The sequence below is a fragment of the Peromyscus leucopus genome, unplaced genomic scaffold (assembly GCF_004664715.2).
Source record: "Peromyscus leucopus breed LL Stock unplaced genomic scaffold, UCI_PerLeu_2.1 scaffold_470, whole genome shotgun sequence".
Lineage (NCBI taxonomy): Eukaryota > Metazoa > Chordata > Mammalia > Rodentia > Cricetidae > Peromyscus > Peromyscus leucopus.
Genome location: NW_023505366.1, coordinates 1 through 119,955, shown reverse-complemented (window position 1 = coordinate 119,955; position 119,955 = coordinate 1). Strand labels below are relative to the sequence as shown.

Here is a 119,955-nt window from a genome sequence, read left to right as displayed (position 1 = left end):
CCCCCTGGCTCCTCCCTGCCACTTCCCGTCAGCTAGCTGCCAACTCGGCCTCCTGACCGCAGGTGAATTTTTACGTAATCAAACACATCTTTGCACCATTAAACAAATGTTCCAGAGCACAAACAAAAGTAACACACCTTAAAATAATATTCTACACCCCTCTATTTTATTTGTTATTGTTGGAGGGAGGTGCATGTGTGCCATCACAGGCACGTGAAAGGCAGAGAGTTGCTGTGTGGAGCCGGTTCACGCCTTCCATCTTCACATAGGTTCATACACCACGCATTCATCAAAACCCGCAGAGCAAGGACTGGCGGGGTGGTTCATCTAATAACACTTATTGCCAGGCTTGATGACCTGAGTTCAATCCCTGGCACCAGGGGAAAGAGAGAACCAACTCCTTCAGGTTGTGCTCTGATCGCCACACATGTGTGGTGGCATGCACTCTTTCCCTGGGAATGAGTGAATAAATAAATAAATAAATAAATAAATAAATAAATAAATAAATAAATGTAACAAAATGCATTATTTGGTGATTTTATGCAGGTATATTCTCCAGGGCCTCTCTGAGCCCCCCAATGAACCCTTTCTTTATTGTAGCCCCTCCCAGTTTCATGTGTTTTTTTTTTTTTTTTTTTTTTTTTTTACCCACTGAGTTTAATGAAGGTTCTCGCATGAGCATGGTTGGGAGTATTTATCAGGACATGGCAGCTAACCAGTGCTATACCACTGAGCAAATAACCCTCCCCTCTGGTAGCCACTAATGGCTCCCCAGAGAGGTTGGATGTCCCCGGATTTACTCTTCCTCTATCCTGGAGTGTCTGAAGGGCCCAGTCTTGTGCAGGTCAACCACTGCTGCTGCTGTAGTCTCCTGAGTGTAATGGCCGTGTCCTGTCCAGAGGACGGTGTCTCACAGCATCCATCCCCAACCTCTTTCTGCCTTGGGTGCGGTGACGGAGATGACCTGTGGAGGGCTGAGCACGCAGCAGTCAGTCCGTCTCGCCCTTGACCAGTTATGAGTCTGTGTTAGCTGCTGCCCACTGCAAGAGGAAGCTCGTCTGAGCAAGGCTGAGAGGAGCCCTAATATATGGATACAAACATGGGATATTTTAGAAAGCAGTTAGACCACACAGCCGTTCGGTTGCGCTTCATCTGTTCTGGCATTTGGTGCTGTTGAGTTTTTGGATTTTAGCCACTCTCTTCATATGCTCTGTCTTGTAAATTGCCATTTGTAGATTCTTATTTGCAGTCTGCCAGCACCTCTTCCCCTGCTTCCTTCCCTTCATTCCTCGAGACAAGGTCTTGCTGTGCTGTTCAGGCTATCCTGGATCTCATTATATGGCACCGGGCTGGCCCCTCAAATGCATGTCAGTCTTCCTTTCTCATCCTCCCAAGTTCTGGGATGCTGGTGTGAAGCACAATGCCTTCCTTTTCTGCTACAAATGTGACTAGCTTCGTGTGTTTAATTTCAAGCCCAACATTTCGTGCCTGGCCTACGGGAAAGCAGTTGACTTTTTGTTTATTAATCTTATATCATGCATCTCTGCCTCAAACAGCCACTACTTCTAGGAGTTTATTGTTGTTGACTTTTTAGGAGTAAAAAAAAAAAGATTTATTTATTTGTATGTGTTTAAATGTTTTGCCTGCATGTATGAGTGTATGCGCACCATATGAGTGCAGTACCCATGAAGGACAGATGAGGGCCTCAGATCCCCCTAGAATTGAATTTACAGATGATAGTGAGCCTTCATATGAGTGCTAGGAATTGAATCTAGGCCCCTCTGGAAGAGCAGCCAGTACTCTTAACCACTTAGACATCTCTCAAGTCTCCAGATTTTTAAAATATAAATAATATTAGTTTCTTCCTTCTCAAGCTGTCTTTCTTCCTTCTTGTTTCTTTTTATTGTTTGCTTTTGTTACTTTGTTTGCTTGCTTGAACAGGGTCTCCTGGGTGGCCTGAATTCTCTACCTAGAACAGGCTGCCCTCAAACTCCTTTCCGCTGCCTCTCACTTGCTGGGATTAAAGACATGCACCACCACACCTGGCCTCCTTTGTATCTTTGCATTAGACAGGATCTCTGGTGTGATGCTGAGGTGGGGGGAAGGGACACTGTTGCCTTGTTCCTGATCTTGTGTGAAGAGGCATCTAGAATCTCACCAGTGAGTGACATGCTAGCTGTGGGGCTTTCTGCAGACGTTCCTTATCAAGCTGAAGAAATTTCATTCTGCTCTTAATCATCATTGTCTTCTTCTTCCTCCTCCTCCTCCCTCCTCCTCCTCCAACTCCTCCTCTTCCTCCCCCTCCTACTTCTCTTCCTTCCTCCTCCTCTTCCTCCCCCTCCCCTCCTCCTCTTTCTCTTTCTTCTTCTTTTTCCCACACTCAATTCCTAGTTTTCTGAGAGATTTTAGTGACCCTTTTTTTTCTTATCATGAACATTGGATTTTTGTAAAATGTTTCTTCTGACTCACTGGGCATGATAAGATGTTTTCTTCATCAGCCTGTGGATGTGAAGGAAGGCGGTAATTCACTTCCAACTGTTGAATCAGCCTTACACAGCTGGGATAAATCCTGCTGGGTGGCAACTTTGTGATTCTTCCCATGTGAAACTGGATCTGACTTGATCACTTTGCTGAGGGCTTCTGTGTCTATGCTTAGGAGACACACTGGTCTGCAGTGTTCATTTCTTATAGTGTCATTTTTGGTTCTGGTGTTAGAATAACAGCAGTCACACAGAATCACTTAGACAGAACTCATTTTGCTACTATTCTCTGCAAAAATGTCGTAGATAACTGGCATCATTTTTTCCTTAAATGTTTATTAGGATTCACCATTGCAACCATCTGGACCTTTAACAATGTTTAAGTCGTATTTATTCATTTTGTGCATGCATCCGGAGAACAGCTGTTAGGAATCAGTTCTCCCCTTCCATCTCCTCCCAGGGAATGAACTCAGGTCATCAGGCTTGGAGGCAAGCACCTTTACCCACTGAGCCCTCTTGCCAGCCCCATCTTTGTTGCTTTCTTTTTTGATATTATTAATTATTGATTCCATTGCTTTAATAGATACAAGTAAATTAAGTGAGTTATTTCTCCATCTTGAATATAGTAATTTGTGTGTTTCAAAGATTTTTAATCTGTTTTATAATCTATCAGATTTGTGGTAAGAGGGCAGGAGGGATGGCCCAGAGGTTAAGAGCACTGGCTGCTCTTTCAGAAAACCCAGGTTTAAGTCCCAGAACCCACATGGCAGCTCATAGCCATCTGTAACGCCAATTCTGGGATCTATTCCGGGTTCCAAGGACATTGCATGTGTATGTACCAGAGCCCCCAAAGACCATCAAGAGACCAAATCTGATGCAAAAGCAAAGAGTCTTTTTATTTCAAGTTAACTTGGACTCCCCATCCATCTGAGCAGAGAGAGACAGGAGAGACCCTGAGTAGCAATGGGCCAGGTTTTTAAAAACAAGAGGCGACTTGGGTCTACAGACTACATAGGAACAGACTCAGGATTGTTTATGTGAGTGGCAATCATGTTTTAGTAACTTTTAATTGGCTAGGGTTAGTTGGGGTTACATTTTGCGGCAGGCCTGGACAATGTCCCAGGTTTGTCCTTGGCTGCCATGGAGACTGGCTGGCCTAGCATTACTACAGGCGGTTGGCTCAGTGACCCAGGCTTGTCTTGAGCTGCCATGGAGACTGGCTGGCTAGCATAGACTGTGGGGGCGGCTCAGTGGCCAGGCTCGTATGTTCTATCTCTGACCCTGCTGGCAGGGGCATCAGGATTAAATTGTCTTTTGTTTATGGCCCTCCAGAAACTGCTTGCTCAGTCTCAGGAAACTGAAATTGAGACGTGATCTCTGAGAGAAGACTGAGCAGCCTTTATGGTGTCTGCTTGGTCTTTCAGCATGCACACGGTACAATATACATGCAGGCAAAGCACCTATACACATAATCAAAGAATTTTAGAACTTTTTAAAATTTGGCAAGAGAATTGCTCATAATATTGTGTAGAATATTAGTTAAGATGTGTTACAGTTGTTCATGCTGGGAATATTTGTTAATGGTGTAAAGATGTGCATTCTTTTATGTTTCACTTGTTTAACTCTGTGAAGCTGGGTTACTTTGCCTGCCTAATACCTGTTGGTCTAATAAAGAAGCAGAACACCAATAGCTAGCAGGAGAAAGGTAGGCAGGGTTGCATGCAGAGAATAGATAAGGACAGAAGAGTAGAAAAGAGGAGCAAGAGAGGAGGATGCTGGGATCATCATTCAAGCCAGATACAATAACAGCAGCAGCCAGGCTGGCTACAGTGTGAGATCCTGTCTTGAAGCAATGGAAACAAAACAAAATAAATAATAAATAATAATAATAATAAATAATAGAAGAAGAAGAAGAGAAAGAAAAGAAAGAAGAAGGAGAATAAGAATAAGAATAAGATTGAATAAGATAATATAATAGTCTTGTGTGTTGAATTAGTATCAGTCATTGAGCAGGTAAATGCACAGTGAACTGGTTATACAGTCCATTCAGAAAGGACTGCTGGAAGCTGGGACTATGTCAACCATCCTGAAAGCAAATGCTTGTGAACTGGCTGATGATGGTATAACTAGGCATTGAGAAACCATCTCAATGGGGGCTCCTAGTTTAACTGGGCTTGTATACCCTTCCAGAGCTCACTGCTAATATCACTGTGCTAATACCAACTGTCCAGAAAGTGACTGATCGCAGCATTGCAGGGCTAATATCAACCAAAAGGGTGACTGTTTTGTATAACCCAGCTAATACCAAGCATCCAGAAATAACTGTTGGTGCAACCGGGCTGTGTTCACCTTCCCACAGAGCCTGACTTGAACCATAACACACAGGGTCGATTCCAAGCCTGCTTTGTGCTGGAAGACCTATCTCTAAGGTTTGTTGTTTTGAAAGGGGTCTCATAGATCTCAGGCCGGCCTGGAGTTCGTTATGTGGCTGATGTCATTTATACTGATTGCAATTGATGAGGACAAAATCTCTGTACATGTCTGTGAAGAGTTCTCTTGACTAGGTAATGGACTAGGTAATGTGTCCATCCTCACTGTGGGCAGCGCCATTCCCTGGGATGAGGTCCTAAGTTTCATTTAAAAAAAAAAAAAAAAAAAAAAAAGAGCAAAAAAGCAAACCAAGTACCAGCACTCACTGCTCTTATGCTTCCTGACTGTCTCAAGTTCCTACTGCTGTGATGGACTGTACCCAGAAATTCATTCATTCATTCATTCACTTATCTAGTGCATATGTATGTACCACAGCACTTGTGTGAAGATGACAGAACAACTTTCCAAAGTTCTCTTCGACCATGTGAGTCCTGGAGATTGAACTCAGGTTGTCAGGCTGGATGCCAACACCTTTCCCTGCTGAGCCGTGAGGTTGGCACAAGACCCCTGGACCTTTGAGTAAGAACCAGCTCCTCCTTCCTTAGACTGACTGTCAGATATTTGAGGCAGCATCAAGTAACTAATATAGTAACAAGGATGGCCTTGCATTCTGGCTTCCTGCCTCAGCTCCTGAGTGCTGGGACGACGGGCGTGCAGCGTTACCCCTGGTTTATGCGGTGCTGGGAATCAAACCCAGGGCATCAAGCGTGTTAGACAAGCATTGACCCACTCAGCTGCGCCCCTCACCCTCAGAAGGAGGTATTTCAAACACCTTCACCACCACCTGCTTCATTCTTCTCCAACATAATGCTTTATGTCCCAACTGTCGGTGAGAGCCAGGGTCCAAACATTTTCCTGTTAAAACATTTCCCATCCTTCAAGGAATCTCATTTAAAAAAAAAAAAAAAGAGTCTAATTTCCCCTTCTTCACCATGGCTGGACTCAGTGACTCTGCAATGGATAGAATGTGCTAGAAATGACGCTGTGCCTTTCTAAAGCTGAGCTGAGTATAAGACAGAGTTTTTCAGTGCCCTTCCCTCACTCTGTAGCCAGGTCTGTCTTGGCCGTGCAGAAGACCTCCTGCCTCTTCTTCCTCTGGGGCTCAGGTGTGTACTACCATGCCCAGTTCTCCACATGTTTCGAGATCCTTGAGTGACATGTGAGCAGCCAGTCCACTAGCCTGGAGCCACTATGCCGTGAGGAGCCCAGGAACAATGGGGACTGAAGTTTGGAACTGCCCAGATAATACCGAGACTTGAGCGAGTCTTCAAATGACTCCCGCCGCCAGCCCTGAGTCATTCCAGCTGACACCAAGTGAAACGGAGATAATTGAGCCCACTGAACTCTGACCTAGTTGCTGAATCATCAGCAAAATGAATGTGGCTGTTGTTTTAACCCGACACCAAGGAGAGCGGGGACAGCTGGCCCCGTTTGAGCCCTGCCAGACTGCAACTCCACATGGAATAAATAATGAATAAATGCACTCCTTCTGGGGACGCAGCCAGGTCTGCCGCCCACCCCTTTACTTGGACTTTTGGGTTATTTCCTTAGGCCACTTGGTTGGATTTTCCATCTTAGCTGTCACAGAGCGGAGACGGGTTGGTCCCCGGAAAGGAAGCATGAAGACACCGAAGCTGAGCTGTGAGCAGGGCACACCCTCCCTCACCTTCTGGCTGTTTTGCAAGAGGATCGGAAGCGGGTACGAGGTTTCCTGAAAAGGGACATGGCAGGTCCCCCACACAGCGTGGCTGCCCTGCTCCAGCCTGCTCTTGGGTCCCCTCTCGACCTGTAATCAATATCTGTGCTGCTCACTGTGGTCATGTTCTTCACTGTCCCTCTAGTCCACCGTGTCCTCAGCCTTGACTCAGTTCTCTCACACGGTGTCGTCTCCTTCTCCTTGTCTTGGAGCATCTGGACATTCATCTCAGGAATGTTCCAGATTGTTCTCAGCCCTGTAGCTCTCAGTTCTTGGAACCTTCCCACATGCTTATCATATAAACAAACTGCTCATTGGCGCTCAGTCAGTCCCTTCAGAACCTGTGGACTGCCATGAGGCACAGAGATTTAAAAAACAGTGCCACATCCTTCTGGCTAGAACTGGCAAAGCAGAGACCAGCCTACACACCTGCCCCGCGCCCCCCCCCACCACACCAACAGTGTGCTGGAACCACTGGGCACACTTCCTCTTTGGGATTTCTGTCCAGAGGCTCCACCTCTGGTTTCCTTGCCTGGAAGACAGTGTGCAGGCTGCTTATGCTTCTTGATAATCAGTCTGATTGGATCAGAGATGCCTATCAAATTAGGAAAGCACATATCCGGGTGTGTCTGTGAGGCATTTCCACAAAGGATTAACCGAAGGGACACCTGCCCTGCCTGTGCTGCAAGGCCCCCACCGGCTGGCACGGTTTCTCTCTCTGTTGCCTGGGTGTCATGAGGAGAACCACTCTGCTCCATTATAACCTCCCCCCAACTATGTGACTGAACCCTCTGAGACAGCAGGCCCAAATAGATTATTCTACTTCTCTCTCTCTCTACGGTCCAGGCTCCTAGCCCAGGGAATGATGCACCCACAGCTCGAGACGTGTTTCCCTCAGATGTTTGTCACAGGGTTAGGACAACTAACTCGCAGAATGAACTAGCCAGTGTCATAGGAGTTGGTGCATGTGTGTCCCCAGCACTTCCTGCTGGAAGCACCTGTGATTCTCCGCCTGAGCCACAGGCCCGCTCGACCTGCACCCAGGCAGGCCACAATGGCCGTGGAAGTAATGTCCCCAGGGACAGCCCTCAACCAACTGTGAATGGAAATGGCAGGTGAGTGTCTCAGGTTATTTACACCCCAGGAAATTGCGGTGCGTGTGTGCCGTGTGTGTGGTGTGTGTGTGTGTGTGTGTGTGTGTGTGTTGTGTGTGTGTGTGGTGCAGGCTCAGGGCGGTACCCAGGCAGTCCTACTTCCCCTAGCCTCAACCTGCTCATAATGCTCACTGAACCAGTTTTCTCACCTCTCCACTGACTTCCTACCTCCTCCCCAGTGTCCCTTGTGGTCACCCTCCAGGTGAACCATTTTCACCACAGTGTATGCCTCAGGCCAGCTGTTGGGGTTGTCTAACCTAAGTCAGACACCTGCCATGGGACACGTCATTAATATGCCTGCAGTAAACCATCCCCTCAGTTTCTTATCCATACGGATAGAATTGATGCCCCTTCAGCAGAGTGGGCAAGTGATGGCAGGGTGGACAATCAGAATGGTAGGTGATGCCAAGGTAGTTAACCCGACAGAAGCTGATGCTGGGATGACCAATCAGAACAGTTAGATGATGCTGGCGTGACCAATGGGAACAAGGGATGTGCCAAGAAGGCCAATCAGATCAGAAGATGATTCTTGGGTAGCCAATCAGTGTACAGCAAGGTCCCAGCCTCTGATGAGCCAGAGACAGCTCTGTGGCCCAATTAGAGCCAAGGAGGCCCCCTGAGGTTTTGTTGGGATGCTGAGATAAAGTCACGGTCCTTTCTGTGGGTGTTTGTCGACTTGCAGGACATAGAGGCAAGGTGGAAAGATTGGGTAGCCACCCTACTTCTTTTCCTCCGACACCGCTCTTCCCGCTTTTGATAACTGCAAAAAGCATGCCATGTCTGCACTGACGGCCACAATTCTTACCACACCTTCCTTCATCCAGGTCCCTCTCTCACTGGTCTTATGAGTGACCTCTCTCTCTTTGGCTCTGAGCTCAGCAGTAGGGCTTGTCTTAGCCAATGGATGTTAGCATCCGGCAAGGGACAAGAGCCTGCTCAGTCTTATGGTTGGACTTGCTTGTATTTCTCCTTTGTAGGGAGAATGTCCCAAGGGACTGGGCTTTTCCTCAAAGAAAAGAGACATGGAGAGCAAGGTTGCCACGCAGCAGTCCCAACTAAAGCCAATCTGAAACAGCCAACCCAGGTGAGAGTCCAGACACAATCAGCAGAGTCACATGACACCTACCACTTTGAGAGCCACAGACAAGCCACCATGGCTCTCAAAGCATGACATCAGCAAAGATGCCACAATCTTCAATTTAAAAGTTGAAGCTATGCAGAAAAGTGCAGAAATGTAACTGGAAGTCATGTGAAATCTCAGAAGTTGCGACTGGTGATGCTTTGATAACTACCTCTCTGCGTGTGCGTGCACAACATGAATAATTCACACACAATGCTTACATATACATGTCACCCTCAAGCAACTCAAGTGCTCACCAACAACTAGCCATTTCTCTGTGTCAACAAACTGTAGTCCAGTGGCCCAACTGCTCTTCTGCTGCTTTTAAACGAGAAAAAAAAAAAAGTTCTTGGCATCTTGACTCTAAAACTAATCAAGTATGAATAAAGTTTTATTGGTAAACAGCCACAGCCATTCAATTCACACATCACCCACAAGTTGCCTTAGCACAACCTTAGTAGGTTTGAGTAGAGGCAACAGAGACCGTGTGGCCCACAAAGCTCACTGGGTACTCACCAGCACTTAAGAAGAAAGGTCTGCTACCCACCACAGATAGCCCTCCATCATTGCTGGCAGCATGCAGGCCCACTGTCCAGGCACTGGCATTTGGATCTGGATTGGCTCCAAAGGCCCATGTTAAATATCTTCTCTGCAGTGCTTTGGGAGAGGTGACAGAGCTGTCTTTTTCTTGTTGCTGTGAGAAAATATCCCAAAAGAGTGTGTAAGGGAGGAAGAGTAAGCTATTTGGTTCACAAAGCCACGAAGCCAACAGGAGCAGGAAGCAGTCGGTCACGCTGTATCTCGGGAAGGAGAGAGAGATAAACATTTGTGCTCAAGTCACTTTTTCTTCTTACGGTCAGGATCTCAGCCCAGGAAATGGTGCCGCCCACAGCAACTAACCTATTCAAGACAACCCAACCAGAGGCCCATCTTCCAGATGACTCTAGATCGCATCAGGTTGGTAATTCAGACTGACCATCACTTATAAGAGGTGGGGCCTACAGGTTTTAGGTCAGGGGAGTTAAGTGTTTGGTCCCCAGCCAGGCACTGTTTGGGGAGGTTGGCAGGAAAGAGCTAGAGGAAGTAGATCACAGGGCATGCACCTTTGAAGGTTCTACCTGGTCCATGGACCGTTTCTATCTGCTGTTTCCTGAATTAGACAGTCTCTGCCATGTGCCTTCCTTCCTACTGTGATGTTCTGACTCTGAGACCATGAGCAAAAACAAGTCTTTCCTTTCTGTAAAATTGTAAATTTTCCTCTGTGTGAATTCTCTTGTGCATTTGGGTCACATCTCTAAAAACACAAACAAACAAATGAAAATAAGAACAAGAAACTTCCCTTGGTGGGTATTGTTGGGCCTCGGTCTCTTCTTTCCCTTCCTTCGGTGTCTAGGTCAAGCTTTGCTTGGCGTTAGTTACTCTCTCCAAGGCCCAGGGCCAATGGACCTGCGGACTCTTCTCCAGCATGAGTCGGAAGAAGCCATCCTCTTCCCGAGTTGACTAGCTCAGCTGCTGTTGCACTCCTGGGAAGGCTGACTAACACGATGGATATTTAGTCACTCTCTTACTGGTAGAGACTTTGGTTGTTTCCTGTCTTTCCCTCACTCTAAACCACACTGTGGTGTCTGTCCGAGTACACTTGTCTACACAGGAAAAACACTGAGGACTCGAAGTTGCTGAACTGAAGGGCATGGAAACACAAACACTCCTCCCTTCCCAGGCCCTGACACTCACTCTTTAAACCCATTTTGCCTTGGGGCTAGTGACATGGTTGATGGGACCAAGTGCTTACTGTGTAAGCCTGATGACCCTGCGCTTAATCCGAGGACCCATATAGAGGTGGACGGAGAGAACTGTTTTAGTTACTTTTTCTATTGTTGTGAAGACACCAATGACCAAGGCAACTTACGGAAGAAAGAGTTTTTGTGGCCTTCACGGTTGTGGCCTTACGGTTGCAGTGGTGAATCCATGACCATCATGGTGAGAAGCATGGCAACAGGCAGGCAGGCAGGCATGGTGTTGCAGCAGTAGCTGAGAGCTTTACATCTTGAAACACAATTATGAGACAGAGAGAGAACTATAGATAGATAGATAGATAGATAGATAGATAGATAGATAGATAGATAGATAGATAACTGGGAATGCCATGGGTTTTTGAAGCCTCAAAGCCCACTCCAGTGATACCTCCTCCAAGAAGCACACACCTCCTCATCCTCCCCAAACACTCAAAACAACTGGGGACCAAGTATTCAAACATGAGCCTGTGGGGGACATTCCCATTCCAATCACCACAAGAACCAATGCCAAGACGCCTTGCCTCTGACCTCCACACCATGCGCAGCGGTCATGTACGCCCACCCCCACATGCATGCACACGCCACACTTATAATAGTTGTCAAAAAAGATGTGACTTCCTGCAAAGAGAAAGGCAGGATTTGAAAGACTGCTGATACAGAGTTCGTAATTTAGTATGTTGTAATGCTATGAATGCATCCCCATACAGATGTGTGCAATAGGCCCTCACACCTCCAAGGTCTATAGGCACAGAACTAAGGCGAGATGGGGACAGCTAGCTCAAGGACAAAGGTCATGAATATGAAGGCATAGTGTCACTTTCTACTAACAGATAACAGCCATTGACCACATATAAGGTAACAGCCGTTGACCCTTCTGTGGCTGCAGGAAGAGGCACAATGACAGTTCTGGTACTGGGGTGGACAGAGGAGACCTGGAGGAGGCCTGTGGGTCACTGAAGCTGAGGTTCCGGGGGGGTTCAGAACAAGAAACCAAAAAAGGAACGGAGTAAGGCTGACGTACTACAACCCTGCACCCCAGAACCTGGGGCTCACTGGTTATTCAGTCAGCATTTACTGATGCCCATGACATGCCAATACCTGTAGAAGCTAGAGACTGCAGACGTGAACAAATCACGCCCCTATCCCCACAAAGCCGGTGGTCAGCGCTGGAGGAGAGTGATGAAGGAACTTGGGTATTTGTAGTGCTGGTTTAGAGAAAGGAGCCTAGGAGCAAGGAAGGGTTTTTAGAGGGAGGACTAGTCAAGAGGGCATCTAATGGGTGAGCAGGAGTTCTCTAGCGTCAGGGCCAGGGTGGAAGTGAAAAGAGTAGACCAAAGGAAGGACGAGAAGGTAGCCGATATGGGCTGAGGAGGCAAGGTGGCAGAACAGGGGGGGAAGAGTCACAAATCCTGACCCATGGGAACTTTGAATTAGTAAGTTCCTCCCCCCCCCCTTTTTTTTTAAGTTAAGGACAATTTTATAAGACTTAAGAGAAAAGACACAGATCAATGCCAGCTGTGAGCTCAGCAGTTTCTGGGAGAAGACACATGGAGATGAAGGAAGAAAGAATGCCGTGCCTACTTGAGTTAGGGTCCGGGACAGCCAGTCTGTTCAGCAATGGAGGTCAGCAAACAGCTGCATTGTAAAAGGGAAGAGACCTCCAGAGAAGCGGTGAGAAAGCCCGGAGGGTGAGGGAGAGCACACACAGGCTTTTGGCCAGAATCTGTGGGGGACCCTGCAGGTGTGTCATGGCAGACCAGGGAAACGATCTGTGAAGAGGTAAGAATGAAAACTAGTTTCAGCTTGACTTAGACAGGCTGGATCAAATTTTGGAAGTCTGATGCAGCTGTTTATTGCCAAGCATAATTTAAAACACATTACAATTTGGAAAGACAAAATTTCCTGGTGTAATGCAATACTCGGTGCGACAAGGAGACATAATCACATTGGAACTCAACTCGAAGTATGTGTCATCTCTTCCAAGAAGATGGGTTCTAGAGATAGGCTATCTGTACTAGCTTAAGGGCCTAGGGAAGCATCTTTAGTAGTCCTCTGTCATACAGAAAGTGTAGAGGTCATTTGAACTATTAGCCACCTCCGGTCCTGGTTATGGAAGCTTGATATGGCCCAACAGATAATCAAGATCACCAGGCTATTAATCACCTCCAACCCCAGCTTTCTGGAAACAGGTTTTTACACCCTTTCCTTTGAGAGGACAATCTTGTATGCTTAACATTTCTAGTTTCCTTGGAGATCTTGGGTACAAGGACCTTTGTGTTCCAACAGGAATCCAGATGAAAAAGAGAAAAAGAAAGAATTACTGTTCTTTGTGCTGTGGTGGTGCAAGTGACTGAATCCAGGTCTGGAACATGCTTGGTGTATGGTCTACTACAGAGCTGCAACCCGGATGAATTGGCTGCTTTTTTAGTCATTTTGTTTATAATCCACAGTAAGAGACATATTTTCAGGGCTGGAATATAGCTCAAATTGGTAGAGTGTTTGCCTAACAAGCACAAAGCCCTGGGTTCAATTCCTAGTACCGCATACAGCATTCTATAGGTAAAGTATCAGAAGTTCAAGGTTGTCCTTGACTATCTAAGGAGTTTGAGGCCAGCCTGGGCTACATGAGAAATATTTTCTATTTTGACTCAGGCTAGTCAGTCAGTTAACCTCCCCTCTCTCTCTCCCCCATCCCTCCATATTCTCTCTCTCTCTCTCTCTCTCTCTCTCTCTCTTCTCAGTCTCTCACTCTCTCTCTCTCTCATACACACACACACACACACACACACACACACACACACAACACCAAACTCTTATATCCCTAACACTTTATTCTGAATATTTATGTTCTAAAATGAAGATTGTCAGAGCAGAATTTCACACGCAGCTGCTTCTCAGTTTTCTGTTTTGTCAGGAGTGAAATAAGCTGGTCACAAAAAAACAGTGCCTATCATCTGTTTTCATTTATGGGAAATTCCATATGGGATAAAACTCATCTACAGTGTTGAGATGAGATGGGGCCACCTGGGTATTGCCAGAGTGGCCAGGCTTTACTGGAAGAGGAGAAAGAGAAGCTCTTAGGAGACGGAAGTGCCTTGTGCCTTGACTCAGGCAGTGCTCATTCAAGTACAAGCATTCTTCAAAATTAAATATGTCAAAATAAGAAACTTTTGGGGGTTGTGAGCGAGCTAGATCCTGAGGGGGAGTTTGCATTGTGCAGGTGAATCCATATTGCCAACATGCATCAGAAAGGCTGCCTAAGGTGTGTGTGTGTGTGTGTGTGTGTGTGTGTGTGTGTGTGTGTAGCTGTGATGTGGTGTGGAAAGCCTTTAGTCACTACACTTGGGAGGCAGAGGCAGGTGGGTCTCTAAGTTCCAGGCTAACAGCCAGCCAGAGCTACACGAAGAAACCCTGTCTCAAACAAGAAAGAAAGAAAAGGAAGGAAGGAAGGAAGGGAAGGAAGGAAGGAAGGAAGGAAGGAGGAAAGAAGGAAGAAAGAAAGGAAGGAAGGAAGGAAGGAAGAGAAGGAAGGAATAGAAGAAAAGAAATCCGTGTGTTTCACTGTAAACTTTATCCTGAGAAGTGTAAACTTGTCTGATGATTCCAACAGCTTGGCAGCAGGAAGTGGGCTGGGATGGATCAGCAGGTAAAGGCGCTTGCCACCACCAACCCTGATGACCAAGTTCCATCCATGGCTGTCCAAATATCCGGAAATAGGCTCAACCTGGACTGTAGGAGGATAGCTGGAGGCTAGACAAAAGCTAGCATTTTCCTCAGGAACTTGTGAAGTGGTTCCCCTCCGCCAAAAGGAGTCATTTCCCTCATCACTGGCCAAAGGGGCAAATGGCTCCCTGGGGTGCTATTAGCATACCGAAGCATGCTGGCCTCCGTGTCACAGGTACCTGCTACACATTTCAGAGTCCATGCTGACCCCCTAGCCCTTCTCACCTCCTCCCCTACCCTAAACTCCCTTCAGCTCAGCTCACAGGCTTCCCTACGCCCAGTTCCACATTCTCCTTATAACCCTGCTTTTTAATATTCCCCTCCCTCCCCTCCCTCTTTGTCTGTCTCTGTCTCTCTCAGTCTCTCTCTCTGTCTCAGTCTCTGTCTCTCTCCCTCCCTCTCTCTGTCTCTTTGTCTCTGTCTTTCTGTCTCTCTTTCTGTCTCTGTCTCTGTCTCTGTCTCTGTCTCTGTCTCTGTCTCTCTCTCTCTCTCTCTCTCTCTCTGCTGTACTCTGCTCTTACTTCTCTCACGGTCATGTCCAGTCTCCTTTCTCTCTCTGCTGCTCTGGACACTTCAGATGCCTCTGGCTGTTTTCTCTCATATCTACAATAATAAAACAACAAACTTCCCCTGTCATGTCATCAGTTTACACAGGCTATCTCTTGAGTGTAGATGTATTTCCAAATAAGAACATAAAATAATATTGAACCACTCTCAAGGCCTCAGCATCGACTTGCTTTTCCCAGAGGTCAACTTGCGGTGTTGTGGGACTCTCAAGGAAAACTCTGTGCACCGTAAAGGCATTCGAACTCCTTATGCATTGCTCGTGTGGACGGAAGTTCCTGGAAAGAGGCCGTCTGCAAACATGGGTTGTCTGATTAAAATTCCAGTGATCTGGAGAGGTTGGGATGCTGCAGGTCCAGAGGCTAATGACCTTATTATCTAGGGCTAGTTTTAGGCCCTGGAACACTCATTCCTTGCCCACTTCTGTCAGAACTAACATCCTGTGACTAATAGATAAAAAGCATTTTAAAATCTATCAACTTAGCAGACTGCTAGCGTCCACAAACCCCAAAGCTAAGAATGCCATCAGATAGCATCTGTGCTGGCTAGTATTTATGCCAACTTGACACAGACTGTTAATCCCACCAGCTAAGAATAAGACCACTACCACAATTTTTATTAAATACTACCGGGTTATGGACACTGGCTGGGTCCATACCCAGGATTCCCAGAGAACGGTCATAAATTATATTGGTCAATTGTTTATAAAGGCAAAATCCACAAGGCTACATATTCCCTGCCTTCATACATCCTGATGTGCTTCCTACCTACGTACTCTGTGCCTACATGTAATCAAGCATATCCTGTGCAGCTGGGGCAAGCACGCTTGTTTATAGAAGTGAAAACACGTGACATGTTATCTTACAGTAACAACAGCCCCCAGCATTCCAAGAAATTATCTGTCCTTGGGAAAGTGGGTAGAGGCATTTTTGTTTTACAGATCTCTTAAGCACAGTAATTAAAACTTAAAACATAACTTTAGCCCTCACAAAACTAGAGTTATTGGAGAGGAGAGAATGTCAGTTGATAAATTGCCTCCATAAGATCAGGCTGTAGGTAAGCCTGTGGGGCATTTTCTTGATGAGTGATTGTCTTAGTAAGGTTTTTCTTTTACTGTGAAAAGACACCATCATTAGGACAACTCTTCTAAAGGAAATATTTAATTGGGGTGATTCGCTTAAGGTTCAGAGATTCAGTCCATTATCATCATGGCGGGAGCATGGCAGCATGCAGGCAGACATGGTACTGTCTACATCTTGATCAGAAGGCAACAGGAAGTGGACTGTGTCACTGGGTGTGGCTTGAGCATGTATAAACCCTCAAAGCCCACCTCTACAGTGACACATTTCCTCCAATAAGAACATTACCTACAAACATACCATACCAACAAAAATCACAACTCCTAATAGTGCCACTCCTTTGGGGACCATTTTCTTTCAAACCACCAAGTGATTGATGGCAGAAGGTCCAACTCATTATGAGTGGTGCCACCCCTGCTTTTATGGTCCTGGTTTTACTAGAAAGCAAGGCTAAGTAGCAAGCCAATAAGCAACAAACCTCCACGGCCTCTGCATCAGATTATGCCTCTATGCTCCTCCCCAGTTTCAGTCCTGGCCTTGGCTTCCCTCAGTGGATTATGATTCAGGATATGTAAGCCCAAATAAACTCTTTCCTTCCTAAGTTGATTTTGGTCATGGTGTTTTGTCACAGAAGTAGAAACTCTGAGACAGCATCTTAGGCCTATATAAGCTTCCTGCATCTTGTACCTGTCTCTCTGATGTAACCACCAATGTATTTTAAACTTGCCTTGATTTATGAATTTTTTTGTTCTGTAAAACTATGAAACTGCTTCCATGTGGAAACACTGAATTAGGTGTAACCTAAATCTGTGTTCCTGGGTCATGGTTACTCAAGAAGGTTCAAGAATAAACTATCTCTTTACTCTCTCTTTAAGATGTGAGCTATGGTGTTTTAGACTGACAGTTATGTCACCCAACTTGGGGCCTGAGAATGTTCCATGGGCGAAATCACCTGCATGGACCCATTGAGTCCAGGCTATCTGGTGTTACTTCCTCTGTGTATTATTGCTGAGTTCTTTCTAGGGCTCCAGACCTCCCTTGGTTTGACTGACAATCCATTTGTTTATTCTGAGGTGGTTAATTAAAGATCCTAATTTGATAAATACCTTTACTGGTCTGCTTTCATAGTTTTTGGTTTAAGGTATCTAGTTTATTTGCTTTGAAAACATTTTGGTCTAGACATTTTGTTTAGTTTTGTTTGCTTGCTTGCTGTAGAATCTATGAAGGCACTGGATTTTGTTCACTTTTGGAACTTTGAAGGCATTTTGTTTTCTGTTTTGTCTTAGTTTTTGTTATCTTTAAAATACTTTCATTCAATATCATTTGGTCTTTGTCTCCTGATGCTCCTTCTCAAATGGTAAATTCTACATTTTTTTTCTGTTGTTTCTCCTGTGACCTTGCTAAGCCCTTTGCTTAGGGATTTTACACGCACCCCATAATAGACACTGAAGACAAGAGGCACTTGTTCCTTCCCACTCAAGTTTGGCAGTGTCAGGGGAAACACCCCGCGACACACAACAGCTTCATAAGGAAACCCAACCCTGGTTCCTGGATCAGAAGGGACTGATATTGGCTTACCCAGGAAGACACATGTGAGAGATCCATCACACAGTGTCGTGAGCCCCCCCCCCATGTTTGCATAAATGTGTAAAATAATCCAGAGACTCAGGGAGAAGATGGCCTCAGGGTGAAAGCTGAGAAAGTTGCACACAAAAGTGACCCCAAGGCGGGTGGCAGTGGCACACCTTTAATCCCAGCACTCGGGAGGCAGAGCCAGGTGGATCCCTGTGAGTTCAAGGCCAGCCTAGTCTACAGAGTGAGTTCCAGGACAGGCACCAAAACTACACAGAGAAACCCTGTCTCAAAACCAAACCAAACCAAACCAAACCAAAAACAACAACAACAAAAAAGTGACCCCAAACACATATTTTCTAGGAGAAAACACACACACACAACACACACACACACACACACAACACACACACACAGGTTTCCAGAAAAGGGGACATGTTTGGAGATAAACTGCCATTTGGTATTCTATTCCAGCTAGCTTTATGTGTGATAATTACTGACTAACTTGCCAGTATTTGGGAAAATGGGGATATCTAAAGATACCCTGAATATTTACCACCTCCAAAAGGGTTCATCTTGTGGGCTTAACAAAGTTCTAGGCAATGATTTTTTTCTTTTTCCTTTTCCCTTTTTATTTTCTTCTTTTCTTTTTTTAAAAACACAAATTGGCAGCCTGCTTTAATTAAAATGTAAAATGATCTATAAAAACCAATAAATTGGTAATTGGTGGTAATAAAGAACTCTAAAAAACTATATGTGAGTTAAATTAGATGCTAAAAATTAAAAAATTAATTTAAAAACTTGTTTAGAGTTTGTATCAAAACTAAAAATAACTCTAAAATAGGTCCCACTAGTCTCTTCTGACCTCACCCCTTTATCTCCTACCTATCTTATAGTTTTTCTTGAGCAGCTTTTTAAACTCTCAGGCTTACAGTAAAGTATCTTTATAATACAAATCAGAACTAAAATTCCTTTCAGCCTTAAAGCCAAAACTCTCAGTTTGGTCCCAAAGCTTAGGAAAACTCCACCGACAAAGATATTTGGTTGTCAAAGATAACCAAATGAAGCTATGTCTGTGTCCACCCAACAGTTTTCCTGGGGATTTATCCTGCGACCCATCTTTAAGCATCTTGGTGAGTTTTCCTGTCTGTCATTTGGCTGACCCATCCCATTAAACATGGGTTCTGTGTTCCTTTGCTTGTTTTTCTAATCAGAAACCCACTAAATGTTTGAGTTCCACTGACATCAGAAATAACATTTTCTAGACCTATCCATACTTTACTCCTGGGTTATATGTTGTAACACATGTCTTTTCGGGGGAACATCTTCATAAACCTTGATTCCCATGTGACTGGTCTGGCAGAACTAAAGATATTCTAAAGAGACACTTGTACCTCCCAGACTATCAGACTATGAAATATTGGTGTCTTAGTTAGGGTTTCTATTGCTGGGACAAAACCACCATAACCAAAAAATGGGGAGGAAAGGGTTTATTTGGCTAACACTTCCACATTGTAGTCCATCATTGAAGGAAATCAGGACAGGAACTCAAACAGGACAGGAGGAACCTAGAGGCAGGAGCTGATGCAGAGGCCATGGAGGAATGCTGCTTACTGGCTTGCTCATCATAGCTTGCTTAGCCTGCTTTCCTATAGAACCCAGGACCACTAGCGAAAGGATGGCACCACCCACCATGGACTGGGCTCTCTCACATCAATTACTAATTCAGAAAATGCTTTACAGCTGGATCTTACGGAGGCATTTCCTCAAATAAGTTTCCCTCCTTTCAGATAACTCTAGTTTGTGTGTCAAACTGACATAAGACTAGCCAGCACAGCACAAATTGAATGGGAATGGGTAGGCTGGAGAAAGAAAAAGCACAGGGGGCTGGGGGGGGGGCCCTTGTCTCCCTGAAATAAATCTCACACAGTTCCAACAACTTGTCCAACCACCTTACAGGATGAGACTAAAACCCAGACAACGATGACTCAGTGGTAGGCGTGGCAGAGACTCCTTAGGTGTGCACATCCTTGGACCTCTGAAGATGGACCTGAGGGTCTACTGGACCTCTTTGTCTCTCTTCCCAATGTGGCCACACTAAAATAAATCTCTTTTCTGCTTTCTACCTTTAATTTGGCTCTTTAGCTGGCCTTTATTGAGGAAGAGGTAGCCCGCTGACTTAGGGCACAAACAGTGACCTCTAAGTTCAGTAACATCTACACATTCCAAGCTAATTTCTTGCCTCATAGAAATCAGCCTGGAACACAATAAAACATGACTTCCACCTCAACTATGGTGGGCGGGGGGTGGGGGGTCAGTCCTCAAGAGCCTCAAGTCTACAAGTCACACCTCACCTTTTGATCTTTTGTGTTACGAAGCCTTTCTCACGTCTTAAAGAAATAAATTTTCAACTTTTTCTTCTAAACTGGGTGCATCTATCTCATCTAATTATGTCCTGTGTGTCAGAATTATTTACAAATGTTTTTGGTTGTTTTCTGATGTTGTTTGTGTCAAAGAGACAAACTGTCTTTTTTTTTTTTTTAACAAGCATGACCACTTCAGTTCTCTTTTTTAAAAGTCATTTTTACTATGTACTCAAAAATTTTTTTGGCATACCCAATTAAAATACATGTGCAGATTCACAAATTTAAATATTGTGATCAAGGCTTGATAAATACATACTACTTTATAAATTTTGATTCTCTAAACATCTTAAAACCCTATTAAAATGATGTATTTGGGTATATTAAATGTTTCATAAAACTTAAAATGCTAATTGTTTATATAAAACATTTATTAGAGTCATAAGATTTCATTGAGCTATAAATTTTAATGATAAAGATTGCCTTCCAAAACAGATTCTAAATATATATACTTATATAAATTTTTATTTCACTTACATAATGAGTAACATAAAATTCATGATTTCTTCAAAATATGTGTACTGTAAACTGCTAAATATAGTTTTATTAATGCTGGCATACATATAAATCAATAGATATATATTGAATGAAAATGACGACATGGCTGCTCCGAGGTACGGTTAAGGAGAAGGGAGGGTGGTGGGAGAGTGGGGATGGACCATAGGGCAGAAATGGGAACTTTGAGGGTAGAAGATTGCACCTGTGGAATGGTTTCTCTCCAGTCTCCAGAGTTGTAAACACGGAAGGAGGTTGATTTGTTGACCTCATGAGGAGCTTCCCAGCTCCTAGCTGCCTGCAGATGTTATCAAATCCTGTCTGGAGTCTGAGTTCACCTGAGGCGTTTAGGTCATTAACCTTTCATTCCAGACCTGGGGATAGATAAAAGGATAAGGGGAGGGGTGTCCTCTTTAATGGACTGCTGCAGCTGCCGAAGAATCGAGTTGGTCCTGAAGGACGTTGGGCTGTTCTGAAATGTCTTTGGCGTTTTCTTAGAGCTGGCTAGACAGAGAGGTTAACTGATGCAGTTTCGGTTAAGTCCCCCAAAATGCCCAGAGTGGCAAGAAGAGGGACGAGCTGAATGGCTTATTTGTCCTTTTACAGGTCACCTGGACTGCTGGGGTGGGTAGGGGTTTTAGGATGCAGATCTCTCTTCACTGCTTTGAGCTGACAGTAGGGGTGATGTAGAAAGAGCAGCAGTTAAGAGTGCCTCAGAGGGTCCATCTAAGGGACCATAGATGCTAAGATCAGAACATGAGTCGTCTGGTGATAATGTACATTCTTGGAGTATGCTATATGGGAAAGGTAGTATCTGTGATATTGAGAGCCGCTGGTAGCAAAAGTCCATGAGAGTATACAGCAGTGACAACTAGTGTTCAGAAGGTCAACCTGTCAGAACTAAGGGTTCTGTTAGAGGAAAGCATCACGCAAGGATTGTTTATGGAATTACTGCCTTTTGAATGAACTGGCTGTCTCTTGTAAACTTCTTATGCAATAACAGCTATGATTCTCCCATTTACCGTGCATTTCCATGTTATGTGTACACGTACTCTCACAATTGCATCTCAATCTTATGGGCACACATTTGTGGGTAGTCTAGAAGATGGTTTAACTGTACAGTTTTTATGAATAGAAACATACTAAAAAATATGCTTCATATTAGGTCTACTGTTCCATGTGGACTGTAGACACTTAGAGGTCTAACTCTCCATCCTTAGCCACTGACAAGGTAAATACTGGCCAAAGTGTCTTTGTAAAACTTTCACAGAGTGGAATTGCAGGTGCCTGGCCTTGTTGGATCAAAACCCTTCAGAAGAATTATAGTGAACCAGAAGTGAGAGTGCAGGTGTCTGGTCTTATCAGTCAGTCTTCAGAGATTAATAGCACCTGTGTTGCCCTCTTCCTCCACTAGCACCTCCCCACTCTGATTCATATAACAATTAACACTTTCTACACCAGTTTTTAATGAAAGACTTTAGGCTCAGTAGACTAATATATAGGTCCTGAGATTCGGGTGACTAACAGAAAAAAACTCTTAACTGACTAACCATATCTGGATATTATTAATACACAAATAGTAATTTTTGCCTTTTCCTTAAATCTCTCATTGGTTTAATTTCTCTCCTTGTAACCTTTGTAGTTATCCTTTAAGAGATAGCCAGAACTTTTTACAATCTACAGCTGTTGTCATCACCAGTTAAGCTGACTAAGTCTTTGCCAAGTGTGACTCTTATCAGAATACTTGTCCCCGAGAGTTTACTTTGTAGATTTTACTAACAAGTTGTTAGTGTATGGAATAAATACATATATGCTTGGGGGAACAAAGAGGGAAAAGAAGATGGAAAAGACCTAGATAGAGATGAGAGAACAGCAAGAAGAGGATTGATTGAGAAGAACAGAGATGAGGATGGAGATGGAAAGAACTAGATAGACATAGAGAACAGCAGGAGGGACAAGAGCAGGAGGGAACGAGAGGAGCTAAGTAAGAGAGCAGAAGAAAACTGTGCAGATAGAATTGACTTAGAAGAATAAAGTGAATGGACTAATGAACTCAGTGTGCTTAGATTCATTGAATATCCCTCAGATTAGAACCCTTATCCACTTGTAGCATCTGTTCTGGATCCTGATAGAAATCCCCTCAAGGCAGGCACTTGGGAGGAATTCGTTACTGTGACATACAAACATGAGATGGTTAGTACTATTATAATTCTTACTGAAAGTGTAGTTAAGAAAATATGTGGGCAGTTTTACCCTTATTGGAGGAAAAGAACAGGCAAGAAAAACATCTGAAGGACTTCAGAGGGTGTCATGGGTGTTAGTGAGACTGATGATTTTAATCTTGCTTATATTTCCTGTTGGGCGTTTAAGACCACAAAAATCAATTTTTTTTTCTGTCAAAGACAGTTGATGATCTGATCCTAAGGAGTCACTTGGGTGTGGGAGGAACTCCTCAGTCTTTTACCAGTTGTCCATCTATGTGGGTGAGCCAAAGATCTTGCTTGACCACTGTGTGTTGTTCAAATCTTGGGTCTTTTTATAAAAACCCAGAGCCAGATATCAGGGTGAAAGCTGAAAGATCAGAGAGAAACAGCCAGCCACTAGTTCTGACCTCTATGAAATCCTCAGCCTTAAGAGAGTGAGTTCCTGTTTCCTCACACCTTATATACATTTCTCTGCCCTGCCATATTATTTCCTGGATTAAAGGCGTGTGTGCTTCCCAAGCAAAGGCATGAGATCTCAAGTGCTGGGATTAAAGATGTGGGTCACCATGCCTGGTTCTGCTTCTCTCCTATACTGGATCAATTCTCATGTAGCCCAGTGTGGCTTTGAACTCACAGAGATCCAGACGGATCTCTGCCTCCCCAGGGATAGGATTAAAGGTGTGTGCCACCACTGCCTGACCTCTGTGTCTAATCTAGTGACTGGCTCTGTCCTCTGATCCTCAGGCAACTTTATTAGGGTACACCATCTATCACCACAACTATTTTATTCAGAAGTGGGGATGAAATTTCTCCTTTGTGTTGACCCTCCTCTTTGTAGACTGGACACCAGTTAAAATGCACCAGATGGGGTCTCCATGGCCTCCCTGAAGAAGAGGACAGGTGAGTCCTCATGGGTACAGAATACTTCAAGAGATGCTCCACAGTCCCTGGGACCTAGTTGACCTTGGGTGGCAAGGGGGAAAACACTCTGCCTTTCATCCCTCTGACCACATTAGCATAGGCCTCTGTGGTGGTTTGAATGAGAGTAGCTGCCATAGGCTCATGTATTTGAGTGCTTGGTCCCCAGTTAGTGGAACTGTTTGGGAAGGATTAGGAGGTGTGGTCTTGTTGGAGGAGGTATGTCACTGGGAGTGGGCTTTGAGGTTTATAAGGTCCACACTGGGCTCATGTATCTCTCTCTTCCTACTGCCTGCAGATCAGGATGTCAAGCTCTCAGCTGTTGCTCCAGCACCATGCCTGTCCGCTTCCCTCCATGATGCTAATGAACTAACTTCTAAAATTGTAAGCAAGCCCTCAATTAAATGCTTCTTTTATAATAGTTGCCTTGGTCACAGTGTCTCTTCACAGCAATGGGACGTGACTGATAGCCTCCAGATATGGTTATTCAACACCGAGAAGGTCATTTACACAAGTTTGGTACTTTTAACTATTGTATAATATTTTAAAGGTCAGACACTTTTAAATAAACTTCATAACTTGCAAAACCTTTTTAGTTTTCTTCTCCATTCTGAAAACATCCAGCCAGCGTTGTATAGAATTTACTTAGGCTTTCTATTGCTGCAATGAAACACCATGACCAAAAGGCAAGTTGTGGACGAAAGGGCTTATTTGGCTTACACTTGTGCATTGTAGTCCATCACGAAGGAAGCAGAACAGGAACTCAAATGGGGCAGGAACCTGGAGGCAGGAGCTGATGCAGAGGCCGTGGAGGGGTGCTTCTTATTGGCTTGCTCCTCATGGCTTGCTCACCCTGCTTCTCTCTCTCTCTCTCTCTCTCTCTCTCTCTCTCTCTCTCTCTCTCCTCTCTCTCTCCCTCCTCCCTCCTCCCTCCTTTCCTTCTTTTTCATTAATTTAAATTTTTTTCTCTTGTACATTACATCTGACTGCAGTCAGGGATATAATCTAGGACCACCAGCCTAAGGACAGTTCGAATGGGCTGGGCTCTCCCCCATCAATCACTAATCACTAATTAAGAAAATATCTACAGGCTTACCTATAACCTGATCTTTTTTTTTTTTTTTTTTTTTTTTTTTTTTTTTTGGTTTTCGAGACAGGGTTTTCTCTGTGTAGCTTTGCGCCTTTCCTGGAGCTCACTTGGTAGCCCAGGCTGGCCTCGAACTCACAGAGATCCGCCTGGCTCTGCTCCGAGTGCTGGGATTAAAGGCGTGCGCCACCACGCCCGGCTTCCTATAACTGATCTTATGGAGGCATTTTCTTAATTTAGGTTCCTTCCTCTCAGATGACTTTAGCTTCTGTCAAGGTGATGCAAAACTATCCTGCACAGTATGTATAAATCTTCCTTCATTAAAACAATTTTCATCTTTACATCCTTCTAATATTTTCTTTTATTTCTTAATACCTCAAGACCTAACAGCATTAAAAAATGAGTTTGCAATCTGTTGTGAGAACTTTCTCCCTGAGAGAAGAGGAGACTAAGCAATGACTGTCCCTCCTTGTAAGGTCCCAGTGACAAACCAAAGTTAGAGTGCTCACCCTGGGAAAACCAGTGAGTTTATTAGGTTTACTTGTGGAGAATTAGTAAGGGGTTACTGAAGGAAGTGTGGACAGCCCAGGAGCAGTCACTCTGAAAAGTCTTTACTCAGTGTGCATGAGGGCTTCTTTTATCGTCATGTAGACATATCCCCACCTTGTCTGTGTAAAATTGACTGGGACGGCCTGTTCATCTTCTCTTTCTCAACTGTGAAGGAGTATTAACATTTAACAAGTGCTGCTGTGATCATTTTAGCCTGGCACAGCCGAAGGTGTGAGGGTGCCAGTGATTTAACTTTCGAAACAGACAGAAGCCCTGTGAATACTAGCTTTTTGTTGTTGTTGTTGTTTTTAATGTTTGCCTGGCTAAACTAAGGACTTGAAAAACCTATTTGTTCATTTGTTTGTTTTTAAAGAGGCTATAGTGGTTAAAAAAAAAATCTTTAGAATTCTTAAAATGTTTGTGTTCATGTACACTCATTTATATACAAAAGACATTTAAGAGCACAGTCATAACTTATTATCTAAATGGAGGGCAATTGTTCAATAGGAAAAATGTGTCCTGAAGTAGAAGCAATCATCTCTTGAAGTTAATTTATATCCTCAAGCAATAGGGACCACATCATAACCAGAATGGGATAAGAATAAAGGGACAATATTGACCAGAATTGTAGTCTGACTTTGAAAGTCACCATGGTCTTTCACAGACTCAACCACTATTTTTAAGTTCAAAGTTCAAACTCTCTTCTGCGACTCAAAGCAGTCTCTTAATTGTAACCCCCTGTGAAAGCAAAAAGCAAATTACATGCTTCCAAGCAACTCTGGTAAATTGTCTGCTTACTGTCTCTGGTAAAATGTGATGTGTACACATGTGCCATTGCACAAGAAATTTCTGCCAAGAAATAGAATTAGTTGGCTGCCCCTTAGCAGTTGGTGGGTTAAAAAGTGGATCTGGCCATACAAGGGAAGGCTCGACCATGAGACCAGAGGGCTTTGGTATGCAGAGCCCCATGGGGTTGTAAATGCTTCCAGAGTTATGCATCAGGAAAGGAGCCAGGCTCCAAATGCAAATTTCCATATGGTACTATTTGTGTGAGGGAGTATAGGAATGGAAAATAGAGCAATGGTTGCCAGGGGTGAGAAGAAAGGTCAAGGGCAAAGGGTGTGGAGAATGCTTTGGTTCAGTAAACTACTCTGCATTGATTGGGGCAGCGGACACTGAACTATAACATAGAACTGTAGGCTAAGGGCCTGCTGGGGCTCAGTGGCAGAGCACTCTACTCTTCACTCTAGAAAGACAACAGCTATTGCTCTGGTACATGCAAGGCCATTGGCTCCATCTTCCAGCACCGCACAGGTGCGCGCGCGCGCACACACACACAGGCACATGCCCCAAATAGGAACATGCACACACATTCACCTTGGGGTAAATCTATTTTTTTAAACATGTATTTATTTTGTGTGTGGGTACGTACGTGCCATAGCTCACATGTGTCGATCAGAGGACAATTGTGGGTGTCAGGACATGAACTCAGGTTGTCGAGCTTGGTGGCAAATGCTTTTGCCTACTGAGACATCTCACTGGCCCAGTCTTTAAAAACAAATAGAATTATTTATTTTTTCTTTTATGTTCATGAACGTTTTGATTGCATGTGCGGATACTACATGGGTGCCTGGTGCCTCCGGAGGTCAGACAAAGGAATCGACTCCCCTGGATCTGGAGTTACAGGTGGTTGTGAGCCACCACGTGGATGCCGTGGATGCCGAGAACAGAACCCAGGTCCTCTGGAAGAACAAATGCTCCCAACTGCTGAGCCATCTCTCTAGACTCCACCTCCCCTTTTTAGTCACAGTTTTGCTTTGTCACTCAGGATAAACTCAAACTCTCAGCAATTTCCCCACATCAGCCTCCGGAGTTCTGTAACTATGGTTATATTCTATCACACCTGACTTAAAAGAGTAAACCTTACTATATCATTCTTTGATCTAAAAGAAATGTGTGTGTGTGTGTGTGTGTTTTTAATATACACCACTGGTAGAATCTAGGTGTAGGGTGTGGTGATAATTTGTTTGTACTTTAACAAAAATCTTGTCTGGAGATCAGAGTGTGGAGCTAGCCACTAGAGGCCAGCAGTGGTGGCACACACCTTTAACCAGCACTTGGGGGGAGGAAACAGGAAGTGGTATGGCTGGGTGGAGAGAGAAGTGAGAAGGTGGGTAGAGACAGGAGCTCCCCCCTTCAGGCTGAGGATTCGGTAGAGGTAAGAAGTCTCACTAATAGCTGGCTGTTCTGCTTCTCTGATCTTTCAGCTTTCACGCTGATATCTGACTCCGGGATCTTATTATTAAGACCAATTAGAATTTGCACTACAGTAGGGTCTAATCCTTTCAACATTTTGGTATGTTTTGAGCACATTCATAAACAGATCTTCAAGAAAAAAAAACTTGAAAAGATGTTGAATGGCTGATAAATGACGGCGGCGTTGGTGGCGCACGCCTTTAATCCCAGCACTCGGGCAGGCCAGGCGGTCTGTGTGTTCGAGGCCAGCCTGGCTACCAAGTGAGCTCCAGGAAAGGCGCAAAGCTACACAGAGAAACCCTGTCTCGAAAAACCAAAAAATAAATAAATAAATAAATAAATTCATGAATGACCAAGTGAAACAAATAAAAAATAGGGGTCATTTCATTACAATCTTAAAAATATGATAATAAATATAATATTGAAGCATTACCAGTCATAATCTGTGGTGGTTTGAGTAAGAATCGCCTTCATAGGCTTCTATATTTGAATGCTGAGTCATCAGGGAGTGGCACTGTTTTAGGGATTAGAAGGATTAGGAGGAGGTGTGTCCTTGTTGGGAAGTGTGTCACAGGGGTGGGCTTTGAGGTTTCAAAACCCCACACCAGGCCAGAGTCTCTCTCTTGGCCCAAGGATCAGGATGCCCTCACACTGCTCCAGTGCCATGTGTGCTACCAGGCTCCCCCACTGATGGTCATGGACTAAACCTTTAAAACTGTAAGCAAGCCCCCAACTCAATGCTTTCTTCTATAAGAGCTGCCCGGATCATAGTGTCTCTTAACATAGAACAGTGACTACAACATCACCCAATATGTGGATAATTTTTAAATGTTGTGTGTGTGTGTGTGTGTGTGTGTGTGTGTGTGTGTGTGTGTGTGTATGTGTGTGTAAGTATAGTATATAGGTACATGTATGCTGCAGTGTGCTTGTAGAGGTCACAGGACAATCTCAGCCATCAGTCTTTGCCTTCTATTTTGTTTGCAGCAGGGTTGTTCCTTTGTTGTTTGATGCTGTGTGTACCAGGCTAGCTGGCCTTTGGGCTTCCCATCTCACCATAGGAGCACCTGGGATGAGAGATGCTCCCACCACTGGACGTCGCTTCACACCGCGTTTCACACTTAGGTCCACATACTGTGTGGCACATACATTACCCACTGAGCTCCTCTCACCTCTTGTTTTGTATTTTGAGACAGATCTTGCTATGTAGCCCAAGCTAGCCTTGTTTGAGTTGGCTATTGTTGGTTGGCCTCCCGCTTGCCCCTGCGTGGTCCTAGAAACCCCATCCCCCACCCCTTCTCTCCAAACCCTGCCGCTCAGAGAGTCTCTGAACAAAGGAAAGGTGCTGAAAACCCAGTTCCTCATTCTTGTGACTATTGCAGCTTCCTCTCCTGAAGCTGTCTGCCGCCCAAGTCACCCGCTTAAATGCTCAGCTTTGGACCAGACTGGAGCACAATCCAGCTTGTGGTGGACACATCATCACTCCTCACCTGCACGCTATAAAACTTTCCTGCCTTGGCCTGGGCATGCAACCTCTCTGGCCTCCATCTTGGGGCTGAGAACACGCCCGGGAGTTGCTTTGTTCCATATACCTGTTGCTATGCTTTTCCAGCTGGGCTTGACACCCAGCTTACTGCATTGGCGGAGAAACTTATCACGGAGGTGGGGGAAGGGGAGGCAAGGAAACCTATGAGTTTGATTTGCTTTCCTTATTGCTGTGACAAATACAAAATACAACTTGAAGAAGGAAGGGTTAATTTGTGCCGCCGTCCATCATGGCAGAAGAGTCACAGCGGCAGAAACAGGAACCGGCTTGATCACATGGTCAGGAAGCAGCGAGAGGTGAGTGCTGGTGCTCAGCCTGCCTGCTCCTTTTCGAGCATTCTGAGGTTCCAGCCCATGGGGACGGTTCTGTCTACATTTAGGGTGGGTCATCCCTGCTCAGTTAAACCTTTCTAGAGACAGACTCACCCATGTTGACCTTATAGCCAGATAAGTGGATCGTGAAGATTATCGACACAGTTATCCTCCAGCCCCTGCCTCTGAGGGCTGAGGTTATAGGCATGTGACACCACTCCCAGGGCTGTATATTGTATTTATCCTCCAGCAGTGGCTGTGACCTTCACTTTAAAAACACTGCTTTAGAGCCGGCTGTGGCCAGGGTGTCTGTGGCTCCAGGGTCAGGAGGCTGAGATGGAGACCCAATTCCAGCTTTGAGCTCAGGGCTGGTTGAAGGTCCTGGGGCATAGGGTAGGGTGACTAGGACCTGTTTCCTTCCCAGTCATCTCAGAGGGAAACTGCTCCGCCTTGTCCCTAGGGAAGCGGGACTCCTGGGAGAGAGAGTCTCAGAGAAGAACCTAAATTCTGTACCAGGGCATGGGTCTGGGGAGGGTAGAGAGCAGCCCATGGTCTGGAAGTCACTGGTGTGATGGTGGTGGCAATGCAACCATGCACCCTCTGGCCTAGATCAGACCCGGCGGCTGCACCTGACTCCCGTGGGAAAGGCTCCTCACAGTAACAGAAACTGCCCATGTGTAAATGCTGCTGACTGCAGGCCTGGTTTCCTGCTTCCAGAACAGCTAGGTCTGGGAAGCTGATCCCTGGCCCACCTACTGTGTGTTTGAAATTACAGAATCCACTGCTGTCTTTTCATGCAATAGAGGGTGGGGACCAGGAGGGACCCAGGCATCATGTGAGCTCAGCAAACACTACCTCTGAGCTGCACCCCAAACACATTCCTGCCTTTCTTAAGAGCTGTATTTCCCTGCTTCAGGGTTGGAAGGTCAAGATAAAATCCCTCTTTCATACCTCAGCGAACTCCTACTCAGCCCTGAGAACCTGACTGTGACTGAGCCTCCCCCGATATAGGTCCCTGGATTCCCTCCTGGGCATGGGCAACAGTTCTCCTCTTTTCGGCCTTTTCACTGACCTGGGCTTGCAGCTGCCTGGTGGGCGGGACCTCTCTCGAAATGTATGAAATACCATAGGATTTGTCGTTCCAAATAAAATGAAGCCTGGTGCCAAGGCTTGAAGCCCCAGAGGCTAATAAACCATTTTCAGGGTTGGCGGGACACTGCCTGTGCCTCCAGAGGGACACTGAGGTGGGGAAGGTCCATCAAGGCAGCGTGACACTTCCACTGCCTGGCAAAGACAGTTTTCTGAGTCTTTGCTTCTTCGTTTTGGGGAGCTCCCCAAGCCAAAGCCTTGATTGTCCTGGGCTCTTCTGAGCACTTGCCAGTAGCCCCTCCCTCCTGTTAGCCTGGCTTGCAGGAGAGGCCACACCCTGACCCCTTTTATTATCTTAGCTCACTATGTTGTGAAACTTATTTCCCTTTGGGGCCTTCTTCTGAACTGTGGTCTTCTGAGGTCATGGATGGTCTCACTGATCTTAGCATCCAAAGGCTGAGTCTGGGGCTTCTAACAACAGGGCCAGGAGCAAGGCTTCAGTTTGTCTCTGAGTCTCAGTTTCCTGCCAATACAAGGGAGATAAAGCTTATATTGTTATATAAGCAAGGGAGAGAGAACAGTGACTTTTTTAAAAAGGATTTTTATTTTTAATTACATGTGTATGTGGGAGGAGGGTATGTAAGTATGTTCATGTGAGGGAGCCAAACCCTCTGGACCTGGAGTCAGATCTTGTGAGCATCTTGACTTCAGTGCAGGGTCCTTGGGAAGAACAGTGTGTGCACTCAGTTGCTGGGCCATCTTCCCGTCCCCAATAACATTGCTCTTGTGTTGACTCAGCAATCCTGGCCTGAACCTAGCCACGGCCTGTTGATTGTGTAGCACCACAGTCAGGTGGTCGAGGAAGACGGACAAGGCAGGGCTTGTCTGGGAAAGGATGGCCCCACGGGAGGGGTCTCTCACGTAGGAGTGAGAGCTGAAGTCTGTTCACATACTGGAGTAGTTAAAAAGGCAGAAGGCTGACAAACTTTTTTATCAGATCTGCCAATGTCTTCATTATGAAGGTGACTTGTCGTCAGGTATTCTGGTTCTAGTGAATATATGATCGTGGACATTTATAGGTAGTCACTGCTAAAAGACAGTGACAGGACCAGGCGCCAAGGCCCTTGAAAGAGTGTCCTCTGCTCCCAAGCCCCGCCTCACACTCCGCTCAGGAAAGGGCAGGCAGATTCGCTAGGAATAAGGCGAAGGACTGGAGGAGTGGCTGGGTGGTAGAGTGCTTGCCTGAGGATGCGTGAAGCCCTGGGTTCCATCCTCAGCTCTGCAAAACAAATTTAAAAAAAAGAAAGAGGGCTGTTGAGGTGTTCAGGTGGTAAAGGCACCTGTTGCCAAGCCTGATGACCTGAGCTTGGTCCATCAATCCGGCAAATTGTTCTTTGACCCCTAGCTGTGTGCGCATACACTCACAAAAGAAGAGTGTAATACTTTTTTTTTTAGTACAAAGATAGAGGAGATGGAGTCAAGTCACAGCGAATGGGCTCGTGTCTGCAGGCTGATTCCATTCCGTCTCCTCTCAGCCATGGTCGTCGTCTGGGCACAGGTGCACACTGGCTTTGATCACTGCCACTCACCAGTATTTCTTCCTAGCTTTGCTTCCCTTCACCTGAGGTTGGAGACCCGAGTTGCTGAGAACTGGGGGTGGGGGTGGGGTGGGTTCTGTCTCTTCTGTTCCAGCTAGTTTTTCCCCTCTGAAATAAATGTGTGAGAGAGAGAGAGAAGAGAGACAGAGAGACAGAGAGACAGAGAGAGAGAGGATGTCAGGTCCTGTGGACAGAGGCATATCTGAAGAGACAAGAGGAGGGAAGGGAGCAGGCTGAGAGGGTGATGGAGCTGAACCCCTTGACCAGCAGCAGCACACGGAAAAGCTTGCCCTGCACTTTTCTGGCGCACAGCAGAGCAGACCCTGTTGATGAGAGCACAGGTGAGAGCCAACCCTGAGAAAAGTGAGCATGGGAGACCTTCGTCCCAGCCCTCACCTCCCGCATGCTGGCGTGGGCTGGGGAGGAGAAACCCTCCCTTCACACCCTGTCCATCAATGTCTAAGACAAATGGGATTGAGACCCTGAGTAACGAGCGTGGGAGAGCCACCCCTGCCTGCCCACAACCTCAAACACTCTGGGAAGAATTAGTGCCAGGGCAGCACAATACATCCAAACCTGTTAGGCAAGTGTGTGAGCCAGCCCTGAAGTTAGAGCTCTTCCCACTTCACATCTGGTTGGGGTGGCATGGCAGGGGAATTGATGCCCCTGCCTGCCTGTCAATGCCTGGGGGGGTGGGAGATCTGGGCCCTGTGGTCATAAGAGTGGGAAGGCCGACTATCCTTATCCCACCACCAGCTGCAAACTGGGAGAGCAGGCCCTGCACCCTCCAGGGCAGCTCAACATAGCCAACCCTGCTAGCGTAGGTGTGGGTGAGCACCCCAAACTGTGAGCATGGGAGAGCTGTCCCATTAACAATCCATCTTGTGGTGCGCAAGGTAGAGTTGCCCTCCTCCCTACCTACCCATCAACCCCTGGCAGGAGGGAGAGCTGGTCCTGTGTCATAAGAATGGGAGAGCCAACCCTGTCGTGGCAGCTGTAGGTGAGCCAGCCCAAAGTGTAAGCATGGGAGAACTGTCCCTATTTCACACCTGGCAGACCAACCCTACGGCTGCCCAGGCCAAGACCCAAGGTTATGACTTGGCCCGCCCATCATCCACCCCATCTGTGATCTGCTGGAGCACATGAAAGGACCCGACCTGCAGACCAAAGCTGCAGAATCTCCACAACACAGGACCACAAGAGTCCAGGAGGAGTCCCTGTGAGGGCCCAGCATTGATGCATAGGTAGTAGAAAGCCAGAGGCTTTGAACCAGACAATGACTCTTGCCAACGAACACTTGTAAGTTAAGCCATATGGCCACAGGGGCCGCAGTGAATCACTGTGTCACTCTGCAGCTTACATGGCAAGACTTTCAAGTTTTTCCTCGTTTTTATTTTATTCTCCTTTTTTTTTTTAAAAATTTGTTATATTTGGGGGGGGCAGGGCAGATGAAAAGAGATGGGGAAATGAATGGGACCAAGACACATGATGTAAATGACACATATTAATAAGTAAATAAGAATTTTTTTAATCTTTAAAATAAATAATTTTCAAAAAAGAAAGGAAGGGAGGGAGGGAAAGAGAGAAGAAAGAAAGAGAGAAGAAAGAGAGGAGGAAGGAGGGGAGAGAGAGAAGTGGGGTGGGAGGGGAGCCTGGCTTGCGAGTCCCTCTGATTCCTTGCCACAATGACTTCCCCTCTCTTGCACATGCTTCCACCGTGTGGCCACCACCATACTGTGGTGTGTTAGGAGGATTCTCGCCAAATACAGCTGACTGAGCTGCTGGGCTCTCAGCCTCCACAGCATAAACAACCCACTTTTCTTCATGAAGTAGCCAGCCGATGCTTGTGACAACAGCAGACCAAGCAGCACCAACATGCATTTGAAGGATCTCAGAGTGCTTGCCTACAGCTTTCTGGCGGCCACTCTAGCTTGAGCCTCTCCTTGTTCACACAGTCCAGAGTTTCCCTTGCGGTCATTTCTGCCTAGCTGTCTCTCGGCCAAAGTCATTGTCTGGCCCAGGTTCACATTCTTTCTTCTGTGTGCTCTCAGCCTCGTGGAGTCGTGTCCGGTAAGTATCAGATGTAGTCAAGCTGATGTGACTTGTCCTGTCACCTTCTTCTCTCACTTCCTGCGCTCTGGTGACCATCCTGACCTGACATGGGGCCTGTCTCCCCCCACCTTGCTTTCATTTTCACTTTCAGGCCTCTTTCCCTTCCCAGTGCTCTGTCCCAGCCAGGCCCTCACACCTCCCTCACCCAGGTCAGAAGTGACATCTCCCAGCCACTTTCCATTGCTGACCTACTCCAGCTGGGAGGCCAGCTGGGAGGCCGGTTCCCACATTCCCCCAGCTGGTACCATGAGGAGAGAGGGATAAGAGATTTAGATAGAAAGGATAGAGGAGACAGCAAGAAAGAGATAAACACAGGATTAGAAAACATAGAGCCTGGATCCCAATTCACCAGCCCCTTTCTGTCTCTTCCAAGGGCTTTTTATAGAATGCCAAGGGGTGGACACAAGACCTCCCCTAGCTCAGCCAAGTGTAGACCCTTCAATCACCTAGAAGCCTGCACATGGTCAAGCAATCCTCTAATGCAGCTCTTCTGGGTAAAGCAAGCTCAGCTCTCACTAGGATAACCTTTGTGGGCCTCCACAATACTTTTTATGGATGTCCTATACAATAACTCCCCCCCACCCACATCTCCTTTGCTATTGATGCAGGGGTGAAGGGTGGCTTTCTCCCCCGCCCACGGCCAGCATGTGGGAGGTGAGGGCGGGGCCAGGATCTCCCTCATGCTCACTTTCTCAGGGTTGTCTCAACCTGTGCTCTCATCAACTAGGGTCACTCTGCGTTCGGTTTCTGCCACCGCGCCCAGACTAAAAGTACCAGGCAACGCTTTTCTCCTGTGTGCTTGCTCGCGCTCACTGGTATCAGGCTCCGAGTGTCACCCTCCAGCCTGCTCGCCTTCCGTCCATCTCTGTCTCCTTCAGATACATATGCCTCTGTCCACAGACTTAGAACTGTACATCTCGCGCCTCCCGATGCTATGAAACCCAATGAGGAGAATCCGGGCCTGGCATTCGCATCCTCTCAGGTTCCCGTGCTGTGTCTTATCAGGTTGTTCATCAAGAGACACAGACACACTTAACATCTTATCTAAGCCCTGACACAGAAACGTACTGAGCATGCAGCTCCACCAGGCATGACTGAATGCTATACCCACAGCGCGCACTGGCATTGCAACGGAGAAACCCTACACGGGTGACTGAACTTGGCTCTGTGTCTAGAGATAATCTTCGCTTGCATGAGGCTTACATCTAAGGGTCTGGCATTGTCAGCTGATGGCTTCTGCCACACACTTATAGACCAGCTAACACAGAAAGGGCAAAATCTTCACGTGGCTCCAAACCCCAAAAGAAACATAGCAGCAAGCCGAGGCGTGGTGCTCGCGCCCTAGCGCCTTTAATCCCCTGCCCCTGTCGGAGACTCCGGCGAGCCAGAATGGTGGACATCTGTGTACTTCTGTAAGTTCATCAGAAAGGACAAGCATTTCCCCTATGACAGAAACCTGTCTCTGCGAAAAACACAAATCAACAAATACCACAAACACACAGAGCGAGAGACGAAACCACGATGAACAGAGGCACAATCAACGCAGTCATAAAAAGGGCGATCCTACTTTGCCACCCATACTGCATTATCACTCGAATACACCAAGTTCCCTGGACAAAACACTAAACCCATCTAGACCACACTGCAATGCGCCAACGCAGGCGCATTTTAATATATTTACACTAACACACACACACACCACAGCGAGCGACACACAAACCACCTACCCTAACACCACACCGCAGTAATAATAAAACGAAAAAAGAACGCGAGCGAGCGCCCAATTTGAGACGGCTAGACGCTCAGCATGCGGTTACAGGAGGTTCCTCAACGCGCACCTACCTCGCTATAGCTAGGACAACCCGATCCTGGGCCCCTAGGTTTACGGGACAGTAACATTAAACAGTATCTCCTCAAGGTGGCCTCCAACGACGTTCGCCCTATACTACTCCGCACCCTGGTAAGAATTAATGTAGACATAATTTAGTCATTGAAATAGTCTCGCTCGTAATCTTTAAAACAACAGAGAGGTAAACGTTGAGATCCTGCTTCTTGATCATCATACAGCTCCGTACGAGACCCTCGACGTTAGCGTGTATGCCAATACTTGACTACTACGTGAGACCAGCTGCATTATCTATACACTTGACGACCCTGATAACGATCCGATGACGCGTGCGCCCTACATTGTCATCTCCAACACCACAGGTTGAGACTGAAGGAAAAGTTACCGTTGGGCACCCCTTTGAAAGGTCTGTCTCATTCCTGACCTTCTATTCTGACTCTTCACTTCCGTAAAGAGTGGGCGTGCTAAGGGAACTTGGACTGAAATGTCGAATCTGTGAGCCCAGACAAACCTTCTAACTCCTCAATTCTGTCTAAGTATTATCACAGACTGTAAGGGTATCTGATATATTATTCATCGTTTACCCATATCGGACGCTCATTCCTGAGTGTATTTGAAGATCTGAGACCCAAAAATGCACACACCACACACACACACACACCACACACACACACACACACACAGAAGAGAGAGAGAGAGAGGAGGAGAGAGAAAGAGGGAGAGAGAGAGAGAGAGAGAATCTGCCTGCCCAGGATTCTTATTCCTTAATTTAATGACTGAATTCCTAAAGTCAAACTGCTTCAACGTTCCTGGCTCCTACAGCATGTGATGTATTCAGTTCTGGCACCCGATAAGAAATGAGGTGTCCTTGCTGTTTGTGTTCAAAACTTGACAGCCACCTAAAGTCATTCTGAGGAGGAGGGAAAGGGATTTAAGAAAATGCCTCCATAAGTTCCAGCCCTGTTAAAGCACTTTCCATATTATGATTGATGGTCCAGGAAAGCAGGCTCGAGCAAGCCAATGAAAGGGCCAGTAAGCCAGCACTCTCCATAGCCTCTGCTTCAGTTCCTGCTCCAGGGCTTGGATGTTCTATATGTAAATGTTTGTTTGATTGGTCAATAAAAAATAAAACCACCTCGATTGGCCAAAGTGCCAGGCAAGGAAGTATAGGCGGGGAACAGGGAGAGAGGGAGAATTTCTGGAAAGTGAAGGCTGGGTCAGGAGAGACAGCTGCCAGCTGCCATCATGAGAAGATGTTAAGAACCGTCGGTAATAAGGTAAAGCCACACGAGCAGCAGCTTCTAATCGGAAGAAACTTCGTAAAACGATACACCAACTACGCATCCTCTCACGCGTGCGGTACCTTACCGAATGATCCGCACACTACCTATCCGCACTCATAGTAAGCGACATGCTTATAGAGAGCCGTACTGCTTTTCGATCAGTGTGGTTTACCCCATAAGTCACCGCGTCAGCCTCACTATATACCAAGTGATCACTAACCTGACAGTCTAAGAGCCACGCAATCTCCAAAAACATACCTCTCACTTAACTCTTTATGACACACACAATTCTCCGTTACGCTATCATCTACTAAATCCTATGATTCGCGTACCCCCTCTGCTGAATAGTGCTCCAGACTCTGTGTTCCAACCGTTCCCCTGCGTTTCCGTCGGTAAGCCGTGTCCCTCTTGGACCCTCTAGTCAACCAGCAACGTATGCACCTTCATGCAGCCTCCTTTCCTGCGCACCAAAAACCTCCCCATCCGGAATCTGACGCCGTACACCCGGCCCAGCTCGGACAGAACACCGTTTTCGATTCTTCCCCTCGACAACCCCGACCCATACCTTAACTCACTGTTCCTACCATGGAAATTACAACTCACTATCCTCCCTCCCATTTATTATCCCTGAAGACGACTCCCTCACTCGGCGATTACGAACCCCCTCAGTCATCCACTGACCAGACTCTCCGCAGTTATAACAACTACATCCATTTTCAAGTGCTTCTCATCCGCGGTGACTCCACCTCCGTCGACACTACATGTCCGTTACTCTCTCCCGACTAAGACCAGTCTGTTACCCTGAAGCGCAAAATTCCTACTCCCCATCCACTCAGAATAAGTTCAGCACAAACAGAACTGCTCCGCGTAAAGCGACAATCCCTATTTTCATATTCGTCTCTAACGTTTCCTCAACTCCCGCTCTAATTCTCATTCCGTGCATCTACTCCAGAGTCTATATCGTCTCATACGTTATTGTTATCTTTCACCTCCGGCCCTAACTCTAGCTCTCTATGTCTCCGGCGACGTTGCGAACTATATCTCTTAGCCTTAACCTATTCGGAGCAGCGTCTGATGACCGTGCTCTACTCATGGAATACAATAGTGCACACAAGAACAAATAAGAGTCACCATTATCAATACCCAAGAGAAAAAAAAACTTGCAGCAACCAAAAGCTTTAAGATAAAACACTTCGCGCGCAAGACTATCCGACCGTTATAACTAGAATTGCACAAGACACATGTATATATCGTTACTTTGCGAAGTATCTCTCAGAGAACGCACCGTCCTATCCCCGCTATCTCCGCGTCCACTTCGAAATGTAATAAAGCTTGCATCCAAGCTAATGGATATTACACACGGAACATTAGACCTTAAAACGCCCTCATCCAATCCCCAGCGTCCCTTTTGGTGGCCTCCAGACATCTGAACCACTAGCGGATACCACCGTACCCGGCAGGAAGATTTGACAGACAAGGTCCAGATTTCTTTTGTGACCTCTATCCAGATCTCACCTGTTCCGCAAGGTGATAGCCTGCACACTTTGGGCACCGTATTTAAAGCACAACCCATCCTCTCCCTATACACACCGGCACGAGCCACAATGACTCTCATGCGACTAGCGCAGAGCCTCAACCAGGCCTCGGCCTTGAACCTCTCAGGCCCGACCTTTCGAACTAACACCGCCAGCCTCAACCGGGCCTATTCAATCCGTCGCGGCCTCTATTAGCGACCACCTCCTCACTGCCTTCATCTCCACTACCCCTATACGATCAACTTCCAAATACTAATCCGAGTTCTCAACCCCCTTCGGTATCTCACACCCACCTACAGAGGGTAGCACTAGTGCACTAGTGCCGCGATAGTAGTCTCAACAAATCAAAAACCAACGTCACCATCCGCCCAAGCTCACTGCACAGACTCCACAACGCAATGTCCGCACCCTTCCCCCGCGTGAAGCTCCGGAAGAGCATTCCCAATGTGCCACTCAGCGCCACAGTGAGGCACACGGAAACCCACCCACACTGTTCGCCGAACGTAGGAGACCTAGCGCTGAGAACACACCACACATTGACCTTCTCCTCGAATGACCGACACCAGATATCGCACCATCGTTGGCGTCATACCTCTTCTACCGGGGTTCAAAACTGAAAATCCCGCATCAAAATTTTCCAATGCATCACCAGTCGATTAATAGCCGTCATCTCAGCCACCAATAGTGAGTTTTGCGAGAGTCACACCGGCTCCGCGAGGAGATCGTCACTGAGAGATTTATTACACATGACAATCTGCAGAACTCTCAATCAAAAAACACACCATACGTACCTTTGCCGGAGTACAATCAGTTTCCGCTTATACAACACATGAGTTTTCGCTCATCTTCAGCATCTCTCTTACGACGATTCATGCGGCACCTCACAAAGAACTTGCTACATCGCACTTTGCTGTCGAAAACACATTACACTCCTAATGCGCATAGAGAGAATCACAGACTCAGTGACCCTACCACTAAGCCCTAACTGACCTAATCAAACGCTCTAGTGGATACAAGTCTGCTGTATTTTAAAAGTAGACTTGTTCGCAAATCACTTGCTACACCTGGAGTCCATTTGCTCCCAAGATGCGTGAGGATCATACAGACCTCACTCTTTCCATACCCCGTCTTCTCTCACCCTTAACTCCCCGCTACCGATGCCCTCAACTTCTGCAACGATCCTTCCCTTGTTCGAAACACACCGACAACACTGTGCCCGCTCACGCTAACCTTCTACTCCTCCATCATATTCTCTCCACCTCGTCATGCGGCCCATCATATGAACCCTACTCCCGTATCATCACCCACAGACACGCGTCGCTCTCCTACGCATCACAAAACCAATAATCACTTACCACCGTGCCTACAACTCACCTATGCTCAACATTCGACACCTACCCGTCACACATCCAGACCCGCCTGACTCCCACTCTCCACTTACGTTACACGCAAATTCCTTAGACTACCATATACTCATCCGTAATTCCAAATATGCCACTAGCTCGCTGACACCATTGCTCCTCCTACTCTCATAATCGAAGACAGTCAGCACCACGCTCAGAGAGATAATTCCACTAGACAACACAGCCACACTAAAACATGTCTACCCCTCTACATGTCCACCCTTCAGATCTTCCAATACTTAATCCTCTCATGCTCGAATTCTCTACACACCTTTCGCATCCAACAAATGCCATCTTTTTCTAGACGCCGTCTTTGCACCTACGACCGTACACATCCCATCCATCACCATCCTGTATAAGGACGACTTATGTCGATAGTCTATGGATAGAGCAGAGCGTGATATTCTCATACAGTAGCCCTTTTGTAGGTGCTCCCCTCGAGCTTCACTCTGACGCCATTACCCAGCAGACTCGACACACGCGAGACATGCCCTGAATCCAGCCATTCTATGTAGTCTCCAACCCGGCGAAATCCATATCACCGCGAACACCCGCGACTTTCTAGACTACTACTTAACTGAGACACTGTAGTCTGACAGCTACAGATTCAACCTACATTTACGCATCATCCAAAGCGAACCGTCTCCTATTAAATCGTCGACCGTCCGCACGCAACAAGCGACGCGAGCATTCTCTTCCAAGATCAACCTGTGTGCGCTTATTGCCCCACTTGCCGTCCCAAAACTGACTCCACCTCATCATGGGGCGGCCATACTGGGATATAGGAAGATCATGCCGCCATTGGAGTAACTCATATCTACAACATGTAGAGAACATAGAGAGGATGGATGGGTCCGACATTCATCATGACGGATCATTAAGCTAGACACCCCAACGCTTACCTCTTGCTTGGCAAAACTCAAACACCAGGTGGATTCAAGGCTCATGCATGAGACCTGATACCTGAAGTTTAAGCACAATTCAGTTTATAGACACAGGAAATGACTTTCTAAACAGCACAGACATTTGACAAATGGGACCACATGTGACCTTTCACAGCACCTTGTGACAGCATGCACACGGATACAAAATTCTCATGCCAAATGAAGGAGTGTGCATGGGGAAGGATCAGAAGTCCCACCCCTAGTTTGAGGAGATACTGGCAACTGTGAGCTTCTGGGGGAGGGAGAACCTGTTTTCTTCAAGGGTTCTGCCTCTGAGAGACTGCCTATGCTCCGGTAGATTGTCCAACACACACACACACACACACACACACACACACACACACACACACACACACACACACACACACCGGCAGCACTAAGTGGGCTTGGTGAGTTTCTAAAACATGTGAAATTGGAGGAATAGAGAAGGAGTTGGAAGGGAGAGGATGGCAGATAGATTTCATCAAAGCACATGGCATACATATATGAAATTATCAAACAATAAAAAGAATACACAGCTCACTAAGCTTGCAAGAATGGGAGGGCACATGGAAGATACCCTCTGCCTTGTCTCTGGAGAAAGGAAAAAAGGAATGGGAAGGACTCCTCATGCCAGTGCATGGTCGGCCCTAAACTCAAGGTCAAACTCTCTCATTGAGATCAATGACTTCTGCCAGGTGGCAGTGGTACATGAATTAATCCCAGCACTTGGAGGCAGAGGCAGGAGGATCTCTGTGAGTTCCAGGCCAGCCTTAGTCTCCAAAGCTAGATCCAGGACAGTCAAGGCTGTTACATAGAATCTCTGTCTTAACATTAAAAAAAAAAAAAAGGAGGAAGAAGGGAAGAGAGAGATCAATGACTTCTAACATGGGTAAATGGGGTTGAGAATATATTGCAGGGTTTTGTTGATATTTGCATCCTTTACAAAGCCCAGTTTTGGAATAGCTGAGGAAATGGTCAGTGTTATTTTAGGTGTTGTTTTTCCTGGAGATTTTCAAGAGCAAATATGATATTTTGGGTTATGTCTAGGTCAACGGAATGTAGGAAGATAGGGACTGTGAGATGCTTCTTATAGACTAGTGCTCCCACAGGGGGAGTGAAGACTGTGGCCTGCACACATGCCCACTACAGGCCTTGCCTTCTGTCCCTTGTGGGAGTACAGTGCAAGCGCCTGGCCTGTGTGTTTTATGATGCCTTTCTCGGGATCTGTGTTCATCCTTAATTTTCTTGAAATCCTTTTCCTTCTTCCTCTTGAAAAATACATTCTAAAATGTAGTTTCTTGTATCACCAATTACGGAAAAAAAAAAAAAAGGTGTTCCTTTTTCATGATTGGTAGCTCACACAGACAAAAAGAGCATCCTGTGTCACATTTTTGTGGATCAAACTCATTTTACAAGGCTTCATCCTAAACGTCAAGCTAGATAATTGATTATTTATCAGCTTATTAACCACTTAACTGGGATTCTTTTTCTTTCATTAATAAAAGCTGATGGAGTTACTGTGGTGGTGTGTGTCTGTAATCCAGGCATTCTGTGGACTTAGACGGGGGCACTGGCATTTGAGACCAGTGTAGACTACATGGCGAGTTCAAGGCCAGCCTGGGCTACAAAGCTAGATTCTGTCTCGAAAGACTAAAAGAGAAGATTGTGTGTGGGGTGGGGGGCCGGCAAACAAACAAAAAAAAATGAATGAATTGGAAATGAGTCTATGAAGAGAAAGGCTGTCTGTCTTGTCTGCCCGCTGCATAATCATTTTCTTTAGGTTCTAGAAGCTTTGGCTCTTTCGGGTAGCATCCATCTTACACTGCTCTGCCCTCCAGCATTCCCTGCCTCCCACCAGCTTCTTCCATTGAGCCGTGGTAGGAACACAGTATGCTTGCATCCTCCAAAGTCCCTTGCTTCCCACCCACCTGTTCCTGGGCACCACCCTTCTCCCCCACTACCACCAGAGTCTGCACAGGTCCTGAACAGATTAACCCCCAGCATGTGCAATGGTTAGTACTGTCAATTTGACGAGATCTAGAATCACCCCTGGATATAAACCTCTGAGCATGTCCGTGAGGAAGTTTCGATTAGGTTAACTGAAGCCAGAAAAACTACTTCGAATATGGACAGCACCATTCCATGTGGGACCTCAGAGAAGCTCCGAGGGCCTGAGAAACCCAGGGAGGCCCAGGGGTAACCAGCACTGAGGACAGGGAAGTGTGTGGTGGCCTGGAGCTTGCTCCGATCCTGCCCTGGGGATGCCCCTTGGAGTTGCAAGACCTCTCTGACTCTGGGCAACAACAGGATACCTGAGATGAATCTCAGCAATAATCCAGTATTTATGATTCTTCAGAAATGAGAAGCCCTGAACCAGATCAATGACTCATTGCAATAAGTATTTGCATGTAAAGCTGTTGGACAGCATATATATTTATATATATACTGGTGACACACTGCAGTTTGCCATGCTACTTTTGATGAACAAATGTGCGATGGAGAGGGAGGAAGGATGTCGGAACAGAGCAGCCTGTGCACAGACAGAGGCAGATTTAGAGAGCGCAATGGCAGCAACAGGTGTGTGAGCGTGGCTTCAGCGAGTGAGGGAACGTGTCGTTGCCCAGTAGGGCTAGCAGGGTGATATGCAGGAGCCTTGAGCTTGTGCAGGCTCTGCCCCCGAATTTGCTGCTTAGCTGCATGATGGCCCTGGCTCTGAACAAACTACAGGATGTCTGGGATGAGAACGTTTCATTTTCTGGATTGGGCCTCCTTGAAAGACCTTTATGGTCTGTACTGCCACCAGAGACCATGGTGATGTCCTTGGTCTATCTTACCGCTGGAGGAAAGATGGATATATGTGGCCTGGGCTGCTGCCCGATGCTCTATTGGTATCTGTGGTCCATGCTGCCACCCAAGGCCATGTCAGTTGTCTGTGGTCCGTGTTACCACCAGAGGCCATGTGGATGTCCTCGTCTGTGCTCCCGCTTGAGATCATGTTGGTGTCTATGGTCTGTGCTGCAACCAAGGACCATTGATATCCATGTTCCCTGTTGCTGTTGGAGGCCATGAGGATATCTGTAGTCTGTGCTTTGGTCCAGGACTGTATTGATGTTTGTTGTCTGTGTCGCTGCTGGTGGCCGAGTTGAGATCTGTGGTCTGTGCTGCCATTGGAGGCTGTGTGGTTGCCCCTGGTCTGGTGCTCCCACTGGAGGCTATATTGGTGTCCATGGTCCATGCTGTCACCAGAAACCATGGTGCCATCCATGATCTGTGCTGCAGCTGTTGGTTATAGACAAGGAAGCTTCTTTTGCAGTGGTATCCGTGACTGAAGACTCACAGTTGAGAATGAGAGACAATTGAAGGTTTCTATGACAACCCCTGCCCCTCCCAAAGAAACAGTCTATACAGGAAATCATTGAAGAGAGCCCTTAAAAAATTGTGATAAGGATGCTCCTTACAGTTGATGGCTTCTGGAGGTGGGTGGGGAGGACTCAGTTTTCTTTAAGGGATGGGACACTGGGAGTTGACCATGCTCCAGTGAGTAGATGGGCAACACAAATTGGACTTGGTGTTTTTGTTGTTGTTGTTGCGGAGGGGCAAAGGGGGATCGGGTGCATTAATGTGAAATTCCCAAATAATTATTAAATAATTATTAAATATATATTATTTATTGGAGAGAGAGAGAGAGAGAGAGAGAGAGAGAGAGAGAGAAGCAAGCTTAGCACCAGCGTTTATCTCCCCTCTGCTTCCTGATTGTAGATGCCACATGACCAGCTGCCTCACACTCATACAGTCAGGCTACATTAAACCTTCAAATTGTGAGCCAAACAAACCCCTCTTCCTTAAGTCTGTTGTCACAGCAATGAGGAAAGTAGCAGACACAGCGTTCACAGGGACAACAGATCCAACAGCAAACAGCCCCAAGAAGACCTAGCTCATGCTGCTTCTGCTCTGCCAGCAGCCTTGAGGCACTGATACAAGACATCCAGATTTCCTGAGCCAGCCTGTGAGAAAGTGTGAGATGCTGCCAGGAAAGGCCCAGCAGGGGTATGGCTCGGGCTCCAAATTCAGCCACATGCCACCCTCCTCCCCAAGCTTCCCAAGTATCATCATCACACAGAACATGAGTGAACCAGGTGGGTTTGTGTAGCACGAATCTTAAAAGTTCTTATTAATAAATCAAACCTGGAGCTGGGTCTTGGGGTGAATGCTGGAAGCAGAACAAGCCACAGCTTCCTCACCTCACCAGTTCCTCAGCTGATCCTGTTTGCTCAGACTGGAAGCTTCTGAGTCTTCATCCAAATGGAGCTCAGCTGAACTGCTGCTCAAAAAGCCTAAAAGCTTAACCAGCCTAATGCTTCTAGTTTCGGTCCTCACACCTTAAATACCTTTCTGCTTTCTGCCATCACTCCCTGGGATTAAAGGCTCACTTCTTGGGATTAAAAGTGTGTGTCACCATGCCTGGCTGTTTCCAATGTGGCCTTGAACTCACAGAGATCCAGAGGGAAGCCTCTGGAATTCTAGGATTAAAGGTGAGTGCCACCATTTTTCCAGCCTCTGTATCTAGTGGCTGTTCTGTTCTTTGACCCCAGATAAGTTTATTAGGTGCACAATATTTTGGGGGGAACACAATACCACCACAGGTTGGAGTGGAAAGTAACCAGAGATCCCTTCTGCTAGTCATCTGCGTAGCCTCTCTTCCTGGCCAAGGACTACTGTGCCCTCTTAGCCTGGGCTGGCCTCCCTTCTCAATGACTCCACCCCACTCTTCAAGCCTCATCTTGAATGCTGTCTCTTCTGGTAAAACCACTGTGGAATTTCACTTCTTGCTGTGACAAACTGCCCGCCGGGAAGGAAGGATTTATTTTGGCTCAGGTTTCAGATGGTTCCTGACATTGTCACTGTGGGCTGTAGAGAGCAACACAATGACTGTCAAGGTGGGGTCAGAAGGGGAGGCACGGAATGCCACATCCGCGCATTTTCTCATTTCCTGTGGGGATGGTGCACCTACACTCAGGGTAGCTGTTTCCTCTCTGCAAACACTTCCCGACTCTCAGAGGCCTGTCTCCCGAGTCATTCTAAATTCCTTTTATATTTATTATTTATCGACACACAGCATGCAACAGGCAGGCAAGTGAGAGTCAGAAGACAAGCTGTAGGAGGGGGTTCTCTTCCTCACCAGGCGGGCACGGGGATAGAACACATCATCAGACTTGGCCGCAGGTGCCTTTACCTCCTAAATATCTTGCTGGCCCTTGGGTCATTCTCAATCCAATCAAGTTGACAATGAAGATTAATTGTCACACTATCTTTTTTTTGGGGGGGGGTTGTGGGGCTGGGTGGAGGGTGGGGACAGGAATGGAGAGATGGCTTAGCACTTAAGAGTACTGGCTGTTCTCTGAGAGGACGTGGGTTCGGTTCACAGCATTCACAAGGCAGTTCAGTCCCAAAGGATCTGAAGCCCTTTCCTGGCCTCCAAGGTCACTAGGCACACGGTATACAACAGACATACAGGCAACCCACAAAACTAAACACACACAAAAACTAACAAAAAGAACAAACTAGAGTGGTGTGTGTGTGTGTGTGTGTGTGTGTGTGTGTGTGTGTGTGTACACACTACATATTTAAAACTGTGTCGAGCTTTGGTCTGCCTACTCCCTGTCACATAAGATGTGTTTGAGATGGCATGGCTGTAGATGGTGGATCCTCCACTTCTCTGAGTCCCTGAGTGAGTGTCAGGGCAGAGTCATCTACCACTGAACGGGTCTGGAACACTCCAAAGACTCATGGGTTAAAGCTTGCTCTCCAGCATTCTGCTTTGAGGAGTGGAGGAGCCTCTCAGAGACAGGCCTGGGTCTCTAAGCTGTTGGAGCATACTCTTCAAGGAAAAACAGTGAACCATTAGCCTCTCAGTCCTTCTCATTCTTACTTTCTGGTCATGAGGTGAACACATTTCCTCCCTCATGGCCTTCTTCCAGGGGCCCTTGCCCACGGCCTCATAGTAACAGAGCCAAGGAATCATGGACAGAGGCCTCCAAAATGTGACCCCAAACACACATTGTCTAATTTTATTAACACAAACATTTGTAATAGTGACAGAAAGCAAACATGAGCCACAGATCTTAGGGCATATGTAGAATGACCTAGAACAAAAGTTGGATAACTTAGCCTATCCTGACTAATGGAGTGCCAACATCCTTGCAATAAATCTTTTTGCCTAAATATAGTCAATATTTTTGCACTTAATGGCATAAATAATACCCTATCAGCACTCAGTCATTACCTTCTAGATTTTACTTACTAATCTTCTCTCAACAGTTTCAAGCAACTTGATTGTAAAGACTATTTTTTAAAGTTTTTATTACATTAATTCATTTTGTGTATGTGGGAGGGGATTGGTGGGCCCAGGCCATGGCCCAGGCATGGAGGTCAGAGGACAGCCTGAGGCATCAGCAGGAGCTGGTTCTCTCCTGCCATGTGGGTACTGGGCTTGAACTCAGGTCATCAGGCTTGGCAACAAGCATCGTTTTCTGTTGGCTGTTTTAGACTGTTCAAGTTTATCTCTGCAGCGCTGAGCACATGCCTTGCTGTAGGTGTGCTTTCTAGTAGGAACAAAGTCCAGAGTTTGATCCCCAGCATTTGTGTATATATATATATTATATATATATATATATATATATATATTATATATATATATATATACTTTGCTCTCTGCTTCTAAAGCTCTTGCTGAATGCTAGAATGAGTGCCAAAAAGTGAATGAAAATGAAAACTTCAGTGAGTCAACTTCGATACTTTCTTTTCAACTGTGGTTTCCTCATCTATTTTCAAGTGAGTTCTAAGTAAAGGAGAGTTAAAAACACGGTTGACTTCCATCTTTGGAAGATGAACGCCACGTGTGTAATACGTGATAGAATCATATGTCATTGTAATTTAGTCACACTCCAGTGAACCCCGATTTTATGAAGAGAGTGGCATGTGTCTATGCTGTCAGTCATATTACAGTTCATCCCTCTGCTACAGGAAGTCCGCCAGACACGACGACTCAGACACAGTTTATAGATAATTGAAAGTGTTTATTCCATCTGCGGGGACCACACTCAAGTATTTGGGTCCTAAGTCTAGAGCAGAGTGTCCAGAACACGGGGTTTTTGAAGGCAGCAACCACGTCCTGGCACTCACTCGGCAGCTGTAGTGGGGCTTCTCATAGGCAAGCAATCTGACAGAAGCCGAGATAAGAGGTTAGCAGGAGCGGGTTCCGCACAGGCAAGCAGTGGAACAGAAGCTGAGATAAGTTAGCTTTGCTGGGATCTTGCCTGGAGTTCTAGAATATCAGTTGGTAATTTTTCCTGGAATTCTCCATCAAGGAGATCAAATTCTAGTTAACCTAAAATGGCCTCCGGAATACAAGATGGAGGACCCTCTGTACTGTCTGGTCCTGTCACACTTCAAAAAACTTCACTAGGTCCAAAGAGTAAGAGTTTGGAACACTGAAACAGTGTTGCTCACCTTTGACAGCCTCACCCCTTGACAAACACTGTCTTTTCAACACACCACACACACACACCACACACACCACACACCACACACCACACACCCGCTGGTTTCCAACATCTTACTGGAGACAAAAGGAACAGGAATGCTATGGAAATCTGGAGTGATTGTCTGCTGTTCCAGAGGAATGAATCACCTTCAAATCAGATAAAAGGACCCCTGGAGGCTGCTGTGGCCCGAAGAGCATGGCAAGGATCCCACCCCTCACTTCCGGTTGTTCCCAAGGAGAAAATGAAACAAAGAAGAGCGTGGGGTTAGGGTGTAATGGAGTTAACGTGGGTGGGGGGTTGATCACACTGGTGTGTCTCACTGGGCCTCTTCTCTTTTGCAGATGTAGGGTGAGGACTCCAGCTGCCTGGCTGTGTAGTCTCCCAGCTCCCAGGTAGTTCTCTGACTATACATAGAGGCCAACTGTAGATAAGAGGAGCGGAGCAGTGAGCCTCCCGGGAGGGTGATCTGGGACTTTGGTGCAGCCGAGCCTCCTGGAGGGGATCTGGGCCTTTGGTGCAGCTGAGCCTGGAGGGTGATCTGGGCCTTGGTGCAGTGGAGCCTCCCTGGAGGGTGATCTGGGCTTTGGTGCAGCTGAGCCTCCCTGGAGGGTGATCTGGGACTTTGGGTGAGGTCGAGCCCTCCCTGGAGGGTGATCTGGGGCTTTGATTAGCTTGCTCCGAATTCAACTTTTCTTCAGTGTTGGCTGAGACGCTGGGAAATCGTTATCACCTGGCATCTTATCTGGAAATAATTTCTCTACCTTTTCAGAAAGCAGCCAGAAATCGTTAAGAATGCGGAAGCAGGCCAAGCAGAGGGCCGAGGAGGGCGAACAGGTTCTTACACCCTGGGCACTCTGCTGACTTTAGCTTTTCTGTTTGACCACACAGGCTATATGGCATTAAAAGAATGTAATTAGCTAGGCATCCGTGGTCCCAGCTGCTCCAGAGGTTTCCATTACATTAATTTTGTGTGTGTGCATGTATGTGTATGGGCGTGTGCCAGTGGCCCAGATGTGGAGGTCAGAGGACATTTGCAGGAGCTGGTTCTCTCCTTACACCGTGGGTCCCAAGAGTTGAATTCAGATAGCAGGCTTCTTGGCAGGCACCCTTTACCCACGGAGCCTTCTTGCCAGGTAATTTTTTTTTTTTTATTTTGAGGTAGGGTCTCCTTAAATTGCTTGGGCTGGCCTAGAATTCACTCTGTGGTCCTGGTTTTCTTTTTCAGACAGTTTTTATATGCCTGGCTAGGTTTTTTTGTTTGTTTGTTTAACTTAGTAACAAAACAAATCCAGAGGAATCCAAGGCTATAAGCCAACACCAGCAGATAGAATTGGGGAGGGGGCACTAAGTCAACCTGTTCGAGGTATCTCAGCTCTGTGATCAGGTAAGACTCCACCCCGGCCACCAGGACCTCCTAAACGAGGTACCAACCAGGCTTCAGTTACACACAATGCCACAGCACAGGGCAGCCTCAGGATCCGGCAGGTTAACCTCTTTGAAGAGTGGTGAAGGCCCCAAGACCAACTTTTCTCAGATTCTGGTCTAGAGCCAGCCTGTAGTCAGACCTGGCGTGACAGACATTTGAGGCAGGGCAAATGGTTCATCTTCTTCAGGACAGCTGGCTGTGCTCACCAAGAGCCCAGATGTGTGTGCATTCTTCAACCCCATAATTCTGCTTCTGGAATCTGAGTAAGCAGAGATGTCCTCAGCAGTTAATGTGCAGAGGATGCATCTTAGACTGTGTCGGGGAACATCCACTTATCAGCAGGGGCTTAAAAAGAGTGATGGTAAGCAAATGATATTTCTTCAAATATTAGGTAGCCTAAAGATCACGTTTTCAGAGAGTATTTGGTGTCAGGAAAAAGAAAAAGAACGTCTATCATAATGCAGCAGCATATTTAAAGAGAGGACAAAGATTAGAGTTACAATTGAGGGCACATGTCTGTAATCTCAGCTACTCAGAGGTTTAAAGCAAAAGTTCAAGGTCTAGTTAGATCTGGGGATACACACCTTTAATACTAATACTTGGGAGGCAGGCAAGTAGTTCTTTGGGAGTTTGAGGCCAGCCTAGTCTACATAGCAAGTCCACATATGTACAAGCAGGAGAGCTAGGATGAAATAGAGGGACCCTGTCTCAAAACAAAACAAAAACAAACAAGAACAAATAATCAATTAACATCTTTAGAAACTAGAGCCCTGGACTGGAGTGATGTCACACACCCCTCATTTTTTTTCTTGCATCTCATCAGTCTTGCATAGATAGTAACCCTAATGCATGCATCCTTTTGCCTTGTGTTTTACGTTTGCATGTATTTGCATGCGTGTGTGTGTGTGTGTGTGTGTGTGTGTGTGTGTGTGTGTGTGTGTCCGTGTCCCCTTGTGAGTGCCACACATGTGTGCAAAGGTCAGAGGATAGTTTGTAGCAGTCACGCCTCTCCTTCTACCACGTGGGCCCGGGGATCAAAATCAGGTTCACTTCTCTCTCTCTCTCTCTCTCTCTCCTCTCTCTCTCTCTCTCTCTCTCTCCTTCATTCTATGCTTTCAGGACTCACACATGTAGGTGCTCATGAGTCTGAGTTAGCCCATTCTTTTTAAGGTCACAGGATCTTGGCACGGGTGTACTTTGTTTTTTCATTTCCTTGTCAGTGGATTGTGTAGACTGTTCCCATCTTTCCTCTGTTGCAGCAATCTTCTTGGCATGAAAGTGGGATTCTCCAGCTGAGTTCCAACAAGTTGAATTGCTAGATGAGCTCTTACAACATCAGAGACACCAAGCTATCCTCCACAGTAGCTGGGATGCTTCCACCTCAGCTCATGACCATAAAATGATTCTCTGTCTGTCTCTCTCTCTGTCTCTCTCTCTCTCTCTCTCTTTGAGACAAGGTTCTCTGTATAGCTTTGTGCCTTTCCTGGAACTCACTCTGTAGCCCAGGCTGGCCCTTGAACTCACAGAGATCTGCCTGCCTCTGCCTCCTGAGTGGTGGGATTAAAGGCATGTGCCACCACCGCCCAGTGATGGTTTCTTCTTACTCTTGGCAACAGTTCACCACTTTTAAGGGTGAAAATTATCTCTTTTCTTGTTTTTATTTTCAATGAGTAGTAAGGTTGAATATTTCTCAACATATTTTTTAAAAGATTTATTTATGTATTTTATGTTTATGGGTATTTTGTTGGTGTGTACATTTGCAAACAGAATAGGGCATTGGATCCTATGGGACTACAGTGGATGGTTGTGAGCCACCATGTGAGTGCTGGGATTAAATTCAGGACCTTTGGAAAAGCAGGCAGTGCTCTCAACCATGGAACCAGCTCTCCAGGCCCTCCACATCTTTTGTTACACCAGTCTATTAGTCAGGGTTCTCTAGAGGAAGAGAACTGATAGAATTAATCACACACCACACACACACACACACACACACATATATATCATAATATATGGATTTATTAGAGTGCCTTACGGGCTGGTCCAGCTAGTCAACAAAAAGCCCAAGAATGCAATAGTTGTTCATCCAGAAGGCTGGGTGACTCAGCTGGTCTTCAGTATACATTAGAATCCTGAGGAAGCAGACTTAATGACGGTAAGTTGAGAGCAAGAGCAAGCGACAAATAGCAAAAGCTTCCTTCTTCCACATCCTTCCATGTCCTTCTGCCACCAGAAGGTATGGTCCAGATTAGAGGTGGGTCTTCCCACCTTGAAAAATCTGGATGAAAGGTGTGGGTCTTCCACACTCAAATAATTTAAGAAAAACCCTCACAGTGAGTCTTCAGACCTTGGCCTGGGTGTTCTGGGAGCTGGAGCAAATCCATTCTTACTGTTTCAATATCATTGATAATTACTGCTCTACTTTCTTCTCTAGCCGAGTTTTAGAATTTGTGTTCTTATCAAGACGGTATCTCTTTTAACTTTTTAAAAATTTTTGCCACAAAGTTGTTCACCACAAAGTTCATACGGAGCCAGTGGTATAAGCCTGTGTCCCAGCCCCAGGAGGTGGAAGGCAGGAGGATCCCAAGCAGCATGATGTGGTTACAGCAAGTCCCGGCCCAGGAAAGTCGCCCTTCCTTAGCCAAGCCCTCCATCTGCCTCCTACCTCTCTAGGGGTGTTACTACATCTGCTGTGTCCCCTTTGCCACTTAGAATATTTTTGTCCTATTTTTTTTTTTTTATCAACCTTAGAAGAACTTTGTTTCACTGGTCTGTAACAGAGTACCAGCTTTTGCTTTTATAACTTCATTTTGTACTCATTTCTGCTTTAAAAAAAATTATTGGAGTTGGAGATTTAGCTCAGTGGTAGAGTGTTTGCCTAGCAAGCACAAGGCCCTGGGTTCGGTCCTCAGCTCTGGAAAAAAAAATATTATTATATACCCTTCCTTCTGCTTCCTCTGTGTTTATTCAGCTGACATTTTCCTGCTACTTAACTGAGTCACTTACCCCTGTGATCCTGCCATTAATAAGAGTTCCCTCCTAATGTCCGTTGGATCCTGTCCTGCTGTGCAAGCGTTCATACTCCTTCCCTGAAGACTTTTGTTCCTAGCGTCTGCAGGCTGTTCTGCCATGCTAGCTGTGGACACTCACTTCTGAGTGCTTTGCAATTACCAGACTGCTTTTCTTGTTAACCTGCATGTAATTTTCAGTTTCCGAATAGGTTATTTTTCTTTTAAAAAAATCTATAACAAAAATATTTTATCATTCAGAAGGGTCATAAAGACGAATATAACAAACACCTGTGGGTACATTTGCCATGAGCATCACCTAGCTTCAGAAAGAAAACTCAGATGCATACTTACAAATTCAATTTTATTGTTTTGCAAATAGGTGCTTAAGTAAAAAGAAAAAGAAAAAGTTGCCTGACTTCCTGGCCCCTTCCTCAGAAGCAGCTGCAGTAACTGATTTCGGGCACAGTTTTCGCATGGGTTTCTGGGCCCTAGTTCATGGCTCTGTGGTTCATTGAGTGTGATCTGAAGATTCTCTGGAAGCTGCCAAAGCTTTGAGGCCCAACACACAGCTTCTGTACCTGTTCCAGGAATAACTGAAAAGAACGCATCAAAGCTCTTTCTGTACACTACAAAGTTAAGCTCTTTCTCTGATCCCTTCCATGGCATTCAGGCAAATGCCCACCTGCTCAGTGTGACCCCTGACCTGAAGCTTCCTCTCCAGCTCAGGCCTTAACCACCTCCCTCAATGTCCTCTGTCTTGCACAACACTTTGCGTGAGCACAAAACTCTCGGACATTTTAGACTCAACTTTCCTGGGAGTGTCTGAGCAGCAACATTGTCATGGAGTGGATAGTCCAGTGCTTGGTATATCAAAACGGTAAACACAGAGCCAAAAAGAAACTTTGAGCCTTCGTTTTGGGGTAACCTGTTCTCCTTGGTGACCCTCAGTCATTTCTCAATATTTGTTCCTACTGAAAGGTCTTGGAGCCGGGCGGTGGTGGCTCACGCCTTTAATCCCAGCACTCGGGAGGCAGAGCCAGGCGGATCACTGTGAGTTCAAGGCCAGCCTGGGCTACCAAGTGAGTTCCAGGAAAGGCGCAAAGCTACACAGAGAAACCCTGTCTCAAAAAACCAAAAAAAAAAAAAAAAAAAAGAAAGGTCTTGGATGTGGGTTCAAGAGGGACACTGAAACAACATGTCAGGAGTATGAAGTTTATTAGAAGAGTTACTAATGCCATAGACAGACAGACAGACAAACAGCATGGAGGGGGATCTGAAGAGCCCACATAGCAGAAGCAGGAGTAATGCTCTTTTGAGGATGGGGGTAGTCTCACAGCACAAGCCTGTAGTTTCTGATACCAAGACCAACACTCTCTTTGATGTAAACTTACTTCCCGGCACCGGAAAGGCTGTTAGAGATTCACTGACCATGTCTCAGAAGGTGCCCATCTCTTTGAGAGTGAAGGACTGCTGCAGACATTGTTTGTAGCAATTATTTTAAGGTATGTTACTTTTGTTTATGTTGCATTTGTTTAACTCTGTGAAGCTGTGTACCGTGTCTGTCTAAAAACACCTGATGGTCTGATAAAGAACTGAAAGGCCAGTAGCAAAGCAGAAAGGATACGGTGGGGCTGGCATGCAGAGAGAATATATAGAAGAAGAAATCTGGGGAAAAAAAGAAAAGAAAAGAGAAGGAGGAGGAAGAGGAGGAGGAGGAGCAGGAGGAGGAAGGAGAAGGAGGATCCAGGGGCCAGCCACTCAGTTACACAGCAAGCCATGGAGTAAGAGTAAGATTTACATGCCAGATGGTGTGGCGCACTCCTTTTAATCCCAGCACTCGGAGGCAGAGGCAGGCAGATCTCTGAGTTCAAGGCCAGCCTGTTCTACAAAGTGAGTTCCAGGAAAGGCACAAAACTACACAGAGAAACCCTGTCTCGGAAAAAACAAACAAACAAACAAACAACAACAACAAAAAGATTTACAGGCCGGGCGGTGGTGGTGCACCCTTTAATCCCAGCACTCGGGAGGCAGAGCCAGGCGGATCTCTGTGAGTTCGAGGCCAGCCTGGCTACCAAGTGAGTCCAGGAAAGGCGCAAAACTACACAGAGAAACCCTGTCCAAAAAATCAAAAAAAAAAAAAAAAAAAAAAAGATTTACAGCAGAGACCAGGAAACGCCCCCAGGCAAAAGGTAGACAGGCTAATTTAAAGTTAAGGAAAGATAGTAAGAAACAAGCCAAGCTAAGGCCAGGCATTCATAATTAAGAATAAGTCTCTGTTGTGTGATTTATTTGGGACCTGGTGGTGGGCACCCCAAAAGAGTAAAAAACAAACAACGATATTGTGACTGGATTTCAATACCACATTCTTGGCCCACGGTACCAGTTCACCTCGCTGAGCCCTCAGACTGACTTATCCTTCTCATTCTCATTTGCTGGAACCTTCCCACATCATGGATTGAATGTGAATATCCAGCATCCTTCTGGTTTCTGACATCACTGTGGAGCAAAGCAACCCCCTACAGAGGCTTTGCATCCTGGAGTCAGCTGCACAAGCCCAACCAAAGGCCACTTTAAGATGAATCTGTATTAGTGTTTCCTCGGAGGTGGAGCGGGGCTGGCTCAGATAACCATCACATCTGCAGTCTGGGTGCCCAGCCTTAGTCTCTCTTCTGCACTCATCTTGATGTGTGGTCCAAATCTTTCGGCTCCATCCTCTCACCCTCCCCTCCCCAGCACTTCCTCAGCTACTGCTAGCCAGACTAGAGAAGATAGAAAGGCCAGCATTGTGGTGCCAGGCTGTATTTAGCCGTTCATTTCCCTTGACATATCTCTTATCTGTTTTCTCTCTTTATCCTTTAATTCCAGCAGGCTTCTGAGTTTTCAAGGCTTCCCTTTCTACATTATACTTCCTAAAAGAAAGCTCAGCTGCTTGTACTTCTCTGCTTCACTTCTTTTGGAGTCTGTTCTGGATTCCTGGCCGCTCTATGGAGACTTCCATTGTCTACATTGTAAACCTATGGCCCATCTTTCTGGAACTCCTCAGACTACCCCTGACCATCCTGACCACAGCCTACTCTTTTCTCAAGAGTCTCCCCAGTCTTGGCTGCCCTGCATATTGCTCCCTTTTGAACCTTTTGTTCTTGAACCCTCCTTCCTTGGTCCTTGGATCCGAAGAATGCTGCGGTTCCAGAGTCTTAGCTTTGCTCCCTGGCTTTTCTGTCTTGCAAGAGGAGAATGGAGCTTCACGACGACGAAGGGGGAGGCTCTCTCCCCAGCTCCAAATAGACACTGCCAAGGCAAAACGCTGTCCTGTGGTGGCCAGGTGTCTCACTTTCCAGATTGGCTGGATATGCCACAGCCTTCTGTGAGATACCTTGTCTTGGATTACGTGTTGGTGTGTTGTGTGTGTGTGTGTGTGTGTGTGCTGCATGTGTAGGTCAGAGGACAACTTTTGGAAGTCAAGTCTTTCTACTGTGTGGGTCTAGTTGATAAGTTAATATTTTGGTGTCACACAAAGAAACGACCAAATCAAAAATTACCAGCAAGGCAGTCTTTTTGTCAAAGGGGTATGCCAGGCTTGATAAGAAGGTCACACATGGCCAAAATGCCCTCTGTCCCATCCTCAGTTCATGGGGATCTTGGCCTTTCTTCATTGGTTGATGTTCAACCTTGCCATCTATTCCTGATTGGCTAAGCTAGAAAACAGCCTGAAAAGGGGCCGAGAACTGAGGAGAATGTGGGGTATCTTATGCTTTTAAGCATCTCAGGGATTCTAGATAGCCGATTACACCTGGTCCAACAAGCCTATCTGACAAATGACTAACAAAAGGGGCTTTTCAGGAGCCAGGAGCATTAGGGGGAAGTGGGCACACAGCTTTTAAACCTGTTTGGAAGAAATGACTGCTTCTCTCACTTCAGACTTGGTGGCAAGTGCCTTTACCCACCCAGCCATCCCCCCTGGCCCACACCTTGACTTTGAATACTGAGAATGGCTTGATTTTCAAGACTGCAGGGCAAACCAATTGTGCAAGCTTTCCATTGGGGGCTGTTTTCTCCTCTCACTGTGATGCACACAGTTCTTTGGTAGTAATGAGAGTTCAGTTACCAGGCTTTTACCCCATCCCCAGTGGTTCACAGTTCATTTTCACAACCATGTCCACAGCCCGATACTATTATTCTTCCTTTACAGATGGGCAGGCTGAGGCCAGGGGTTGATTGTGTTGTCCTAGAGCTCAGAGATTTGGGGTTCAAGAACCAGGATTTGACCCTGGTCTTCCAACTCCAGAGATCAAGCTTTTAGCTTACTTAACTACTGCTAGTCTCCCTACTCAGATGAAGACCTCTCCAGAAGGAGCTGTCCAAGACTCCTGGGTTGACGAGAAGCAGAGTAAGAAAGTGTTTTCAGAGATTACACTATGCACTTTGTGCAGTTGTATTATTAGTCACTTTTCCTGGCAAGGGTGCATTTCCAGCTCTGAGATTCGAGCCTGGAATGTATACAAAGAAAATGCCTTCAGAAGTCACTCCCTTCGGTAATTTATCACATCTCAGTTCTTAGGGAGCGGGACTAAGGCTTAACCAGCCCTACCATGCCACACTTCTCAGCTGCTATCCTCGCCCTTGCTGCACATTAGCTCTTTAAATCCTGGAACACTTCAGTATTCAGGACTTTTTGTGAGTGTGTTCGTGTGCGTGCTGTGGAGGCCAGAGGTCAACTTCAGATGTGGTTCCTCAGATGCCCTCCACCTTGCTTTCTGAAACACATTGCCTGACCATCAAGCTTTTTACAGACTGAACTAATGTAACCACCCAGAACCGACTTTATTAACCTCATTTAGTAACTCCAGGAATGGCCAACGCTCAACTAGTAACGGCAGAGCCAGGATTCTAGCTCAGGCTACAGGAAAACAAAACCCACATTCTTCCTCTTCCGGCCTAAAAGCTCGTATTTTTTAACACACAAGACACAAACGTGGGCTCTCATCCGCCGAGCGGGCAGTGGGGGCGGCGGATATCTTTCCGGGAAGTACGAAAGCCGCGCGGGAAACTGCGCAGCGCAGGACTCAGCCCACCGCTGCTGAGGCGCCATAGCAACGGCAGGGGCGGGGAAACGGAAGTACTCTCCTGATGAACATGCGTACTCCACCAATAGACACTCCATATTGGATCTCTCCCCGCCTCGGAGGCGGGCCCCGAGAGCCGCTTCCGGCGTGACCGCAGCTGGTCGGCTTCCGGGCGTGCGGTGCGTATGAAGGCCGCGGGCGCTGCGGGGACCAAAGCGGGCGTCCGTGGGGCGACGGGAGGACAGCGGTGGGGTCTGCGCAGCGTACGAGAGCGTTGTCGGCGCTGACGGGGATTATTGAGGCCCGCAGAGGACACGGATTGTGACTAGCTCCGTAACAAGTTATTTCTAATTTAAATTTTTGTCTTTTTGAGACATAGCCTCACCATGTAGCCCAGGCTGACCCGGAACTCGTGTACCCTCCTGCCTCTCTATCTTATAATAGGCCAGGCGGAGAAAGTGCGCCTCGACACTGTCACCGTTAGGTGATAGCCGCTTGTACCACTGTGTCCAAACGACCACCCCCGCCTCGTGCCTCTCCCTTCCAGGGCCTCCTTGTTTTGTTTATGGAGCCGTATTTGAAAGCCCGAGGCTAAATGTGTTCAGAATCATCCGTTCGTCCGATTTTGGAAAGGCCTAGGGTTCCTGTGCCCGTTTTATGTTGCACTTGGTACTGACAACCCCAGATAACACCGCTAAACCAGGCCAAGTTCTCAAAGGGAAGAGTGGAGAAGTGTAGATAAGGAACCTAGACCGTGGTTTTATTTATTTATGATTATGTGTGTGATCATGTTTTTCGATACACAGTTTCTTTCCTGAAATTCATTGTAGACCAGGATAGCCTCGAACTCGAGACCCGCCTGCCTCTGCCTCCTGAGTGGCCGGGTTAAAGAACCGACACTGCTTTTGTAGTACCCCCCCTTCACCATCACTGTCACCGGGGTGCCTTTTAGCTTCAGTTCCCTCCTCTGTGAAAGTGTCCTCAGGAGGTTCTGGGGAGTTCCAAACCAGGCTGTTTGTGTGGTCAGAGAACTAACACTGCCTAGCACAGGCTGCCCATTCAGTGCCCAGGCTTTGCTTCTTGTGCAAACACTTGGCGTTTTAAAGTCCTTTGGGTGAGCAGCAAGTATCTATGGTTTTCCGCTCTCCGTCTCTTAGATGGTTGTCATAGCCATATGCAAGCATAGCTCCTGTGCGTCTTTCCACCCCAACTTCTGACCCCCTTCCCTACCTCACTTCTCTCTTTGATACTTAAGCTGGCTTTATTTGTGTATTTTTTATTACGTTACATGCCTATAAAAGTATGTGAAGAACAAAAAGTGAACACCTACATGGGTACCACCACCAAATTAAGTATATTGTCCCATCCCCCACACTACCACTGAATCCTCTCCCCTCCTCAGAGTACTCACTGCTCTGAAGTCTGTGTTTCCTTGCTGTTGGTAGGTCTCACTGACTTTGTGGGGGCCTGTGATGAATACCATGTACAGTTCTTTCAGTGTTTGACCTCCCGTGTGAATGTGTGACTTGCTCTTTGCATATGGTATGATTTTGTGTTCATTTATGTATGTATGTATTTATTTATCTATTATTTACTTATTTATCTTTTGAGACAGGGTCTCTCTGTATCCATGGCTGACCTGGAACTGGCAATGTAGACTAGGCTGGCCTTGAACTCAGAGAGATCTACCTGTCTGCCTCAGAGTGCTGGGATGAAAGGCGTGCCGCCACTATACCCAGCTTGCATGTGGTATGTTTTGAGCAGCATCCATGTTGATGTGAGTAACCCTGCTTCCTTCTTCACTGTCCTGGATTCCAGATGTGATTAGAATCCCTTTCATGGCTATTCCTTGGCTGATGGGCATTCATATTGTTGGCAGAGTTCCATTACAGGAGGCCTCTATGGACACATTCCCGGGGCCAGTATGGACACCTATGTAAGGAATGTATATAATAATGGTGTTTCTGGGGCCATGAAAAGCTTGCTGAAATCTGTACTCCACCAGAAGTGGAGGGAAGTCACAGCCCAGGCATTCCACCACTCTTACCCACTGAAGATCGCTTTTCTCTCCTGCCCCCTCCCTTTCTCTCTACTCCTCTCCCTTCCCTCCTGTTGTCTCTCTCTTTTTAGATTTATTTTATTATATGTATGTATATGTGTGTCTGAGTGTGGGTATGTGCATGATGCCCTCAGAGGCCAGAGGCCTTGGATCCCCTGAGCTGGACTTAGAGGTGGATGTGAGTGGCCTGTTGCGGAGTGCTGGGAACAGAACGCCGGTCCCCAGCAGGAGCAGCATGCTTTGACCCCTGAACTGTCTCTCTCTCTTCTTTTTGTAAGACAGAGTCTCTCTCTATAGCCCACACTGGCCTGTGGTTGAGTATGGTCACTGGGTATGGGGTCGAGACTGACCTCGAAGTGGTTCTTCCTCCTGCCAAAGCCTTCTGAGTTCTGGGATTCTGGTGTGTGTCACTGACAGTGTCAGTGTGGCTTTTTATTCACCTGCCTGATCACACTTAGGTTGATCAGCTTTTGAATGTACTCTTGCTTATACATCAGCCTCTTACTGTTCTGTGTTCATTCTCTTTATTTTTCCTTCTGGGTCTGTAGGGGTTCTTCATGCCTTCTGAAGACTCTTGTGGTTATGTGTATTTAAACACCTTCCAGCTTGTAGCCTCCTCCCTTCCTTCCTCTGCTTTGGTATTTTTGGTGAGGTTCTTTAATGAATTCAGTAGTGTATTTTATGCTTTGTCCTTTGTGGCTTTGTTCTGCTAAGGACATTCTTTTCTACTCTTGGTTTATATTGTCTATGATGTCATTTAAAGTTGTAAAGTCTTCCCTTTCTTAAAACCATGACCCTCTAGGTTTGAGTTTGCATTTGGTGTGAGGTAAGGGTTAAATTTTATTTTTCACATACGGCTAATCAGTTGCCCCAGCACCGTGTGTTGTGTGTGTGTGTGTGTGTGTGTGTGTGTGTGTGTGTGTGTGTGTGTGTTGGGTATATACCACTGCATGCAGGTGAAGTCAGAGGCCTTCTTTCAGGATTGGTTCTCTCCTGTGTGTGTGTGGTGGGGGCGGTTGGGGGTGTATCCCACTGCATGCCTTTCTTTCAGGATAGGTTTTCCTTTCACCATATGGGCCTGGAGATCAGACTCAGATTGTCAGCCTTGAGCTTGGCAGCGAGCATCACTACCACTGACAGTCATTTTGTGGGCCGACCATGGCCTCTTTCACAGAAGCTTTGCTTGGCCTGAGCCTGTTCTCCAGCGTGCCGTGTCTCCACACACACTCGTACCTTTTTCTGAGTTCTCCATTCTGTTCCATTGGTCCACTTGTCAATTTCTGTACCGTTTCCACAGTTGGTTCACTAATCCTGTTTTTGATATCTGGTAAGACAAGTCTTCCCACCTTTTGTTCAAAAATATTTGATGCTTTGTCTGTAGTGAGTTTTAGAATCAGCTCGTCAGTCACATTCGGGTAATTCACAAAGCCTGCTTAAATTTGGATTGGCTTTGTATTGGTCCGATAGCATTGATTCCAATTGCATTTTGAAGTGGTGCTGCTTTCTTTCATCTGTGTTTGCTGCAGTTATTTTTATGTGCCATTTCGTAGGTAAGAGGCAATTCCTTCAGCACAAGAGTGTAGCCTGTCTAGCATGGGCGTAGCCATGGGTTGGACCCCCGGCATCACACAATGCTCGTGCATGCACACAATTCTCCTCCATTCCGTGTTTGTTGGTTTTTTAGTGTGAGAACATTTTATCAACTTTTTTCTGTGTGTACTGACTCCGTATCTGCTTTTCCCATTTATCCTGTCTCCCACTGCGTTGACTGACTGATGTCATTACTGGAATGGATTATTTATGTCTTTTCCTCTTTCCTTCTCTCTTGCCTTCACCCTACCAAGGACTGGGATTCTGGGGCCCCTACATCACCAGACCTGGCTAGAAGGGATTATTTGTAACTGCACTCATTACATTCTGAACAAATGGCCTTTTTAAAAAGTCATTTCTTTGGTATTGGCTTCAGACTTCATTGCCTTTTAGTCAGTAGCCTGTAGCCTGGCTCTCTGGCTGCCTCGGCTCGTCCTGCTCTGCAGCCAGCATGGTGGGCACAGTCACCCCCTTCAGCTTTTCCTGTCATGCCTGTCACCTCTCCCTGTGCTCTGCTTTGTCCATCTTGTGAATCAGGACTGAACTCTCCCACCTAGTGTGGACTAGTGTGTGCTGCTGTGATCCAGTGAACTGACCTTGAAGTTCGTGAGGCCTCATGATAAAGGCCTAAACATTTTAAGTAGTTGTGTATTCTGTGTGACCTTTTGCCACTTTGTGATGATCTTTATTTCTGCTAATCCTTTATTTATTTATTTATTTTACCATAAAGTCTATTTTGATTCAGTAAAACCACATTAGCTCTCAGTTTGCAGGATATAGATTGGTTTCTAGCATTTAGAAGTAATGGTACATACTTTTAAAATCTGGTCTAAAGATTTTTAATCTTTAAATTGGTTTCCTTCCTTCCCTTTCCTTCTCCTCTCCTTTTTCCCCTCCTGTATCCCAGGAGTTGAACCTAGGGCCTGGTGCATTTTAGGTGAGCTCTCTATTATTGAGCTGTTTTTCTTCATTGTTATTATTAATCTAATTGTGTAACCAGAATTCATGTTGCCTGTCACGCAAAGGCAGAAATTGAATCCTTAAGCCATGCTTATTCGTTGAGCTGGCAGTCTGGGAAGACAGAATTAAATTTAAGAAAGAAAAATCTGAGCCAGGCATGGTAGTGCATGCTTTTTATCTCAGCATGCTCAGGAGACAGGCAGGTAGAGGCAAGAGGATTGCTATGAGCTTGAGGCTAGCATAGTCTATATAGTGCATTTTAAGCCAACCAGGGCTACATAGTGAGACTCTTCCTCAAAAACAAACAAACACAAGTCCACCTTCTTTCCTTTCCTCTTCAGAAAAGCTAGTTAACGGGGCAGGAAACAGGTTGTCAGTCACTCCAGAGTGCAGTAGTGGCCCTCTACTCAGGGGGTCAGCATAGCCTCCAAGATTCATGGCATTTTCCGGGATATCCTCTGCAGAGTTTTCCTTTTTCTAGTCTCTCCTTGTGTTTAGGGAGAGGACCAGAGTGGGGTGCTCGGGTGTGTGACTGCCTGCCTGCGTGGACAAGAGTGGATGAAGGAGAGAGGCAGGCCTAGGGCTTGTTGAAGTGTCTGTGCTGTTGAGGTGTTCTTCAAGATGGCTGGCAGGCAGGCAGGCAGGCAGGCAGGCAAGGTAGAGAAAGTGGCCATTGGGCAGTGTGCCTTTCCAACTCAGAGGGCCAGCCATGAAACTGTGACTATAGTGGCATATTTTTATGTGTCTTTTTTTTTCCCCCTGAGTTCTTGGTAAGCCTTTGGTAGTCTTATCTCACTTTTAATACATTTTTTTTTTTTGCCTTAAAGATACGTTTTCTTATTGCTTTATAGACAAACAGACTGAACATAATAGCTAAATGTGTTTCTACATTCTGTTGGCCTAACATCTTGGCAATATGCTTGTTGAACACAGGATTGTCTTAGATGACTGGTAACTGCTTCAGAATGTGCCACAAGCAACAGTCAGGCAAAGGGGCTCAGTTGTAGTCCAGTTCAGATGTGTGTGAGGACCAGGCAGGCCTGGTCAGCATGTTCTCAGTGCCTCCATCCAGCTTCAAACCCATGTTTTAGTGCTTACCGCCCCGCCTGCCTGGTAGGAGCAGTGTTTTGATCTGCCTTGTGTTGTGTGTTTGTCAGCTCTGATCTGTGTGGTTTGTAGAAAGATAAGTTTTTATTACATTTATTTTTGTATGTATGTGTGTCTCTATGTGGGTGTGGACTGACACATGCCATTATTGCTTTATAGACAAACATCACATTCATGTGGAGGTCAGAGGACAGCTTGCAGGAGTTGGTTCTCTCCTTCCACCACGTGAATCCCAAGGATTGAACCCAGGATGTGATCCTTAGTGGCAAATGTCTTTACCTGCTAACCATCTTGCTGGACCCAAAAGATACCTTTTTGAGAGAATGCAAAGGACTGTAGAAATAGCCCACAGTCCTCCTGTGACAGATGTTTTATTGGGCAGCTGGGGAGAGGGGAAGGAAAGTAGAGTCTATTAAGTGCTTCTCGGGTGTGTTCTCAGCAGTGGGTATCATACTTTCATAGGGAGAACTCAAAGCTCGGCTTAGTTTCTCCAAGGCTGTTGAGCTGGTGAGTGATCCCACAAGGGTCCATACTCAGAACTGTCCAGTGGTAATTGGCACAGGTTGGCACTAGGCTGTTAGCTGGGTTAACTCACCTGAGTTATAGGAGTTCTTGGGAGGACATTTCTGTCCTTGTTCCACTATGGAGACTTTAGTTGCCCGCTTACCACTTCCTAAGTAGTTAGTCCAGGAGGGCTGTGAACCACTTGTGGCTCCAGAAGCTCTCAGTTCACACTGCTCAAAGCCAGTGGAACGAGCTTGAGCCCTGATCCCTGTTCTTTCCACTGGAGCCATCAGCACAAGGAGCTGAACCTTGAGAACCACAAGCAGTGTCTGCTTGTCAACATAAACTAGTGCAAACTCACCACCATTGCTCTTGTGTGCATGGAGGTGACTGTGGCACTTCTTTTTCAGCTCCCTCCGACATGCAGGGCAGCGCGAGAAGAGCGGGTACCATGACGGATGTCCATCGGCGCTTCCTGCAGCTGCTGATGACTCATGGTGTGCTGGAGGAGTGGGAGGTTAAGCGCCTGCAGAAGCACTGCTACAGGTCCATGACCGTAAGTGTCGCGTCCCTGTGCCCAGCAGCTCCGGTACTGTGCTCATCAGAGACTAGAGATGTTGGGATAACAATATGAGAAAAGTCATCTGGCAGTCCTGACCTGACCATTCAAGACCCTGATCTCATCCTTCTCCACCTCCCTGAAGTGGTTCTGACATTTTAGTCTGATAGGCAGATGCTGGACTCTGAAGGTGTGAAGTTATAGTTCACAGTAAGGCTCCAGTGTGTGCTCCAGCTTTGGTGTCTGACTTAGTTAGGGTTCCAGTTGCTGTGAGAGACACCATGACCATAGCAACTCTTATAAAGGAGAATGTTTAGTTGAGGTGGCTTACATTTTCAGGGGTTTAGTTCATGATCACCATGCTGTGACATGGTTGTGTGCAGGCAGACATGGTGCTGGAAGAGTATCTAAGTGTCCCACATCTTGACTTGCAGGCAACAGGAAGTGGTCTGTCTTACTGTGTTTGGCTTGAGCATATATGAGACCTCAAAGTCCACCTCCACAGTGACACACTTCCTCCACAAGACTATACCTACTCTAAAGAGGCCACACTCCTAATAGTGCCACTCCTTTGGGGCCATTTTCTTTGAAACCACCACATTCCACTCCCTGGCCCCCAAAGGCTTGTAGCCATGTCATAATGCAAAAATGCATCCAGTCCAACTTCAAAGTCCCATAGTCTATAAATAATCAAACTTACGTAAAAGTTCAAAAATCAAAAGTCTCTTCTGAGATTCATGCAATCTCTTAACTGTAATTCCCTATAAAATCAAAATAAAAAAACCAGATCATTTACTTCCAACATATAATGGCATAGGACCATTACAATTCCAAAACATAGGGAAGGGAGCATAGTGAGGAAATACTGGACCAAAGCAAGACTGAAAACCAGCAGGGCAAACTCCAAACTCTGCATCTGCATTTCTGATGTCAAAACACTCTTCAGATCTCCAACTCTTTTCAGCTTGTTGACTGTAACACCCTTCTTTCTCTTAGGCTGGTTCTACTCCTTTTTAGCAGCTTTCCTCGCAGGTATTCCACGACCCTGGCATCTCTAACATCTCTAACATCTTGGGGTCTCCAAGGCAATCCAGGCTTCAATTTCACAGCTTCATGCAGTGGCCTCTCTTGGCCTCCATTCAGGACACCCCTGACATGAGCCTGGCCTTAGTGGCTTTCCTTAGTCTCAGAGGCAAATTCCATAGCCCTTTCCTTCTGTCCTTAACTCCAGAACCATGTGGCCAAAATTGCCAAGTTCTGCTGTTTATTAGGGCTGGAACATGGCCCCCTGTTCACCAGCTTTCTGTTTCCCATGGTTTCCTTCACTGCCTAAGCTTGGCTGTCCTGGAACTTGCTCAGTAAACCAGGCTGACCTCAGATCTGCACTTACTCCAACAGATCATACCTCCTTATGGTACCACTCCTTGGGGACCATTTTCTTTTAAACCACCACAGTGGATATTGTTAGGAAGAGGGCAGCACAATGGCATTGCACAGCCTCAGAGCCAGCCATCCCCGGAACATGTGCCAGCTGTGCCCTGTGCTAGCCTTATACATTTGGAACATCTTCTCTGCAGGTCACTGGGAGGTGTAAGATGGTACTTGGGATGAGGGTTGGACACTGAGGCCTCCAGTCATTGGGGACAGGAGAAGCAATGAGGTCAGTAGTGAAAGCCCTGGAATGACACTATGCTACGATATTACTGTGTTAGGTGCTGGGAGAGTGCAAACTTATTTTCCTTGCTCAGGAAAGTACCAGACTGGACTGGAAGGCTGTGCTGTGTGCTCCAAAGGTGCTAGCATTTGCATGGGAGGGTGCAGAAGAGGACGGTCAGTGGGAATCAGAGACACTTCATCTTATGCTGTGTTCCTCTATGAAAAAAGAAAAGTGGAAGTGAATGCGTTATGGTAGTGCACTCTTGATGGCCTCTTCTAACTTGTGGCAATAAAGGTGTTTGGTTTTGTTCTGCATTTTGTTGCCCTCCCTGTATTTCTAACTGTCAAGGGAAAACGGCTTTAAAAGAGTGATGGAAGGCTGGGGGGTGAGGAAGAGTGGGGCCGGGGGGTTGCCGGAGAGGAGGATGGAGGAAAGCATGTGCAGTTGGAGCGCTAGAGAGGGGAAGTAGAGCCCGCAGAGAGGAGGGTAAGTGGACTGAGAGGGAGGGAGGCAGAACCCAGATATGGGTTCCTTCAAGATGTGCTGTGGAAAGAATGGAAGAAGGCAGCATGGAGCCTGCTGTCCTAAGCAGTGGGTCTTGAAACGCTCTGGGAAGTGTTCCAGGAACTGGCTGATGCGGCCTGTACAGGGCAAGCAGAGGCTGGAGGAGGCCTTGAGCAGGGCCGCCTGCTGAAGAGACCTCTGCTCTGGAGCTTAGCCTCACTGGCTGGCCTAGAGAGGACCGAGTTATTCCAGATGATGAAGAGCCCTGTGCACAGTGTAGACCTCGGGAGGATTTGAAGCAGGGAAGTGTGATTAGTGCCTGCTTGGGAGCTGACCTCTACGAACTCTGTGAGCTGTAGTTGCCTGAACAGCCGTGGGAGGGGAACTTGGTTGAGAGACTCTCTTACTGAGAGGGAGTCTCTACCTGTCCTCCCTGCTTCAAGCCCCACAGGACTTCACATCTACTCCTCAGCATCCTCCAGAGATGGCCTGGCCGTGAGATCGTCTCTTATGCTCTCTCTCTCTCTCTCTCTCTCTCTCTCTTCTCTCTCTCTCTCTCTCACACAGCACACACACACACACACACACACCACACACACACACACACACACACACGCAGGGGGGGGGAGAGAGGAGAGAGAGAGAGAGAGAGAGAGAGAGAGAGAGAGAGAGAGAGAGAGAGAGAGAGAGAATATGAATGCAGCTGTGCTTGTGGAAACCAGGAGACAACTCCTGGTTTTAGTCTTCACCTTCCACCTTGTTTGAGACAGGGTCTCCTGCCCAAGCTTCCAGGGGTTTTTCTGTCTCTGCCTCATCTCCCCATATGAGCACTGGGGTTACAGATGTGCACTACCACACCTGGCTTTACACAGCTCCTGGGGATTTCAGCCCAGCTCTCATGCTTGTACAGCTAACGTTTTCCCAGCTGAGACACAAGACCATCTCTTAGCTGCAGGGCAGTCTTTAGCTTCTTCCTTTTGGTTTCTTGTTGACAGGACAGTTTTGTGGTACTGTGCTGGAGCTGTATGGTTCTTTAGTGCTCGATATGAAAGTGTTCTTGCCTTTATTTGACTTCTAAGTTGCTATGACATAATTTAGGAAAGTCCTGTAGAATGTGTCTAGGGGTTGATTTATAGAGTACCCGTCATCTGCTGGGATATGTTCCCAGACCCCTGAGAGCATGCCTTAATGAGGGCAAGTACTAAACCCTGAATGCACTGTGCTCTTCCTGTCTGTACATGCCTGCAGTAAAGAGCAGTGTATGAAGTCAGTGCAGCAGGAGACTACCACAGGGATGGAAGTCAAGGGAGTGTGTGCTCTGTCCTCATCCACTGTACTTGACGTCTGGTGACAGAAGCACCAGAGTGCACCTTGGCTAGGGGAGGCTTCTGCCACTGTCACACTGCGTGCACCCTTTCTTTTATCTTTTCTTTTTTTTTCTTTTGAGACAGGGTTTCTCTGTGGTCCTGGAACGCACTCTGTAGGCCAAGCTGGCCTAGAACTCAGAGTTCCATCTGCTAGTGTTGGGATTAAAGGTGTGTGCTACTACACCTGGCCACGTGCACCAGTTAAACGGTATAGCCAGTCTGTCATCTCCTGTCCACTACTAACGAAATAAAAGGGCTGCTTTCCAAGAATTCTTGTTACTAGAGATTTTAAAACAAGTGATGATGGAGATAAATTATGTGAAATAAAAAATGCTTACAAGCTGGGCAGTGGTGGTGCACGCCTTAATTCCAGCATCGGGGAGGCAGAGTTAGGTGGGTCTCTATTAGTTCAAGGTCAGCCTGGTCTACAGAGTGAGTTCCAGGACAGCCAGGACTACACAGAGAAACTCTGTCTCAAAAAACAAAAACCAAAAAAACCAAAAAGTGCTTACAAGCAGTGCCCCAGGAAAGTCCCTAGTACAGTGGGGAAAACATTGTAAGAGAAGTGTGGTACAAAGTAGCGATTGACCTGTAGGCCCAGCCACTGCCACCGCCGCATTCATGGACATCAAAAGCCCTGGTCCTGGCCTCCCTTTTACTGCCCTTAGGGGAATGTTTATTCCTGATTCTCCGTGACTTTGTCCTGCAGTCCTGGTGCAGAGCCTTCTGACTCCTCAGGAAGAATCTGGAGACTTGTCTGTGTTGTTAGAGGACCTTGGATTCTATCCAGGGTTTCTGTCCATGTGCATATACGCTGTTCCAGCAATATGACCTGAGACTGTCAGCTCAGCTCTGTGCTAGGAACTGGTGACCCGAGTCCCGTAAGTCACAGCATGTCTGTAGACACCCTTTGGTGACCACAGGCATGGGAAGTTTAGAGAGCAGAGGTTAGGACCTAAGTGGAGGATTTCCACACTGGGTCTAGGTGGAGGACTGGGGACATTTCCTGCCCCAAACTGTCAGAGATGGACAAGATGGCAGCGAGGCCAGTGAGCTGAGAGACATACTGTGGGGTCCCCTGCCCCACACTAGACACATGCTGCTTTGTCCATTCTCTAGAGAGTGACTGGTTCACTTAAGTTCACTTAAGTTTGACACCATATTTGTGAAATTAGCATCAGATTCCACAAGTTAAAGGGAGACAGTGTCCCAGTTCCACATGCTAGTTGCAAGTCTCAGGTCACTTGCACTTCTGAATGTAAATCAAGGGCTTTTATGACCCCATCCTCCAGTTAGATAATTTGCTAGAATGATTCAGCACTCAGGAAAGTACTCTGTGTACATTTGCTGGGTGATTAGGAGTAGAGTCTCTGGCCTTTTGACGTTGTGTTATGATGTTATCTGTAGCTGTCCTGAGATGCGTGTGGCATGTTGCAGTGTTAGAATTGCTAGCCACTCCTCCATGACCACGCATGTGCTGGCAAGATGCTTAGTCATCCCAGGGCCTTATGTTCTACATAATGTAATCTATGCGAATGCATGGTGTAGCTAAGTAAGCCCATATGCGCATGTTGGTGGGGGGATCTATAAAAGTGGGTTTCACAGCCAGGTGGTGGCGGCAGTGGCGGTGCACACCTTTAATCCCAGCACTCGGGAGGCAAAAGCCAGGAGGATCTCTGTGAGTTCGAGGCCAGCCTAGTCTACAGAGAGAGACCCAGGACAGGCACCAAAACTACACAGAGAAACCCTGTCTCAAAAAACCAGAAAAAAAGTGGGTTTCACATATTCCTCCTCCTCTTCCTACACAATCTTTCCATAGGCCTAAGTACCCCCTTCTATTTCCTTCCCTTAATAAACTCTTAGAGTGGGCTTTGTTGCCCCCTGGTTTCTCACATGGTAAACAGTGCTGCTTAATGAATAACATTGGTGCTGTGACTCGGATCGGTGCATTCATGCAGGTGCTGGGAATTGAACCTGAGTCCTCTGGGGTATCAGTCAGTGCTGTTTAACCGCTAAACCATCTCTCTCCTCTTAGCAGTGGACATGCCTGCTATCAGTTTGTATATGGGCAGGTAGAGGAAATGTGTAAGGTGGGGTTTGGGAAGTGAGATGGTGTGGTGCTTTTGAGTCTTTTAAATGTACCACCTTCCTGAAACCTGAAGTTCCTGGGGTCCCACTACTGTTCACAGGTTTTATGAGGATCTTATTACATAGGCCTGATTGATCAGACTATACCTATATATGACTAGCTCAATCTCTAGTCCTTCTTCTCCCTGTAGTTTGGGGGATTTTGATGCTGACATCATCTTTCTGGTGACCAGCCCTACCTTGAAGCTACCTAGAGTTTCCTCATTAGAACAAAAGTGCCCCATAACCTTTGTTACCCTGGAAATTCCAGGGCTTTTAGGAGTTCTGTGCCAGAAACTGGGGCAGAGGCTGGGTGGCATTTCTATATAAATAGGCAGCAATGGGGTAACACTGCAGCTGCCCCGACCCTCAGCTGTGCAGTGGCTTCAGCCATGGCAGCCTGCCAAGCTGAGCTGGAGGTATATCTAGAGCACCTCAGAGGTTCCCAGTGTGTCAGGAGAGTCCCTTCCCACCAGAGAAACGACCACTTGAAGGCCAGAGAGTCAGGCGACTTCTGGGAAGACTGGAAGAGTTACCACTTCTAAGCCCAAAAACTCTCTGCCGTAAATTTAAGAAAATTTATAGGTTGACGCCTGGCCAGTGAGATGACTTAGTGGGTAAAGGTGCTTTCTACCAAGCCTGACTACCTGAGTTCAATCCCCAGGACCTACCTAGTGGAAAGAGAAAACCAACTCTCTGACTCTTGCAAAAATAAACAAATGTAAAGGGAAAATAAAATTAAAAATACAGATTAAGCATTTCTAAACCAAATGCTCCACAATCTGGAATCTTTTGAGCACCAGCTTGACCCAAATAGAAGGAATTTCATGTACAACCTTCTTTAAGCTGTTATATAGAATTATCTTTAGCTTGTCGTCAGGTATACAGGAATCCTGAGTGAATTTCGTGTTTAGACTGGGGTCTCATCTCAAGATGTCTTGTTATGTATGTCAGGTATTCTAAAGTCTGATAAAGGTCCAGAATGCTCTACTATAATGCCAAGTCGGCCCTGACTCTTAGGGAATTGGGATGGGAAAAGGTAGTACCGATTCCCTTATGTGATGAGGCCTGTGTCACTGTGATGCCAAAAGGCATTGAAAGGAAGGAAATCACAGACCGTTTTACCATAGCATTCTAACCTAATATTGCTGAGTCTAACCCAACAGTGTGTAAGAAGGATGATACAGCATGATCAAACGGGCTTATTCTTTTTTTTTTTTTTTTTTTTTTTTGTTCTTGTTTTGGTTTTTCGAGACAGGGTTTCTCTGTGTAGCTTTGTGCCTTTTCCTGGAACTCACTTGGTAGCCCAGGCTGGCCTCGAACTCACAGAGATCCGCCTGCAAATGGGCTTATTCTAAGAGTGTTGGGTTAGTTGAGTATTTGAGAAGTCAACCAGTGATCATGTGGCTCAGTTGGTAGAGCGTTTACCTAGTATACACATGAGTTGTGGGTTCTAGCCCTGCCCCACATAAACTGGACATGGTGGTGCATGCTTGTAATCCTAGCACTTAGGAGGTGGATGCTGGAAGACAGAAGTTCATCCTTGGCTACAGAGATAGTTCAAGACTGGCCTGGGGTACATGATAGAAGAAAAGAAAGTCAACCCATGTAATTATGTCAGTCAGTCTATTAACAAACTGGGTTCCAGGCCTAGTACCACACACTCATACACGGTTACTTAAGAAACATTTTACATATTTAAGAATGCTGTAGCTGTGGAGTTCAGTGTGTATTTTACACGTAGAGCATATCTTAATTTGGAGTGGCCACAGCTGAAGTGCTCAGTAGCTCCATGAGATAACTGTAGAAAGTCCCTCAGCTTCTGCTGTCTGAAGCCTCCCGCCTAGATCCAGGTTGCCTTCAGGGTGTGCCGAGTCTGTAGAACTGGGGCTGTGTCCTCGCTGCCCGTCAGATGAGCTGCAGTGTGGAGGAGATACTGGGCTAGACTTCTGCTCACTAGCATGACCAGTATGCCTTATGTGAGGAGATGCTTTAAGAATACTTTTTACTGTTGCATATGTATGTTGGGTGTAGGGGTTGCCTACCAAGGTGAGACTTGTGGAGGTCAGAGATCAGCTTCTGTGCAGTCTGTCCTTCCACTTTTTACTGGAGTCTGGGGCTTGAACTCAGGCTCTGCTGCTCTGAAGAGTGAGCACTTCACCAAATAAACATTTCTGAAGCACTTTGAATCAAGGTAAATGTCCACTTTGATCCACCCGTTCATCATCCACTAGCATTTCTTCCTAAATTCTTCCTCTAGGGGCTGCCAGTTGCCACTGACACTTTGCTATTTAATTTGCTGTTAAGTTTTATGTTAATTTTTAGTCAAGTTTATAAAGTACCATTCTGAGGATAAATAAAAATATCTAAAATTTTAGATATAAAACAATTAAAGGTTGGGCTTGGTGACAAATGTCTTTAATCCCAGCACTTGGAAGGCAGAGGCAGATGGATCTCTCAGTTTTAGGCCAGCCTGGTCTACAGAGTGAGTTCCAAGACAGCCAGGACTATGTAGAGAGATCCTGTCTCAAACAAACAAACAAACAAACATTGGTGGCTAAAGAGATGGCTTAGGAGTTAAAAACTCAGGGGTGGCTTTTCTTTCTTTTTCTTCTCTCTCTCTCTCTCTCTCTCTCTCTCTCTCTCTCTCTCTCTCTCTCTCTCTCTCTCTCTCTTTGGTTTTTGAGACAGGGTCTCTATGTAGCCGAAGCTGTCTTCGAACTCACTATGTCAGCCAGCCTGGCTCAACAGATCCATCTGTTTCTGCCTCCAAAACTGCCAGCATATGGGTGGCTACTCTTGCAGCGGACCCAGGTACTCAGTTCCAGCACCCACATTGTGGCTCACGAACATCTGTAACTCCAGTTCCCTGGAATCCAATGCCCTTTCCTGGCTTCTAGTATATGTAGTGCATAGACATACATGCAGGCAAAAACACCCATAGACACTAAATAGATAATAAATAAATACTCTAAAAAAATCAAGGTTTGAAACTTTGCAGTAAGCCTAACAAACCACAGCGCCTGACATCTGCTGTGTAAACAGCTCGGTGAGTTCGGTATGCACTGAACATGGGAGTCTTTCCACTGTTTGCAAACTTTCCCTGCTCACCCGGGTGTGACTGTAGCAGGCGCACTGACACGCCCACACCTCTTTCCTTGTTCTGCTGGTAAGTCACATTAATGTTGACCTTGAGCTGTGCTCCATTCTGTCATACTATAAACACCTCTTCCCAGAGCAGACTTAGTAGTAATTAGAAGCTGGCTCCTAATAAAATGATCTTGTATTTTTAATGAATTCATTGTACATCTGTCTTCCTTGGCTGTGATGACAGTTAAAAGTGCACCTGGTCCAGGTGTGCTTCTAGACAGGAAGGAGTGCTAAGATGGGGTGGATCTCCTGGGTGAGCATGGAAGGGTCACTGTCGCTGGAGTTCATCTGGAGAGGGATTGTGGAGGGAGAGGGGGTGTGGTTAAGAGTCAGGAGATCACCTGAAGGTGGGACATGGCATCTGGCTCCACTCGGGCAACAGATAGAGCAGGGCAGTCCACTGTCAGGGTGCAAGGTGCAGGTTCAATGCAGGTTAAGGAATGGCCTGTGCAGGGTGCAAGGTGCAGGGTTAAAATGCAGGTCATGAGTGGCCTGTGCAGGGTGCAAGGTGCAGGTTCAATGCAGGTGAAGGAGTGGCCTGTGCAGGGTGCAAGGTGCAGGGTTAAAATGCAGGTGAATAAGTGGCCTGTGCAGGGTGCAAGGTGCAGGGTTAAAATGCAGGTGAAGGAATGGCCTGTGCAGGGTGCAAGGTGCAGGGTTCAAATGCAGGTGAAGGAATGGCCTGTGCAGGGTGCAAGGTGCAGGGTTCAAATGCAGGTGAAGGAATGGCCTGTGCAGGGTGCAAGGTGCAGGGTTCAAATTCAGGTGAACGGCAGGGTGCAAGCCCAGAGTCATTGTGGCAGTGTGTGCTGCATGCACATCTAGACCCAGGGATGTGCTCTGCTCAGACTATAGGATAAAGTATTGAAGGGCTTTCAGCTGGGCTGCAGAGTGGCTGTCTTTGCCCTGCCCTGAGAGGAGGAGTGTGGAGACCTGGGATGGGCCATTGCAGGCTCCTGGCCTGGGGAAGCTGGAGCAGGCAGATCCAGGGGATGATACTTGGCCTGAGTTGAAGCAGGAAGCTTTCAGTTGTTAACATGTCCTGGCCATATGAGCCTGTTAGCTCTGAGCAGGTGGTTTGTTTCCTGGGCTGGTCGTTAGGGCTCTGGTCTGACTTACCGCAAGTCTAGCTGGAACTTTAGCAGCTGTCTGAGCTAGCCCTGCATCTGCCAGCTCACAGTTAGGCTTTATGTATGGTTGGCCTGTCTTCCAGTTTCTGGAGAAGAGAGCTCACCTCCCTGCTCAGTCAGAACTATAGCTTTATCAGATGGCCAGGGAACAGGGAAGATCCTGTAAGTCTCCTGACAGGAGGGTTCCGGCCACACTGGAGTTTGAAAACTGGTAGAGCCCTGTGGATGTGCAGTGTCCTATAACACTCTAAGTCAGTTACCATGTAAAAAGAACACACCAGGGTGTGTGTGTGTGTGTGTGTGGTGTGTGTGTGTGTGTGTGTGCGCTTGTTTTGATGAAAACCTGTCTGAGTGCACAGCTGTCGGAGCCTGCCCTCTTGGTGGGATGCTGCTCTCGCAGTGGTACTTCCTGCTGCAGCTGCCAGTGTCAGCCAGCATTGCTCTCAAGAAATGTGAGAAGACACTTGGACATCAGGGATACAGCAAGGTGGGGTGCTCTGGTTTCAGCTGGCCCTCTCCCGTCCCCTGAAGCGCCCCTATCAGATACTCCCCTGGGCACCGGGAAGCAGGTGGGAGACTGTGGCACAGAGCTGTCAGTTGCTGCTTCTGTAAAGGGTGGGTGGACTCCCGTTCCAGCAAGAGTAGTTACAGTGGAATCTATACTAGCAGAGTCCAGGAAAATTCTGCTGAGAGGAGTTTGCATAGTCTGACGACTCAGGTTGACATTCAGAACTCAACCACGATGGAAAACCGTGCTTGCATGGATATGCTGAGTACATGGGGTGCCAGTGCTTGTGGCATTCAGCCCAGAGGCAGGACAGTTAGGTGCTCTGTAGTGATCACGTCATCCTGTCTTATTTTGGTGCAGCTGAATAGACTTGCTTGCTAGAATGTCTTTGTTTGTTAAATAGTGGTTGCAGCACGTTTGGAAATGGACCTCTGAACAAAGCATCTAAAATCCAAACTGGTAAGCTGGGTCTGGTGACCATGCAGAGACTGAGGCAGGAGGACCATGAGTCTATTGAGGCCAGCCAAGAGACCTTGTCTGAAAACCAAAAAAAATACCTGCATCCATTTGCTACTTCACTGGTTAGTTTTATGTCAACTTGACGCAAGCTGGAATCATTTGGGAAGAGGGCCCATCAACTGAGAAAAGGCCCAGACAGACTGCCCCTGGACAAGTCTGTGGTGCTTTTCCCTACTGATTTGATATGGGGAGACTCAGCTCATTGTGGAGGTGCACCTTGGGTGCAATAGGGAAGCAGACTGAGGGAGTCAGGAGGAACAAGCCAGTGACCACTCCTCCACACCCTCTGCTTCAGCTCCTGCTTTAGGTTCCTGCTTGCCTTCCTGCTGATTGTCCTGGTGATGGACTGAGGTGAAGCTGTAAGCTGAACAAACCCTTTCTTCCAGGTTGCCTTGGCATGGTGTTTATATAGCATAGAACGCCAACTAAGACAGGAAAGTCCATCTCCTTCATCCAGCTAGAGTCAACCTGCCAGGTGCTAGGCAGGCTACGTTTCTCTTTCTTGACTTGACTCCTGGAAATGGAGGAGTCAAGTTAGGCAGTTGTGTGCAGGGACTTTTTTTAAACGTCGTGTCATGGAAGAAGAACACAGGAGGTGGCAATCAATGCAGGAGGCCATCATTCCTGCTGAACCAAAGGATGCCCGTGTGGATTTTGATTCACTGACACAGCATGGTGTATCCATCCTGGGTGGTGTTCCTGAGGGTTGCTCAGAAGAACGAGCAGTGCTGTGGTGAGCTGATGTGCTGGTGCTGAGAACTGTCAGATGTAGTCTGTGCTTCATGAAGATGCTTCCACTCTACCCTGCCCCTCCCAGCTCGGCACACGCCGTCCTCTGATGGTTTTCATTTTTGCACCCACATGTCTAAAGGTCAAGATGGTCTTTTCCAGGACTGATGAGTGATACCCGATGAAGGGGAAAACCAGAGTCTGCATGCATCCTTGTGTCCTTGCCAGCTTTTCCTTTGTTCCAGTCAGTGGTTCTCAGTCTGTGGGTTGAGACCCCTTGGGGGTCAAATGTTCCTTTTTACAGAATTGCATATCAGATATCCTTCTCGTGAGATATTTACAGTAGAAAATTACAGTTATGAAGTAGCAATGAAATAATTTTTGGCTGGGGGAGTACCGCAACATGAGGACTGTATTGAAGGGTCGCAGCATTAGGAAGGTTGAGACGCTGTTCAGCTGAAGAGTCTGAACTCTGGGAGACAGCTCTGCCTAGCACTTGGATCTGTGGCAGGCTGGTGGTAAAACTAGCAGGCTGCCTTTCTTGCTCTCAGAGGACAAGTTGGCTCACATGGTTTGGTCCCAGGGCTGACTTTTTACTCTTATTTTCTCTGCTAAAATAGCGTTTTCTATCTTTGGTGCCTCATTTAAAAACAAATACTTGTTGGCTAGAGGTTAGGGCAGCAGACTTCCTGGCCGCCAGCTGTTAGAGTACAGTGTGCAGTGAACTGTCCATAGCCTGTAGAAGCAGGTTCTGATTTTAGCAGGCTGTTCATCCAGGAAAGGAGACTAAACTCAGTTATAAAAAGGGAAAGTACATCTAAGCAGAGGAAAGTGGTTCAGTGGACTCACTGTCGAGTCAGAGAGGCCTGCTTGTTCAGTGTAAAGCTGGGCCCAGGTTCTGATTGCTTCTCTGTCAGGCAGCTGACCCTTCGTGGGTCTTTGCCTTTCTGCAGCCCATCCTAGGGTGGACCAGACTAGGACTGTACCAAAGGAGTGGGGCTGGACCGGCATGCTGGAATCAGCACTTGGCTTCCAGTGCATCGTCTCTGACTTAGTAACCCTCTGGTGACTTCATTGGGGCACTGTGGTTTTTGTGCTCCTTCTTCTTGGCAGAGCCCAATTTTGTGACTGAAGTGATGGGATGGTGCTGGTTTTGGTGTGGGAAGGCCTCAGATTTTCTCTATGAGGGTGTATGGCTTAGTGCCGGGGCTGAGGATCTGGAGTCTGGAAGGCCAGCTCCATGTCAAGTTAGGGAAACTCTGAGCAAGTTGTTTACTTTCTTTAGGCAACCAGTGTATAAAGAGGACATTAATAGTTGCACCTGGCAGGGTGGTTGTAATGATGAATGCACCACACATGCCATATGCCAGCAGGCATAAGGTGCATTACAGTCACGTGATCACAGCCTAGACGAAAGCAGGTGCCTGCATGACAAGTGAGGAGATGGATCCTGGTTAGGCCAGAGCCTGCTCTCCTTGGAGCTGGGCACTTCACACCCTAGCTGCAGGTTGCTGCCCTGGGAAGCAGCCTCTGATTTAGCTTGTGTGTTTGAAGTATGTGCCATTTTTTTTTTTCAGTAGGTTGGAGATTCTAAAGAGGGGTTTGGTGGGAGTAATGGTAATTAATCTCCTAAATCTTCACAGTAGGGATGTCAGGACTGGAAATAGGTGCTTAGAGTCACGTGGTACGTCTCTTTTCTTCCTGTGGTCAGAACATGGGGCCGCGGCTTTATCCTGTGACTTTTGCAGGTTAGCAGACGGTAGCTTCTTTGACCAAGACTTCTTGAGGCAATAGAGGCAGACCAGTGACACTCACTGTTCAAGACCACAGGGTGGGAAGCACCACTGTGTAACCTTGACACCGAGGGGCAGCATCCTCAACTTTGGTAGCAGGAGATACCTCAGTGCTGGCCAGATTAGAATGGAGTGTGCTGTGAGGCTTCTGGGAAGACATGAGGCTGCTTGACATCTGGGGCCAGGCTTGGGACCAGGCACAAAACACATGCCAGAGTGCTCTTCCCTTTCCTAGTGGCTGCTGGGCTGGCAGCATTACCAGCTGGCCTTTGTCCTAGTACATGGCTTTTGGATGGGCTAGCCTTGGTTCTGGGTCCTCTTCCAGTTGACTTGAGCTCTTGGCTTCTCAGGGGCTCCTGTATCTGCTTTTCTGAATAGAAGTCCCTAGAATTGCTCCCACCCAAGCCATTGTGAGAGGGAAAGACATCTTGAAGAAGAGAGGAGGCTGTGGTCTTGATTGGCTGTGAGGTAGCCAGACTTTATCAGGTGACTTCTGGATGGGTGGCCAGATGTGGTAAGTGGTGACCATGCTGAGGTACTGCTTGAGAATCATGGAGGGCAGAGCTGGGAACCCCAGCTAGTCTTGTCAGGGATGAGCCTATCCAGGAGGTTGTGGTGGAGGGTACTGCTGAGAGCTGTGTAGGCCAGCTGGAGTGGTTGAGGGTCAGAGGTCAAAGGTGTATTGGCCTTCAGAGATGAAAGGGAAGACAAGCTCAGAGAAGCAGGTCTCTGCTGTTGGCCCTGTTGCCACCAAGTAGCAAAGCCAGTTTGGAGACAGTGAGGGTGTGGGGACCTGTGGAACCCAAGATCAAGTGGAGGCAACCACATGGATGTGGCCCTTCTGGAGGATTGTGTGAAAAGAGGGCTGGATCTCATCTCGCCCCCAGGGTACTTGGAAAGTACAGTTTGTTAGAGTGCCTTTCATCTGCCCACAGAGTACATTTTTTCTGAATGACACCTTGAGGTACTTCTTTGGTGGAAAATGTGAATTGTCCCTTTCAGAGGGAGGTGATATTTGTCCCTTATGGCACATTGGATGGACAGGGCTGATCCTGTTTACAAGGGATATTGTACTTACCCAGTGAGAAGTGGTGATGTAGAAGAAACTCAAAGTAATAGAGCTGATGTTATAAAGGACTTACTAATAGATTTGCTTAGGAGACATTAAGTCACACAAACTGAATTTAGCTAAAGGACCTCTGCCTCCAGAATACCCCAAAGGTGAGTGGTCTGCTAACCAGGCCTGTTGGAGATGAGAGCAATTTAGGATGCTAGGGTATAAATGTTTGTTCACCAGGATTGACCAGCCTTTAGGCTGCATTCCCATAACAAAGGGCACATCACTGACAAACCAACCATTGGGCCCATCCCCAAAGATGGTCTTCTACTAGCAGCTCAAGGGGCAGTGCAGGGTCACATCCATTAATAGTCCTGGTCGCCATTCAGTCCCTGTGCTCTTAGCAGGAAGAGCACTATTCCCCAGGTGGGCAAGATGGACCTGGGCAACAACAATTGGAAAAGACAACACTGGTGTACTTAAGAGATATTTCTGGCAATATCTTTTCTGTGTAAATCTCCCATCCGCTCAGGTGGACAGACTTGCAGTCTCCTCTCTCTCTTTAAATTGTTCGAAGTGTGACTTGGGGCTGGAACCGGAAAGAGACTTAAGGATGACAGGGTATGTAAAGTGCATAAGCCTACTGTGTATATAAGCTAGTGAAACTTTCTCTTCAAGGCCGGCTCTTCCTTGGGCCTCAGCCAGAGCTGGACACGGTCTTCCTTCACCTCTACTCGTGGACTGACCCCTCCCTGGGAAGGTGTGCTCTTTCTATCCCAGTGGCTCTTGAGACCTGACTCCCTCGTGAGAGTCAGCGTCAGTCTTCCAAAGCTGGTGCTCGGGGTCAGAAAGGTCCTCAGCCTGCACTGGACACGGGCTGTGTGGACAGCCATCTCACGTGCCCAGGGAGGTGCTTCAAGGGAAAGGCCCTTTGCATTGGCTCTTGTGACTAGAGGCAGCAGTGGGAGGTGAGAGTGTCAGTTCTGAATCCTGACTTCCTTCTGCATCACTGTTTCCACCTATTAGCTACTTCTGATTTTTCATTTAACTTGTATTAATTAAAAAGAAAGAAAAAGAAAGCCAAGCAAACATGTCTATGTTACTATGACAGTGGTGATCGGTCATTAGTCCCACAGCCTGTTCCTTTGGTGACCCCTCGATTCTGGGTCCTCATATGTCCTTCATGTAGCATGTCCTCTGCTACCAATATGACCTTTTGCTTTCTAAACTGTCTTTATTTCGTTACACAAGGTTGGAATGCCTACTTTCTGTAGGGAGGCCAACTGGCCACAGCTTAGGTCCCTGTGATGACTCTTTAGATGAGTCTCCTTTCTAGAGCTAGCCTTGGTCATCTATGAAGAGCAAGGAAGCAACCTAGCCTCTCCCCTGTGTATGATTTTGTTGTTTTTGTTATGGCTTTAAACTTAAATGGTGGCATGTTTTCTGTTTCTGTTTTGTTCTGTTGATTTTTTTTTTCCACAGAGTGATTTTTTTTTAAAAAAAAATTTAAATTTTGTTTTGGTTTGTTTTTTTGAGACAAGATTTCTCTCTGTAGCACTGGCTGTCCTGAAACTTACTCTGTAGACCAGGCTGGCCTTGAACTCAGATCCACCTGCCTCTGCCTCCCAAGTTGCCACCACTGCCTGGCTTCCCAGAGTGATTTCTCTGGCTGTGGCCTCCTGCTGGTAGCTAGAGCCAGGCTCCCACAGCTCACACCAGCCCTGTCTGTGCTCAGAGGGGTGCCAGGGCCTGAGCAGGGTCAGTGGGAGGAGGTTTGGGCAAGGGCTGCAAGGAATATGCTCAGAACAGGGTCTCTTATGCCGCGGTGCGTCTGTGAGTCTCTCTTACCCTGCTGTGGCTTTTAACTCAGGCCTGGGCTGGCCAGGGCTTGCAGGTGTGTCAGGATGGCTTCCTTGAAGGAGGGAGCTGTGGAGGGCCACTGGCTGGGGACGCAGACTGGGGACAGAGGAAGGAAGGCCATAGTCTCAGTGGTCTGAGATAGCAATCTCTGGGGCCTTTTTGCCTCTTTACATCTCTGTCTCAGCTTATCTCTGAGCACTCGGGAGAAAAGAAACAATAGTACTGATTGGCCCAAGAGAGCCAACATTTCTGGCTGGGCTGCCAGTGAGGTCAGGTGCAGAGTGATTGAAACAGGCTGTGTGTGCTTTTCTGATGAACCATCTCCCCTCCTGCTTATTTCCAGGAAATGCTACTGTAGATAAGCTGGAGGACTTCATCACAATATAACAGTGTTTGGAGTCTTGTATATTGAGATAAAAAAGAGTACAGAAGATGAACGGGAGACCATTTATGCCCTGGTATGTGTGAGAAGTGCCCTCTAGTGGATTTTGGGAATGGAGCAGAGGGCTCTACAGGTAGATCATTCCTGATGCCTCTCCTGAGATGGAGGAGAAAGGGCCACTGGTGATCAGCTTTGAGGTGGAGACACAGCCTGATCCTATGCGATTTATTTTTAGGTGAATCTTGCTACAACTTCAGTTTCCAAAATGGCCACGGATTTTGCTGAGAACGAGCTGGACTGTTTAGAAAGGCTGTGAGTACAGTAGCTCTCATTGCTACCGGGCTTACTTGTAATGGGAGGAAATGGAAGCTGCAGTTGGGGAGGTCACTGTATGTTCCCAGCTTCTGGGTCTACGGGGAGTTTCAGGCCTTAAACCACTGCCAACAAATCACGGCAAGCTTGTTAGAATGCAGGGTCGCAGCCCTACCAGAGTGCTGAACCAGACCTGCACTTTAATGAGGAGTCGCTGAATGTTGATGTGCTAGGTCCCATTCTTTGGTCTGGAGCTTTGGAGCAGTTTGCTCAGTCCGTCTGTCACACTGGCTAAGACATTGGTTCTCAGTCTGGAAGCATTAGCAGTTATTGGAAAGGTAAGAAAGGTGCCCTCTCTGGCCCACCTGACTGAGCCCTTCAGGAAGGTGACTTTCTAGTTTTATGGTTTCATGATGATCCTGGTGTCAGCAAAGGCATGGAGAACGAGGCTGGGAGGCACCTGTCCTGCCATAGATAGAAGTTTTAGAGAAGTGCATAACCACCCGAGTCCATGCCGCCTCTCTCTGACTGCACTGGTCTGTCCTCACTCTGAGTGAGGAGAGGTGCTGCTTCGTTGTGCCGGTATTCTTCTTCTCTTTCAGGGGATGGAGGCGGGCAAGAACCCTACTTGGGTGGTGTGATAGACGCAGTCATTCAGCAGTTGGACTGGACATGTTACTGACGTCTGTATTTAAATTACCTCCTGAAGGGCTGTCTGTGGGCCAGTGTGTGCCAGACGGACTGCGTGGGGGCGTTTTAGCCCGTTCTGCAGGGCTGGCTGGTGGCTTAGGTGCTGAGTTTGCGGTCCAGCAGATGATGAGGCACCTTTTTCTTGCAGTTGAACTGATTGTTGACTCAGAAACTGGCTTTGCTTCTTCTACAAACATTTTGAACTGGTCGATCACTCAAAGGCAAAAAGATGAGGAGAAGGAAGCGGAGCAGGTGCTACAGAAGTTCTGCAGAGCAAGTGGTGATTGAGGTACTGATGGTCTTTGGCCTGGTTCACGTGAAGTGCAAACGTTTTTCTTCCAAATCCACATCATATCCAACTAATGTCGCTGAGCAGGCCCAGCTGTGGTGGGCGGTTCCTTCTTGCTTTAAGCTTTCGTGACTCTGAGGAGTGCTGTGTTCCCTGACACTACACGGTCTGTTTGGGTGCTGCAGCCACAGGTAGAAGAGGCTGAAATACTAAAGGGTTCATCTGAGCCTGGTGTAGGCAGAGGCACTGTGTGGTGGTTTGAATGAGAATGGTCTCCAGGCTCATATGTTTGAATGCTTGGTCCCAGTTAGTGGGACGTTTGGAACGATTGGGAGGTGTGATCTTGTTGGAGAAATGTGTCACTGGGGCGCGGCTTTTGAGGTTTCAAAGACTCCATCATCACTGTGTGCTCTCTGCCTCTGCTTGTGATCAGAATGTGAGCTGTCAGCTGTTGCTCTAGTACCATGCCTGTCTGCGTGATGGTCGTGGTCTCTAACCCTCAGAACTGTGAGCTCCAAATTCAGTGCTCTCTTCTATAAGTTGCTCAGTCCAGCAGTGAAAAAGTAGGTAAGATAAAGGGCAAGTTGCGGATGAGATGGCCTACCACTGCCTGGGTCTGTTTCTGGTGAGGTGACTGCTCTTTCATTCCTGTACCATGGGCAGAAAGGAATCCTGGCACGGAGTGAGGGTGTGAATTCTTTGCTGGGCCCTGCAGAGGAGCCTTTTGGAGTGCCTGCTCTTGGTGGCTTGTGGTCAGCATGATGTTGTGTGGGCGGTTTCTCTCGGTCTCCACTTATGACACTGACCCTAGAGGTGCAAAGAGGACATGTAGACGGTGGGTTTGGGAGAGAAGCAGGCTTTGCCATGAAGCCTCCTGGCTGGAGCGAAGCCAATGCCCAAGTTTTGCCCCATAAAAGGCATGCTGTTTGCATACCAGCCTAGATCAGGTTGGCTTTTGATCACAGCTCCGCCCACAAGAGCCCAGCTGCAGTGCTGGTTGGCCTCCATTCTTAGGGAAGTCAGACCATAGCCGAGGCCCATCTGTGGCCTCAGTCGCCTTAGGCTTCCTCTCTGGGACTTGCTACACTTCTGATCCTGGGTATTGGTTGGGAAGAGCATGAGTGGCCATCGGGAGTGAGGGCGAGTTTGGGGACATCCTGTGTGTCCATGATGGTGTGTGTTGAGCACAGCTTGGTGGTTTGCTCATGTTGACACCGTAGTCGTGAAGCCAGGTAGCAGCCTGTTAGGTGCCTGTAGCAATACCGTGATCAGTCTTTGTCTTGGGCTGGTTTGTTCATGTGGAATGTTCTTGGTGTGCTCTCTTTGAGCAGACTTTGAGAGCAGGGCTTTGACTCACTGCCCGTGGCAGACTGTGCTGACACTGTAAATGCTCGGTAAATGCTGCTGAATGGGTGGCTGGGCCAGCAGATGGAGTTCAGACGTGTACTTAAAATTACAATGGTAGTACAAACGTTTGCTCACTCTGGACAGAGTGTTGCCAGCTCTTTGTGCTGAGAGGAAGGTTTCACCTCCAGCGTTTGAGGCTACCATGGTGTCCATGGCATCCAGGTCCTTCTGGTACCCTCCTTTCAGAATGGAGAGCTGGCTCTGCTTCTGCAGGGAAAGCTGAGCTGTTACCTGGGCTTGGTGCGAGTTCTGAAGAATGCTGTGAGCTACTGTGGAGGGGAGTGCTGCAGAACGTGTGCAGCTGCTCTGCCTTGGACCATCAGCCCCTCATCTCTCAGGCCTGCCACTGGGCACCTCTGGAGTTCTTGTTTACCGTGTACCGGTGAAGGAAGGCATGGCTCAGGCAGTAGAGTGTGTGGTTGGGAGAGCACCTCTGTGCTCTCCACTGTCTCGGGCTGTGTTTTCTGGCTAGACAGCTGGCAGGCGGGCTGTGAGTTCTGTGGGGGACTATTGAAGGACTGATGACTGGTTGCTGGTGGTCCCTGACCAGCTTCCTGGGCAGCCAGTTCCTTGATCAGAGGGACTGAGTTTTAGAGTCACCTTTAGCCTCAGAATGCAGCCTGCATCTGCTAAGAGGCTTCCACATGTATCGCTCAAGGGCACTTTTCTGTCCTGGGGCCTGGCTTGGCTCTGAGGTACTCTCAGCTGGTGGTCCACTGGGAGGCTCTGGACTGGAGGGTGGTAAGTGCAGGCATCAGAGCCTGGTCCACCACAGACTAGCCACATCTCCCACATGCCAGGTTGGCTCCCTTAGTGGGGTCTGGCTCAAGAGCAGGGAAGGTGGGTTATGGTGGCTAAGTAGTGGACTGCCTCTGATCTGAGATCTTTGGGAGGTGACAGGCACTGGACTGAGAGTCAGCCGTGCTCCTGCACACCGAGGAGGCTCCAGTCTCTGTCTACTAGCAAAATCTGCTGCTCAGGACTCCAGTCTCTGTGTCCAAAGGCCTTCCTAGTTTTGAACCCCTTCCCTGCCCCCTTCTAGCCCACTCCACTCACTTCTTTGTGTTACAGGCCCTTCATGATGGACCCCAAGCTTCTGCTTGGAAAGGAGCCAGCGTCCACAGCAACTCCCACCATGTGGTGGGTGGGAGGGAACTGAGGTGTGTACCGTCCCAAACTCAGTCAGTGACAGCAGGAGGACGTTGGGGCTTGTCTCTCAGCCTCCCTCTCTTCAGTGCCACAGCTCCCCTTGGGCCACCAAGACTCCACGCGGCTCTCCAGCTTCTCATCCAAGAGAGGGAGAGCCGTGATGTGGCTGCGTCCACGTTGCTGATTGTTGACTGTGATGAAACCTTCCAGCAGACTTGCTCTGCCTGGATAGGTGGCGGTGTTTTGCTACTCGTTATGTAACTGTATAGCTCCTGGGGAGTGGATTGTACACGACATGGAGGCAGGAGGCCTGACTTCCTTTGGAGGCTCTGCCACTCACCAATATGGGGGTTCCTTCCAGCTTCATTTGTAAGTGACAGGGCTGGCGTGATGTGGGAGCACTGGTGAAAGGGTAGGAGAGTGGGCACCTGGCTGGGGTTGTCTTGAGTCACCTCATTGGAAAAAGCCTCTCTTACTTGGCTCATCTTCCCTTGCTGAAGACGCTGACTGTGATCTACTTGTGGGGCAGCTGGAAGATGGGGTTATCACATTCTGTAAAGGTGAAGGGATGGTCTGAGTCTGAGGGTAACAGGATCTCACCTCCACTGTCTGATCATGGGTTGTACATCTGTAAAGGTGAAGGGATGTCTGAGGTCTGAGGGTAACAGGATCTTCACTCACTCACTGTCTTTTTTGATCTCTACTTAGTTTCCCTTTCATGAGGTTTGGCTGAGGGGGGGTGTTGCTGACATTGGCTGGGATTGGTGACAGCTGCAGTTAACTAGAGCATCAGACTTGTTCTCCTGTATCTGGCCGTGGGATTGGGGAGTCAGCACTGAGCCAGCGTGTGGGTGTGTTGTGTCCCGCAGAAGGAAGGGGAGTTCACCTTGCATGGCCGGGCATCTGGAGATGGAGCAGTTCATCGAGAGACCTACCGATGCTGTGAAGATATGCAACATCTGCACAGCCTCCTCATCCAGGTACTGATGGTAGTGTGGGAGCGGGGGTCCTGATGCTCAGCCACTGGGCCTCCACTGTTGTCTCCCCAGGAGCAGGCACCTTCTGGACAGGCCATGACACCTCACTGCTGGCACATCCTAGTTCTCTCCTGGGCATTCCGTTCTAGCCAAGGTGCTTGTGGGTGTTGGCTGATAATTTTCAGGAGAAAGGGTCCTTAAGTCTTAGTAGTTCTGTGACAGATGTCTCTCTGTACCACATTCTGCTTCTCACTGCAGCTCTGCAGGCTTTCCACAATTCAACAGGCTTCATGCTGAGCTTTGTGATGGTATCACAGGTGCCTGTGATCTTTCATGGTCAGATGCTTGGGGTGGAGTCTGTGGTTACCCCATGCTTGTGTTGATCTAAAGCATTGATACATGTTGCCACTCAACTACTGCAAGCTCTATGTCTGTCTCCACCTGGGGATCTCTGAGCAGCCAGCCTGAGTCTGGAGCTACAGGGATTGGTGGAGTGAGGTTTTCAGCTTCTCCCACTATGTCACTTGTTCAAATTTCTGTAGTACAGGCCTACAGTAGGAAGTTTAAATCTCCAGCCTGCTAGTATTTTCTTGGAGTTTTTGAAGGTTTGTGAAGTTTAGGGATGTCTTGATCCATGGTTATTGGCTTTCTTGTTTCAGGGTCAAGCTGCGAGACGTGTGTGTATTAGGATGCATTTGCCTTGCGTGGGCCAAGTACTTCCAGTCACCTTGAACCACGCTGCCCACTGTAATGACTACTGGCCCCATGACATACAGGTACATGGCCCCCAGAGTGCCAGGGGATAGGGTGGCCTTGTGATGGCCTCAGTTCTGAGGCTGGGCACAAGAGCACCTTTGGAAGGAGGGCTGAGGAAGACTCCAAGCATGAAGGTCAGTGTTGGTGGCCTGCTGAAGCACAGGTGAAAGTGACTGCCTGCTCTTTCTAAAGGGCTTAGAATCCATAGAGACCTCAGGCTTGTGAGTCCCAAACAAGGCTTTCTTCATAGCCTCAGGAAGTGGGATGGAAAGCTACTTCCAGCTCCTCAGTGAACTTTGCTGCTGGCTCACGTGCTGGGGGAGGAGGGTTAGCAGTGAATATTACAGATAGGACAGGTCCTCTCATGAAGAAATAGCTATGGACGTAGCTGTGTTTGTGTGGTCAGTCCCATTCATCATGCTACTCATGTGTTCCCTCTGTTCTGTAAAAGAAGTCTTCGACCCTGAGAAGGAGAGGGAGGCTGGCGTCTCAAGTCGAGCAGAAAGTCCTTGCGGACTCGTCAGCATAGCTGCGTCTGAGTGGCTCCGGCTGTTGGTGGGCTGACCTCATGGCCCGTTATCACAGGGCGCTGGCCATCACATGGCACATGAACTGCTCATTGTGAACTTTGTCTTACACATTTTTAGTAATGTTTCTGATGGTTGCTGTGTCAGCAATCTCGAGCTTGTGTGGGGCTGGGTTCCCCATGCCGAGAGTGACAGAATGGCAGCCCTGGGCAGGTGTCTCTGTGTTGGTCTGGGTGGTTTTGCTTTTGCTGTGGTTTTGGTCCATGATCTTGGCCTTGGTGTCCACAGCAAATAGCATTCTCTGGTCCAAATGCAGTAGCCTCTTGCAGGCTGGGCTGGACTTGATTTGTGCTGTTCCCATGGGGCTTTTGTTCCCATCTGCCACAGTTATTTCAGCAAGTAGCTGAGAGTCGTCAGCTCCTTGTCCTGGATTTACATGGTCTCAAATCTGTCAGCCTTGCTGTTTGGTGTCAAACAGAGCATACCCCTCAGCTTAGCAGCTGGTATGGCGAGAGATCCACGGTTGGAGGCAAGCAGGGTCTGAGCCAGCAGGAGTAAGAGGCTAGCTCTCCTGGCAGTTTATCTGCATGGATAAGGGCCAGGGAGGACCCACCCAACCCATGTTGGGTGCCAGGTATGGTGAGAAATCCATGGAGTCTGTTTAAAGGACGGGGATTTATTAGGGGATAAGAACTCAATATAGCACGAGAGATTATTGTAGGGTCTGGGAAGCCGAGCTATGGTCCATGCTGTTCTTCTGCCTGGTCCGTCTCAGCATCTAAAACCACGAGTGAGAGAACAGCGCGTGTGCATTTCAGATCTTAAGCATCCAAAAAGCCATGTCCCAGGGGCAGTGCTTCAAGGTCATAGCAGGACCCACTACACAGCTGCTCTGCCTTTGGCTCCATTCTCCTTGACAGTCACATGCTACACCCTGCTGAGACCCTGTTTTGATTTCAGATGACTGGGTTGAATTAGGAGTCACAGTGATGGTTCTCATCCGCTCACCTCAGCCAGCCTTCCTTCCTTCCTTCCTTCCTTCCTTCCTTCCTTCCTTCCTTCCTTCTTCCTTCCTTCCTCAGCTCCTCCCCTTTGGTCCTGGGCTCACCACTGCAGTACCCAATACCCTTCCTTGATCAGCTCTTGCACACTGTGGTTCCCTGCCTGCTTCTATTCTGCTCCAACATGTCAGAACCCATACTGGCCCAGATGAGGAAAGATCAGGCCATAGGTTCCTTCTAGAGGGGCTAGGCTGGTGGTTCCAGTGATGTCACACACAGGTCACCCCATTTTTTGCCTCTGCTGAAACTCTGTCAGAAAAGCAGAACCCATCTAGAAAAGCCAGGGCTTGGAGTTGGGGCCTCTGGGTGGGGAGCGTGAGTCCCAGTCCAGGATGCCCTGCACTCTCAGAGCCTTCAAGGTGTAGCTCAGGGGTAGTCCCTGTAGCCTGCCCTCAGGTCTGCACTGGGCAAGGTGCCTCTTCAGTCCCCGCTTTGGGATGACAGTGCCTGCCTATCCTGTTTCAGTTCAGTGACCAAGGAGCCCTGGAGATAGCTTCTGTCCTGCCACCTGTCTCCCTGTCTCCAACATTTTACCATGGTACCAACCAGTCAGTGTAAGCATCCCACACGGACCAACACTCCCCACCCAAGACCCTCACATCCCAGATCTAGTCTGATGTCCATCTAGGCCTTTGCAGTCTGTCCTGCCCCTCTGCCACTGCCTCTGGTCACTGGTGCACTGGGTGGGAATCACTGACTAGACCAGGCTCCTCTTGCTTTCTCCAGCTCCCAGCCTTCCACTTGCAGGTCTTTGTCTACACTGTGGCATCTCAAACCAGTTTGGCCTCACCCACTCCCAGCCCTGACCCTGTTCCAGCTCCGCTGTTCCTTCCTTTTCCTTTCCCAGGCCTAGTTGTCCCTCTTGGGGCTTGTCCTAGTTTACTTTTATTGATGTGATAAATACCATGACCAAAAGGAACTTGGGAGGAGAGACTATTTCTCCTTACAGCTCGTAGTCATCACGAAGGCAAAGAGCTCAAGGTACGAGAAAACTGGAGGCAGGAACTGAAGCAGAGGCCGTGGAGTGCTGCTTGCTGGCTTGTTCTCTGTGGCTTGCTCAGCCAGCTCTCTTTACAACCCAGGATCACCTGCCCGGGGTGACACTGCTCTAGTGGGCTGGCCCTCACATAGCAATCATCAGTCAAGACCATGCCCACAGACTTGCCTCAGGGCACTCTGAAGACTTTTTCTCAATTGAGATTCCTCTTCCCAGATGACTAGCTTTGTGTTAAGTTGATAACAAAAATCTCAAACAAAACCCAAGCAGGAGGGCTGCTGTCCCTGCTGTTGGGAGTGGGTCCTAAACGCCAGCCATCTGAGGTCCTGTTCTATCCTCATCATTTTCTCTTCCACTGTCAGCCACATAGCCATGTCCTACCGGCCCCTTGCTGCCCTGTCTAGCTCTCACCCTGTCGGCTGCATTTAGCTTAGTTCAGGTTATCGTATTTTGGCCTCGCTGACCCCTACTCCATGGTGTGTTCAACACCAGGACAAGAAGCCCACACAGTTGAGTGCCATGTCTCCAGTTCCTGGCCCAGGACCATTGTGTGGAGCAGATCCCATGTGCCATGTGAAGTGACAGGCCGATGGTTTCACACTTGTTCTTTTCTTCGCTTTGAAGGACCTGTGGGCTCTGTGGTCAAAGTCAGCTTGAGAGTCCACACTCCCAGTGAGCACAAGGCAGCCCTAATGCGGCTTTCAGCAACCTTGGGACCTGCCATAGGTAGAGCCATTCCATCCTCCTTGCCTCCCACTGGTGATGGCATCTGCTGCTCAGCAGTGGCCAGGACAGTACTGAACCTGCTGGTTGTCACAGGTGGTACTGTAAAGGCCAGGCCGCTGCAGGAAGCTGAAGCCACTTAGCCAACCCACATCTAGCAAAGTGTGCCAGTGCTTGAGCCACTGGGGATGTGTGGCTCTTCGTGAGGTTCTGTGGGCTGGAATGCTGGTCTGCCTACTACCTTACTGCTCCAAGCGGCACTGCTGTTGTACTAACTGTCCAAGTAAGATTACAGAAGCAACTGTCAGTGCAGACAGGATGCAACCTCTAAGGCCCGTTACCTACTCCCCAGGCTTCTGGCTGCCTCAGCCTGCTGTACATCCCTCCCTGCCAAAGCTAGCTGTCTAAAAAGCCATACTGTGGTGGTCTAGACTCCAAGCCCTGTGTGACCAAGCTCAGATTCCTTGGCCTGGTCACCTTGTCATGTGGGATTGGGTGGGGCTGGAGCTAGGTTGGTCCTGTCAATTATCAGCCATCCATGAAGCCAGAGGGATTGCCAAGGCCTAGCCACCTTACTGGTGATTCTTGGTTTGAACTGAAGGGACCAGCATTGATACCGGGGGTCAAGATGTGGGGAGGAGATGAAGTCAGAGTTGCCTTTTCCGCCTTCCAGAAAAGGGAAAACTGACACTATGTGGAGATCAGAGAGGTGGAGGAGGGGAAGTCGGGAACAGTCCAGACCTGTTCTGAGCCACCCAGGAGTGCTGTAGGAACCCACAGGTTTACATAAGCTAGTTCAGGATGGGTTTGATCACAGTAAGCCAGGCCATCCATTCAGAGCTCAATCCAGCCCACCTAAACTACCTTTAGTTGCAGCCTGGACTGCCAGCCTCCCAAGGCTCCAGTCTCCCTCCACGCACTGTGCACCCCTTGGCCTTAACCACACCTGCCTGGCCACCCTTTCATTGTCCTGACTGCTCTGGTCTCTGCTTCTCTGAGCCAGCACCTTTGTGGGACACATGTGGCTCCCTCCTTCAGTACTTCCACAAGAGAGCCCATGGGCGGGGGTGTCTCCTTCTAGGGCCAATTCCTCCTGCCCTTCCTTTCCCAGTGCCTCTTTGGTTGCCTGCCTTGCTATAGGCAGCTGGGTAAATTTTTTGGTTTTGTTTGTTTTTTCCGAGACAGGGTTTCTCTATGTAGCTTTGCGCCTTTCCTGGAACTCACTTGGTAGCCCAGGCTGGCCTCAAACTCACAGAGATCCGCTTGCTCTGCCTCCAAGTGCTGGGATTAAAGGTGTGCACCACCACGCCTGGCGGGAATTTTGTTGAAGAAAAGTTTTTTTTTTTTTTTTTTTTTTTAATTTAGAATTTTTTTTTTATTCATGTTGTTGAAAAATTTTAAGTTACAATGAAAAGGAATGAAGCATCTGTAATCTGGATGGCCTAGGTACACATAGCAGTCCTGCCACACATGTGGCTCACAGAGAGTGGCTGGGGGGCAGGACTGGGAGTCCCGCAGCAGCCAGGGCCTGCACCTTCCCACTGGGCTCACTGCCTTTGGGTGAGGCGTCTGCTCTGTGGGTCCTCTGCACGCTGGCCCTGGCTATGACCACCAGAAGCTGACTGAGAAGCTCAGGTCCAGGGAACGCACATAATGCCAATACTTAGCAGGTATAAAGAGGGTCTCTCCTGGGGACAGGACGCAGGACAGGAATGGGGCCTCAGCGAACTTGGGGAACTTTTCTAGGTTGGGTTCTCCACATCAACCTGCAGAAAGCAAGAAAAGTCACCTGCTAGTCTCAACGGACAGCAGGCCCATGTCACCGATTCCCCGTGTGCCCACCTGGCTGGTGTTATGAAGAAGGTGTGTCTCATGAGGGTACACAGCCTCAGATCTCTTGCGGGGAATACAGCCGGATGTACTTCCTTCCTAATACCTGGGAGAGAAGAGGCCGTCAGCTTCAGGACAGCAAGGCTGGCCTGCTGACTACAGGCCTGTGGACTTGCCTTTCCAGGCCTTTCTGGTGGTTTGTGTCCTGCTGCCTCATCCCACACATGCTCTGACATTCCGAGAAGGCTCGCCTTCGGTGCCTTATAGATTAGTGTTCTGCATGCAGCTAAGCTCAGCCAAGCACTGAGTGTGAACCTGGCTTAATCTCAGGGGAGTTTCCTCTTCTCTTCACTTGTGAGGAAACAGAGGCAAAGTGAATTGCTCGAGTTTACTAAGATGACAGCTGGTGACCATGCCAGGCAGTGGGCTCCTGGGCCCTGGCTCTTAGCCGTTCCTGAGCTGCCTTGCAGGGCTGGCCCAATGCTCTGCAAGAATGCTCTCATTTATTAAGTCTTTTTAGCAACTTAGCCTGTGACAAGTTCTTAAGCAGTGATGTGTGCTGCTTCCCTTGTGACAGACCTTTGACCGAGTCTCTGGAAACATCTGTCAGTGGCTGAGAGACCTGTTCCATCAGCCCTTATCCACAGGTGCAAGCTAGCAGTGGGAGAAAGGGTGGCTGGCAGGTGATAGAGCGAGCATGGGGCTGCTAGAATGTGCCAGGCCCTCTTCCCAAGAGCTTTCCTATCTGGCTCAAGAAATCCCACTTGGGTGCAGACTTGATCTGGAGAAGCTCTACCTAGGGCCTCAGGACTATTTTTTTTTTTCTGTCTACATCCTTTCACCCCCTTCCCCACCCCCAATCCCTTTGAGACTGGGTCTCACATAGCTCACTCAGACTTGAAGCTCCAAGTGCTGGATTATGGGTATTTACCACAACAAGCTCCTTACTAGTTCTGTCTGGCAGCAACTCCTACCTGGACCAGGAAGTTCTGCTGGGGTCATGATGCAGTGGGGAGATGGTTCCTTGGGGACCAAACCAGGCATTGATAGTGATCTCTTCCTCCTCCCCGTCACCCAGGCAACAGTAATCAGGGATGCTGATGTCCTGCTTCAACTCTGGATCTGAGGGTAGTACAGAAAGCAGAAGCCAGGGCTAGGGATGCAGCCAGGCCCAGCTGATACCTGACAGCCAAATACACTCCTTGATTCATTTTGAGACAGTCTCTCTCTTTCTCATCCTCTTCCTCAGCCTCTCAGTACAGGTGTTTTAGGTATGTGTCATCCTACCAGCTTAGGTTCATATTCTAATAAATAAAACCGTAAGATATAAATAATAGAATTATAATCTTACTTCATATTTATTTCTATATTACATAGATATTTTTCTTTTTAGAAACCTGGTATTGCTCTATACCCCAAAATGGGGGGAAAAAAGCATCCTGTCATTTATTAAAGAGTAATGTCTTTTTGTTTTGTTTTTGCTTTTGAGACAGGCTCACTTTGTAGCCCTGGTTGGCCTGCACTCACCACATAGATTAGAATGACCTCGAACTCACAGAACTCCACTTGCCTCTGCTGGCATTAAGGTGTGAGTCACCACACAGTTAGAAAACAACCACAGGTATTGTGCTTGGTGCATACCTGTAATTCCAGCATTTGCAATGCTGAGGCAGGAGCATGACAAATTGGAAGTCAGCCAGAGTGACATAGTGAGACCTTGTTTCAGAAATAAGTCAAATGCACTAGATATTTATCAGATCTCTGGAGGGGATGGGTTTCAAAAGTTACTACCTGTTAAGAAATCACAATTGGTGTATTTTAAATAAATTACTACAAAGACAGCAAAGTAGGCTGCTTACTAGACTCACTCTGGGAAGGGAGGAGTTATTGAGCAGTGTTCAGAAGTCAGAAAAGAAAGCTTTAGGGCCAAGTACACACACACTTCCCAGTTAACAGGGACAAGGCAGGCACTCAGAATCGAATTAGTGTAAGGAAGGGTTTGGGTCTTTTTTTTTTTTTTTTTTTTCGAGACAGGGTTTTCTCTGTGTAGCTTTGCGCCTTTCCTGGGACTCACTTGGTAGCCAGGCTGGCTCGAATTCACAGAGATCCGCCTGGCTCTGCCTCCCAAGTGCTAGGATTAAAGGCGTGCGCCACCACCGCCTGGCAGGGGTTTGGGTCTTATTAGCGAGTGAGCAGAACTGACCCAGCCGTCAACATTCTCCACTAATGACATTAGCAGAGGCTGAAACCTTGGCCTGGTGCAGTGGGGGATATGAGAGGCTGCTGGACCTTGATCCACACAGCAACCTGATAGCAGTGCAAGACTTCAAGAGCCTCGTGGGAACTGGTTCCTTTGTGGTGAGTGACTCTTCAAGGAGGCTGTGGTCTCAGCCGCTCTCAGGAGTAGCAGTGAGTAGCTTACCACAGGTGGCATTGGAAAATGCCTCCAAGATGCCCTTTGCTTCTGCCCTACTTCCCCTGGCTGCCTACACCTTCTGAACAGTTTACATTCTGATCTCCCTGGAACAGTGGCATGGATTTTTCTTGGCTCTGGATTTTCACAGCCAGGCTTGTGCTACCTAATGAGACATGTTTGATAGGTACACAATGTGGTGATACATAAAGCTTTGGGGGTGGTTTCTGCCAGGGAATATGCCACTGTCAGGTTCAGTGTGGGGCTCAGTGTGCTGGCCTAACTTCTGGGAAGAGCCGTGGCCTTGGCATGAAGAAGCTACTTATTGGAAAGCCCCTACCCACAGTGGGCCCTTCGCAACTTGGATCTGAGCCCAAGGGTGCAGGCTCAGCCCCTAGCACCAGGCAGCCTGACACCTCAGGTCCTGGGGGCACTTTTCAACCTCAAGGTGAATGGAAACATGAAACTCAAGAGCTTTCAGAGAGCAAGTGACCTTACTACAACCTCTTGCAGGTCAGAAAACCAAAGACCATTCTCTGCCCCTCTGGGTGGGAAACCAGAATGTTCCAGCAGGGAGGTTGTATCAGCTACTTCTCTGTCTCGAGTGGTCAGTGTAAAAATCGCTGCTTATAGGCTGGTCGTTGGAGGGGCTTAGTGTTGTAGGGAGTCTTGGATAGTTCCACAATCCACAACATGGCTTAGACCCCAGGCTCCTCGCATACACATTAGTGTTTTGATTGAATGGCACCAGGTCTTTGCACTGGATGCTAAGCATAACTCTGGTTGGTTCCTGATTGATGCCATCAGGATTTCTGAAGGGTGATTGGTTGGCTGAATCTCATCAAAATCACTGGCCAAGGATTCAGAGACTCAGAGAATACATGCTCTGGAGATGGGTCTATTGACAAGCCAAGGTAGTGGCCAGAGACTTCCAAGACTTGGCAATAGCTTAAGCTTCTATAGACACAAAGGTCTTAGAAAACAGTCTGTGCCCTGTCCCCAGAATTCATGGCTGTTCAGACTCCTCTTTGAGGTGGATATGAGCAGCAGAGGAAAACTGGGGAGCTGAGGGACAGAGCTAAGTAGCATGATCTGGCTGAAGCAGCCTTACACAGTTCTAACTCATCTTAAAGTTAAGAGCAGCTTTACCTTCTAGCCTGGGGTTTAGAGTTAGATACCTTGAGTATGTGTACTGAGGGTGTTTCCAGAGAGCTTTAATTAAGGTGGAAGGATTCACCTTGAATGTGGGTAGTGCCATCGTATAGGCCGAAGTCCAGAGTGAATAAAAGGGATAAAGGCAGCTGGGCACCAGAATTCATCTCCACCTTATGACTGGATACAGTGTGACCAGCCTGCTGCAGGCCTTTGTGTCCCCTCAGTCAGGAGCCCAAGTAAACCTTTAAGTAGCTTTTGCTAATGCAGTGGCTGAGCCCTGGGCCAAGCTGCGGCCACCCAGCCAGTCACTCCTGGACTTCCTGGTGCATCTGCTATGGGTTTGAGTCAGACTGAATAGGCTCCTCCTCTGCTCCTTTCTTTGCCCTGCGGGTTCTGCCATGTCCAGGTGTCCACAGATGGGGGTACAGGTAGGAACATGGTCTCAGACTTACCTGGTCGAATAGCTGGTGCTGAGCAAGATACCAACGTCCTTTGCCTGAACCAGAGGAAGAAAGTAGAGGTGACCATTGGTTAGTTTGTGTTCAGGTACCTCTAGATGGCCTATTGCCTAGTTGGTTGCTGAGCCCCAGCCCTGGCCCACCCACCACTGTTCTGTGTGGCTCTTTGCCCAACCTGGAGCCTGATGTGATCAGTGACCTCCATGCAGACATCTCCTGCAGCTTCTCCTTAAGAAAACAATGCAGGTGTAGTGCTTAGGCTACTGCTTTTCATTAGAAGTTATTTTAAAAATCGTGGTGAGATGTCCGAGACATAAATCTTGCCTTTAAGTTCAGTCATACTGTCCCTCTGTTAAATAGTAACTCCATATACCTCACTCAGGATGTATTTGTGGATGAACTCATTGATGGTCATGAGGGTCTGGGACCAGTCTTTATCTGTGTACCTTGAACCCACTTCACCGGGACAGTGCGATAGCCAGCAATCTCCTGGATGTACTGCAGACTGCAAGAGCAGGCATCGCACCGTCACCACAGTCACCAGCATGCATCCTTGCTACTGACATCTAGGAATGAACTTCTTTGGTTCTCTTCATACTCACAAAACCTCATGAGGTGGAGACCACTGTTGCCCTCACTCTCTTGACAGAGGTCTTACCATAGAGTGACGCTACTTGCCAAGACCACACAGCTGATGTGCTTTGCGTATGGATCTAGATGGTTGCCCACACCATGCCAGCCTCAGGTTCAACCTCAGTCACATCAGTCACATATACTGTACGCTGACTACCTTTGCTGTCCAGGATTCTAACTTCACTCTTCTCACCTGTCACCGAGCTGAGGAAACCTTGGACAGATGGAAAGCAGTGTGTGTGTGTGGTGTGTGTGTGTGTGAGTGAGAGAGAGAGAGAGAGAGAGATAAGTGCTGGCTTTGAACTCTTATAGCCTAGGGTGGGGCAGGAACCATTTAGTGAGTTACTTAACCTTCCGAGTCCCTGCTCCCATCTGTTAAAGGAGTGATGCCAGTACCTGCCTCATTTGGAGCATGACTGCTATGCTGTGCTCCTACAGAATTCCTCACTGGAGTCTCAGGCCACTTCCTCCACACACTCACAACAGGCCAACTCAACTCAAACCACTCCCTTGAGCTACAGTCGTCTTGTAGAATGCCCAGAGTACTGCTTACACGACCTGTGGATGCTGGAATCTCAGGATTCTCCAGTCCTTACAGGAAACATCACAGTGTTTGTGAAGGACCTATGAACGCCCCGTGTCTGAAGTCATCTCATGACTACTTAGGCTCCCCACTGTAATGCCAATGCCATAGGAAGAGAAAACAAGGTTGTGCCAGGCAGCCCACATGCTCACTCACAGCCCCACTGTGCTTCTGAAATACAATGGGCTGCATCTGAGGACAAGACCCATGAACAGGGAAGGAGGAGGCAAGTGTACCCCCTCATTCTAAAACCTGTTCTCGACTGCAGCCTCACACTTCTCTCAGGCAGCAGCTCTCAGGCATCCAGATACTCTGAAATCCCAGGAGGAGCCATCTCCTGGGTGATTCCAGTCCTGGCCTCAGGGCCTGGAGAAGGAAGACCTGTGGATTTCTGAGATCTGGTATTAACAACCTAACAGTTCTTTTTCTTTTGGTTTTTCGAGACAGGGTTTCTCTGTGTAGTTTTGGTGCCTGTCCTGGATCTCTCTCTGTAGACCAGGCTGGCCTCAAACTCACAAAGATCCGCCTGCCTCTGCCTCACAAGTGCTGGATTAAAGGCGTGAGCCACCACCACCCAGCTAACACCTAACATCTCTGAGCCAGCTACTCCGGCATGCTTAAGGATTTGCTCAGGGTGAGCACATGTCAGCAAGCAGCTTAGACCCCTGCAGAACTCTGGATAACTCACATTTTTAGGTAATTTTGAAAAATTCATTATTCCATGTGCTGGGAGGCATGCATGCCACTGTGTCACGTGTGGAGGTCAGAAGACAACTTTGTGGTTCTCTCTTCCACCTTTGTGGGTCCCTGGGCTTGAATTCAGGCCACTAGGCTTTTGTAGCCATCTTGCCAGCCCCAGAGTATCCACTTCAACTTCATTGATCCTTGGCGACCAATCAAGGGGCTTTTGAAGGGTGGTGACTTATGAGTGGCCAAAGAGGTTTTCAGAGAGTCCTGGGACACTCAGGAGGAAGGACCTCAGTTCCCTACAGTGGCTACTCACCTCCACTTCTTCATGCACGGCCAGTGGTCAGCCACACCCTCCAAGATCACAGGCCTCCCAGGAACGAGAAGTGCTTCTGAAGTGCTGCAGGGTTGGGCATCGAAGCCTGGGTACTGCCGCTCTAACGCCACATCCGGAGCTGAGTTGGAGTCACACCTCACCTTCTGTTTAGAATCCAAACAAAGCAAGATGGCAGCTGTCTCTGGAGTCTGTCTCACTGTTTCTGGAGTCTGCCTCACTGTCTGTCTCTGGAGTCTGCCTCACTGTCTCTGGAGTCTGCCTCACTGTCTCTGGAGTCTGTCTCTGCCTCACTGTCTCTGGAGTCTGCATCACTGTCTGTCTCTGGAGTCTGTCTCACTGGCAGGATGTCTTAGGTGTCATTACGAACAGCAGACAGCTTTTCTTTTTTGTGTTGATCTGGGTGTGCTTGTGTGCGCACATGTGTGTGGCACAGGACCACCTCAGGTGTTACTCTTTCTCATGCACTATCTACCTTATTGAGATGAGTTTTCTCTCTGGCCTGGGGCTCACTGATTCAGTTAGCTGGCTGGCTTGCAAGCCCTGGATCCACGTGTCTCCACCTCCCCAGTTCTGGGATGACGAGTACACGCCACCATGCTGAGATTTTTATGTGGTTCTAGGGATCAAACTCTGGTGCTCCTCTATGTGTGGTAAGTTCCTCACTGAGCTGTCTCCCCAGTCCCATGTTTTGTTTTAGACAGGGGCTCAACATATAGCCCTGGCAGGCTTCAAAACCACAGACACCACCTGCCTCTGCCTCCCAAGTGCAAGGGGTAAAGTTCACCACTACACTGAGCTATGTTTTGTGTTTTTGAGACAGGGTCTCACTAGGAAGCCCAACTTGACCTTGAACCCAGAATCCCTTGCCTCAGATTCCAGAGTGCCCACTGCACCCGGCAGTAGATGGCATTTCTATACTGTTTGCTTTCACCAGCCAAGGACCCTTTGCTCTCAGCCGGCTCATGATCTTAGAGCACTGCTGGCGGCCGAGGTCCCGACGAGTGAGTGCCTTGCATCCAGGCACTGTCCTACGAGTTTCCACACTGCCACCCAGTGGCTGCACCATGCTTTCCTTATCATTTCCCTCAGGTAAGCTGAGCGGGTCACTGACCATTCCTGGGCCTCCGTTTCCTCATCTGTAAACTGGTGGTGACATCCTGGCCTCCATTCCTCATCTGTAAACTGGTGGTGATGAGAGCACCACGTGTGGCACCCAGGACCACTGGCCGGCGGGCACTGACCTGCTTCCTTTGCACTATCGCCACACTCAGCATAGGCACTTGTACAGCCCCCACAGAAGCCTCCTCTGCCCTCCTCTAGCAACAGAAGATTCTTTTACAGCCTCATGGGAACATCAGCTCTGGGGTGGAGGTGGTGATATTCTGTGTACCTGCTCAGCCAGTTCATCCAGGCCACTGGGGGTGCCCAGTGAAGTTGGTAAGTGGATGCCATCTTCCAGTAAGGGACTGTGAGGCATAGAGAGGAAGGGACCCTGTCTGACCAGATGGGGTGTAGCATGGGAACTGCACCCAGGCAGGCTGACTTAGGAGCCTGTGCTCTCTCTTTTTTGGCTATGCATCCTGCACCCCACCGCTTTGGGCAGGATTCCACCATTGTATCCCCTTGGGACACACTTGGTGGGAAGATGGGGGTGCGTACCCTTAGGTCAAAGGGAACACATTTGTCTCTTGAACTGTAGACTGTCGTGCTCTCTAAAGAGTGAAACAGTGCACAACCCTAGGGCCCACAGAAGGCACCAGGCACCACATAAACACTGGCTGCTGGCAGTCCCTGAGGCCGGCTGCTTCTCTCTTAATTTGTAACTTAACGTTGTTATTATTTATTCACTTTTTTTTTTTCCAGGTGAAATCTCATTGTAGACCTGCGTGGCCTCAAGCTCTCCATCCTGTGCCTCTGCCTCCCAGGTGCTCAGATTACAGATGTGTGCCATTATGCCTAGCTTCTCTTCATTTGGTAAACAGAGGCCAGTGGCTTCAGCTTTTCCCTACCGACCCATTCAACTCCTCAGGTGAAAGGTTCAACCCTGCCTCTCTTCCTGGCTTGTGGATCTCTTTCCACTGTGGTCACATTCATGCGCTAATGACATCCATCACATCTTGCTTATACAGAAATCACACTCAACAGGACATTCTAGACCTGCAGGAAAGTACTGAGAAAATACATGAGAAACAGTGCAGAATTCCATGGCTGGTATCCAACACAGCCCTGGCTTTCCTCTCTGGGGCTCAGGACCTATCTGACAATCTAGAGAAGAGGCCACTGCAGCTGAAGCCGGCTGAGGTCTGTGTGTAAGCTGTGCTCCAGGTTTAGAATAACTCTGGGACACTGACACCCCAGGCCAACTCCATGAGGCCTGGAGGGGCAGAACACACTGGCCCCCTGAACCTTGGTCTGCTGGCTGAAGGAGCTTTCCCACTAGGTGGTGAGAAGCATGCTGGGTTTCCTTCAGAGCTGCCTGGAAGCAGTTTGCAGGAGGCTGCAGCAGGCGGGCTCTGCCTAGTCCCTGTGAGTGGGCCTCCCATAGATTAATGAAGCTGCCACCACCCGCTCTAAAGACACTGCTTTGCAGAGACTTGTGGTCCAGCTGCCCATTCCCCAAATCAACACAATGCCCTTTTCAGCAGAGAGGCTGCCTGGGTGAGACTGTACCAGGGAGAGGACTGGATTCTTCTAGAAGATGGGTTGGGCTGCTGGACGGTTCAGAATGGACAGAGACCCATACCTTGGCGGCAGGCTGGTCCTGGTGGGGGCCACAGGCAGGCTGCTTTCCTGGGAGAAGGTATGCCTGGAGACTGAGATGACTTTGAGAAGGATGTCGTCAAGGATCGCTGCCCCCATCAACAGGCCCATGTCACACACCCGCAGCGCTTCGGCCGCTGCAGTGGCCTTCTGTGGTGCCTGACAGAGGCACAGGGTCTTCAGGAGGCAGCCGAAGGAGTATACGCGGCGCCATTCCTTGTCTACATCTCGCCAGGGCCAGTGTTGAGCTTTTCCCAGGAGTAGTCCAGGATGGCCTCGCTGGCTGCAGGCACTCCTGCCAATGTCCTGCATAGAACAGGCCCACAGCCTGCTGCAGCAGCATAGTCATGCTCCTGTCCACCTTCTCACTGAGCTCCAGCTTCAGCTCCCCCTCTGTATCAGGCAGGAGTACCCTGAGGTCCTTCCAGAGGCTCTGGACCCCACCAGGGGCTCTGTAGGACCCTTAGTGTCCTCTGACATGTCCACACCTGAGAGGAACAGGACAGGAATCAGAGACCATACACAACTCCTACAGCTCAGACCAGCCACTTTTGAACATGGTTGTGGTGGTATTGTGTTCCCCAAATATTGTGTACTCTAATAAATTTATCTGGGGTCAGAGAACAGACAGCCACTAGATACAAAGGCTAGAAAATGGTGGCACTCACACCTTTAATCCTAGCATTCCAGAGATAGAAATCCCTCTGGATCTCTGTTGAGTCAAGGTCACATTGGAAACAGCCATGGTATGGTGACTCACGCCTTTAATCCCAGGAAGCAAGCCTTTAATCCTAGGGAGTGATGGTAGAAAGCAGAAAGGTATATAAGGCGTGTGAGGACCAGAAACTAGTAGCATTTGGCTGGTTAAGCATTTGGCTGATTAAGCATTCAGGCTTTTAAGCAGCAGTTCAGCTGAGAGCTATTGGGATGAGGACACAGGAAGATTCCAGTCTGAGGAGACAAGACCAGCTGAGGATCCGGCGAGGTGAGCTAGCTGTGGCTTGTTCTGTCTCTCTGATCTACAGCATTGACCCCGATAACTGGCCTCGGGTTTGATTTTATTAATAAGAACTTTTAAGATTCCTGCTACACATGGTCTTTGCTGCTGGCTGCCCCACTGGTGCAGAGCCATCTTCTGGGCTCTCTGCTCTATTTTCAGGAGCTTGCGCAATGCCTGGCACTCTGCACACTGGACAGATGTCCATTCAGGGATGTGCGCTGTCCTCATCTGGAATGACTCCACCATGCCTCTCTGCCTGATGGACTCCTGCCCAGTCTTTCAGGCCCATCCTAAATGATCGATGTGAAGTCTGAGGTTCACAGGAGGGCTCTTCTTACAACACTTGTCACAGGCTACATCTACAGGCCACGTTCGTGTGGTTTGCCTCTCAAGGCTGGGCTGTGGCACATCCCATTTGGGTTTCCCCAGAGCCTAAAGCTAAGTCTCAATATAGGTGCAGAAGGAAGTACTGTTTAAGTGTCCCCAAAGCCTGTGTGGGGAAGACTTGGTCCCCAGCCTGCCGCACTACTGGGAGGGGTGTAGCCTTTTAAGAGCTGGAACCTAGGGGAGAAACTACGGTCATGGAGATGTGCCTGTAAAGTTGGACGCATTAAGGCCCCAGCCTTGTTTCGTGGTCACCATAAAGCAAAGAAGCATCCTCCCACAGTGATGGACTGAGCTGCCACAGGTCCAAAGCAACAGGGCCATGCAGCCCTGGACTGAAACCTCTAAAACCACAAGCCAACACAAACCTTTCTTCTTTTTAATTTATCCTGGGTATGTGTTACAGAGACAGAAAGCTAACGACACGAAAAACCTGAGCAGAAGAAAATGCTCAGCACTGGCAGTTTGGTGGCTTAGCCTGGGTGTTGCTATTTCTAACACTAAACAGGACTGCAGCTCACGGACAACACGGCTCTCTATCTGTCCCCTCTATGTCCTCAGAACTATCCTAACAGCTGTGTCATCTGCTATGGGTTAGATGTGACTTATCCCTAAACTTTCATGGGCTTGGAGTTTGGTCCTCAGAAGGGGGACATTTAAGAGATGGGGCCCAGAAGGAGCTAATTAGGTCACTGAGGGCACCACTGCGGGAGAGGATCATACCCGAATGGGCTAGTTCCTACAAGGGTGGTTGTTGTAAAGTGACGTCACCTTCATTTGGCCTCCTTACACATGTGTGTGCCCCCTTCCACTTCTCTGCTGACGTGGTGATACAGCTTGGTGGCCGGTGGCCCGCCATCAAATGTCTGTACCAAGCTGTTGGGACTCTGTAGCCATCAGCATTGTGAGCCAAGGAAACTTCTTCTCTTTATGCATCCCCCAACATGTGTCAGTCTGTTACAGCAACCCTAGATAGAGCAGGACATCCTCTGCCTCCGATGATGTTGAGTGATGGGGACCATCATGATTTTGGCAGAGAATGTAGATGGTCAAATATGAAACATTAGGCTTTTTTGTCCACACAGCCAGAGTTGCCACCACTATGCATTCATGAACCAGAATAAACAATTAGGGGTGGCTATGTTCCAATGAAGCTTTATTTATAAAAATCGAGGGTGCCAAATGTAGTCTGCCAACTCCTGCTCTTTGTGTATTTGGAGTTTTATCCCTGGGTTTCATCCCTGGCATGGGTAAAAGAAAAGAATGAAAAGGAAAAGATATCCTTTTGAGACAGTGTCTGTCTGTGTAGTCCTGGCTGTTGTGGAACTCACTGTGTAGACCAGGCTGGCCAGATCTCTGAATTCAGAGATCTACCTGCCCCTGCCTCAGGAGTGCTGGAATTAAAGGCCTGTGCCCCTACGACAGGCAGAAAAGAATACCCTCTAACTTCTCTTTGGCTCTCTCGGACAAGCTTCCCATGTAACTTACTGTGACGGAAGCAAGGGTTACAGGAATACATGCAGTGACTGATGTCTGGCCACAGTCACCTCCCACAGGTACCCTAGAGGGTGGAAGTGGAGTGCTCTCAGGCTCCAGGTAATAAAAGTCTCAGGTAGCAGGAAGCTGCCACATGGAAAAGGGGTTGTGGGAAGGCCCGTAAGCCTGGACCATCCACACAGGAATGGCCTGAGCAAAAAGATAAGCACACTTAGCTGGTTAGCGACCACTGCTGGTAATTCTTGCAAGTGAGTCTGCACTGACGGACAGATAACAGCCCCTACAGATGTTCATATCCTACCTTTAAATGGTGATTATGTCACCTAATAGGGCAAATAGGACTCTGCAGGTGTGACTGAGAATGGGACCTGAGATGGAAGATTATCCTGATTATCTGGATGGGCTCATGTATTACATTAAAAGGACTGTTTTGGGCTAGAGTCAGAGTTGGAAGGCCATGTGACTTCAGAAGAATGGTCAAGGAAAGGTGAAGTGGCTGGCTTTGGTGACTAGTTAATGGGCCACAAGCTGAGAGGAATTCAGAGCAACTTCCAGAAGCTGAGAAAAATCAAGAAATTGATTCTTTCCTGGGGCCTTTGGAAAGAAAGGCTGCCCTGCTGAGCTGTTGATTTCAGCCCAGCAAGACCGGTCAGATCCCAGCCCACAAGCCTGCTGTTTACAGCCAGTGCTTATGGTAGCATACTTCAGCAGCAAGATAAAAAGAAACCAGTGGTACTGGAAAGTGACAGACACACGAGCCTGGAGCTGGCATCCTTAGTGACTCTCTACTGAGCAGTCAGCTAGTATGTGTTGGTCCATTGCCACCATGCTGGAAAGGCACAGGCAAAGAGATGAAGAGAGCCTATGACTAACAGAGAGCACGGAGCAAAAGGCTCCATGTCCAGTAGCTGCCCAGCCCATGTGGAGCTCTGACAGCAGAACCTGGGGCACTGGTCCCTGTCCAGCTGAGTCATTGCATGAGAGCTCAGCCAGAACAGAGCCTTGTAAGGGATTCTGACACAGAGGACCTGGCCAAGCCGTGCACACACACCCAGCTCAGAAAAACAGTCCTAAGTGTGCATTGTTTTGAGCCACTGAATTTACCATGCAGTGTTGCATCTAACTCACACTCCATCTTAACTTCAGGGGGCACCCAGGGTCCTATTATGCCCAACAAGGGGATTTCTGTTGCTCAAGCTGAGTTCCACAGACTGGGTAATTTGGTTCTGGAGGCTGAGAAACTGATTTCACACATATGCTTCCAGTTCTAACTGACACTTCAGGGATGGGTGGAGGCTTTTCCTACCTCCAACAAAACAGCCTCAACCATCACCTAGCTCCATCTCTGAAATCATTCCCTGCTTTGGCCTCTCAACTTCCATTCAGTTGGACAATGGTCCAGAAGTCACTTGATTTATCACCCAATGCCGAGTTTTGTTTTTTTTTTTTTGCTGTTCTGAATCGTATATAAATACCTGATATACAGGATATCTGATGTGACCCCCAAAGGAGTCACGACCCACAGGTTGGGAACCCCTAGTCTAACTTCACCCTTAGGGAAAGTGACCAAATTCTCCATAGAACTAAAATCAAGGCTAGGAAAAGCTTCTTCCTCTAGACCTTTTGAGAACCTGCTCTCTCCCCCCAATCTCACACACCTCAATCCCTTCGAGGTCCTGTATGGTAGACCTATTCTCCCCGCCCCTGGGCATTTATTCTTCAGACACTTCTTTGCTCCCACAGGTAGCATCTTGTCAATGGCTATGGCAATGAACTCGCCTCCTCTCCCCAGCCCTGTCCCCACTGAGAGACACAGCCTTCCAGATACTGGAGGACTTACCTGTTTTACCTGGCAGAGGCATACCACCCCATCCTGGGCCCCAAATGGACAGGACCCCACAAAATTATTCTCCTGACCCCGACAGCCACTGAACTAGAAAACTTCCCATCTTGGACACATCCCTCCTGTCTTAAAAGACCTGCCTACTTATACAGAATAGGCCCAACTGGACCCATGACACTAAAACTAGCTAGGCTCCCTTGTGCCCCAGAATGGCCACCTGGAACTGACCCTAACACTTACTCTCTTCCAATCTGTACTAGTTGGGTTTTTCAGGAGGAAAAGAACAGGTAGAGTGAATATATATGGGGTTTATTAGAGTGACTTACAGGCTGTCCAGCTAGTTCAACAATGGCTGTCTTTTTTAGAAGTGGGGAGAGGAGAAAGGGGATTTATTAGAATGACTTACAGGCTGTGGTCCAGATAGTTCAACATTGGCCGGCTATGAACAGAAAATCCAAGAATCCAGTAGTTGTTCAATCTACAAGGCTAGATGACTCAACTGGTCTTTTGTATATGCAAGAATCCCAAAGAAGTAGGCTCTAATGCCAGTGAAAAAATGGACTTGCTAGTAAGGCAAGGCAAAGCAGACAAGGGCAAAAGCTTGCTTCTTCCATGTCTTATTAGGCTTCCAACAGAAGGTGTGGCAAAGATTAGATCTGGATTAAAGGTGAGTCTTCCTACCTCAAAGATTCAGATTACAAGTAGATCTTCCATCTTCAAATTAAGCAGAAATCCTTCACAGGTGTGCCCTCCATTTTGCGGTTTTAGTTAATTCCAGATGTAGTCAAGCTGACAACCAAGAAGCACCATCACACTGGAGAAACAAAATTTTGGCCTCAGATGGTGTCTTAGTTAGGGTTTCTATAGCTGTGACCATAGCAATTCTTACAACAAACAAACAAACAAAACCATTTAATTGGGGATGGCTTACTGTTTCAGAGGTTTAGTCCATTGTCGTCATGGTGGGAAGCATGGTGGTGAGAAGGCACATATGGTGCTGGAGAGATATTGACCATCTGTGCTGGTCTGAATAAGATTGGCCCCATAGACTCATATATTTGAATGCTTAAGAAGTAGCATTAGGAGGTGTGGCCTTTGGGGATCCACAGGCAGCAGGAAGCACTGGGCCTGGCTGGGACATTTGAAACCTCAAAGCCCACCCCCAGTGACAACACTCTAACAAAGCCACACCTACTCCAACAAGGACACACCTCCTAATGCCACTCCCTAAGCATTCAAATACATGAGCCTATGAGGGCCAGTCTTATTCAAACCATCACAGATGACTAGCTAATGGCAAAGAATCCTCTCCAAAGGCCACTCTCCACCTGGAGGTGAAGGCTATGGACATCTTTGTCTCCATCCACACCTTGGATCCATGGGGAGTCTTGCTCTCTCCCCTCAGAAAAACCAAGCTAGTCAAACCCCAACAAACGCCTTGATCCCAAGGTTCCCTTCCTTAAAATGCTTGCCATCATAAACTGTAGCCATGAAAATGCTCTCTAAATTCATCTTGAAAAAGACTGTTGGATCTGCCTGAGGATAAGGCAAATTACATAGTTGGACATAGCTTAACCAAAATCCTGTTAACCAATGACTTCATGTCCCAAGCCCTGTCTTTGGGCCTCGCGAGTACAAACTGTGGGTACAGCTAACTGTGTGGATCCCCATCTCAACTGCACTAGGCTAATCTGCAACTCAAAAGCCCCTGATGACACCCATCTTACAGGCCCCAAGGCTTCTTCTCTAGCTACCCCTCAATCACCCCATGTGCTAAATTGTATACTTAGCTTCTGATCTTACAGTCATCCCTGGGAATAAAATTAATTACCAGCCCACCCCTATCTAAACCAAAAGGGATGGCATATTACTTCCATTCCTATCGGGAGTAACTATGGCAAGGGCTGTGGGCCTGTGAGGAATGACCATTGGACCCCACAAGTAACACACAGCTAACTTGCTCAACAAATCATGGCTGATCTGACACTGGTACAAGACAGCATTGAAAAACTCCAAACTTAGTTGGACCCAGCAGCCATGGTACCACAAAACAGACTGAGGTCTGATCTCATTATGGCAGAGAAAGGGGGAATCAGTGCTATGGTGCTATGTTAGGTGAGGAATGTTGCTTCTACATGAATTTATCAGGTGTCTAAGGGAGAATGCCAGACAGCTAGAAGAAAGAATAGACTCATGAGCCAGATGCCCACATCAAGCTGGAAAGGCTTCTGGGGCACGTGGGAAACATGGAAAACCCTGTGTATTGGCCCCTCATCATGACAGTTCTGGCTCTAATCTTCTGTCCTTTTGTTGTAAAATTCCTCTCTAATCTGTTGCAGCAAAGAGTAGAAGACCTTACCTCCTCACCATCACTCAACTCTTCCTGCCCAGACTATCTCAGAGTCCTGTGACCAGATGAGCCAAAGAGCCAATATATGGGCTCAAGAAACAGAGTTACATCTCAAAACCCCCACTTTTTCTCCCTCCCCCTTACAATGACCCTCTCCTCAGCATGAAGCAGTTAAGAGAGGATGTCCCTGTACCCCACTTCAGGGTTTAGAACGATGGAATGCCTTGGCTGTAAAACAGGATTTCTACAGGATTAAACCCCGCTTAGCTGTTATGTCAGCCCATGCATTCGTTAGGGTCTCTAGGGCAGTGGTTCTCAACCTTCCTAATGCTGAAACCCCTTAATACAGTTCCTCATGTTGGGGCGACCCCAACCATGAAATTATTTTGTGCTACTTCATAACTGTAATTTGCTACTGTTATGAACTGTAATGTTACTATCTGATATGCAGGATAGACCCCTGAGAAAGGGTTGTTTGACCCCCAAAGCAGTTGTAACCCACAGGTTGAGAACTGCTGCTCTAAAGGAACGGAACTGATAAAATGTGCGTGTGTGTGTGTGTGTGTGTGTGTGATTTATTGATTTATTAGAGTGGCTTACATGCTGTGATCCAACTAGTTCAACAATGACTGTCTGCCCATGAAGGTCTGAGAATCTGTAATTGTTCAGTCCATGAGGCTGGATGTCTCAGCTGGTCTTCAGTATACACTGAAATGCCAGTGAAGGAATGGACTCACCATTAAAGTGAGGGCAAGCAGGCAAAGAGCAAAAGCTTCCTTCTTCCATGCCCTTTATTTGGACCGACACCAGAAGGTGTGGCCCAGATTAAGGGTGGGTCTTTCCACTTCAAATGCTTTAATTTAAGAAAAATCCCTCAGAAGTGTACCCAGTCACTTGGGGTTGAATTAATTCCAGATGTAGTCTAGCTGATAACCAAGAACAGTCAGCACAGCCCAGACAGGAATGTAGCCTGTCTCCCAAGATAATCTATCTTGCTTGAAACAGAGAATTCCAGGAAACAGGGACTGCAGACCCACATGTAGTCCTTATAGCTGCAACAATTTCCTCATTCCTAAGCCCAGCACCCCACCCCTATAAAGGGTTCCAACCAGCTTTTCTCTTTCCCACGGAAGAATGTCTGTCCTTCACTGTTTGAAATAAATACTCCCATCTGTTGATGTCAGATGCTGGGCTCTCTCTGCCTTGTACTCTTTATGCTGGCTCAGAAACCTAACATTTATATACTGCTTCTTCCAATGGCCTTGAAGATAAGGACCTCAAGTTGCAGACTACATGAAAGAGCATTCTGGGAGAGGGCCTCACACTGGCTGTAGTAAATCATCCTCTCTCAGACACATGAGCTAGCCTTAGTAATTAAAAGCAATTTAAATGCCACGCACTGATTTGTGGGTATGTGCATACACATGCTATGGTGAGCTTGTACCATGTGTATGTGTGGAGATGAGAGGATAACTTCAGGACTGGTTTTTCTCCTTTCGCCATGTGAGTCCCGGGAACTGAGCTCAAGCTGTCATGGCTGGCAGGGAGTGTGTCCCCTCACTGAGCCCCACCTTAGAACTGTTGTTTGTTCTAATGCAGAGTTCATCAGTGAATGTCTGATACAGCCGACGTTAAAAGACAGTCTTCCAGAGGTGGGAGTTTCAGCCCCATAATGGCTGTCAGACTGCCTTGGTGGCTACTTGAAGTGGCTTCTGACAGGTCTACTGATTGACGTTAAACACAAGTTTCCCACAGGGCCTTCTGTAGGCAGTGTGAAGAAACCTCACAGTGGGTGGCATGCTGGCCTCAGTAATCTCATGGCTGCTTCCCCAGCCTTCCCAGAACCTGCTTGGCCCTTTAAACAGTCACTATCCTTATATTACTCAACAGACATCCATCCAAAATGATTCAGTGAATCATTTTAAAAACAATTCATTATAGATTTCTGAGGTCCAGGTTTTGATGATACAATATTATGAAAATATCTCTTATAGTCTAAATAACTGGAACTTTTCTGGACCTCACAGCTAAAGTTAATAACACACCTTGAAGTCAAGGCTCAAGACAGCCATGCTCTTGTGCAGTTTGTTAACCTACCTTTAAGAGAACAGTGTTACTTGTGTTGGTTTCCCATGAAATCAACTTTTACAACCTAAGCTAATGCATAGCTATAATCTTAAGTAATGTACTCTTTCATGCTGTTGAACCAGACAATGCAATTGAATTATTTGCTAAAGGCAGCAATTACAGAAGTTGAAAGCAACTTTCTAAAATCTACCTTAAAAGTTGTGAAAGCAGCATTTATGGATATTGGTTGATAAACATTGATGGTCATTGTTTGGGTCAGTTGAGCTAGTTAGTGACTTAACCCTTTGTAAAACCCTGTTAAAGATGTCTGTAAAGTATCCATTCATTTCCCATGTGATGTTTTCTGTGCTGTTCAATGTTACGGGAATTTGTCTATGTTGTGGTCTGACATCCAATGGAATAGAGCATTTTGTTAGAGAGGCGGGGTTCACATTCAGCTGGCTGGAATGGATCATGGAGAAGAGAGAGGAAGGCCCTCAGAAGAGGATGAAGCCTAGGGGTGGTGTGGCCTTTTCAAGCTGCAAAGTGAACCGTGGCTGTGTGTTTGTGGTCATTTGCGATTATCTCAAGCTTATCTTTAATATTTGCCCCGAGTTTTATTTTACAAAAAATCACATTGAGAGCCCTACTACCTTCAAAAGCAAAAGCAAAAAGCCTTCTATAGCAAGACATCTTTAAGGCCTATACCTGTTTTTTGGGGAAGAGAAACTTGTAATGTGAGCATATGAGGCCATAAACTAGTACATGTAGCCTGTGTTTCGATAATTAAGGTGTCATTTACCAGAATAATTCATATTTTGTCTAGGCACCTAAATGTATCGTATCCTAGTTTAGATGGCAAATTTCATCATTAGCCCATCTACACCTAACTATTGGAAGGCTATTTACCCAACTAAAGTAAACTCTTTTATATGGTACTCTGGGGAGCAATTTTTAAAATTTAGGTACAGTGTGAAAGACTGATTTTTTTTTTTTTTTTTTTTTTTAGTTTTTCGAGACAGGGTTTTTCTCTGTGTAGCTTTGCGCTCCTGGAACTCGCTTTGGAGAGAGAGGCTGGCCTCGAACTCACAGAGATCTCCTCTGCTCCGAGTGCTGGGATTAAGGCATGAGCCACCACCACACCGGCCGAAAGACTGATTTATACACCATATGATTGACTCCCTGTGGAGGGCCATTTGATTAATACAGCCTTTTCCAAGAGGCAATTCAGTGAGAGGTTATAGGAAGCTAGTCCATACTTACAGCCAGATCACAGGGCTACTCAGGCTGGTCCCATCTATATTAGATCAGGGTTTGGGCAAGTGCTGGAGTGTTGAACTTGAAGCCTGGGCTTGAGGTCATAGAGAAAGACAGTCCAGGGTACATACACTGGAAGGCCTGTTCAAGCTGCTGGTCACGGAAGGCTGTTGCTTCCGCCCACACCAGGCCAGCTCCTCTGAAAACATTCATAGAGCTTAGGAGCCCACACTATGGATAATTGCTGAATCCTGGAACTCTTTTTTTTTTTTTTTTTTTTTGGTTTTTCAAGACAGGGTTTCTCTGTGTAGCTTGCGCTTTTCCTGGAACTCACTTGGTAGCCCAGGCTGGCCTCGAATTCACAGAGATCCGCCTGTCTCTGCCTCCCGAGTGCTGGGATTAAAGGCGTGCGCCACCACCGCCCGGCTCCTGGAACTCTTAAAAAGAAACTTTGGAAAATTGGTCATAAAACCAAGGCAAAATGTGGCTTCACCTGGTGCATGGATTATACCTATTAGCGACTATAGGATTACCAATAATGCATCAGTGGCATGTTAAGGATAGAAAAGCACTTCCCCTTAGTGCCATTTAGCCAAGATCGAGTCCAGATTTGAATTCTCTACTTCATGCTCCTGTGTATTCTGTCATCTGTCTGTCTGTTGCATGAGTCTGAATCTGTGCCTGCCTGCAGGCTGTCTTGTGAATCTGTTTGACCCTGTGTCTTGTGTTCTGAGTGTGTCTATCTTGTGTGTAATTGTCTATGTCTGTGTAGGGTGACTGACTGTCCCTCACAAAGGACGCATTAGGACGCATTACTGAAACCCACTTGGCTGCTGTGAGAACACAGGCCAAGCGGGTTGCCGGAGGCCTTGGCGTTAACAAAGTTCTAGGAAAGCACGTGCAAACCTTCACTCAAACTACCGGCAAACCCCAGCTGCTCACGCCCCTCTCTGCTTAGTCTGAAGGACTGGCTAAGTGCATGTAGGCAGAAGACGCCCTGACTCCCAAGAAGTCCCTGGTCGGCCGCGCGGGCTTCTGTCCGCTTTCGGGGGACAGGAGGGTTTGGGCGGGTTCCGGGGTGGAGGTTGGAGACAGGCCCTTTTCCAGCAGTAGCCAAAGGCACACTTTCCTGACAGACCGCACAGCAATGTCGGGTGGGTCCATCTGGCCACCTGGCCTGTCTCCACAGTTGAAACATTAACCAAAGCCATGCAGGGCAGAGTAAGGTGTGTGTGCAGGGAAACACGACAACCGAAGCAGACGCACGGCAGCCCGGCCGCCAAAGCGGTTCCACGCATGCGCTATTTGACACTAAAAACTTACGCAATGCGCGGGCACTTTCCCCACTCTACCATTCAAGCAGCTTATGAGCGGCTCCCAGGCCTCCCAAGGCGCCTGCGCGAAGGCGTCCCGTCGCTCGCCCGCTCTGGGGCTTTAGCGTGGCGCCTGCGCAATTTGTCCCTCACGGCCCGCGCTGCGTGTGTGAGCAGCCGCGAGGTGCCTGCGCGGCTGCGGATCCTCCACTAACCTCTCTGACGCCTGGACGGGGCTGTGTTTCTCATCGCTGGCGTCGACTGGTTCCGCCGGGGCGTAGATTCCACGGCTGGCCTTCTCGTCCTCACGAACTACACCGGGGAGCATCGATTGCTCCGACTCGGCTAATCGCGACGAGAGCCCTAGAGAGCGCCGAGCGATCGATGCCCAGCCCCGCCCTCTTCGGTCAAGAGGCTGTGGCGGCTTGAGCTCTTTTTCATCCCCCGGGTCATACCTTGCAAAACAGTTTCTCACCCACGATTTTTCCTAATCCTTCCAACTCAGATGATTAGCTCTCCCTGTTATACAGAGTAGGAAACCGAGGTGGAAGAAAACTGACCACAAAGTTTTGGAGATCACATGTGTAATTTAAACCCATAAGTACGGCATCCAGAGCTGGTTCGGCGAGGTGGCCTTGATGTCTGTGCAGAGACAGGCAGGTGCAGAGCGGTGTGGGTGTCACCGCGAGTTGTGTGTTTTGAGCATTCTCTCCCGGTGGATTCCAGAGGTGCTGGATGCCTTGTAAAGATCTGCTAGCCTTGGGTTTGGGGTGTGACTAGAAAAGGGTAGGGAGCCGGGCGGTGGTGGCGCACGCCTTTAATCCCAGCACTCGGGAGGCAGAGCCAGGCGGATCTCTGTGAGTTCGAGGCCAGCCTGGACTACGAGTCCCAGGAAAGGCGCAAAGCTACACAGAGAAACCCTGTCTCGAAAAACCAAAAAAAAAAAAAAAAAAAAAAAAAAAAAAAAAAAAAGAGAGAGAGAGAGAGAAAGAAAGGAAAGGGTAGGGAACCATTTACTGCTAAGCAGGGATGAGTCGGTGCCCCACTCCTTGGTTTTCATCCTCTGAACAAATCCTGCTAAGTAGAGATGAGGAAGGGAGTGGGAGTTTTTTGCTCAAGGCCAGTGCAACAGATCATCGTTTTCTAGGTGCTGTGGTCTTAATCCAGTTCGTTTTCTGTGCCAGTTAAAGAGTTAAAAGGCAGAAAAAAAAAAAAATCTCGAGCTCAACAGGTAGCAGCAGAGAAATCTCAAACATCACAGGCAGCGGCAGATACACAGAGAAAAAGACCCTCTGCAAAGCAGATGGGATGGGAAGCTGAAACTTCCAGTCTCTCCTCGAGGGCTGCGTTTTTTAAGTCTTTTCCTTCCCTAACTTAGGGTTGGTCAGTTTAAAGGAAGGATGTTTGATTGTTCTGCAACTGTTGTGTGATAAGTCCTGATCTGGACTTAAACTTGTTGAGACAGTGGATCAACAGGGTCCTGCCAGTGGGAAACAAAGCCTACAAGGCCTTTGTTTTAAGCTGCCAGGCTTTTGTCTCAAGTCAGTATAGCAAGGAAGAAGTCGGCCATCTTGGAAATGCGACGCCTTATTAAGTAGCCATGGCACCTTTATATCTATCGGTGTCTCTACCAGGAAGTCTGACTCCTCTCTGTAGGGCCTTTGAAAACTTTAAAAGCATAGCTAGCTGTTGCTGTTATCACCGCCCCCAGCTATGAAAGGAAGAAATAAAGAACAAAAAGCTGTCATGACCACCAGGGTCACATGCTGGTGCCTGAACCTGCTTACCTTCGCCAGGTAGTGAGTGCTGAATTTTACCAATCACAGTACCCTTGGAAAACAGTGAAGAAACGAATCTTATCATCCCTATGTATTGCAGCAAACAGCTTACTGCAGAAAAACATCCTTCCCATAGCACTCCAGGATGTTCCTTCATTCCCTGCAAAGGGCCAGGCAACCCCTCCAAAGTTCCATGCTGGGTTTACTAAGAGATTAGCCAAACCGCTTGTCTCCACTTATTCACAAAAGGCTGGAGAGACAAATTAGGTCTTTGGATGTTGGTTCCCATATAGCTGCACACAGGGTGACCCCAGGGTGCAGTAACTCTGACCTGTTATGCCGGCATGCCACCCTCTTTATTTCACTCTCTGAATTTTCTAGTTTTGGATTTCTTCTCTGTGAAAGAAAAGTTCAAACTGGGAAGATGATCAGTCAGTACTCTGCATGTGTGAGGTCCTAAGTTCAAATCCTCAGTACCCAAGTGCAGGAGCAAGTACCTTACAACTCCAGAATTGGGCAGGCAAAGACAGGAGGATCCCCCAGCTTGCTGTCCTGTCAGGCCAGCAGAACCAGTGAGGTCCAGGATCAGTGAGAGAGGCTATCTCAAAACTAAGGTGGAGAGCAATTTGGGAAGATTCCCAACATTGACCTCTGAATTCTATGTTCTCCCCCCACTCCTTTCTCCCAGCTCTTTTTGTCTAAGCTTCAGGGCACTTGCAGACCTTCTGGCCACAGCTCTCTTACTGCAAGTTGAATGGGAAAAAAAAGAAATTAAAAAGGAAAGAAAAGGAGATGACTGCTCCTAGGTATGGTGGAGGAGAAAGTTTAATGTAGGTAAAAGGGAGACATAGCCAGAGGCAGAGACATCTGGGAGAGTCCCTGAGCCCTGTGAGGAGAGGGGGGAGGGAAGGAAGAGGGGGGAGAGGGGAACTAGGAGCAGCAGCTAGGAGGCCAAAGCTACAAAAGGGGTGGGTAACTGTTGTGTGATATTTTTTTTGTGTGTTCTGACAAACAACGCTTGCTTGGACTCAGAGGGTGGAGCTAGCCAGTAGCTAACCATAGAGGTTTGGAGGACTGTAGAGGGAGGGTCAGGAAGTGCTAAGGTGGGGCTGCGACAGAATCTCGGCTCTTTTGGTGGAGGAACGGAAGAGGTAGGAAGTCATTGGTGGCTGCTCCTTGCTTCTCTGTTCTTTCAGGTTTTTACCCCAGTATCTGACTCCTGGTTTTTATTGATAAGATTAATTAGATTTACATATCATCTGGCACCCCATGTTGGGCACCATATGTAAACAGAGGCAGAGTTTTTCTGTCCTGACTGCCCGGTCCCAAATAAACAAACAAAAGCTTACATTAATTACAAAATGCTTGGCCAATAGCTCAGGCTTGTTATTAGCTAGCTTACATTTAAATTAGGCCATATTTTCTATTTATGCTTCGCCACATGATGGTACCTTTATTAGCATGGCACATTCATCTCTTGCTCCCTCTGCATCTGGCTTGCAACTCTCTGATTCTGCCCTTCCTCATCCCATCATTCTCAGTTTGGCTTTCCCACCTAACTTTATCCTGTCCAGCTATTGACCAGTCAGCTTGTTCATTAAACCAATTATAGCGACATATATTCACACGGTGTACAGAAGGATTCTTCCACAGCAGGTAACCAAAATGACTGGACAATAGAGAGAAGAGCCTCTGAAAGGAGGGCAGCCTGTCCCCTGGGCCGGAGAGTTCAGGGTAAAAGGGTGGGTATGCCAGCCACACCCTGAAACAGGTAGGGACTAAGGGGTGCTGGGAGAACCTGGAGGCCAGGACTGCTTTGATATGTTAAATAGACACCTCAACTGTTTGTCCTGGGTTTGAAACTTAACAACAGTAAGCTGTGGTCTCTTTCTTCCTTTTGAATATCTTTAAAATAAAACACAAAGCCCCTCTTTACTAGGTCTGAATGTGGTCTTTACTTGACAGTGGTTAGTGGGTCAGAGGCTGCTACAGAGACACTGTGATTGGGTGGACACTAGATTCTGAGTTGTCCAGACAGATCCCACAGCCATCACCAAAGGAGACTTGAACCCAGAACCTGCAGTTCCCAAAGCCCACTCGTACAGTGTTCCAGAACAGGATTCTGGCAGCAGCATGTGGCATGGAGTGCAGCCAGCCCGAGAGACAAACACTCCTTTCTCAGCTTGATTGTGGTTTTTGTTTAGTGCTGGAGATAAAACTCAGGGTCTCACATGTGCTCACACACACTCCCACTGAACTACACCGCCAGCCTCATTTGTGTATCCAAAACCGGCTTGTGATGAATTATAGGCATAAAGAAAATGTTTTCTTAAAAGAAAAATTTTCATCACTGTAGGGGTTTTTACTTCTTGTCATCTCTTTATCACAGCGCCGCCTGCCCCCCCCCCCCCCCCATTCCCAGCAGCTTTGGAATTAGCCATTAAGCTGGCAGACCCATTTGAGAGCCATGAAAGGCACCAAACAAACAAAAGGAATCATTAATGCCCATATTTGTGATTTTTCTCCATTAGATCAGAAGCCCGTAATTTAATATGTCCAAGTGCTCTGGGAACATTTGTGGCTTAATTATGAAATTTATTTAAAAATATACAAACAACACTCTAAACTCAAAAACAACATTTAGTGTGGCTGTGGGAGAGACATTTAATGCCCTCCGGTTCCTCGAAGAAGAGTGCAGACCTCCCAATTCCTGGCTCTTCCTCTTTTGTGTGATGGAGGGCTGGCTCCTTCCTATGTTATTCCCTTATTTCAGTTCCGTCATTGCCTGAGCAAGGAGCTGGTGAGCAGGCCTCCAGTAACCTCAGCAAGGATCTAGGGAGCTCACAGTAACCTTAGGATTGCCAAACAGAAATGGCCTTGGAACTTGGAACAACAACAAAAGCCCAGACAGAGTCAGGCCTTACTGCTATCTTCCTCCTCCGTGGAATGGGCATAACAATCTGTCTCCAAGAAAAGACTGCTGGGCATCCCAAGCCATATCTCTTACTTAGCCCATCTCAAACCCCGTGTGTTCCAAGCTCCCCCAAGTAATGGTGGGTCATCTTCCCTGTTCTATGCCCGAGGACCCAGAGGTGCAGGGTAGCAGTTTTCCTCTGAATTGAGATATTCCATCTGAAAGAAGCTTCTTAGAAATCAAGAAATTCTAAAGAGAGACCCCTTAAGACTCAGGAAGTCCCTGAGACTTACCAGATGCACACGGTCCCTCCCTCCCTAAGATTACATAAGCAACAAGGACTGCTGAGGGGTGGAGCCTTGCCAACCTCTCCAGCTGTTTATAGGTGGTGCAGAGCAGCGCTCCAGGGGTCTATCTTCCCAATGCCACCAGGGATCATTACTATCCATTGGGTTTGGATCCTTCATGTCCTCCAACAGTTCATTTGTGGACAGCTCGGTCCCCACCTGATGGTGCTTTTCAGACAGTGGTTCTCAACCTTCTTAACGTTGCAGCCCTTTAATACAGTTCCTTGTGTTGTGGTGACCTCCCACCGTAAAGTTACTCTCGTTGCTACTTCATAACTGTAATTTTGCTACTGTTATGATTTGTAATAAAAATATACTATATGCAGAATATCTAATATGCAGCCCCTGTGAAAGGGGTCATGATCCACAGGTTGAGAACCACTGTTTGAGGAGCTAATGAAAATTTTAGGTGGTGGGTACTTTTTTTTTGGAGAAAGCAAATTTTTAGGGGTGTATCTTTGAAGGTCATATTGGGACCCTAGTTGCTCATCCTTTGTCTTTGCTTCCCAGCTGCCAGGAGGGGAACAGCTTTGCTCCACTACAGGCTTCTGCCATGACATTCTGCCTTAGCACAGACCCAGAGTGACGGGGCCAAATGACCATGATCTGAAACATCTGAGGCTACCAGGAAACGCATGCCTCATACTCATATACCCTTTCTCCTTTAAAGTTGATTTTTCTCAGGCATTTTGTCACAGAGAGATATAGCTGTCTAAGGCACTCCTCTGAACCTTCGGAAGGTAAAGAGGTCTTGTCTGGTCTTTCTTTCCCATGTGCATTAGTTTTCTCTCCTCACAGCTGTGACATGATATCTGACGAAAGCAACCTAAGGAAGGGAGGGTTGCCTTTGACTTCCAGTTTGATGGTACAGTCCATCAGAAAGGGTGAGATACGCTGGCCCGAACATGAAGCAGCTGGTCACATCGCCCGCATTATCAGGAAGCAGAGAGAGATGGGTGCCGATACTCAGACTTTTTCCTTCTTGTGCAGTCCTAGAGCCCAGTCAGTGAAAGAGTATTGTCCACAGTTGGGTGGGTCTCTCCACCTTATTAACCCAATCTAGACACTCCCTCATTGTCGTGCCCAGAGATTTGTCTCCTGGGTGATTCTAGATCCTGTCAAGTAGACATTGAGAGTTAACTACCATGGCTTGGGGAGATACTCAGTCAGTAAAGGGATGGCTTTGCAAGCAGGAGGGCCTGAGCTTGGATCCCTAGTAAAGTTATTGGCATGGTGTGAACTTTTAACTCCAGTGATGGTGAGATGGAGGGCAGAGACACGCAGATCCGAGGAGCTCACTGGCCAGCTAGCCTAGTCTACTTGGCAAAGTTCCAAGCCAATGAAAGACCATGTCTGAAACAAAAGAAGAAAATGTCCGGGGAGCAACATTGAACCAAGCTTGCCTTCTGACCTCCACATGCACGCATATCTGAACACACACACACACACACACACACACACACACACACACACACGTAAATGTTGATGTCATAGCCCCTGCCCTGTTAGGAAGATGGAGAAGCACATTGCATGTTGGGGCCTTGGGGAGCTTACCACTGGCAGGGAGAAGAAAAATGAAGATAGAAGCCCTACCATTGTAAGCGAGTGTTGCAACTCTGGGGAAAGGTGTCCTGACTGGGGAGTCAGGTGACACCTTGAGCTGCTA

General features: G+C 47.6%; 1 long non-coding RNA gene and 2 pseudogenes across 1 annotated transcript; 1 reads left to right on the top strand and 2 right to left on the bottom strand.

The window, feature by feature from the left end:
• Window positions 1-58,564: 58,564 nt before the first annotated feature.
• Window positions 58,565-87,914, top strand: LOC114700315 (annotated as a pseudogene).
• Window positions 87,915-92,025: 4,111 nt separating this feature from the next.
• On the bottom strand, window positions 92,026-102,019 carry LOC114700299 (annotated as a pseudogene).
• A 273-nt stretch (window positions 102,020-102,292) lies between these two features.
• LOC119087241 lies at window positions 102,293-113,581 on the bottom strand. The gene is made up of 3 exons (XR_005090670.1): window positions 113,466-113,581; window positions 106,945-107,077; window positions 102,293-102,330 (listed from the first exon to the last, which is right to left on the bottom strand). It is a non-coding gene; the product is annotated as an uncharacterized LOC119087241 (long non-coding RNA).
• Between the last annotated feature and the right edge of the window lie 6,374 nt (window positions 113,582-119,955).